The sequence below is a fragment of the Pygocentrus nattereri genome, chromosome 19 (assembly GCF_015220715.1).
Source record: "Pygocentrus nattereri isolate fPygNat1 chromosome 19, fPygNat1.pri, whole genome shotgun sequence".
Classification (NCBI taxonomy): Eukaryota; Metazoa; Chordata; class Actinopteri; order Characiformes; family Serrasalmidae; genus Pygocentrus; species Pygocentrus nattereri.
This window is the reverse complement of record NC_051229.1, coordinates 34,433,182-34,577,360: the sequence shown is the minus strand read 5'-3', so window position 1 is coordinate 34,577,360 and position 144,179 is coordinate 34,433,182. Positions and strand designations below refer to the sequence as shown.

Below are 144,179 nucleotides of genomic sequence, written 5' to 3'. Positions count from 1 at the left end.
TGCCTACACGCACAACTTTGAATCAGCCAGAAAAACAATAAAAGACAATCAAACAAAAAACTTCACAACCACCCAGGTTAAATTCTGTAAACGTAATAAGCTTCGGTCCGACCCAGCAATAACACCCTCTGCGAGGGAGCTCGGCGGCCGGCTGCGCTAAGTACATACACCGTCCGTGTGGAAGACTACTCAGAGGTGGACGAGGCTAAAAGCCCTCACGGCTTCAAAGCTGCGAGTCAGCAGAGGAGGACAAGGAACGGAGGGGGCCGAGGGGTCAGATGGCTGTCTGGACTCCTGGACCAACTTGAGTTTCTGCACCAAAGACTTTTCTAAATTTAGTTAAAGCAGGGGGGGAGGGGGGGGGGGATTCAGCCGGTTTATTCATCAAGCCGCAGAGTCCACTCAAACCTTCCCCCGTCATACGTTTAGAGCGGGATGACTCAGCCTCAGGTGTTTGGACGCCGCGGCGAGGGCTAGGGGAAGAAAAAAAACAGAAGAGGAAATACAGCACATAGGGGACGCAGCACATGGCCAGCACACTCCAAATGTCTGCCATCGCTGCGGGGACAGATGCACTCAGAGGATCCAATGAGTCAATGGAATATCTATGCATCATCTCAAGGAGGCTCGAGGGATGCATCATACCAAATAAAACCAGCAATAAATAAACCTGAAGTGGATATTTGGCTATTTTTTCACATAAAAGCAGTGCTTTTACATAGCGACGGAAAAAGAAAGGACAGTAACACACACAGGGGCAATGGTACACAACCATTAAAGTATTTAAAGGAACTCTTATGCAAAAAACAATTTACAATTATGCAATTGACCAGCCAAAGCATGTCTGGAGGCCAAATTTTCCTTCTCTATTTCAGAACTGGAGCCACGAGGCCAACATTGCAACCCTAGAACTGAACAGTCACCCAAACCCTTTCTTCTCTCAACACATCCAGGTCTTCATTAAGGTCATGCAAACCTGTCAATGTGGTTTAGGACACAATATAACTTACTGTAAACTATAAAAACAAACAAAGCGTCAGCCACTTCACACAACAGGGTCTGTATTCACAAACCACCTCAGGAGCACGCGTGCTTGTCTAGGGTCAATATATAACAATGACCAGAATAAACTCCCCAAAACTTGACCCAAGATCAGTCCTGCTTTGTGACTACAAGTCAGTGATGAAGTATCTTTTGGTATAATTCACTGCATTTTAAACCACACTGACAAGTCTGTGTGACCTTCATGAGGACCTGGACGCACTTTGAGACAAGATGTATATTTAAGGATGCATATTTTTAGACAGAAATCATTTGGGTGACTACTGAGTTCTGGTGTTTGTTAGCAAAGTTGTACCTGCAAGTCTGGACTCCAACCATCTCTTATACCCAATCGGCTACATCGGGAGTGAGTGGGAAACTGAGTACATCCAAACAATTCCTTCAAAACAAAGACTGAGTAAAAGTACAAACTAAAACAGCAGTGCAGTCCCTTTTATATATAGCAGTCCCTTTTGTCGCTGATCCAGGAGTTGCTCTAGAGTCCCAGCGTAGGGACAGTGGCGCATGACGCAACCCCATCAGCTCCGCACACTGTGTAGCAACAGAGGGGTAAAAATATCAGCAGACTGCTAACACCCGAGCTCATAAATATAACCCCTGATACTCTTGTGGATAATGGCAGGGCAACCAAGGTGCAATTCGAAGGCTTGAGATACTGTATCTCCCCTGAACGAACAGATTCAGAGGTCTTTTCCACTGATATGGATGTTGGCAGTCATTTAGCATATCACTTTTTCCTCGTTATTCCGGGGTGACATGGAACTTTGCAAAGTCTATGCTCAGTTCATTTGACTTGAGCCACACGATGATATCAGCATGTGGATGGCACGTGTTCTCACTGGCGAATGTCTAAAGACTATGAATAGTTTGAAAATGGTGGAATGACATGGTTGTGCTGAGCAGGGGACAGTGCTCTCCTGACAACTCCCGACCACCCAGTCTAGTTTTAAAGCTTTTCCGAACTCCATCTTCAAGGAATGGGACTATTATCTATCCCATTAGCAAAAGCTGACAATGCAAGTCTCTCCAACATGGTGGCATTGCATGTGGTGCCATCTGAAGCAGTGGCCACCAACTCTTGGCCTGGAGATCTAATTTCCAGAAGAGTTTGGTTCCAATCCATCGCTGCTGTCGGAAGAAAACTTTGCATCTCCATTTTTGTCATTTTTCAGTTTTTGATATATTTTGAAAATGCCTGTTGCCCTTTACATTGTGTGCAAATGTCATGAAGAAATGACCAAAATAAACGGCCTAAAATGACTTGGAAAAATGCCTGATTCCATTGACTTACATTAAAAGTAAAGTCGATTTTTTCCTTCTCCTGTAAAATTGCCACCCTGGAGATGGTCGTCTTCCTCCAACAGCGATATAACACTCCCCCCTGATCTAACATTAGCTGATCCAGCCAATCAAGGACACCTGAAGAAACGTACCAGAGCAGGTCTGGCAGATTCTGGATGGAACAGGATGGCTCAGGTAGATCGTCAGGACCAGTGTTTGTGACGGATGATCTAAAGGCATGTCTAGTATACGAATCAACAGAATTTTCAAAAGCTTGGGAAAATAACATCAGATCACTGGTTGAAGACACCAAAGCACAGCTTTTAACAATACTAATTTGAGTCTGGATCAACTTAAACATCGTAAGAATGTCTGTGCTGTTTTGTGGTCCTTTGAACATCATGTATAAAAATAATTCTTTTTTTTTGGTAGTAAGCAAGAAATATGACAAAAGTAATGAGCAAGTATAAACTGAAGGCTTCTGGTGTGGTATTTAGTCTACAAAAACACAGTTAGGCCTTCAAACCAGCGTGATATCAGCTGCCTAAACCGAGCGTGTAAATGAGTGTCACAGGATTACTTCAATGGAGTCTTAGCTCAAATGGAGCCAGCTGCCAAATGCTCTTTTCGCAGTGATCCACGGCAGATAAATCGGGTGACATTTTCACATGGAAACTTTGTGTTCTTTGCAAATATCTGAAGTTATTGCAAAAACGCTAAACGGAGAAAGAAAATATCCCATAAATCCCACAAATCAAGCCCATCTGTGCACAATCAATGGCTTGCAGGATTATAAAGCATTTAAGCACGGCTCATAAACCTCAGCCTTTTGGAAGCTGGAACAGACAATCCCTGATGGAAGTGTCTGAGTATTTGTCTCAGTGTACAAATCCTATTCTAAATCCTACAACGGAATGCTGTTTAGAGTTACCATCGCAAACCCCACCTTATTATGGAAGACGGACAGAAGGAAGAACGCGTCGACCGAAATGCGGCGCTTTTTAACGAGGTTGGGTCGCAGAAGAGCTTGCATTGCTTTTTGTAGGCTGTGACAGAAGCTTCTGAAGTCTCACGTACTACAAAAACGATCCTGTTATATGGTGAAAGTTGCTCAGACGAGCTGCTATAACCCTCAGAGGTCGTACCAACTCTCAGCAATAACAAAAGCACACTGTAATTCAACCATCACATCTCACTGAAACAAAAGGGCTGCTTCAAAACTTGAGATATTTTGATAGGATTTCAATCTGGTGCAAAGCAATAGCAGAGAATATGAAGGAACTGTATTCTTCACGTAATTATGCAATTAACTGTGCAAATACGCAACCAAATACACCAGAAAAGGCTTCTAAGAGTTAAAGAGAGCAGCACTTTATTTGCAGCACCATCAAAGTGCAGCAGAGCGCAGAGACGGTAGAGCCCACGGGCTGAGATGAAGGGAGCTGAAATGAAGTCGCCACATCTGAGAGACTTCGGCTCGCGACGGAGGAGCCCCCGCATTCGAGGCCGACGACTCCCGTGACCTCCGGTGACGTAGCACTGCCCTCCTTCCCACCAGCGCAGCAGATCGAGATGTGACCAGAAACCTTTCACGGAGGGAGGCTAGAGTCATTGGTCAAAACTGCATGACTGAGTATAGAGGTGGGCAATATTATCGTACGTTACTGCTATGATGATAAATGACATCAGAACACATTTACAGAGATGGAGGCACTTCTCCATTTTGACAGTTTGAAAGTGCCTGTCGCTCTGTACACTGCGTGTAACTTTCAGGATGAATGGACCAAAAGAAATGACCCAAAATGACTTGGAAAAAACTCCACTGACTTACATTAAAATTAAAGTATGTTTTTGCTTCTCCAGTAAAGGAGATACAAGGTTTTTTCCCCAACAACAGCATTAGCTTTTTCTAGTTTAAGCAGTTAACATCAACACTGTTCTAACAACAGAAAAGACAGTATAGTTTGTCCTGTTTAACACCATGTGAAACGTTAAACAAAACAATATCACTGTTTATGGTCATCACATTACACCACACAATGCTTTTCCAAGGATATCATCATCATTCCAAGGATACGTCATCAGTCTGACAACCCGCAGATTTCTCACAAAGCAAGGCATCATCAGTCTTTCAAGTACCGTGCTGTACTGTTTTCACAGAATTACTCTGTTTTTTGATTTAGGGGGTTAAATATTGCAGTGTAATACTTTAAAGTTGCCAGGAACTACTTTTATTTAAGCTATCTTTCAACACAGCCAAAGGTGGATGACATTATGGAGAAAAGAAAAATAAACCAAGGGAAAAAACATGCCTAAATTTTGAAATCCATATGGTGTAAAAACAAACTGCCTTGACATATCGTGATATATTTTCCCCTTATTTCCCACCTCTATGTGGCACGGCTGGAGCATCATGCTGACTTAACAAATCTCACAACGACCACACCTCTAGCGGAATTCCATAAAACAGGATCTCAGTTAGCCAGATAACTTAAGCCCAAAGATGAGGAATGATGATAACGTCCACTAGGAACGTCCCTTAGCTGTTCTCGTGTTGGACAGGCTTGAATGTGTGCTCAAGTTATCCAGCTAAACTGAGAAATCCTGCTTTGTGGAATTATCCGGATGCTGCCTAGAAGTGCCAATGTTTTCCAATTTTGCTCAGAGGTTTTAGGAAACTGTTCAGATTCTCCTTCCCAAGTCCTACGTTCACACAGCAGGTAAAAGTGGCCCAAATCCAGTCTTTCTCAATTCCAATTTGAGACGATTTCCTATGCAGTACTGATATCCGATATGTATCCGATCTGCGACAATCAGACTCAGTCTGAACAGCCAGATCGGAATTCACGCGACTTTTATGTCCGTGCAATTCAACATTCGTCACCATTTTGCGCTGATGAGACTCAAACATTTAGGCTGATGTTTCCAAAAAAAAAAGAGGAAAGGCTGCAGCGTCAGGAAAACATCTGAAAGCAAAGCTAAAAGAATCCGAGGATTCGAACTGACAGTGGTCGAATAACATGCAATTTTTCCGGCAAACTCAGACACATTCCGAGTGATCAGTCAGTGAAGCTTCATGAGGGCTCCGATGATGCTAGCAAAGAAGAAGCTGAACCCTCCAGGAGCGACCGGGGTTCGCTGGAAGCAACGGGAAGCATTGTTCTTTGGAGCACGCGGCTCAGTTTAGGAGCTGACCTGTTCAGACTGATGTCGCGTACAGGTCACATTTAGACGATACTGTGGACAGCCAAACAAAACAAAAACGGATTTGGTGAGAAAATCAGATCTGGGCCACTTTTACCTGAACTTAGCGCAAATTAAGTCGTATGGCCTCGGCATTACAGCCACGTCCTTCAGTGCAGAACAGGCATAATTCAGAATTCCACAAATTCACCATATGTTACAGATCACAGCTCATCTCCACACAGCCTTGCATAAAACATGGCACTTGCTTTTCAAACATCAACCAAAGATTTCCATCTCAAACTGATTACAATCACAACTCAGGCATGTTGCAGTGACGCATTTGAGATGTCCTCGTTGTGCCACGCACAGGGCGGACACGCAAAGGACTCAAATCACAGAACGCCTGATGACGCCGAGGACAGCTCTGCCACAGAACCATATCAAAACACGGCATCCCTTACGCAACTCCACGCTTTTGGTGGTGGTGGTGGTGGTCAGGGGGGGTTGTTTCAGTTCTCTGTGTAGCCACAATATCGGTTTAAATCATGTAGTGAGTCTATTTACCAAACAATACAGATTAGATCAGCAAGAGGAGAAAATACTGTGGAAAAACAAGGCCTTGACATTCCGACGATCAAAAACATCTTTACAAGCGTGATCATTTCTGCCGTTCTATCGAAAGTGATGATATAAAGAACGGGCAGAAGGTGATGATGTCATGTCACCATATTTTACAAAGCAAGCTGCTCAAATGGTTTTTCCATCTGAATTTACACGCCCAAATTGTATGGCAAATTATCCAGTAACTACATTAATTCAACTTAAAGTTTAGTTGGGTTTTTTTTGGTTAATTTTCCCCTCAAATTAACGGAACATGTTTATATGCTTAGAATTTACTGTTGAAAGCCACAAATCTTGTTTGTACTTTTTATAAAAACATTTTTCACAGAGTTTATCACTAAAGACACGCCATCCGAGATCCAGTTTATAGCTGAAATTTGTGGGGAAAATGGGTCGACTTTCAGTAGTAAAAGCTTATAAATCACTCATCTATCTGACTGGAAAGAAGACAGCTGCAGCCTCATGACACCCACCTTTTGAATGAAGCTTAAAATGCGAACGTTATGAAGTGAAGAATATGACGAAATGCACTTTGGCACCACCGGTGGTTCCACCAAGTTAAAGAAGTTAATACTTCAGATTTAAAAGGTGTTTCTGGTTCTTTATGCTAGACTAGCTTTGAACGCCTTTGTAAATGATCACCTGAAAAACCGGGGAAATAAACATTTGCTTACATAGAGACTGAGGCAAAGATCTGCCAAGCGCGTCTCAAAGTAATGCAGACTTCTGAACAAACAAGGCCAGTTAGGCTGAACTGATTAAGGAGGAGTCAACAGCAGGAAAGAGAAAAACTAATTTCCAAAGAAGGGTTAGGTTTTCACCTGTGGGCAGTAACATTAACGCGTGCTCAATGCTTACAATCTTGGCTGCAACCTTCGCTTAACAAGTGACGACGGCAGATACGGATTGAAGATTTGTCCTCGATGGAAAACAGACCACAGAAACTTTGCTTCTACCAAAAAAGTCACCAATATTCTCAAAAATTTCATAACGGAGATTTTTTTTAAAAAACGATTCATTGGCTCCAAGTTACTCACTGGCCCCACCTTCTGGACAAAAATGATCATAATAATCGTCAAAACTTTGCGAGTAGAAATAGTCAATTTTACAGCTGTTTATGAAATAAACATTATAAACGAAGTGCTGAGAGTTCCTCAGCATACAGTCGACAGCATGTAATGCCATCTGTCTTAAAGATCAATAGTGAAGCAGCCTGCCTTCTGATATGAGAGGTAACAAGATTGTAAAGCGACTTGACAAGACCGAGAGCTCTAGATTGTGGTTTAAGATTCTGCTCAAATGGCAATTCTCCAAGAACCATTCTGTGGGAGGCAAAGTAAATAAGTTGTCATCAATAATAGACAGCGAGTGTTCAGCTCCGGCTGGTTCCTATCCTCCAGACATACTCGGCGGCCTCCGCGGGCTCAGATTCACTGTCTTGACTAATAGCTTTTGATAGGCCTTTGCAATAATTACCGAGGGGCCCTTATCGCAAACTTATGCGATGCATATTTCATGTCATGGCTGCATGTTGGCAGCCAATCTCTGAAAGCATGATTGGAAACAAATTTGCCCCAGTTACAAAAAAAGGGGGGTGGGGGAGATGTACAAAGAGCAAACGTGCTACTGGATTCTTTAAAGCACTGAATCGAAAAGGACAGCATGAAAAGATCAGCCAAATTCAACAGCCTACAGCTTTACGACTGAGACTGCGCATCTCTGCGCCACGTTCCCTGAAGCGACTGTGCCCAAACAACGGTACATTAGACAGCATGAGAAAACCTGTCCATCCAAAAAGTTCTGTTGTGTCATTTAAAGCTTATGTCTTTCCTTCATGTCCCAACACGGCCTATAAAGAGCTGCAACGAGGTACGTAGGCGTCATGGATTAGGCTGTCTAGCCTAGACCTCCTTTAAGAATTGGCACGTTAAAAACATACTGCTTCATGTTCTGCATATCCAAATTAATCCAGACACCCCTTCGAATTACCCTTTAGGTACTCCAATAAAACACGAGCAGTCACAGGTCACCATGTCAAATGCCATGTGTCAGCCAGAGGGGTAATAAAGCCCCCCAGCGATAAGCTGTGGAGCAGCAGAACTATGCTCTCTGGAGTGATGGAGCTCCATCCAATAGCTGATCTCACCAATTCTCTTGGGGCTTAATGCAATGAAACCCTCCCAGCAAATGTTCCGACATCTAGTGTAAAGCCTTCACAGAAGAGTAGAGGCTGTTACTGCAGCGAAGGAGGAAAAACTCCTTGTTAATACCATATTTCATACAATAATTCATTTCAGAAGAACGACTGGATTAGCAGATGTCCACAAACATTGACATACCCACTCCTTCGCAGGAGCACAAGACAAGCAACAACTCAATGTCACGTGCCATTAACCCAAATCTAGCTCTCTGGCTATTTTGCAGAGCTACACTGGTCTTGGATCAATCCAGGCTACTGAGCCGCAAAACAGAACGACATGAACTTCTACTCAAAAAAAAATTATCCCATGAGAGGCTCCAACACGGACGGACACTATAAAACACGAGGCCTCTGAACCCACAAAGTCAGCAACAAGGACACTTGTTAGATTTCGCACAGTCATGCTGAAAAAAAGAGGAATTCCACTGACTTTTCAGACGTTCTGTGAATTTTAGCTGCTAAGAGCATCATTCAGAGTGGACTGGTGGAAAATGCTCCTTTCTAGGGAAACTTGCAGAGTCAGAACTAGACCTGTTCACAGCAGTGGTGTTAGGAACCAAACGTCCAAAACAAAGTTATTTCAGGAAATGTTTACGAATATGCTGCTCTCTGCTCGGACATGGTTTCGGGGTATTTCTGCGATAAGGCTGTGGAGAATATTTTTGAAAACACATTAGTGGCAAAGAGACACAAGCAGCAAATAATAAGGCAAACGGCAGCCAAAAAAACGTTTCGGATCTACCGCTATTGTACTCTTATCAACAACAAAAAAGACCAGCGGGTAGGGTCACAGGTCATTTTGGAGAGCGACTAAAGTGGAATACGTGTGGAATAAATTGACTGAATTTAAATGACCATTCGTTTCTCTTCATCTTAAAACAGGCAGTGTCTCGTATGTGCGGTCTATCAGAAGCGAACAGTGGACACTCTGAGGGTCCGAACCTTATGTCGTAATCAAGCAAGTACAACAACTTTAGGCGGCTTAAGATTTCACGGTAAAATGCCAACGAACACACAGCTGAGAGGAAAAAACTCCAGTCATCCATTTTTCTGCATTAAATGAAGGTTTATACTCATTGCGGCTTTAACTGAAAAAGCCCAGAGACGTGGTGTTTGGACTAATAAGCTAAAATTAAGCACAAAACAAAATGTATTTTGGCGGTTAATCCCCGTCGAACCTACACAACATTTGTTTTCTATAGTTTAGACACCTACATGATCTGTCCTTCTCTATTAACATGAAAGACTGACACAATGATTTGACAGGCAGTAAGATGTCATACATATAAGTGCCAAACACAGCTTCTACCTATAACGTTAGATAAAGGGGAACTCCACCGAATTTTCTAAATCTCTGCATAATTAAACAGCAATGGTTTGCTTTCCCTCACAGAACGTTTTTACATTAAATGGCTCTGAATATGCTGCATGTTGTCTGAGACGTTGGTTGATAACAGATTTGTGATAAAGTTTTCGGTCTAAAACGTATTTTAACCAGTTTATTTCAATCAACGTGTGGTGTTAGGATTAATGAAGGCAGTTCTAAGACAAAACAGCCCCCAAATAAAACAGACTGAGCACTATTTCACCATCTACGTTACGTGTAAACACTCAGAAGACAAGTGTAGGATCACTGGTGGTTGTGGATAGTAAATAAAATGGCTATATTTATGCTGTAGACACGGTGACTCCTATCACCACACGCTGTAGGTTAAAGAAGTCCGAGTCTCTGGAGTTTAGCTATAATCAACCGATCCACACTGAAACACTCAGAACGACTTTGTTGACATCTTGACGGTTTTATACCACAGCGATTTTGAAAAATCGGTGAACTTCCCCTTGAAAACAAAAGCACGCGGACACGCATTTGCGCGAACTGGCTCGCGTTAACTGGACGGAGTTCGTGTGTTATGACAGCTACGTGCTATCTGGCTAGTTAGCTCAGTTAACTTCACTCAACTTCATTACAGGGGAAAAAGCATGCGAGCCGAAGTTTATTGCAGATAACCAAGATAAACGGCTGAAAATACTGCAGCCCTAGTGTTAACACCGAGTTATGCGGTTGAACAGGACAGTTTAAAAATAACTATTAAGCAAAACTCTGCACTGAATCTGCCCTGACAAAAGACAATGAGTTAGCCACCGTTAGCAAACACGTCAACCCGTTTTCTCCCCCCTCAGAAAAGCCTCGTCTGACTCCTCAAAGCGTTCACGACTCAACAAACGTGTTGCTTCGGTGTTTATCGAAAACTAAACCGACCCCCCGGCTATTTAGCGCTCAAAAAAGCAGCAATTTCAACGTTAGCCAGATCAGTTAACATTAACCTAGCTCCTTAAGCGCAGCTGAGAGGTTGAGCTCGCCAACAAGCGCCGTGTTAGCCAGCAAACCCGGCTAATAAAACACACAACATCAAAATAATAAACTTTTCTCTTCCTTCACAAAACACTGTCTACATAACTCACAGAGCACACCTGGAACCGCTACGGCTAACTGGCTAATAGCATGTTTCAGACGAGGTTGAAGTTGGCTTCCCATTCGTCGAATTTCCCCGTTCCACCTTAAACGCTGCAGCGTTAACATTCGAGCCCTCGAGGCGCCAGAATGCAAGCGCTGCAGCATTTAAGGTGGAACGGAGAAATTCGAAAAAAAGAAGCTAACTTCAGCTTCGTTATGTTTCACTGAGGGTGCTATTAACCGTCACCACAGCGCCACCAACGTAGAAACAACCGCACTTCATCGCCCCCCTCCGTTCTCCCTCCCTCCCCCGAAAAAATAATTCAGCCATAACACAATCATAAACATCCATTACGGGCGACAAAGTTAACATCTCGTCAGGTGAACGTCTTCGCGCAGCACTAAACCTACTTTAAAAAGGCACAAAATATGCCCAAACTGGTGGCTTTTTTCCCCCCGCGGCGGCTGATCGATGGGAATTGAACAAAGAGGATCAATTTCCAATCGAGAGAGAGAGAGACGCTTTAATCGATGCGCGAAGAGGTCGCCGAAAAGCCGGGGATCCCTCCTCCCTCCCCCTGCCAAAACAGAGCCGAAAAGCCCGGCAGAAGAGCACCGGAGCGAGCCCCGCGACCGAGGCGCCGCGGAGCGCCGAGACAAGGCGGAGAGGAGAAAGGCTAACCTGCAGCTGCTGCAAATCAAAGCGCCTCCAATATTGAAACATCGATCCCGCATTGGCCGCCATCTTGAGACATATTGAGACGGAGTGAGAGGCTGATAGAGAGAGAGAGAGACGGAGAGAGGGAGAGAGAGAGCGAGAGAGAGAGAGCGAGCGAGAGAGAGAGAGAGGGGCTGGCTGGAGTAGTTTGGGGAGGGAAGCGGCGAAAACACGGAGCGGAGTTATTGACCACCGCCTTCGCTTATTGAACAGCGACGCGGACTGGAGTTAGCTATCGAACGCCGGAGCTGCTTATACTGTATCGAAGCGGAGTTTATTGAACGCGGCTCGGCGATCAGTTTAACGTGGAAAATCCGGACTGGACTTTTTGTTTTGTTTTGTTTTGTTTAGTTTTTTTTTACAGGCTTGCAGATAAACCATACCTTACTCCAATGTGAGTACTTTTAAGGGGGATAATACAGAATCATTTGTTTTTGATACGGTATCGATCGTCCTGCTTTGTGTGATTATTGCGCTTTGCAGGTTGACATATTAGTCGTCCGTATTCTCTCGTTCCGTATTCACGTCTACATCCTGATTTATTATTTTTTGCAGAATGTTTTGTAGATCTTCTGACACCTGAGCGTTAACGCCTCAAATCAATATCGACAGATATTCGATAGAGTTGCTCCTCTTCACCAGTTCTGTTTATTCTAATTCTTCTCTTCTTTTTCTTTTCGTTTCTTTTTTTTCTCTTATTGTTGATTTGTTGATTTTGTATTCACTTTCGTGCGCGGATGCTATAACTTGTCAATATCGATCACTATCCTGGAAAGAATAAATGACATGCTTTTTTTTTTGCTTTTTTTTGCAGGAGGTTTTCGTCACTCATTCCTCACATCTTTTCAAACACGGGCCGCTTCTGTGTCTTTCTGTCATTCTATTCATTTATTTATTCGTTCGTTCATTTATTGATTAGACTGTGACGACTTTTTGTAGAATTTCGATCAGGTGGTTTGATCGCAGTGCTGGCCGCGAAAGCGAAAGCGAGCTTATGGCGCCCCTACAGGCGGAGAGGAGAACTGCAGGCAGTTTCCTGCACACGTTTTAACCTCGTTTGCACAGAAAGCTCTTCAAAAATCATGTAATTATTCTACTCAGAGCATATGAAGACTGCTGTGAATTGTGAATGTGAGTTGCTTTAATAAAAGAAGAGAAAAAAAGTTCATTTGTTGCTCTTGTGAAAGTGAAGTGTATTTTTTATTTGATCTTAACTCAATTTATATGCAGGCCTGTTATATTGCAGGCCCACTGTATAGGTGTACAGTTACCATAAGCCCATCTATTGTCATGCACAATGTCAGCCACCCTCTACCCCATTTATCATTGGTCAGTTTCTGATCTCAGGACCACTGCTGACCCAAAGTTATAAGAGTAGCAAACTGTGAGGTTACAGTGTTTACTGAACTACAAGGTAAGACTTTCTGGTGACCAGTAAGGGCAGATGTGCTTGGGACTTGCTGGCATACCAGCAAAGCAGGCTCCCTGTTAGCAAGAGGATAGTGGGCCACTGTTGACCCACTGATGGCAAAGCTGGTGGTCCACTTGCGGTTTGCTCAGCGTTTACCAGGCCGCCCACCAGTGGTTAAGCAGAGTATTAGCCAAAATTCCCCTTATTTTCGCTCATTTTCTGCTCACAGTGCAATTTACTTATTTTTCTAGTTATACTTTGTAAAGTAGTAAATCATTTTAATGTAGCAACAACAGTTTCTTTAAAGCCACTTTATATTAGGCCTAGTCCTTTTTTCTCTTGGTTGTTTGTCATATTTGTCTCTGTTTATTTTCTAAAATAAGAGTCTGTGTGCATTTAAAATGTTTCAGGAGAATTAAAACCCACAGCCACGACTTAGTAAGGCGTGGGAACAAGATCATGCCTTGCTAAGTAGCAGCCACGCATTAGGATTTTGCTCCCATGTCTTACTCAGATGTGGCCATACATTCACTACTAATTAAATCATGGCCACGACTTAGTAAGGCATGGGAATGGGATCCTAAAGCATGATCATGACTTAGTAAGGCACGGAAACAAGATTGCATTAGGATCTCATTCCCATGCCTTACTAAGTCTTGGCCATGTCTAAGTCATGGCTACGTTTTAATCCTGACTAACGAGTGTGGGGGCTTTCAGTGCCAAGCTTTAGGATCTCATTCCCATGCCTCACTAAGTCATGGCTGCAACTTAATTATAATTAGTAAGGCACGGAAACAAGATTGCATTAGGATCTCATTCCCATGCCTTACTAAGTTGTGGCCACACATTTTTATTTGTACAGGATGTCAGCACAAATTAAGTCAAGGCCACAGCATAGTAAGACATGGGAATTAGATAATTAAGTTGTGACCACGTCTTAGTAAGGTGTGGGAACAAGATCAAACCTTAAGAAGTAGCGGCCATGCATTAAGATCTCATTCCATGTCCTTACTAACTCAGGCCCATGGTTTAGGATCTTTAGGCTCTCATTCCCATGCCTCACTAAGTCGTGGCCACAACATGATTATCTTGTTCCCAAGCCTTACTAAGTTGTGGCCACACATTATTTTTATTCATACAGGATGTCACCAGCAGGGCTCCGTAATCTTCTGCTTTTGTGTTGTAATAACGATGTTTTCAGTTTCGTTACACAAGTGCTAGCTTGGTACTATTTATTAGCCAGTTGCTGGCTGGGCTAGCAGTCAGGAGTGTGTGTGTGTGTGTGTGTGTGTGTGTGTGTGTGTGTGTGTGTGTGTGTGTGGTGCATGCTGGGTGTTGTAGTAAGACAAAGACCGATGAAAGAACATCTAAAAAAACAAGGTAATTTCGTGAATTCAGTGGAACGGCTGAGGAAACTGAAACTGATCTGCATAACATGACAAGTAACTCATTAAACTGGTTTTAGGCTGGAAAACTTTACATTTGAATGTACAGCTGATGTTTTCACAAATGCTGCACTCAGAGCTAAAAATGGAGCTGTTCCTTCTGCACGTCCATCAAGCCACGCAGCCTTCAAGGGTCCATCATAACGCGTTTACAGACGCAGCAAAGTTTAATACTCACCATATAACTTCTAATGGCGCTCTGTTCGTATTTCTAGGCAGACTGTCAACTGGTGCTTATTACATTTTCCAGTTGATTCAGTGGAAACCCTGTGGCTCTGTTTAATCCTGACTAACGAGTGTGGGGGCTTTCGGTGCCAAGCTTTTATGATACAAAATTAGATTTCACTCCTTTTCAGAGCCTTTTATGTTCTAATAGTGAGTATTTATCCTTTATGGCATCAACAGTGGACTGCAATGTAAAAATAAACCACACAACTTGTGTCTTCTCGCACTTTATTTCCTCCATTTTCTCTTTGCTTCATGTCCTATTTCTGTCCGTCCTTCCATTGTTAGTTAATGAGCCAGATACAGCGCAGCCCACAAATGCATCAAACCGGCTTGTCCAAAGCTCTGGGGAGAGTGAGTTTGGCTGCGTAAAACAAGCTCGGGCCTTGTGAGATCTGAAAGCCCTGATAGCCTGTTCATTATGTCACAAGCACGCTTATCTCGTACGATTTCCATTTGTGCAAGCGCACCCACTCTCGAGATCCCATACAGGAAAACAACAGTGCAGTGACACACTTCCAGCTCCCTGAAAAGAAAGAGAGAGGAAAAGAAACCCCTGGTATTGACCAATGTAAAGTCAAAGGGGAATTCCACTGATTTTTCCAAATTTCGGAGATTGTCGTCGCTGCAGAAGCAAAAGTCCAGGGGGTTCGGCTGGATCTGATCCAGCTCCTCCCACATCGTGTTTTGATTGGTCTGAACTAGAGTGGAGCTGATCACATGGACACTGAGTGTAGAAACAAGGTAGACTGAGCTAGTAAAGTGGCTCGTCAGGGTATGTAACATTTAATATGATTTCTTTTAGGTATATTGAGTCATTTTTATTATTATTATTTTATTACAGTAATACTGAATCATTTAAAATTTAAATTTAAAAAAGTCATTATAAATATATTTTATTATGAAATTTCAAGATTTAGCTGATACAACAGAGTTCTGTGGGTTATTTTGACCGGTCATATTTGACCGGTCACTTTGTACCGGAATGTGAAAAAAAGTTTTTGAGTTTTAATAAATGAGTTTGAACGTCGTGAATCATGAGCGATTATAAAAGCTGTGTTGTCAGGGCCACACATTGCGATCTCATTCCCACGCCTTACTTAGTCATGGTCACAAATTAACCATCTCATTCGCACGCCTTATTAATCATGGCCACAAGTTAACCATCTCATTCCCACGCCTTACTAAGTCGTGGCTATGATTTAATTATCTTGTTCCCATGCCTTGCTAAGTCATGGCCACAAATGAATTTTATTTATACAGGATGTGACTACTAATTAAGGCATGGCCACAACTTGGTATGGCATGGGAATGAGATAATTAAGTTGTCGCCACGACTTAGTGCGAACAAGATCGTGTACTAAGTAACGGCCACGTATTAGGATCTCGTTCCCATGCCTTACTAAGTCGTGGCCATGACAGAATTATCTTGTTCCCATGCCTTACTGTTGTGACCACAAATTATTTTGATTTGTATAGGATGTGACTACTAATTAAGTTATGGCCACGATTTAGTAAGGCATGGGAATGAGAACATGCCTTACTAAGTAGTGGCCATGCATTAGGATCTCATTCCCATGCCTTACTAAGTTGTGGCCACGTTTTAGGATCTCATTCACATGCCTTACTAAGTTGTGTCCACACATTATTTTAGTCATGGTCACAAGTTAATTTTTTCATTCTCATGTCCTACTAAGTTGTGGCTATGACTTAATTATCTTGTGTCCATGCTTTGCTAAGTCATGGCCACAAATTAATTTTATTTATACAGGATGTCAGTACAAATTATGTCATGGCCGCAACATAGTAAGGCATGGGAATTAGATAATTAAGTTGTGACCACGTCTTAGTAAGGTGTGGAAACAAGATCAAGCTTAAAGAATTAGTGGCCACGCATTAGGATCTCGTTCCCATGCCTTACTAAGTCGTGGCCACATTTTAGGATCTCATTCACATGCCTCACTAAGTCATGGCCACAACTTATCTTGAAAAATGAGTGGAGTTCCCCTTCAAAGACAGACTGTTTTCAGTTCTTTTCTTTTGATATATTTTGTAGTTTTGACTGACAGCAGAAAGCATAGAAGTAAAAGAATTGAGCTGTAAATGAGTGCAATTAAAGCGATTACTGATATAATTATTATAATTTCAGACTATTTGTGTGCCTATTAAGTCTGTTTATGTGTGGTTCAGGGAAAGGGAGGACCTTTGAGCAGTACCAGAAAAACGAGTATGAGCCAAAACCCTGCCAGCTTTATCTCCACAGACACGCTCCTATTTGCATGTCGTCCTGATCTTAACAGCGAGCTGCATAAGTGTTTGTGGGCGCTCATGTCAGAACAGCCTGATCTTCAGCGACAGCGGCATCAAGCTGGTGACGGTCTGGACATGTGGAGCAACTGGGTGGCCTCGCTCTGCTGATGCATGAGATATACACAGCCACGAGCACAGACAGTGCTGCACAGAAGAACAGAGTTTCTTAAATGTTTATCTTTTATATGCCTGTAAAATCAGAAAGTCAGTGCTATCGTGGTTAGAAGTATGCAGCTGTGGGTCATCTTCTCCTCAGCCCAGACACTGATGTTTCACTGTTTCATTTCTACGGCAGCACCTGATTTCTTTTAATGAAGAATTAGTTCAATAAACTAGGGCTGTGTCCTAAACAACATACTACTACGTTAGTAGAGCTGCTGTGTCTGATCCACTCGTACCAGCACAACACACACCAACACACCACCAGCACCACCACATCAGTGTTACTCCAGTGCTGAGAATGATCCACCACCCAAATAGTACAGGCTCAGTGAGGGTCCTTGGGGGTCCTGACCACTGAAGAACAGGGTAGAAAAGTATCAGAGAAACAGATGGACTACAGTCTGTAACTCAGGCTGCATTTTATGTCTTACGTTAAATTCAGCAAATAATCACTGCACTTATTTTCACTTCAACAAAATATGACTTGACTGGGGCACCCAAACTGTTGCAAACAACTATATTTAAATATTCTCTGTTCTGATTGGCTGCTCTGTATCGGGCCTCATTTAAAAGGCGGTCCAGGCTGAAACAGTCCTTATAACTTCAGCTTGAGTGGGTGGGGCTGAACTGCTGTAGACTTGATGGATATATGCAAATGTGTGTGTGTGTGTGTGTGTGTGTGTGTGTGTGTGTGTGTGTGTGTATGTGTGTGTGTGTGTGTTTTTTTGTGACATCACAAATACAACGAGATCAAAAAATTGTGTTGCTGTTTTCACACATGGCCGATACGGACCGGGGAATGAAGGGTATGTTTTGAAAGATGTGCATACTGTATCACCCATTTAGATGAAAAACACAGGAAAGTTTGCTTTTTTCGATGACATGGGCTCTTTAATCATCAGTATCAAAGACCTGACAGTTGCAACGTGAGGCGTATGGTATGGGCACTTCAGAAACACTTCAAGATGCGTTAAAGTGAAGTAAATTGTAGGTTTCTTTGCTGGAAATGGGCTCTCTGTCTGATAGTCTTTATGATACTGAGTAAGAGTCCATTCAGTGTGATGTTAAGACGGGGATCGGCAACCCAAATGTTAACAAGAGCCATTTTTTCCCTTTCAACAAAAATCAAACCACCTCAGGAGCCACAACATTTTATATCTGCTTTTCCATCATGGCTGTGAATATGTCTCAGTATTGGCTAATGTACTAGTACAGGATGAAAAAGCATAATATAAACAAAAACTCAGACTTGCTTTGCTCTGCTTCAAGCTTTAGCTCAGCTATAGTGGCTTTTCTCACATCTCTGGCAGGAAACTTTTCTGCGGCGTTCAACTTTTTACGAGGCTGAAGTCGCTTCATATTTGCCAGCTTCTTGTGACCAGCAGTTTATGTGCCAAACTTCGGCTACATTAACTCCAGCGTTTAAGATCATTTATAGCTTAAACTGTGCTGAGCGATCAGAGGTTTATTTTACTGCAGAGGAGGATTATTTTATTTTTACCTACAATCTAATGGCTGCTGTGGAGCCGCAACAGGGCAGTGAAGGAGCTGCATGTTTCCGACCCCTGTGTTAAGAGAAGAAAACTGCAAAAGTTCTGTCACGTTGTTTTGTTGCACAACAGTTTATTTCACTGACACAATCGAAGCACTCGTTGCTAAGCAACAACTGGCTTTATGCTGCCTAAACGGTACTACTTTTCCACTTTAACACAGACAAAAACAGAAAATGTTCCCATTACATTTTCTGTAAGAGGATATTTGACCTGGTCAGATTCTGAAATCGAGTGGGACAGCAGGATTACATCAAACTCCAACCCTGTCAAAAGTGAGCTTTTCGTTTAGCAGCTGTGACAGCGGTATAAAGTGGAGTTAGCCAAGTGAACAGAATGCAGTTCAGCAAGCAAGATGGGCTGTGAAATGCTTTACACACTGACTGGACCAAAACCACATTGTGCTTTATCTGGCAAACAATGAAAAAGCTGAGCTGAACCTGATATTGCCACTGTTCAATGGCTCTATTCCTGCAGCAAAAGGGTAATAGTCTTAGCAGCGGAAGCATTCGCCAGTATTTACGCAAATGTTCAAGCCTTTATTTGCTTTCATAGAACTGTTAGGCAAAAGCAAAAGAACACTCCAGGTCATGTGTTGAGTGAATAACTTTCCAGCTGTGATGGCCTACAAAACCCATCTTCGGCTCCTGCTTGCGGCCAAATCACAGCCGGGATGCTATTCACGGTACGACACTCTTGTGTTTTGTCACTTAAATATAAGCTGGGTTCCAAAGCTGAGGCTCCGGGTTCTCGGTAGGACTGTCCTATGAAGACCTCTCCTTAGTAGTCTACTGGTCACCCAGATGGAGTAGTCCAAACGAGGCTGCGTGGTGATGTCATCAGAGCGGCACAAAACTCGTGAGAGAAAATGGAGCCTTTTCCATTGTGTTTGTTGCTTTTTCATTTCTTCACAGAAATGGAGGAGATGTTCTTGTGTAGTACGATAACCTACTTACATACAAATACTTCTAAATAAAATATATATAGCCGATAAGTGATATATGGACGAATGCTTTAATTAATCAGAGATTTTACACTTTATAATTTCACGAAGACCAATTCAAGGCTCGGAAGTATATATCAGTTGAGCCCTCAGAATCACTCAGAATGAAGGCTGCATTTCTAGGCTGTCTACGAAGGGTCCTTCACTTTGCCTTCTGTGGCGTAGCAGCCGAGAAATGCAGCGTAGGCTGTAGAGTAGCAGCGCTCAGGAAACATGAGCTTATTAACTTTATTAACGCTAACAGATTAATATTTTTTCACAAAAAAATCACACTGTCGCACAGGATGGCACACCCCAAAACTTTCCACGTTCCAGATGCAACCAAAACCCCCAAAAACACTCTGAGCTAATGTCTGGGAAAGGATGGGAAGTGTCCTCCATGGTGATGATGAAAGAAAGCACACCCTGTGAGAACGGCAGCCAAGGAAGAAAAGAAGCAGATCTATCTTGTTCGACTGGGTCGTTGACATTTACTGCAGTCCGCTGGTGATGAGCAGCCGCCTCGCTCTCCAGTCAGACAAACACCACCCCCACCACCGCCTCATCCATTCCAGAAATCTGTGGCCTTTTGATCCTTCCTCCAGGACTCAGAGATCCTCATCATTCCACACTGAGGATAGACCTGACTGCATATAGAAAATGGAACATGGAACGTACAGCGCAATCGCAAAAACGTGACAAATGGAGTTCGGCTCGGCTGTGAGGACATACAGGCCGAACAAAAGCCACTGAAAACTTTCACGATTTCACCTTGTATGCCCAAAATGGAAAAAAAACCTATTTTACCTTTAATGGAAGTCAATGGAACCAGAATTTTTACCAAGTCATTTTGGGCTGTTTCTTTTGGTCCATCCATCATGAAATTTACACATAATGTAAAGGGAAACAGACACTTTCAAATTATGTCAAAAAGTGAAAAATAACAAAAATAAAGACACTAGGTTTACTTCAGACACCAGCAATATTGAAAATGTATGTAAATATATGTAAATGTATTTAGCATATGTGCATCAGCTCAGCACCAAAATCCCAAACAATGAAAAATATACATACAGTATATTATATGTATATATAATTCCTCAGCAGACATATATAATACATATATAGAGACAATATAAGTAAATATAAGTTTATTTTTCAAAATTACATTGATATATTTACAAACATTAAAACATGCACTCATGTAAATATATATCTGTGTGTTTGTGTGTGTGTAGCTAAATATAAGATAGATAGATAGATAGATAGATAGATAGATAGATAGATAGATAGATAGATAGATAGATAGATTTTTTTACTATATACATAAATATGCATAGGGAAATAATAATATAACAAATATTACATTCTATATCTTAGTACTATACAAGTATTATAGTGGGTTTTATTTTATTTCTATTATATAAAGTTTAAATGCAAGTAGTGAAGCCTCAGAATATAAAGACTTGTTCTCATGTTGCTATTATGTCATTATGTGTGTAAAGATTTACTAACATAATTGCTTTCTGACCTTTAAACGCTTTTATTGTGAATTTAGCTGCAGGTAATTTGAAACCAAAGCCGAAACGTTGCGTTCTGTAAAATAGCTGGAGGCGTGTTGCACTAATATAACCCCAGATAAAGTTCGGCACGGCTTTGATCCCGTCACTCAGGCCGTGTGCTCTGGCTAACGCAATACACTCCTCACCCAGCCGCAGTGAACTGACCCTCTGACATGTTCACACAGCCTCTGACCTTTGGGGTCACTCCAGGGGTCAAGATCAAGGTCAGGGGTGAGCAGGGACTGGAGCCCTCACTAATCATGGCTTTCTCACCATCTCCAGGCCCCCCCTCCTCCCATTCTTTAGACCTTGACCAGAATTGAGACGTTTCATCCCCTCCAGAGAGGAGGAGGAGGGAAAAAAGAAAAGCGAAAGGAAAAAATCAATAGGAGAGATGAGTAAAGTGCAGGAGAAGGGGGGAGCACGGGAAGGCCCTGGTGAAAGCTCTGCCCGGGCCTGCTGCTGGACAAATCGTCCACTTAAGCGGGTTTTAATCCTTGTCTGTAGGACAGGCAGTGGTCAGATTGTAAAAAATGCCAGCGGGCCCTTTATAGAGGAGTATATTCAGTGTAGTCTATGATACCTTTTGTGATTAAGGATGCTGTTGTGTGGCATCCTCATCCTGTGTGGCTGTTTCTGGAGAAAAAAGTTACTTGGCTGGTTTATTTTTACTGTGTTGAGCGTAACACTCAATAACAATAACAACACAGTGTTATTGATTAGCATACAGTACCATGAGGTTGATTTGAACCGGATTACTGTTACAGAAGGAGCTCCAGGTTCTGCAAAATACAAAAGAAAAAAGTCACTATCACTACATATTGTAAAATTGTCTGCTCACCTCAACTAGTGGTATCACAATAGTCATTATTTTAAGAGCTCTTTCTTGTGGATACAAGGGTGGGCTGATTAAAATTTATTTGCTCACCAGCTGGCAAAAGAAGGTACTCCTAAGGTTGTATGACATATTCGCATAGTCCATGGGTCGGCAACATGCAGCTCTTTTACTGCCCGGTTGTGGCTCCGCAGAATTAGATATCAGGTAAAAATAAAATAATCCTCCTTTACAGTAAAATAAAGCTCTGCTGATCGTTCAACACCGTTTAACAGTAAATGGTCTTAAACACTGGAGTTAATGTAGAACTGCTGATTCACCCTTTAACCCCGAAGATCAGGGTAGACTGCTGGTCACCATAGCAACCCAGACAACAAGCTCACCTAGCTCATAGCTAATGAAATGGCAAAGAGAAAGATTTAAGACGAACACTGATCATTTGGAGACGAATGGACTGATTTGTGTTTATTATCACTCCAGCTGGTTTCCTGAAACGCTTAATCTGCAACGAGAAAGTGTCAAACACTAAAAAGTCAAACAACTAAAGCTTCTCATTTGCCATCTTCTCGTTTGAACAGCAGTTATGTCTGGCACTATGTCTGACAAAATTTGAACAAAAAGTGACTTCAGCCTCGTAAAAATCGAACGTTTAGACTTTTTACAAGAAACTGTTCTAGTTTTGAGGAAAAGTTTCCTGCTGGAGATGCGAGAAAAGCAGCTGGAGCTGAGCTAAATCAGAGCAAGTAAGTCTGTGTTTTTGTTTATATCATGTTTTTAGCCTGTACTAGCACTTTAGCACGCACTAAGACATATTTACAGCCAAAATGGTAAAATAGACATAAAATGTTGTGGCTCCCAAGGTGGTTTGATTTTTGTTGAAAGGCCAAAAAGGCTCTTCTTAACATTTGGGTTGCCGACTCCTGGCGTAGTGCATGCTGGGAAGTGTAGTGAGAAAACATCGATGGACAAAAGAATTCAAACTCCTACTCCAGTCAAACTGATGTGGCTGAAGGGTGCAGTGTCAGATATTACACAACAGAACAAATAACATATTAAATGCTACTTTTAGCCTGGCATGTCCCTTTAAAGCACCTCCCCACTAAAACTAATCCTGCCTGACTGGGGCTGCTGTTGATGCAGATGCCCTCTCATGCTGTGATACTGTGTCATTTAAATGTTGTTTGTGCTTCACCACACCTTAAACCTCTCGATCCGGTTGCAGTGGAAAAAAGGGAACAGGTTCTTAAATGTCATGTCTGGTTGTAGAACAGATGAAGGTGATTTCACAACCAGCTCGAATTATAAAGTAGCACCTCAGTTTGGGCCATTATCTCTCCTTAGGCCACTTAAAGGAGAAAGTTGATGCAACAAAAGTACATATCTAATGACACGTTAAAATGGTGACACCACAAAAGTGGCAGTTGTGCGCAGACCTAAATGGACTTTTATTCAGCAGCAGCAAGGTTAGCACTGTCACTTTAAAGGATACACTTACACTTTGAAAGATGCGAGCTGCAAACTCTTCTATTGTTATGTCTAACAGACAGCTCATCTCTCTCTCTCCCCTCCTCTCTCTCTTTGCTCTTTGCCATGTTTATGGCTAGATGTATTCAGTAGACATAACAGCAGTCATAGAGCTAAAGGGGGAGCCCACCAAGTTTTCAAAATTCCAGCAAAGTTCAGCTGTTGCAATGGAAATAGTCATTCTGAGTGATTTGGTGCGAAATGGTTGATTGCAGACATTTCTTTACAGTGGTGGTGACAGTGGTGAACACTAATATAGACATTTTATTTACTATACAAAACCACCACTGAACCTATACTTATCTTCTGAGCTTTGAAATGTAATGTTGATCATATAAAATAGTGGTTAATCTGAAAAAAGGTTGGTGGTAAAACAGTGTCTCGGGCGTCAGGCTGTGTACTGATAACCATTTCATGTAATCACTTTCTGTGAGCTTTTGGAGGTGGACATCTGGTTCCTATCACCACCACTGTGAACAATTCTGACTCAATAGATTTCTCTACAACAGCATTTCACACCAAACCACACTGAATGACTAATCCTAACCATCTGCTGCATAAATTATTACTTGAAATTGCTTAAATAACAGAACTTTTTGAACAATAAAGAATATTTATTTCTATAAATTCAGTGGGTTGCTTGGTAAATTGCTGCCATTTGGCAACAATGTGGAATCATACCAAAGCATCATAAAATCATTTTTAAAAAGTACCATATTTTTTTCTCTAAAAACATCCTTTTATCCTTTTATTGAAAACAAGAACAAACAACTCCAACTTATACTTAGTGAAATGTACGATCCACTGTTTACAAATATTGGTAGTGAATACAATTTCAATCGATATTTGATCATAATAAAAATACCTGGTTATGTGATGTCATAAAGTATTTGTCCTTTTAAAGTAAAACACCCTTTTCCCACAATTAAATAAGAAAACGCAGATTTTACATTACTGCTTTTTAGTAAAATTAAGATAAAGCAATTGTTGCCATATGGCAACACGGTGCAGTAGAGCGTTAACAACTGAATTATCCAGAAATTTAGAAAACCTGATGAAATAGCCCTTTAATTACAATATTAACAAAGTTATTTTATTATTAACTTGCACTTTGAAAGATGCAAGCTGTCCTATTGAATCATCTCTCTCTCTCTCCATCATGCCTTTCTGCTCTATATGGATCGTGACGGCAGACTGGGGGGCTCAGTGGCGTGGGCTGAGGAGGAAAACAGCTCCATTTGAAGAAGAGGAGTGTAATATTGATCAGTGGAGTCTTCCCTGTGCCGGCCGTGCTGCTTCATGGATGAGTGCACCACTGCACTGAATGAGGAAGTGTCCATTTCCGTGTGTGTGTCTGTGTGTACTGGGGGAGGAGCAGGACAGACGTACGGCTCTACGGACAGACATAAGCACTTTACCTTTACGGTGTTGATTGTTGTAGAACCTGCATGACGTCTAGACTTACTACATAAAGTTGAATTGCGCTTGACCTCTAAAAGGTGGATCTTCCTTATTAGCCCAGTTCACTTCAGTCAAAGGGTCACTCTGGCCAGACTAGAAAACTACCCTTCTGATGATGTTCAGTGCTGTGTAAAAGTCAGAGACCACCCAGTTATTTGTATTGAGAAAGTAGTGCTGAGAAGATATAAGATTAAGAATAAGATTATAGATATAAGACTGCATAAAGAAGGAGAAAGTAGATGGAAAATAAGTGAAAAAAGCAGGAGTTTCCAAAACTGGAGCTACAGAGAAAGATTTATAAACAACCACCTGGAAGAGCTGGTAGACACCAGAACTGCCCCCATCAGATAAACAGCAATAAAAGCTTCCATCTTTGAGAGAGAACATCGAGCTGCTTCAGATCTGACAACATCCACAGGTGCTTCTGCCCATCCTTCCACTGTGAGAAGACTACATGACACAATATATCAAAATACATATTTTTATGGAAATGTGCACAGTCATGTGCATAAATATGAATAAATTACATGCTTTGCTGCTTTCCTAACTGCAATTAAATGAGAAAATCCTCTACAGGGGGCTAAAACTTTAATGTCATAGAAGACACAAGTTCTACTCATTTGCTGAGGTTCAAACAAATATAATATAAATATAAAAAAATGTAAAATTTGCTTTTATTTTTTTCCCCCAATATGTTAAATGCAGCAAAAAAGTGGGCCTTATTCATCAATCGATCTCTTCTTAAAACCCACTTACGCAGTTTTCCCAACGATTCTGATTCTAGAGCACAAAGGTGAGAACACGTCATGAATCTGACGTAGGCCTTTTCTTAGGACCTTACTCAAGATCACCTTTAAGAACAAACTTAGGATGTTGGTGAATGAGGCCCAGTGTGCTTTAACGTGTGCAGAGGTGTGCTCTCTGTGGAGGATGGGTTCACCTATTTTCACTCAGAAAATCAACAAAACATGTCACCTGGGGCGCCCAAACTTTTGCATATGCCTGTATATGCTCAGTCATGGTGACATGGTCCCTAAACTTTCCTTCATACTCATCCTCGTTCTCGTGCTCTTGTTTAGAGCACTGTGCGCCGCAGCTTTCACTGGAAGACTTTCCAGAAAAGCAAGATGTTATTGATTTTCACAGAATTGGCTGTGTGTGGCCTTGACGCCGAGCTGTGCCCACTCACACTGACGCAGCTCCATCAGCGCCTCCATTCACTATAACACAGATTGAGAAACACAGTGAGATGAGTAATTAATACATGCTTAAGGCTGAAAACCCACGAGTGTGTTATTGTTTTAATCAGAGCCGAATGAAGGAGACCTGACAGAGACAAGCAACAACACAGCTGCTCACTTTCACTAGGGTTAGGCTTTTGGCTGTCTGGGTGATTCTGTCTCCCTCTCTCTCCCTCTCTCTCTCTCTCTCTCTATCCGCTCTCTCTTTCTCACTCTCTCTTGCTCTCTCATACTCTCTATGCCTGTCTCTTCCAATTTCTTTCTTTGTTTTTCTCTGTTTATCCCTCTCTGCTCCCTCTCCAAGGTCTACCTCTTCTGTCCCCCTTCTTGTCTCTCACTTTCTCTCTTCCCTCCCTATCTTCCTTTCTGTCTCTCTGCTCTCTCTTCTACTGCTCCCTTTTTCATCTCTCTCTCTCTCTCTCTCTCTCCCATGTGGGCTCTCTGGAGGGCAGGCCTGATTTAAAGAGGTGGATGAAATTTTAATTATACGGGATTCTAACCCTCTCTAGCCAATCAGGAGCTAAAGCAGCTCAGGCCACACAGAGTGCATTAAGATCAACATGTCAGCCCACTTGTGTGTGTGTGTGTGTGTGTGTGTGTGTGTGTGTGTGTGTGTGTGTGTGTGTGCTGCCACTCAGTGGTGAATGTGTGTCATTACAGTAGATTTATTCTCTGAGTTCAGGACAGAAATAACTGCTATGATTTATGCTGATAATTAAATGTCATATTAATAATTGTCTTTTGTTGTTTTTTTGCATCAAATATGAGCCTAAAATGGTCAAATTGCTAAATATATGCAATTATAATAAGACCTACAGTGGCGGAAAAAAGTATTTAGTCAGTCACCAATTGTGCAAGTTCTCCCACTTACAAAGATGAGAGAGGCCTGTAATTGACATCATAGGTAGATCTCAACTATGTGAGACAAAATGAGGAAAAAAAAATCAGAAAATCACATTGTCTGATTTTTAAAGAATTTATTTGCAAATAATGGTGGAAAATAAGTATTTGGTCAATAACAAAAGTTCATCTCAATACTTTGTTATATATCCTTTGTTGGCAATGACAGAGGTCAAACATTTTCTGTAAGTCTTTACAAGGTTGGCACACACCGCTGCTGGTATGTTGGCCCATTCCTCCTCTAGAGCAGTGATATTTTGGGGCTGTCGGCAGGCAATACGGACTTTCAACTCCCTCCAAAGGTTTTCTATGGGGTTGAGATCTGGAGACTGGCTAGGCCACTCCAGGACCTTGAAATGCTTCTTACGAAGCCACTCCTTTGTTGCCCTGGCAGTGTGCTTGGGATCATTGTCATGCTGAAAGACCCAGCCACGTTTCATCTTCAGTGCCCTTGCTGATGGAAGGAGGTTTGCACTCAAAATCTCACAATTCATGGCCCTATTCATTCTTTCATGTACACGGACCAGTCGTCCTGGTCCCTTTGCAGAGAAACCGCCCCAAAGCATGATGTTGCCACCCCCATGCTTCACAGTTGGTATGGTGTTCTTTGGATGCAACTCAGCATTCACTCCCCTCCAAACACGATGAGTTGTGTTTGTACCAAACAGTTCTACTAAACAGGTTTCATCTGACCACATGACATTCTCCCAATCCTCTTCCGGAACATCCAAATGCTCTCTAGCAAACCTCAGACATGCCCGGACATGTACTGGCTTAAGCAGGGGGACACGTCTGGCACTGAAAGATCTGAGTCCCTGGCGGCGTAGTGTGTTATTGACAGTAGCCTCTGTAACGTTGATCCCAGCTTTCTGCAGGTCATTCACTAGGTGCCCCCGTGTGGTTCTGGGATTTCTGCTCACCGTTCTTGTGATCATTTTGACCCCACGGGCTGAGATCTTGTGTGGAGCCCCTGATCGAGGGAGATTAGCAGTGGTCTTTTACGTCTTCCATTTTCTGATTATTGCTCCCACAGTAGATTTCTTCACACCAAGCTACTTGCCTATTGCAGATTCAGTCTTCCCAGCCTGGTGCAGGTCTACAATCTTGTTTCTGGTGTCCTTCAACAGCTCTTTGGTCTTGACCATGGTTAAGTTTGGAGTCTGACTGTTTGAGGCTGTGGGCAGGTGTCTTTTATACAGATAACAAGGTCAAACAGGTGCCATTAATACAGGTAATGACTGGAGGACAGAAGAGCCTCTTAAAGACGAAGTTACAGGTCTGTGACAGCCAGAAATCTTGCTTGTTTGTAGGTGACCAAATACTTATTTTCCACCATTATTTGCAAATAAATTCTTTAAAAATCAGACAATGTGATATTCTGAATTTTTTTTCCTCATTTTGTCTCTCATAGTTGAGGTCTACCTATGATGTCAATTACAGGCCTCTCTCATCTTTTTAAGTGGGAGAACTTGCACAATTGGTTACTGACTAAATACTTTTTCCCCCACTGTATATTTATATACACCGATCAGGCATAACATTATTTCCACCTCCTTGTTTCTACGCTCACTGTCCATTTTATCAGCTCCACTTACTCTATAGGTGCACTCTGTAGTTCTACAGTTACAGACTGTAGTCCATCTGTTTCTCTGATACTTTGTTAGCCACCTTTTACCCTGTTCTTCAGTGGTCAGTGTTGTACTGATATGAATGGCCTGAATGAGTGAACTGTCCACTCTATTAGACACTCCTACTTTGTTGGTCCACCTTGTAGATGTAAAGTCAGAGACGATAGCTCATCTGCTGCTGCACAGTTTGTGTTGGTCATCCTCTAGTCCTTCATCAGTGCTTACAGGACGCTGCCCACAGGCTGGATATTTTTGGTTGGTGGACTATTCTCAGTCCAGCAGTGACACTGAGGTGTTTAAAAACTCAGAACTGCTGTGTCTGATCCACTTGTTCCAGCGCAACACACACTAACCCACCACCACCACGTCAGTGTTAGTGCGGTGCTGAGAAAGACCCATCACCCAAATAGTACCTGCTCTGTGAGGATCCACGGGGTCCTGACCGCTGAAGAACAGGGTAAAAGGGGGGCTAACAAACTATGCAGAGAAGCAGATGGACTGCTCAGTGTTCATACATACATACATCATACTTCACGTCTTCAGTACCCAGACGTTTATTAAATACTGTTAAAAGGAGTGTTAGCCCAAATTAAACCTACTCCTTTCCCAACTTTTTTGGAACGTGTTGCAGACATCAAATTTAGAATCAGCATATATTTACAAAAAAACAAAGTTCATAAGTTAAAGCATGAAATATTGTGTATTTGTATTGTTTTTAATTTAATACAGGCCAAACAAGATTGACTAATCACTGCTTTCTATTCTCACCGTCGACCTCTAAAGGCGTTATCAACACACATCAAATAAACAAACGTTACTCACCGTCGCCCTCTAAAGGCGTTATTAACACACATCAAATAAACAAACGTTACTCACTGTCGCCCTCTAAAGGCGTTATTAACACACATCAAATAAACAAACGTTACTCACTGTCGCCCTCTAAAGGCGTTATCAACACACATCAAATAAACAAACGTTACTCACCGTCGCCCTCTAAAGGCGTTATTAACACACATCAAATAAACAAACGTTACTCACTGCCGCCCTCTAAAGGCGTTATCAACACACATCAAATAAACAAACGTTACTCACCGTCGCCCTCTAAAGGCGTTATCAACACACATCAAATAAACAAACGTTACTCACCGTCGCCCTCTAAAGGCGTTATTGACACACATCAAATAAACAAACGTTACTCACCGTCGCCCTCTAAAGGCGTTATCAACACACATCAAATAAACAAACGTTACTAACTGTCGCCCTCTAAAGGCGTTATCAACACACATCAAATAAACAAACGTTACTCACCGTCGCCCTCTAAAGGCGTTATTAACACACATCAAATAAACAAACGTTACTCACTGTCGCCCTATAAAGGCGTTATTAACACACATCAAATAAACAAACGTTACTCACTGTCGCCCTCTAAAGGCGTTATCAACACACATCAAATAAACAAACGTTACTCACCGTCGCCCTCTAAAGGCGTTATTAACACACATCAAATAAACAAACGTTACTCACCGTCGCCCTCTAAAGGCGTTATCAACACACATCAAATAAACAAACGTTACTCACCGTCGCCCTCTAAAGGCGTTATCAACACACATCAAATAAACAAACGTTACTCACCGTCGCCCTCTAAAGGCGTTATTGACACACATCAAATAAACAAACGTTACTCACCGTCGCCCTATAAAGGCGTTATTAACACACATCAAATAAACAAACGTTACTCACCGTCGCCCTCTAAAGGCGTTATTAACACACATCAAATAAACAAACGTTACTCACTGTCGCCCTATAAAGGCGTTATTAACACACATCAAATAAACAAACGTTACTCACTGTCGCCCTATAAAGGCGTTATTAACACACATCAAATAAACAAACGTTACTCACCGTCGCCCTCTAAAGGCGTTATTAACACACATCACATAAACAAACGTTACTCACTGTCGCCCTATAAAGGCGTTATTAACACACATCAAATAAACAAACGTTACTCACCGTCGCCCTCTAAAGGCGTTATTAACACACATCAAATAAACAAACGTTACTCACTGTCGCCCTATAAAGGCGTTATTAACACACATCAAATAAACAAACGTTACTCACCGTCGCCCTCTAAAGGCGTTATTAACACACATCACATACACAAACGTTACTCACTGTCGCCCTCTAAAGGCGTTATTAACACACATCAAATAAACAAACGTTACTCACTGTCGCCCTCTAAAGGCGTTATCAACACACATCAAATAAACAAACGTTACTCACTGTCGCCCTATAAAGGCGTTATTAACACACATCAAATAAACAAACGTTACTCACTGTCGCCCTATAAAGGCGTTATTAACACACATCAAATAAACAAACGTTACTCACTGTCGCCCTATAAAGGCGTTATTAACACACATCAAATAAACAAACGTTACTCACTGTCGCCCTATAAAGGCGTTATTAACACACATCAAATAAACAAACGTTACTCACCGTCGCCCTCTAAAGGCGTTATTAACACACATCACATAAACAAACGTTACTCACTGTCGCCCTATAAAGGCGTTATTAACACACATCAAATAAACAAACGTTACTCACCGTCGCCCTCTAAAGGCGTTATTAACACACATCAAATAAACAAACGTTACTCACTGTCGCCCTATAAAGGCGTTATTAACACACATCAAATAAACAAACGTTACTCACCGTCGCCCTCTAAAGGCGTTATTAACACACATCACATACACAAACGTTACTCACCGTCGCCCTCTAAAGGCGTTATTAACAGACACCAAATAAACAAACGTTACTCACTGTCGCCCTATAAAGGCGTTATCAACACACATCAAATAAACAAACGTTACTCACCGTCGCCCTCTAAAGGCGTTATTAACACACATCACATACACAAACGTTACTCACTGTCGCCCTCTAAAGGCGTTATCAACACACATCAAATAAACAAACGTTACTAACTGTCGCCCTCTAAAGGCGTTATCAACACACATCAAATAAACAAACGTTACTCACTGTCGCCCTATAAAGGCGTTATTAACACACATCAAATAAACAAACGTTACTCACTGTCGCCCTATAAAGGCGTTATCAACACACATCAAATAAACAAACGTTACTCACTGTCGCCCTCTAAAGGCATTATTAACACACATCAAATAAACAAACGTTACTCACCGTCGCCCTCTAAAGGCGTTATTAACACACATCACATACACAAACGTTACTCACCGTCGCCCTCTAAAGGCGTTATTGACACACATCAAATAAACAAAGGTTACTCACCGTCGCCCTCTAAAAGCGTTATTAACACACATCAAATAAACAAACGTTACTCACTGTCGCCCTATAAAGGCGTTATTAACACACATCAAATAAACAAACGTTACTCACCGTCGCCCTCTAAAGGCGTTATTAACACACATCACATACACAAACGTTACTCACTGTCGCCCTCTAAAGGCGTTATTAACACACATCAAATAAACAAACGTTACTCACTGTCGCCCTCTAAAGGCGTTATCAACACACATCAAATAAACAAACGTTACTCACTGTCGCCCTATAAAGGCGTTATTAACACACATCAAATAAACAAACGTTACTCACTGTCGCCCTATAAAGGCGTTATTAACACACATCAAATAAACAAACGTTACTCACTGTCGCCCTATAAAGGCGTTATTAACACACATCAAATAAACAAACGTTACTCACTGTCGCCCTATAAAGGCGTTATTAACACACATCAAATAAACAAACGTTACTCACCGTCGCCCTCTAAAGGCGTTATTAACACACATCACATAAACAAACGTTACTCACTGTCGCCCTATAAAGGCGTTATTAACACACATCAAATAAACAAACGTTACTCACCGTCGCCCTCTAAAGGCGTTATTAACACACATCAAATAAACAAACGTTACTCACTGTCGCCCTATAAAGGCGTTATTAACACACATCAAATAAACAAACGTTACTCACCGTCGCCCTCTAAAGGCGTTATTAACACACATCACATACACAAACGTTACTCACCGTCGCCCTCTAAAGGCGTTATTAACAGACACCAAATAAACAAACGTTACTCACTGTCGCCCTATAAAGGCGTTATCAACACACATCAAATAAACAAACGTTACTCACCGTCGCCCTCTAAAGGCGTTATTAACACACATCACATACACAAACGTTACTCACTGTCGCCCTCTAAAGGCGTTATCAACACACATCAAATAAACAAACGTTACTAACTGTCGCCCTCTAAAGGCGTTATCAACACACATCAAATAAACAAACGTTACTCACTGTCGCCCTATAAAGGCGTTATTAACACACATCAAATAAACAAACGTTACTCACTGTCGCCCTATAAAGGCGTTATCAACACACATCAAATAAACAAACGTTACTCACTGTCGCCCTCTAAAGGCATTATTAACACACATCAAATAAACAAACGTTACTCACCGTCGCCCTCTAAAGGCGTTATTAACACACATCACATACACAAACGTTACTCACCGTCGCCCTCTAAAGGCGTTATTGACACACATCAAATAAACAAAGGTTACTCACCGTCGCCCTCTAAAAGCGTTATTAACACACATCAAATAAACAAACGTTACTCACCGTCGCCCTCTAAAGGCGTTATTAACACACATCAAATAAACAAAGGTTACTCACCGTCGCCCTCTAAAGGCGTTATTAACACACATCAAATAAACAAACGTTACTCACCGTCGCCCTCTAAAGGCGTTATTAACACACATCAAATAAACAAACGTTACTCACCGTCGCCCTCTAAAGGCATTATTAACACATCAAATAAACAAACGTTACTAGCCGTCGCCCTCTAAAGGCGTTATTAACACACATCAAATAAACAAACGTTACTCACCGTCGCCCTCTAAAGGCATTATTAACACACATCAAATAAACAAACGTTACTCACCGTCGCCCTCTAAAGGCGTTATTAACAGACACCAAATAAACAAACGTTACTCACTGTCGCCCTATAAAGGCGTTATTAACACACATCAAATAAATAAATGTTAGTCTCCATCGCCCTCTAAAGCCATTATTAACAGACATAAAGTAAACAGACATTACTCGCCGTTGCCCTCTAAAGATGCGATAGCACTGATCAGAAGTTAGAAAATTTTGTTTTTTGTAAAATCACTGACTTTTCTTAATATGTTTTCTACTTTCACCTTGTGCACTTTCTCACTATTGTAAACATGATTGTGGCCAACAACTGTGGAAAGTAATTGTGGTCAGGTTTGAAGTTTAAAACAGTAACCAATTTGCAGCAGCAAACAGTTCCTACAGGTTTTATTTCTGCCCTTTTTGCACAATTTTTATATTTGTCTATTTTTTAGCTGCACTCAGATACACATTTTCACCTTTACCTTCAAAACAGAAGATATAGAAATGCCTCTGCACACTTCTGAAGAAGGGGCAGAATCTTGTAGTTGCAGTCTCCACTATTACTAAACTTGCTCTGTGCAGTCGTTTATTCCAAAGACTGTTAAGCTCTAATGACACTATAATCTGAGTAAGAAATGAAAAAGTATGTTTTAAATTCAACTAATTTTAGCAAAAGTTAAACTAAGACTCACACTACGACTTTGAAGAGCTGCTGATTTTTTTATTACATTTTTGCAGCACTTGATTGACTGAGACAACAATGTTTTTCTGGAGCCACAAGGGGGCGACTCTGATTCTGCTTGTCATTAGAAAGCTTTCAGTAAGGTCAGGCTTTTCCAGGGTGGTGGACAGAGGTGGACAGAAATGCTTATGCCAGTGATTTAGTCTTGGCCAGGGACACTGGACACCTATCTATGTGTCAATGGGTATCTGTGTGTGTGTGTGTGTGTGTGTGTGTGTGTGTGTGTGTGTGTGTGTGTGTGTGTGTGTATATATATATTTATATGACGTACACATCACTGTTACAGGAACAAATAAATCATATCTCTAAAATAGTAACTTTACAGGAGAAGGAAAACACTTTACTTTTAAAGCATGTCAATGGAACTAGAATTTTTTCCAAGTCATTTTTGGTTGTTTCTTTTAGTTCATTCTTCATGAAATTTACAAACAACAGATCTTTTCAAATTATGTGAAAAACTGAAAAATGACAAAAATGGAGATGCAAGGTTTTGTTCCGACAGCATATATATATATATATATATATATATATATATATATATATATATATATATATATATATATATATTGGGAGTGGGCGTAGGAGTGGGTGACGGTGTAGTTTTAAAGCAAAGTATTTGGAATGATCAATAATGAATTTACTTTGAATATCTTTCATTAATAAATCAAATGGAAGTGATCTAGAAGGCTCTCATTTACTACTCATTTGAGATGCTACTGCCACTAATCTGCAATAAAATGCGCTGTTCCTTTGAAGTAAGTAGTCAATGTCCACGCAACACGTTACTGCTGTCCTGCCCGTTTAATTCAGTGATTTTATAACTCCAGTTTTGGTCTCATTATAGTGAGTCAGTGGTCACTGTGTCAGTAAAGTATATTCGAGACTGAACGTTGAATCTCGGCTTCAAAGTGTGCAGCATAGCAAGAAAGCACTGGTTCTCAATGACTGACATATGGCGTGCAGACTAGTAGCTATGAAAAGGCAAAGATATTTAAGACGAACATTTGAAGATGAATGGACTTGTTGGCATTTACAAGCAGCAGTTGGTTTCCTGGAACGTTACACCTGTGACAAGAGACTGCGAAACCATAAAGTTGCGAAGATGAAGTCGCTTCTCTTTCGAATTTCTCCATTCCACCTTAAATGGTGCAGCAACTACATTCGGCATCTCAGGCAGAATTTAAGGTGGAACGGGAAAATTTGAACGAGAAGCTGGCGAACGAGAAGCGACTTCAGCCTCGTAACAGCTGAACGATGAGAGACATTTTACAATAAGCTACTGTATTTCTGAGGAAAAGTTTCCTGATGGAAAGGTGAGAAAAGCGGCTATAGCTGAGCTAAAGCTTAAAACAGAGCAAAGAGAGTCTGTGTTTTCCTTCATAATTTTTAGCCTATACTAGGACATCAGCACACACTGACATACTGGGCATTAAATGTTGTGGCTCCCAAGGTGGTTTGATTTTTGTTGAAAGGACAAAATGGCTCTTTTTATCATTTGGGTTGTGACTCCTGATCTAACCTGGCTTTAATGCAGAGGGAGTCGGTCGGATTTCTTGCTCATCCAGCAGTGTATTTGTTATGTGCCGCCACAGACTGTCCGGGCGCTACACTTCCAAGTTTCAATTTTTATGTTCCGAAAACAGTACAGTATTAATTAAATGTTTAGAAAATCTATTTTTTACAATTATGAACTGATTCAGAATCATTTATGTCCGCATCACGATGCATCTAAGAACTGAGTTTTTCCCACACCCCTAATATATATATATATATATATATACACCTTCACAGCCACCACAGAGACTTGTTAATATCATCAATTACATCATGAGTGTCACGCCGCAGACAGATCCTCTCAGTGTTGTGAACTCCATCTCCCAAGATACTTTGGGAGAACACGTGAGCTCAGACTTTCTGACAGCTTCGGAGTTCAGAGCGGACTCCATTTCCCAGGAGACTCTGGGTGATCACAGGTCTGTGATGACGATCAGCCTGGTTATGATCACAATCACCAGATTACTGACTCTCCGCACTTGTGTTAGGTGATCATGTGATTCGCGAGTATAGTACTTAAGCCCGGGCTTTAGTTAGCTCTCATTGTGAGATATTGTTTCATTTATGAACTTGCTGAGAGTTTTCCTGATTTACCTGTTCTTGTTTTCGTGCCTGACTCTTTGCCTGTTCATTTGGACCTTGATTTTTGCCTTGCCCCTTTGGTTTTGTTTGCCTGTTTTTGGATTCCTGGTTTTTACCTTTTTGCTTGTTTTGATGACCTTGCATATTGGATTGTCCATTTGCTTTTGTCTGCCTGTGTAACGAGGAGCGAGGAGGCGGACGCACACGCTGAGATAAGCGAGATTTATTAGGGGCAAATCCAGGGTCGTAGTCAGAACATTCCAGGGTCAGTGAGCCGACACGTACAGACTTAGGGTAAGACATCTCAAGAATCAACACAAACGAAGACCAGGTACAAAGACACGATACAAAGGTACAAAGACTGGCAAACGCAAAGGGCAAACACAGGGCTTAAATACACGTAACAATGAGGGACAGGTGAATACAATCAGGGGCGGAGTTACAAAACCAAAACACGAGCACATGGACAGGACTGGGAGGAGCCAACCGTGACAGCCTGGTGTCATGATCACTTTGGTGATCATATATGCTGTTCTGATTTTGACCCACGCCTGCCTCTGGACTTCCCCACTGTCTCACGTAAATAAATCCAGGGTTTTCGCTAAGATCTGCATTCGTCTGACTGATACTGAATTCTTACAATGAGCACAATTTACTGAAGCACTGATTGGTCAAACTAGGAGTTGCTTTTTAACTACAGTCATGGCCAAAAGTTTTGAGAATTATACAAATATTAATTTTTACAAAGTCTACTGCTTCAGTTTTTATAATGGCAATTTGCATATACTCCAGAATGTTATAAAGAGTGATCAGCTTAACAGCAATTAATTGCAAGGTCAATATTTGCCTAGAAAATGAACTTTATCCCCCAAAACACATTTCAACTTCATTGCAGCCCTGCCTTAAAAGGACCAGCTAACATCGTTTCAGTGATTGCTCCATTAACACAGGTGTGGGTGTTGATGAGGACAGGGCTGGAGATCAATCTGTCATGATTAAGTAAGAATGACACCACTGGACACTTTAAAAGGAGGCTGGTGCTTGGCATCATTGTTTCTCTTCTGTTAACCATGGCTATCTCTAAAGAAACACGTGCAGTCATCATTGCACTGCACAAAAATGGCCTAACAGGGAAGAGTATCGCAGCTAGAAAGATTGCACATCAGTCAACAATCTATCGCATCATCAAGAACTTCAAGGAGAGACGTTCCATTGTTGCCAAAAAGGCTCCAGGGCGCCCAAGAAAGACCAGCAAGCGCCAGGACCGTCTCTTAAAAGTGTTTCAGCTACAGGATCGGGCTACCAGCAGTGCAGAGCTTGCTCAGGAATGGCAGCAGGCAGGTGTGAGTGCATCTGCACGCACTGTGAGGCGGAGACTCTTGGAGCAAGGCCTGGTCTCAAGGAGGGCAGCAAAGAAGCCACTTATCTCCAGAAAAAACATCAGGGACAGACTGATATTCTGCAAAAGGTACAGGGAGTGGACTGCTGAGGACTGGGGTAAAGTCATTTTCTCTGATGAATCCCCTTTCCGATTGTTTGGGACATCTGGAAAACAGCTTGTTCGGAGAAGACGAGGTGAGCGCTACCACCAGTCTTGTCTCATGCCAACTGTAAAGCATCCTGAAACCATTCATGTGTGGGGTTGCTTCTCAGCCAAGGGAATCGGCTCTCTCGCAGTCTTGCCTAAAAACACAGCCATGAATAAAGAATGGTACCAGAATGTCCTCCGAGAGCAACTTCTCCCAACCGTCCAAGAGAAGTTTGGCGATCAACAATGCCTTTTCCAGCATGATGGAGCACCTTGCCATAAAGCAAAGGTGATAACTAAATGGCTCAGGGAACAAAACATAGAGATTTTGGGTCCATGGCCTGGAAACTCCCCAGATCTTAGTCCCATTGAGAACTTGTGGTCAATCATCAAGAGACGGGTGGACAAACAAAAACCTACAAATTCTGACAAAATGCAAGCATTGATTGTGCAAGAATGGACTGCTATCAGTGAGGATTTGGTCCAGAAGTTGATTGAGAGCATGCCAGGGAGAATTGCAGAGGTCCTGAATAAGAAGGGTCAACACTGCAAATATTGACTTGCTGAATTAACTCATTCTAACTGTCAATAAAAGCTTTTGTTACTCATAATATGATTGCAATTATATTTCTGTATGTGATAAAAACATCTGACAAACACACATAAAAACCAGAGGGCAGCAGATCATGTGAAAATATAATATTTGTGTCATTCTCAACTTTTGGCCATGACTGTACATATAATACTGGACTTCCTGGAGGAGAGGTTTGAAAATGGTTAAACAAACACACTAACAACCAGAAAATCATTGTGTGTGTGTGTGTGTGTGTGTGTGTGTGTGTATATATATATATAATCATTATTAATTCATATTCTATACATTTTATTTATTCACATATTAACACTTTTCTCAGCAAATAAACACAAACTACACAATAAATATCCATCCATCCATCCTCAACCGCTTATCCGGGTCCAGGTCATGGGGGCAGCAGCCTAAGCAAAGAGACCCAGAACTCCCTCTCTTCTGCCACTTCCTTCAGCTCTTCTGGAGGGATACCGAGGCTTTCCCAAGACAGTCGAGAGATATAATCCCTCCAACGTGTCCTGGGTCTTCACTGGGGTCTCCTCCCCGTCGGACATGTCTGGAACACCTCCCTAGGGAGGCGTCCAGAGGCCATCCTTGCCAGATGCCCGAACCACCTCAACTGGCTTCTCTCAACATGGAGCAGCAGCGGCTGTACTCTGAGCCTCTTCGAAATCGCTGAGCTTCTCACCCTGTCTCTAAGGGAGAGCCAGGCGACCCTGCAAATAAAGCTCATTTCGGGCACTTGTATCCACAATCTCGTTCTTTCGGTCACTACCCAAAGCTTGTGATCATAGGTGAGAGTTGAAACGTAGCTTGACCAGTAAATTGACAGCTTCGCCTTCTGGCTCAACGTCTTCACCATGACAGACCAGTGTAGGGTCCGCATTACTGCAGATGCCACACCAATCCGCCTGTCAACCTCTCGCTCCATCCTTCCTTCACTTGTGAACAAAATCCCAAGATATTTAAACTCTTCCTCTTGGGGCAAGGATTCACTCCCGACCTGGACAGAGCATTCCACCCTTTCCCGATTGAGGACCATGGTCTCAGATTTAGAGGCGTTGATTTTCATCCCAAACTGGTCCAGAGAGAACTGGACGCCCGGCTAACAGGACCACATCATCCGCAAAAAGCAAATGCCACCATACTGGACGCTCTCTGCTGCTTGGCTGTTCCGAGAAAAGTTATGAACAAAATCGTTGACAACAGACAGCCCTGGCTGTCAGCTGATGTCCATGCGATGTTGCAGAGGCATGTCAGCCAAGACAGCCTTACAACATCCAGAGGCTTCCTTTACCCGAGGTGTCCACCAGCGGGTTTGGGGATTGCTGCCACGACAGGCACCTACGGCCTTGCGGCCACAGCTCTGATCCGCTGCATCGTCAATGGAGGCACGGAACAGGGCCCACTCTGACTCAATGTCACCAGCCTCCCTCGGTATGCGGTCGAAGGTCTGTTGGATGTGGGAATTAAAAATCTTTCTGGTAGGTTCCTCTGCCAGACATTCCCAACAAACCTGGGTCTGCCAGTTCTGTCTGGTATTTTCACCCGCCATCTGATCCAACTCACCACTAGGTGGTGATCGGTTAACAGCTCCGCTCCTCTCTTCACTCGGGTGCCCAAAACATCCATCCATCCATCCATTTTCTAAGCCGCTTTTCCGTCAGGGTCGCGGGGGGGTGCTGGAGCGTGTCCAAAACACATGGTTGCAAATCCGGTGACACAACTACAAAGTCAATCGGTGCAATGTGGATCGGGTGGTGGCCGAAGGCGGGGGCCTTGGCATTCTGATCCTCGGCTACTGAAACTGGCTCTCGGAACATGGAACAAGACTCTCTCGAGAGGGTTGGACTTTATTCCACTCTGGAGTTGTCCAGGGTAAGAGGCGTCAGGCAGGAGTGGGCTTTCTCATAGCTCCCCAGCTCTTGCTGGGTGACTTCAACGCTCCTGTGGGCAATGACAGTGAGACCTGGAAGGGCATGATTGGGAGGAACGTCCTCCCCGATCTGAACCTGAGTGGTGTTTTGTTATTGGAGTTCTGTGCTCGCCACAGTCTGTCCATAACAAACACCATGTTCGAACACAAAGGTGTGCATAAATGCACATGGCATCAGGACACCTTAGGCCACAGTTCGTTGATTGACTTCATAGTTATGTGTCATCGGATTTGCAACAAATAAATAGATTTTGAAAATGTGTCTTGGGTGCTTAAGACTTTCGCACAGTAATATATATATATATATATATATATATATATATATATATATATATATATATATATATATATGTATATGTGTGTGTACTGAGAAAAGAGGGACACATCAAAGAAGAAACTGAACAATAGACTGACCACCCCAGAGTCCAGACCTCAACATCACAGAATTTTTGGAATTACTTGGACTGTGAGATGTAGAAAGTGCATGGACGTGTGGAAAACTATTCCTGCAGATTTCTTTGAAAAACTGTAATCATTTAAATTTTGAAAAACATATATTTAACTGTTTTTAGCTTTTTTTCTTGACTCTTTTTTCCTGTACTTGATGGCTCTCTTGATGGGGAATCAAATATGTCCTTATCACAGTCCGTTTACAAGGTCAGGGTCATTTTGCTGGACCTGGTAAGGTAGGTAAGCCCTGTTTTTTGCTTGTTTTACTACAAGGTCAGAGCATTTTGGTCCTGAAAATTTACAAAAACACAGCATTAATCAGACTGGGCAGCAACTACACGCTCTGTGGAAAGGTAAACATGCCATCTAGTGCACACGTACATGCATAGTTGCACACACAAACACATACGCACATATGCATATACTCAAACCTGCCCAACTGCTGCCAAACCTTTAGAGGCTTCCCAGTAAATGATGCCAACAATGGCCGAGTCTATATTTGCTCCATGACACAAGTGTGTCCAGGTTGTGCTGTTGTCTGAATATATGCTATTGTTTCCTCTGCCAGGCGGCGAGTGGGGCATGTCTGTCAGTCGCTGCATGGGAGACAGATTGGCGTCTGAGAATAAATGCAGCAGAGTTCATATTAATCAATCATTTCTCTCCCGGTTTGGATGCAGGCTTGGTGATGACATTATAATGATGCTGGTCTGGGCGCTCAAGAATGAAATGACTAACATTAAGTTGGTCTGGAATTAGTTCCTTTGTCTATTTAACCCCATTTACTATCATGTGACTGCTCCTAGATCAGCTCTGTCAATTCTCAGAAGTTTTATCTGCATCAGCCCTGGTCTATTTCAGTCCTCAGTATGTGGAAAGAGCTTGACTGGAAGGTCATGACATATCAATACAAATACTGAAATAGAAGAAGAAAGAACAATGACTGTTAAACTCTGCACCTGTAAGTAAATGTCAAAATCAATGCTGTTGTCATAGGTGCAGAATGTGGTTTTACATTGTCTTGCTGATATAATCAAGGCCTTTCCTGAAAAAGACGTTGTCTGGATGGCAGCATATGTTGCCAAAACATGTATCTATCATTCAGCATTAATGGTGCCTTCACAGATGTGTACATCACCCATGCCATGTGCACTAATGCACCCCTATACCATCATGAATACTGGCTTTTGAACTGTGCACTGATAACAAGCTGAGTCGTCTTTAGCCTGGAGGACACATCCAAAAAAAATTCAAATGTTGATTCATCTGACCACAGGACACTTTTCCACTTCACCTCAGTCCATTTTAAATGAGCCTGGGCCCAGAGGAGGTGGCAGTATTCCTGAATCCTGTTTACATGTGGTTTCTTTTTTGCATTCAAGAGTTTTAAGTAGCCCTTGCAGATCCAGCAACAAATTGTTTTCACAGACAGTGGTTTTCAGAAGTGTTCCTGAGCTCGTGCAGTGATTTCCACTACAGAATCATGTCTATTTTTAATGCTGTGCCGTCTGAGGGCCCAGCGATCACGGCCAGCCGATACTGGTTTTCAGCCTTGTCCCTTGCATACAAAGATTTCTCCAAATTCTCTGAATCTTTTAATGTTATTATTTACTGCAGATGATAAAAAGCAAAAGTTCTTTGCCATTTTATTTTGAGAAACATTGTTCTGGAATAGTTGCTTCTGATCATGCAGTCTTTCACAGAGTGGTGAACCCCTCCTCATCTTTACTTCTGAAAGACTCCACCTCTCTGAGATGCTCTTTATACCCAATCATGTTACTGGCCTGTTGCCAACCAACTGCCAAGTGTTTTATTTAGTATTACACAACTTTACCAGCCTTTTGTTGCCCCTGTCCCAACTTTTTTGGAATGTGTTGTTGGCATCAAATTTTAAAAAATGGGCAAATTTTTTCAAAAAACAATCAAATTCAACATTTAATATGTTGTCTTTGAACTATTTCAGGTTTAAATATTAAGGTTTATATGATTTGCACATCCTTGTGTTTTGTTTTTATTTACATTTTGCACAGCATCTCAACTTTTTTGGAAATAGGGTTGTAGCATGGCAGGTAACCATCAAAACCAGCTTATGTATTGTTTTGGATGCTGGTATGCAGGTTGACCAGCACGACCATGATGGATGACCAGCTATACCAACACCAAACCAGCCAAAACCAGTATAAACCATTTTAGACAGGCATGGAGTGCATGTCAGCCTGTACTATTTTTCCAGCAGGGATAGGTGGTCATCAGCAAAGCCATCGTTGGTTTGGATTATGCTGGTCAACCAGCATGGTCTTGTTGGCTGACCAGCCAAACCAGCACCAAACCACCATAAACCAGCATGGAAATGGAACTCATGCTGCTCTCATGCTGTGTTTTCTAAGTAAGGGAGGCCATGCTAAGTACTAGCTCGAAATTTCATCCACTGTTAACCGCTTTAGCACTGTTTGGATAAACTATCCCTTTAAAACCACAGACTTGGAAGTGGGTAAAGTGTAAAGCTTCAAGATTTTCAGAGCTTTGTGTTATGTATTTATAACAGCAGCAACCTTCTCCCATGCTAGCTGGCACTTAACAATAGAAAGCTAATGCTAGCCATGATTTGGCTGGTGTGGAAGGTCAGGACAGAAAGCTTTTAAGGTCAGATAACTCCTGACCTGAGCCTAGTGAATCCCCCTGTTATGTCTTTGTCTTTGAGAATTACAATGTTTGCCAGCTGTCCAACCTAAAGCCAACACAGCTGCCAAAAACATAGCATTTATAAATCCCAGCAACAATTACCCACGGGGTGGACAGCGGCTAGAAGCAAAACTGGGTGCTTTACATTGGGCCTAATGGCTTTTCTAGTCAAATCTCTGCTGTTCACACTTTTAAGCGAGGAATGCACTCGTGAACGTTCTAGTAATGCGTCAGCGAGTGAAAGATTTCCAGCGATTTTTCAAAATTTCTCCATGATTCAACTATTTAGAAGTAAACTAAGTTATTACGAGTGGGTTGATGTGAAAGGCTTCATTCTAGAGAAACTTACTGAGTCAGAATTATTCACTGTGGTGCTGATAGGAACCAGACATCCTCTAAAAGCTCTTTAACAAGCTGGTGTGCCTTATTTGCTTTATATAATTTCTTATTTTACAAAACAATGCTGGGAGTAATTAAAATGATCTGCCAGTGCAGCGAGATCATATCAGATCACTTTACATATGAATTGTCTGAAAATGGATATTAATCTCACAGCGTTTGTATCTCGTGATGCTTCCACTTGAGAAGATGTCATTTTTTTGTTTAGTAGAGACGTTTTGGTGCACACCACCCCTCCGACACCCTGTCCCAACCTCACCCCCAGGGAATAGTGGCCTTTACATAGTAGCACCTGTGAAAGAGGCGCGGCAGGCCTGGCATTACGGACATAACTGTGTCCTTTATGAGGGCGATGCGCTCAGCGTGGTCCACATACTTCACAAGGGCGGTTAGTTACTGCATTTTTCCAAGCCATGCTCTATTATCTAAACTTAGAGCAGGTATGCTTGGTGGGATTCATATATATGTATATATATAAAACAGGGGCAGTGACTCTGTTGTCTGCCCAGGCACTGACTGACCTCCTGCAGGACCTCAGCCACTCTCACAATGGTAGGTTATCACCCAAGTCTGCTTGCTTTTGCTGACCTTTTCTGACACAAAGTTTCGCATACTGTTAACTGCATGCAGGGTTGTCGTGCACTTGGCCAAAAAGGCCGTCAAGGTCAATTACGTGTCCGATAATAAATCGTAAAATCTCAGGACAATGGTAGTGTGAGGTCAGCAGGACCTGCTGACAGAAATACTAACACAGATGAGCTTGACGCTGAAAATAATCGCTCATGAATGTAAATATTTCAGAGAAGTGCTTAAATTTCAGGTGACAACATACTTAAATACATGAATGTGGACGTGACTAAGAAAACTTGGGAAGAGTGTAAAATTGAACTGTAAAATGATGATTGGAGGATGGATTCCTTAATCTGCATATTTTACTGTAATGAACTGTACAGCAGGCATTGCTGACAGCATGCTTTGCTACCTTTTTTGCTACCTTTTTAATAGCTGCAGCATTGGCCAGTTCATGATTCAGTTCAATTACATTTCTTCAGGAAATCATTCAATGTGTCAAGATTTGATTTGGTGTGATGCTAGCCAATGCAGGCTGGCTTAGCAGAGCTGGCAGTTCCACAGAATTCACACCAGCATATCATCAAAAACTCTTTTTTTCTTCTTTTATTTTGTAACAAACTTTTTTTTAAGCAATTTTGAAACTTGAGAACTCCGAAAGCAGAACTGTTTCATGCAAGTGAATCAGAGTTCTTATCACTGTTAATGATAGATTAATGACATTTTACATGCACTCAATTATCCGATCATAATCAGATTTCTGCAGTTATCTGGTTATTCAAATAATCATGTAAACAGTATGCTCAGATTTCTTAGATCGGAGTAAGGTCTAGAAATCCGATTGAGAAATGAGGATTTTAGCTCAGTAATCAGATTCCTCAGTACATGTGAACTCTTACTCTGATTTCTTTCGGATTTCTCAGTCTGCACATGCGTGAAAACAGTTGGAGGTACTGGAAATAAGCAAGCAGTGCTGTCATGTGTCTCAGCTAAACACTTTTGGAGCGGCGCTGAAACCAAATACATACTTGACTGAATGAAGGATTTAAACGTTCTTCATCTTCTAGATGATGTATGTTCATATTTTCAGGTAAAGTGGCGTCCTGACGTTTGAGTTTTACTTTACGTTTACGTCGCATCTTCTTCTGTGAGTTTATTGACTGGTTGCAAAGCAGAAATCTGATTACTGACTGATTCATGTAGACCTGGAGTTTACTTATTATCTGATTACTCACATGCATGTAAACACATTGCTCAGATTACGGGCAAAATCAGATTTTCTACATTTACCGGATTATTAAGTGCATGTAAACACACTCGGTGGCCTCCACACCATTAGTACAGCACAGGGGCTCTGTATTAACTGCTAGGCCACCATGACCATCACATTTTAGTAAAATTATTATCTTTATTATGTAAAGAAAGTGAAAGGTGTGGTTTCACCAGATCACCTCGAAATGATTTGATGACTTTGTTTTAGATTCAGAATACAGAGTGTGGAGCAACCACACTTTTTAAAATATATTTATTTTAAATTGTATGGAGAAATATTACACCTAGAAGTGTACCACACAAAAAATATACACTTTACTGTATGGACACCTTTTGAAATTAATTTATATCTCAATATCTTCATTTTATATATTATGCAAAGTACAGTGAGAAACACAGAAGGCCGTATCATTTAGTTCTATCTGTAACCTTTATTAAAGCTATTTAAAAATATAATAAATACAAATAAATTTCCAATATATATTTTTCCCATATGGGACAGTGTGATGCTAGCCAACCATAGCCATTCGTTAGCTGATGTAGCAAAATTGGCAATTAGTGTTCTCCTCCAAGCATGTTGAGCTGTTCAGTGATGGCGGTTGGAAAAGATATGGTGGTGCTTCATGTGTCTCAAAGGAACCTTGTGCTAGCCTTCACCGTCCCAACTTGGAAGCATCATGTGATAGAGGTAACGGGTGGAACTGAACACAACTGCAATGCAGAGTAAATTAGGTAAAAACGAATTATACACCAAGCTAATGCTAAGTCTGAGTGCAAGAGTGCAAACTTTATTAAGTATTATTAGAATTGATCGATCATAATTGATTATAACTCATCGGAGGTGGAAATTACCGCATACAAATGTAATCACCAGACACTGTATATTTCCCAGTAGTCTCATTAATGACATAATGACTTGATTCTTTCAATAAACCTTCTACCTCAATTTGTACAGCCACCCAAAAAGGCCAAGAAGAAGGAGTCGGCCAGCTCCAACGTCTTCACCATGTTCGAGCAGTCCCAGATTCAGGAGTTCAAGGAGGCAAGAACCATTTCCTCGGTTTATCTCCACATATCAGCCACGGCTATTTTGAATCGATGCAAACCGTAACTCACTGGAGCTATAACTTTAACAGACAGCTCCTTGGTTGGACCAGACGCAGGCCAAAATCACTGTGATTTACAGTATATGTGATGGATGAGCTCTTAAGACATTAGTGCAGAGCGTTTCTTTGATATATAGAGAGCAGCTGATGTTTCTCGAGTTAACGGGTTATAACTTCCTGCAGGCGTTCACCATCATGGACCAAAACAGAGACGGCTTCATCGACAAGAATGACCTCAGAGACACGTTCGCTGCTGTGGGTAAATGCTCTTTAGTTTTTCTCATAGTGCAATGTTCCTCTCTCTGTACATACTTTCCAGCCCACCTCTCAGTGCTGATGTATGGGCAGTTTCAGACATGTACACTATAATGAACACACAGCAGCTGGCCACTTTATTAGCAACCCCTTGTAGCCCATCTGTTGATACTGTTTCAGTTAGCCACCCTAGAGCCTTCAACAGTGGTCGGTTTCTGATGACGTAACCACTCTTGTCTGGATATGTTTGAGTGGTTCACTCGCAACTGAGCAGTGCGACTGATATAAAACTCTGCTCTGAGAGTGGTCAACAACCCAAATTAAATCTGGTCAGAAGTGGCCCTGTTGAAACTGATCAGTGATTAAAGAGGCGGGTGTGGTAAATTGTGCAGCAACAGATGGTATACAGTCTGTAAGTGTACACCTAGTGCAACTTATAAAGTGGTCAGTGAGAGGTAGTACAAGGTAGTTGTTTCCAGTAAAGTGGCCAGTGAGTGAAAATACAAGGAAGTTATTTCTAATGAAGTGGCCAGAGAGTGTAAGCCTACGTTTCTATTAAAGTGGCCAGTGAGCGGATGCAGAAGGTAGGTGTTTCGAATAAAGTGACCAGTGAAGGGAAGCACACAGTAGGTGGTTCTAATAAAGTGGCCAGTGAGTAGAAGCACATGGTAGGTGTTTCTAATAAAGTGGCCGGTGAGCAGAAGCATAAGTTTCTATTAAAGTGGCCAGTGACCAGATGTAGAAAGTAGATGTTTCTAATAAAGTGGCCAGTTAGTGAAAGAACAAGGGTGTTGTTTCTAATAAAGTGGCCAGTGAGTGGAAGTACATAGTTGTTTCTAATAAAGTGGTCAGTGAATAGAAGCACATGGTAGGTGTTTCTAATACAGTGGCCAGTGAGCGGAGGCTCTCTGACGTAGCTTTCTGATGTATTCCTCTGCATTTCTGTTTCCAGGTCGTCTGAATGTAGGAAACGACGAGCTGGATGACATGCTGAAAGAGGCCCCCGGTGCCATCAACTTCACAGTGTTCCTCAGCATGTTTGGTGAGAAACTTAAAGGTACGTTCCAGCTATAGTCATGACTGACAACCTTTATTCCGGGATACAGATGCTGATCCAGAAAAAACAAGTCTAAGGCTCTTTCTTTACAATGGTGCTGATGGGAACCATGAGTCCCAATATCTACAAGATAAATATGCCCATCCAAAACCACCAGTGTACCTAAACATGTTTTTGAGCTTTTCCATGTGGTGCTAATAATGATAGTAGTAAATCAAAAATGTACATCTATTTGGGGGACCATTTCTCTTTACTGCAGCTCCCTCCACCATGAAGGACATCTGGCAGTGCATACATAAGTCTTTTATTTGACAACTTTCTGTAAGGGAGCTTTTAGAGGTGTTGCGTCTGGTTCCTATCACCGCCACTCTGAACAGTTCTGACTCATTAAGTTTCTCTACACTGTTAGAAATAAAGGCTCTGTCCAGGTACATTTTTCATTCATCAAGATACAAACAGTATAAATGTTCCGTTAAATGTACAGCAATGGTTCTAAGGTCCAACCATGAACCTTGAATACGTTTTTCCAGGTGAAAAGTTCATATTTATAACTTTTCATAACCGAATATTTTAATACAGAACAGTAAAATTAAAGCCTGGAGATGAGACGGGGTGTGTGGAGTTACTACAGCTTATGTTCCCTGACTAAAGGTACTGAGATGTACCCTTGAGGGTCCCATCTCAGTTACAACAGGGGCACTGCCCCAGATAGTACAACATTTTTGCTCCAGAACAGAGCATTTCATGCCAAACAATTCTGAATGACTTGGTTTACCGAAAGACTGGTGGAATTCATCATTAAGTGACTTGAATGAAATTTAGCTAGTAATGTAACCTAGTACTCTAAATGTACCTAGTAATATAACTAGTACTGAAATGATCAGCCTAATTTCTGGTCATCTGGTCCAGAATCCATCACAGTTTGTTGACTTTCTGCTAAAACACCTATTAAACATGATAACAGGTGGCTTAATTCAGGTGTGCATAAACAGGGAAATCATTAAACTGTGCTGTACTCTCGAACTGAATTGGTCCTTCTTGTATAGACTGACCAGAAAGACTTCTCACTTCTCAGGTACTGACCCTGAGGAGACTATTCTTAACGCCTTCAAGATGTTTGACCCAGAGGGAACAGGTGTTCTGAAAGGAGATGAGTAAGTATCTTCTTGATTACATCAAAGGGAGTTGGTATCAGTGGGAGGTAATGAAAGTAATACACTTTCAATCTAATCCCTAACTGTGCATAATGGATTAGTGTGGACAATAATTTCTCGGTCCATAGAGAAGAACATGAAACCTGTTGACCCCTGACACCATTTACAATAGAAGCCAATGGGCAGCTGCTGAATTCTGCCAGTTTATGTGTTAAATGTTTATGTGAAACACATTTTTGGAGAATGGCTTGATAAATTCCTCCAATAGTATGTAAATGAAGCTGTAAATCTGAAGAACTCCAGAGTCTTCCAGAGATGAATTTTTCAGTGGGAAGAATTTAGGCTACAAGTGTAGAAGTGTTTTACAGGCTCTTACAGAGCGCAGGGTTCAATTCCCCAGCCGGGCAGGAATTTTCTATCAATAATGTAAATGCATTTTAAGAAATATTATAAGGAAAAAAGTCTGTTTTGAATGTTGTTTGTCTGCCTCACAAAAAATAGCATTTGCTAAATATGTAGAGAGATAAGTTTAAACACTACTAGACAAATTAAAAGTCCCTCAACAGGGAAAAAGAAATGAAAAACTATGACATTTTACTGCAAATATTAGTGCACAATTCTTGTTTACTTCATCAGTTTAACATATATATGTAACAAAGTAAAATACAAATGTGCCATAATTTTTGCACAAGCGAAATATGATTTTATCCAATGCGTTAATAAAATAAACAGTAATTGTGCACTAAAATATGTAGCAGTATGTTCTCTGTAGAGGATGTTTTCACTTATTTTCTCTTAGAAAATGAAGAAAACATGCCTCAAACCTTTGCATATGGCTATAAATGTAAGTGCAGAGTATTTTATGAAATTTGAATTTGTCTATTTGCTGTTCTGTTTTGCTTCAATGAAAAAAGAGTTGAACAAGATAAGAATTTCATTAGGCTTGTTGTCTTTTGGAGGAAAAATCTGCAGACACAATTTCAGTGTGTCAAATCATAATACTCAGTATATCACAAGTGTAAATATTACATTAGATTTGTGCTGTGGCTCAAGTGTCGTGATAATATCGTGAAGTGGGGCCTTAGTAATGGACTGTACACTAGTGATGTGGCAGATAGAGAGGAGGTTTAAAAAAAAACGATTGTAATCCTTTGATGTAAGACGTATGATTCACAGATACAGGCATGGTAACTTACAGCTTCCTGTTTTTCTGCTTTTAAACAGGATCAAATATTATCTGATGTCTCAAGCAGACAAATTTTCTGAAGCTGAGGTGAGCAGCATTTACAGTGAACAGGAAAAGCCTGTGCTTTTAATTTTTACTTAAACACCCACCTTCTACTTCCAGTCACTGGCTACTTTATTAGAAAGACCTACCTTGTATGTCAATTCACTGGACACTTTATTAGAAACACCCTACTTCTACTTCCTCTCACTAGCTGCTTTATTACTTCCACTTACTGGCCACTTTACTAGAAACACCCACCTTCTTCTTCCACTCACTGGCCATTTTATTAGAAACACCCTACTTCTACTTCCTCTCACTAGCTGCTTTATTACTTCCACTTACTGGCCACTTTACTAGAAACACCCACCTTCTACTTCCACTCACTGGCCACTTTATTGGAAACACTCACCTTCTACTTCCACTCACTGGCCACTTATTAGAAACACCTACTTTCTACATGAACTCACTGGCCATTTTATTAGAAACATTTACCTTCTACTTCCCACTCACTGGCCACTTTATTGGAAACACCCACCTTCTAATTCCACTCACTGGCCACTTTATTAGAAACACCTACCTTTTTATTAGAAACACCTACCTTCTGCTTTCACTCACTGGCCACTTTATTAGAAACACCTACCTTTTTATTAGAAACACCTACCTTCTGCTTTCACTCACTGGCCACTTTATTAGAAACACCTACCTTCTGCTTTCACTCACTGGCCATTTTATTGCAAACACCTATCTTTACTAATGACATACATCACACCTTTGAAAATAAATTGCTTATGATACACACACACACACGCACTCACACACACATGCACGAGTCAGGAAAACAAACAAGCCCTCTGTTCCCATGGTAGCAGTGTGCAGTAATCTGCTGGCTGGCTTCTCATGGCACCATCCTGCCTCGCTGATGGCTCCTGTGATTACAATAATCCATCTTGCTGTCAAATACCAAAAAACCTCACAGAGAATAGGGGGGGGGGTATGGCGGGAGGGGGGGTACGAGAGAAGAAAAATTGCGTCGGCTCATACTGGCTCCCATGTGTCCAGCAGATGAGCGGTCACACTGCGTTGGCACGGCAACGCGCTCTCGGGGAGGTCCGCAGGGGCCGCTGGGCAGCGCTCTTGATCAACCATGGGGGTACTCACAGGAGACATGTGCACATGCTGCTGATCAAACAGTGTGGCACACTCGTCCCCCGCAGGGTTTATACCAACATCAGTTTCAGCTGACGGGAGCAAGAAACACAAAGACACATACACACACTGAGGAAGGAGGGGGAGAGAGAGAGAGAGAAAGAGAGAGACAACGAGACAGAGTCCAACTCCATCAACTATTAGTAATGTCTACATGGCTGCTTTGTAATTCCACTCACTGGCCGCTTTATTAGAAACACCCACCTTCAACTTCCCCTCACTGGCCGCTTTATTAGAAATACCCACCTACTCCTTCTCACTGGCCGCTTTATTAGAAATACCCACCTACTCCTTCTCACTGGCCGCTTTATTAGAAACACCCACCTTCTACTTCCCCTCACTGGCCACTTTATTAGAAACACCCACCTTCTACTTCCCCTCACTGGCCGCTTTATTAGAAATACCCACCTACTCCTTCTCACTGGCCGCTTTATTAGAAACACCCACCTTCAACCTCCCCTCACTGGCCACTTTATTAGAAATACTTATCTGTACTTTCACTCACTGGCCACTTTATTAGAAACACCTACCTTCAACTTCCCCTCACTGGCCACTTTATTAGAAATACTTATCTGTACTTTCACTCACTGGCCACTTTATTAGAAACACCTACCTTGTAGTTCCTCTCACTGGCCACTTTATTAGAAACACCTACCTTCTACTTCCACTTACTGGCCATTTTATTAGAAACAACTAGCTTGTACATCCACTCACTGGCCACTTTAGAAACGCCTAATTTAAAGGTATGTCAAATAGAAACAACATATGGGCTACAGCTTTTTGTTCACCTTCTTGTTTACCTACAAATTTAGAGTTTCTAATAAAGTGGCCTGTAAGCGCAATCAGCCTTTGATTAAGTCCAGCTGTGTACTAACTGGTGGTCCTCGAGGACTGTTTTTTTTTCTAGCAGTCTTGACCTGAGAATTAAGAATTCTAATCATAGAATATTGGAAAAAAAAGCTGTCCAGCGTTTTTCATGCTCCTCAAACATTCTGACCACCGGGATTTCATGAGCTTTGCTTTGCTCCTCTCACAGATCAACCAGATGTTCACCATGTTCCCTCTGGACGTCTCTGGAAACCTTGACTACAAGAACCTCTGCTATGTTATCACACATGGTGAGGAAAAGGAGCAGGATTAGGGAGCCAGGGATAAAGCCTTAACTTGTAAATAGTCACCTTCATCAGTGTCAACACCTTCATCAACACATGGCGATTTTTGGGTCACTGAACATGAGCTCTTAGCTTGTGGAGCTCAGTACTGTTTAACAATAAAATAATAAAAGTGTTTTAGGAAAGTAAAGCAGCCTCTGTTATGTTTGATCTTCCTAACTGTGCTAATAATGAAAAACAGCATAGCGTCTTTCCAAAGGTCCCCTGGATCATCATCATCATCATCATTATTATTATCATTAACTGCTTAGTGCAGATATCTTTCATAAATCTAAAAAAAAATTATCTCTGTGTTATCAAACACAGTAGGACAAATAAATCATTTCACTCTCGACCCCCCCCAAACCCCACCCCCCCTCGGTAATGAACTCATCCGACAGAAATGGATAATTAATGTAAGCCTGTCTGCCTTGGCCTGTAGGTGGAGCTATTCAGCAGTGCTTGCAGGCATTCGTCAACATTATTTTCTTTGTATTTGATAGAATATTTCTTATAGCACCACTCTTGCAACCCACCTGGAACCACATCATGACCCTCATGGGGTTTCAGGCCCCCAAGTCAAGAAGCTCTGAACTAGGCACTTTTTTATTGGCTCTTAATGGCAGGGCCCAATGGTTCATAGCGGGGGGGGGTTGGGGGGCACCATTCCATTGGTGTTTCCACACGGACACGGTTCGACACGGAAAAACGGAGCTCAGCCTTGTGGCTATAAAACAGTTGGGCTTAACTTAGAGTGTTAGAGTGATGCTAATGCTAATGTAGCTAGTTCTCTGGCCACAGCTAAAACCCACTGGAGCGCAGGCTGTTTGTGTAGCAGATGCTCAAATAACACAAGTTTAGAGGATAAAGACGACGAAAGCACACTAAGAGAGCGGAGTTGGGAGTGACAGACGTAATAAAATGTGTTTTGTGGTGGTGGTGTGTACATGGCTATTAGCTTGTTAGCAGTTAGCCCCTCGTTTGTGTACTTTTACTTGGTTATTTTCCGGGTTCTGATTTAATCTGATTTAATTTAATACGGACACGAGTCCAGACCAGCATGAAACAGCCCAATACAGCCCTGAGAACCATTTGGCTTCATAGTGGAAAAGTGGCCGATGACGTTGCGTTGAGCTGCTAGCAAGCAACGAGGGGTCAAGGAGGAGGGGTGGGAAACCCCTGCTGTTCACACCTCTCCACAAAAATGGCCGTTCCAAGTTAAAATGAAGAACTGGAGCTTTCAAAAACACTTCTAAATGCTGCTGCTGTTCACCAACAAAGACAAAAATCAAGCTCGCTTCTAGTTTTGTAAATGATATGTTCCCATCAAAATATGCTTCATCAACATTATTAAAGGAACAAAATGCATAGTCATGCTAGCATTTTTAGCTGAAGCTTTTTTAGACGTGTTTTCTCATGATGCCACACAAATTGCCTTCACTGCTTCACTGGCAGGCACATTTTATATTTCTATCACTGTGGATCTTAAATCTTTTATCGAGCTTTGAAAAGGAACTCCAAAAACAAGCAAACGCAAAAGCATATGAGATGTTAACATTTTTATGGCAACATGTTAACAACCTGAAGTCAGAGTGCAAAACGTAGTACATACAGTCAATAAATCAATATCAGGCTGAATACAAAGCACAGTACACTGAATACAAGGCACAGTCCAACAGCCATGACACCATACAGTTCCCAATACAGTAAAAAACATCAGGACCAATCAGAGCAAATTATATCAACACTGCTACATTTACACCACCGACTCAATGAGCACAAACGGAGTAAATTGTTTACTGCACCAACATTTAGGCACTGTAAACTGTAGCACTGCTAATCAACTATGGATGTAAGAAAAATGTCCAGCAAAAGACTTTAAAACAGTATAGTAGATACACAGGTAAAGTAGGAACCAATAACTCAAATACGAAGCACAGAAACACAGTTAAATATGTTAAAAACAAATCAACATTTATCTATAAATGATAGTAAAGCACCATATCAATGTAATCGAGGGCCCGCTGCTAGTAATGGAAGCAACTGCAGGACGTAGTGCAGTATTGTACTGTCTTACAAATGAGGAACATAAATTTTCCCCGGAAAACCAAACAAGACCTAGACAAGTGATATTTAAAGCAGTGATTCATCAAAAAAAATGGCTATTGCTGACTTTCCCCCCATTATCCTACATGTCATCAATCAGCCAAGACATGTCTGGTGTTTCAGTTTGCGTCTAGTTTTGCACTGGAGCATCAAGGCTAATGTAGCTAACAGGTAAGCTAAAGGAAGCTCATCACCTACAAATTAGCATTGTGCTAACTTCAAGCCTAAACCATCACAAACTAATCTTCCATCCATCCATCCATCCATCTTAAAACGTCAAAAATGTCTTCAATGTACGACATACTGTCCTCTATAAATATGGACAAAAACATATACAAATGCTTTTAAGATGGCTACTGCTACTGTTTTTAGCTCTGAGGTCAACGTCTTTTAGGCTAACAGGGTGTCATACAGTGCCAGAAACCACATCAAACCCACTGTGTTAGAGATGATCAGTCTCACAATACAATACAGTTTCAGGCAAGTTTGTGATGATTTAGCCATGCAGTTAGTGCAATGCTCAGATCTGGATGGGTTTTATGGGTGTGTGCCCCACTAGGGGGCTCCTGTGAGCAATTATGGGGACATCTAAACAGCTGTTTTGACTTGCTGTGGGAACTTTATTAGTAACACAGTGGAAAAAAGTAACTTATTTGACGCTGCTTATAAACTGTTAAGTTATACTTCTTTAATCCCACAAATGGGGAAATTTCACCTCTGCATTTAACCCATCCATGAAGTGAAGTGAAATGAAGTTGGTTCTGGGGACCAAACCAGCAACCTTCCGGTCACAGGGCCAGTTCCCCAACCTCCAGTCCATGACATTACTGTTACACTATCTGCCACTTCTTTAGTCAAGCTTGAATGAGTCTGGCCATTCTCTATTGACCTCTCCCATCAACAAGGCATTTCTGTCTGCAGACTGTCTGGATGTCGCTGGATGTCGTTCATTATTGCACCATTCTGAGTAGCAGTTGTAGCAATAGTCAAACCAGTCGTCTGGCACCAAAGGTCAAAATGAAAGTTTTTCCTAATTTTGAAGGTTGGCGTGAATGTTATTTGAAGCTGCAGGTCTATAGCTATGTGATTGTAGGCATGAACACTGTGTCCACTCACTGTCCACTCTATTAGACACTCCTACCTTGTCGCTCCACCTCACAGACGTAAAGTCAGAGACGACAGCTCATCTGCTGCTGCACAGTTTGTGTTGGTCATCCTCTGGTCCTTCATCAGTGGTCACAGGACGCTGCTCAAAGGACGCTATTGGCTGGATATTTTTGGTTGGTGGACTATTCTGAGTCCAGAAGTTACACTGAGGTGTTTAAAAACTCCAGCAGCGCTGCTGTGTCTGATCCACTCAGACCAGCGCAACACACACTAACACACCACCACCACATCAGTGTTACTGCAGTGCTGAGAATGATCCACCACCCAAATAGCACCTGCTCTGTGAGGGTCCATGGGGGTCCTGACCACTGAAGAACAGGGTAAAAGGGGGCTAACAAAGTATCAGAGAAACAGATGGACTACAGTCTGTAACTGTACAACTACAAAGTGCAGCTATACAGTAAGTGGAGCTGATAAAATGGACAACGAGGGTAGAAACAATGTGGTCATAATGTTATGTCTGATCAGTGTATAACATTCTGACACTAATATTATTTTTAACAGACATTAAAAATGTAACATTATTTAGCACAGTAACAAGGCCCTGAGACTGTTGCATCAGCTAAAGTTAGGCAGCTCCTTAGGTGGTACAAAAGGTAACAGAATCATGACAATCGCTTTAGATTCTGTGTTAGGCTGAGGCTAACCCTAAAAAGACCAGCCATTCCTTTATGTCCGCTGCCTCTAAAATAAAATGGACTTCAGATGTGACACACAAGCTCACAGCAAGTGCTAGCTGGGTTTAAGCACAGCCTCTGTACTGCAGGGTTGGGTGTAGTGCAATAGGTAACACCTCTGTCTTCTACATTGCAGACAGGGGTTCAATACCCCACCTGGGTAAGCACCCTACACTGTACCAATAAGAGTCCTTGGGCAAGACTCCTAACACTGCCTTCACCGACCTGTGTTAAATGATCACATTGTAAGTTGCTCTGGATAAGAGCGTCAGCCAAATGCTGTAAATATAAAGGTTAGTTTACACAGTGTTACAACTAAGCCACCTTTTGTAGGCAAATAAAGTGAATTTTGTTTTTTTTTTTTGTTCCATATGAATTTAAGATGAAAAACACAAAACATCTGCAAACAGAGATTTGCGTAGAAGCAAATCTCTGTTTGCAGATGTTTTGTGTTTTTCATCTTAAATAGTAGTTTAGTAGTTTCTTTCAGATGTTTGGTATTAAATAAGTATATTAATAGAATTGACATTAACAGCTGGTAAAGCTGTAGTTATCCAGAAACAACGTTTCGTATTTTACATAGAATTACACCAAATTAACTTTGTTTGCACTAATTCATCAGACCTTTCTAGCAAGTGTTATAATTAACCAACCCACAGGGGAAACTGTAACATTGCCCTTCCTGTCACGCCGGGAGGAACTGTGTAGGTGCTAGAAACAAAGTTCAAGTATTTGTAGCAGAGATAAATATGTGGCTCGTATAAAATACTGATTATTCCAACACTAACACATGTTCGGTTGTGCCTTGCTCTCCCCTGCTTGTCAGCAATATTAGCCTTGTAGCTTTGGAGCAAGACTTATAAAGCAAACTTCAACAAACGTCTTGGCTGACTGGATTTGGGAAGGGGGGTGATTGGGGGAGGGGCGGTGTTGCAGAGTTCCAGTCTTGAGTGATAACAATAGGCTATGAAACAGTACAAGCGCTAACAATACAACAGAGATTTGAAGTGTTTATTTGCTGTCAGAACGAGTACCTTATTAATTTCGCTTCTGCAGACAGGCTCTCGGTAAAGACACTCAGGGGTACACCGCTCGGTGCTGACGGAGATGGAGAGTCGGAGTGATACGTCTGTTATTGTGGCTCACAAAGCAGAAGCGGCATGCAGGGGAAGAAAAGGAGGCGACCAAAGGGAAATAAATGCCACAGTTGCAATTTAGCTGATAGAAAACCTCCTACTAAAATCAGAACAAGGTGTTTCTGGGCTGGAGTGCAAAAACAATAGCAGGCTGGGTTGCTTTTGTTGCGGATCATCCAGATGTTTCTGGTTTGACGGCGCTTTATTTGGAGCTGCCAGGTGGGCGGGGGGGCTCATTTGTTCCGTCCTGTCTCGCCTCGGCTTTAACAAGCTGGGAGCTGAAATCGGGCCGAGAGATGCTGACAGGCTAGTAGCGGGTGAAGCGTGTCTGCGCACGACACCTGCACTCGAAATGTCATGCGGATACAGGTAAGGCAAACTGCAGAGCCTGCAAGCCGATCTGGTGGTTGACAAGCCAAAAATCCAGAAGATATAATTTACTTTGCGCTGTTGTGTGTTGTGTTTCGTCCACAACTCAACAACAAGCTGGCAGGCCGGTTTGAAAGAACACAAATAAAAAAAAAAAAACATTTAAAAAGAAAAGACAAATTGTCAACATCGTACAGCAAAAAACACATGACTTATAACTGGAAAGTCGGGACGTTTCGATAAGGCCCTTCAATCAGGCCTAATAGGATCATTCAGGACAGTAATGAGTGACAGCTTTCATGTAAATGTCAAACGGTTCTCGTCTGCTGTTGGCCGGAGCGGAGAGCGTGGGATTGGGCCCGTTTGATCTTCACAGCAGGCAGAGGAAGAGGATCCGGCAGACCTTCCAGACCAGATCCGCCCTCAGCTGGGCTCTCTGTAAACATGCACACACATACATGCTTCTTAAATGCTTTATTGGGTCCCACACTGAGCCACTTTATGTTGATGGCCCACTGTATATGTTTTGCAGTAAATGTAATTAGTTCCTGTACTTAAGTAGTTTTTTCATGTATCTGTACTGAAGTTTTTCCATTTTGGGCGACTTTTTACTTTCACTCCACTACATTTCAGAGTCTAATATCCGACTTTTTCTTCCTACATTCTGAGAAATCTGTCGTTCCTTTTGGTTTCTGTGTGTATAAAAACATAACATGTCAAAACGAAAGAAGCGCAAAGCCAGAGCACCAATCAGGGCCCAGCGGTCACTTTGTTTAGAGCTGGTTTTGACCTGTTGGTCATACCGACCCAGTGCAGCATGCGGTTCAACGTCAGCGCAGCAGCGTAAAACTTTGGGAGAGTCTGTTCAACATAAATGATGAACTAACCTAACTTTGTGTAAATAGAGCACAATATAGAAATATGTCCACATATGCAGTCGAGACTGACGCGGCTTTTTTCTGAATTTCTACAAACACCATTTCATTTTATAGTAAATGAGTTTGGGCTGGTTTATGTTTATGAACAGAGGCCTACAGATCAACATAGTAAAGGAGCTCATCTGTGATCCTGAGTTTAAAGCCAGTTTTTATTCAACTTAAACTTGGAACTAAGTTGTAAATAAATCTGAAACTGAAACTTTGCTTGTGTGTAAAAAGTGATTTCAGAGCCACTCGGTTCTCCCTGATGGAAACTGTTTACCTTCAGTGTTTTGTGCTTCTGATCATTTTAATAGACGTCAGCGTCACTAATTAATGACGTTCTATTAAAAGACTGGTTTACCAAGAGAGACGCTGGAGGACTTTCACCTGAAATGAGTTCATGAAGCCAGTCTGGTTATAAAAATGATAACAGGACATCAGAGCCAGAATTACTCTTTCAGTACTTTTACTTTGGATACTTGAGTACATTTGAAGGTAAATACTTTAGTACTTTAACTCAAGTGGAGGTCTAAAGGGAGGAACTTCTACTTTTACTGGAGTAATATTTTACCTTGGGTGTCTCTACTTTAACTTAACTACATGGTTTGTGTACCTCATCCACCTCTGATGCTTTGTAGACTTTGTTTTTCACTGCTGTTCAGTTAAATGTCCAGTAAGTTAATGCAACTTTTCTCAGAGCCTAAATTGGACACTCTGGTTAACCATAACCTTAAAGGACACGCCAGCCATGACTACAATGCTGTTGCAAACCTGCCTACTTGCCTCTTACACCCATGCCAGCACAGTCTCTAGAACGAGATTTCCTGTTTTCACGACCAGGCAATCCCCCTTCTGATGATGGCTTTTGAAGGTGGAAGTGGACAAGCAAGTGAGGTCAGTGTGTCATTAATGCTAGCTAGAACGACAGCCTCTAGATCAGTGGAGTCAGGATTATATTGAGCATCTTAGTGATTTGAGCGTATAACATATTTGTGCAATGCATGCTGGGTATTGTAGTGAGAAAACAAGGATGGCCCAAATCTTAATCTTAAGAGTAAACCTGGTCCTAATCCTAATCCTAAATGGTGTTATGCACTGAAAATCAACACAGTTAAAGTTACAAAAGTTGTAAATGTTACTGAAGTCAACAGTTCTGACGTCTTGAGCTGTTTTTGGAAATGCTAGCACTATACAAGACAAAGCAGCAGACAAACTAATCCTTTGACGTTTGTCTAAAAAGTTAGGCTGGGACGCAGCCAATCAGTCATCTTGGTTGCCAACACCAGAGACAACAGTGATTGGTTGAGTGAGTTCATGTTGCCAACGAAAGTTCACAAAAGTTGAATAAGTGTTGCATTTCTGTTGTCAGAAAAACGTTGCTGCACACGATGTCAGCAGTGAAACACGGTCAAATTCATTTACTGATGTCAGAATAAAGCACACAAAAGACATGCTTATGTGTAACGGTCTTAATGCTGTAAACCAGCTTCAGCATTTTTCACCATTTGTTCACCATTCGTATATAATATGGGCATTTGTAGATAAGCTATAGGGCAGAGGTCTTCAAATCTGGACCCTCAATCCAGTTTCCTGAGTTGTATTTTGTGACCACTGGTTAACTGAACACTGATGTAACTAACTGGTCACTGATTGCCGTACCAAGTAGAGATGGCAAAGTCCAGGACTGGAAACTGGACTCAAGGTCTGGATTTGAACCATCAAAATACCTTGCTGTATACATACTAGACCAGCAACAACGGTGTGTGGCTCATATAAGACATACATATGTATCTGAATTCAGAAAGGAATTATCATGGCTTCCTGCACAGGACAATAAAAAGGCACAGATCTCAAGCCAAATGATGGAGAAATTCCACTTAAAGACAGAAAACTAATGAAGATGTCCATATTACCATGGATGCCAATCATGTGTTCCAGAATGAGCACTCTCTCAGCCAGGATCTTCAGAGCTTCTCTCAGCTGCTGAATCCCGTCACCCTGCAGTCAGTTCAGTTCAGTTCAGTTCAGTTCAGTTCAAGCAAAGTTTTGTTCTTGCAGACAGTCTGCAGAGTTCTTGAAGTAGAAGATGTGTGAAAAACTATTGAACATTGTGCTGTTTCTGGCTGCCGGGAAGCAAATAGGTCATTGCAGCACTCCAAAGGATCTACACATCGGAAAGGAATGGCTGGAGTTTATGTTTTTCCCACATTCCTAAGGATTTCAGTACACATTTAACAGCTTCTTCCAGCCTGGACTGCATTTTGGAATGAGGCCCAATACAGGGCAGCCAATCAAAACAGGGGTCGTCTACATCCTGTTTAAATGGATAATCTAACCTATAAAAAGAGGTCATAGAAGAGGTCATAAAATTGTCCAATAACTATGGACTCAGTCATCAGGAAACATGACGCACTGCGATGGCTAACCCTGAAGCAAAGCTAGTGTGGACCACCCAGCATAATCAAATGTATATAACACCAGCTTTTGTTCATTATTAGCCATAGCAGTATTTCTGAATGAAGTATTCCTTTATGCTAAAATCATTTTGATCAGCTTACGTCCTGCAGGCTTTCTCCTGGCTCTCCCTTCTGCCCCTTAGCACCCACTGGACCCTGTGAGAGGACAATTAAAGAAGGACATGAGATTCTTAGACAGCTTCAAATTTGTGATATCTGTATATGTGTCTGTAGAGAGCAGTTACTTACAGGCTGTCCTTGCTCTCCGATTAATCCTGGAGGCCCCTGTACAGAGAAATCCAGACAGCGTTCATTCCTGACAGACCAATGCAGTTTCCACTTATGTATAAGTGCAATAATTGGCCATTTTTTCAGCTTAAAGCAGAGGTTATCCTGATATAGCTGCTTTCTGCTAACGTTTGTTTGTATCACTAGGTTCACAGTCCATGTTTAAAGATATTGAACTGTCTGCACTGTTACTGTCACTGTTAGAGTTACTGTCAATTTGCTGCTGCTGCTTTGTCCATTGCATTTTGTTGTCCTAAATTCTTTGGTGAATCACAGTATGTGTAACGAGGGAACAGTGGAAGGACATATGTGGTGAGTCAGTTTCTTAACGGCATCTTTCAACAAATCCAGATCGCTCACTTTGAGCGAATGCAGCTCTACGACAGAAACGTCTCCCAAAAACAGGGGGAAATGAAAGATGTGTTGATAGTGTGTGCAAAAACAAAGAAATAAATGAACAGAAACTTTGCAAACAGACCACTGTAGTCATGCATCATTCTGTTGTCCTTGTTATGCCCATATTAGGAACTCCGGGTCAGCATTCCTCTATGGCCAGAACGAATAGGGTTTTCGAAAAGTCCCCCTGTGTTGAATACAAATGTTTAGAACCAGATAAGTTTTGTCCTGTGTATATTTTTCTCCCAAATACCACTGGATCCTCTGAAATATACTAATATAAACAAACAATTATATATAATAATATATAAAAATACTAATATTGCTGCATGCAAGCGCATGTAGCGCATATTTACGGGTATACTCGTGAATAAAACCTCCAGGTAGGATATTTTGATAGGCTAAAACTCCCTATACTACCTGTATTAAAACTATGAGGCTGAATGTTGTTTCTTTTGTTGCAGCTTCTTGTTTGAAAATTCCCATTCCACCTTAAATGGTGCAGCAGCTGTGACTAACCATCATAAAGATTAGCAAACTACACAAAATACTGACCTGTCGGTTCTGTTAAACAGCAAAATAAGTTAACGTCACTCAGCTGTTAAGTGGAAATAGAGAAACATCCTCATATCATGCTTTTCAACCCTCCATGAAGCTGAAGTCAGCTTCTTTTACGCCGGGGGCTTGTTCATATTTACCCGTTCCACCTTAAACGGCTCAGCAGTTCCGAACGTTGCTGCTGCACCATTTAAGGTGGAACGGGAAAAGTCGAAGGAAAAGCTGGTGAATGTCCCAAGAAAATGCCTTCAGTAAAATGTTACTGGCATTAAAATAATAATCAGGATATCCTGAGAGCCTAAATCAGTTTATCAGGGAGACCTTTTAAGACCTATTAAACTGAGTCTGTACTGGATCAGCCTGATTGCAGGTATGTTTGCAGATCACTTCAAATCGAGCTAAAAGGAGAGATCTATGGTGTTTCAGTGAGCATCAGATGAAGAACAGAGAACTGCAGGGAAACTTGCTGATTTTGTTCTGACTCTTTTTCATCTGCCCTCAGTCTGAACATGGAAATGTTTACTGACAAAACCTGCTTAAGGAGGCTGCCAGTCTAATGACGTGAACTCGGTGCGCAGTAGCTTTTGCTCACATGTAGCAATATTCATATTTCAACTCTTTAACCACCTCGTAATTCAGAGGATCCAGTGATATTCGAGAGAAGAATGTTCACAGGACAAAACATTTCGGGTTCTGGACATTTGTATTTAACACAGGGTGTGACAGAGGCGATTTTTCGACCCGGAGTTCCTAATATGGGCATAACAACATGGCGCTGACTACAAAATGAGCCGTCTATGAGGAACAAAAGGAATATGTACGCACATAGAAACATAACTGAGCACTACTGATACAGGGAGATTCACTCGAAAGAGGCCCCGAATATTCTGTAATAACTCTCGCTAAGACGAAGCCATATGAACCAAACAACATACAATGTGCTCCTCGGTATATGGAGCTTCAAACAAGCTGGGATGCCCCAGTTAAACGTCACAACATTTAACCTTCATTTGCAAGTTCTCATCACTCGACTTCTCATCAGGATGGTGGTGTACAGCGCTGAGCAGCGTGTCTGTATGTAGTGTATTTTTTTGGTTCAGATGGCCCAATGGGAGTTACAACAGAATATTCAGGGCCTCCTTCGAGTGAATCTCCCTGTATAAATCCATATAAACAAACAAGACACTGGTGCAAATGATAATGAGAGGGCGGAGTCAAGGCTGATCTGAAACAGCACAGGGTGGAGATCTGGGTGGAGTCAAAGTCCTTATAGGAAAGTCTTTTCACTTGGCAACCATCTTTGCAATGCTGCTGGTGCAGTAAGCACTTCCAGTCATATAAGACCAGGCTCATATCTCTCTGAATGGGGAGAGACGAAAGCACAGCACTTGGAGCTGAAGGTCAAATTAGCGTTAAAATCAATTGTAAAATCTGACAAAAATCCTGTAAACAGTTTTCAGCATTTATCTTGATAATGCAAAAATAATGTGATTTTACTACTCAGATCTCCAGAATGAGGCAGGGCTAACATTCTTTTGCTGCTTGTGGTGCAATCAACAAGCTGATTGGCTCTTTTTCTCAGAAAGGCAGGACTTTCTCTACAAACAGAGGCCATGTTGTGCACTACAAGCGTTCCCATTCATATTTACCCCATTGGTCTACTCATTTATAACATCCCTGGTGTAACTATAGAAATAAGAATAGCACAGTCATCAATCAATTGCTGTAGCATAACCACAGAAATGAGTGCAGCATAACCATAGAAAAGGCAGTTGCATGATCATGGCAATGATTGTGGTATAACTACTGAGGTGGCTGTAGCATAACCACAGAAATGGGTGTAGTGTAACTATGGAAATAGGTATGATGCACCTCACGACCTCTAGCTGACTTTGAAAGTGAGAGGGACAAAAAGTGAATTTTGAAAAGACCCCAGTGGATCCTACAGCTAGGCAACACTGACACTCACTGGTCAACAAGCAATGAGAAGGTCCCCTGCACATAAATCACCTGTCCTCTCCCTCATCCCTCTACAGATCTCATGGGCGGACAGAGGCCGACTCTCATCTCGTCTTCTTCCCAGCTCTTTTAAAATGCAGGGCGGCCCACTCGTTCACATTAATGCACGCCGCTGCAGCCCGCCACCACTGGCTGGGACACTACAGACACTGTCTTAGAATCAAAGTACTGTTTGATCCTCCCGTTGAAAGAGAGGAGAACAGAGAGAGGCTGGTACTGATACCACGGCAGTGGACTGCATCATTATCGGAATAAAGACTGTCGGTCAATAGGGGGTCATAGGCAAAGAACAGAAATTATACTCTGAGCTTTTGAAAGTCAAGACACCTCAGAAATGTGTTGTATTTCTGGTGGTGTGAGGGAGATGCTAAGTAAACATATGTTTCTAGCATTTGTAAAATATGTAAACAGTGGCAGTACTGAAATTGGTTCAGGGTAAACTAAACGCTATCCTGGCTATGCATGGTGAAAATAATCCAGCATAGCTGAAAACTAGCATTTCTTGTCTTTTGGATGCTGGTATGCTGGTCAACTAGCATGACCGTACAGGGTGACCAGCTCAACCAGCAGCAGACCAGCATAAACCAGCACAGACCAATGTGTTAGTGCATGAAGGTTTTTGCTATAATAAAAGGCTCTTTATTTAAAGCTGAATCATACCTGTGTCAAAAGCCTGAGATAAATTGGTTGTAAACTAAAAGACTTTATTCATTTTCCGCATTAAGGCTGGTGGTCCTAATTAAATCTGTTTTGTTGTGTTTTTCCTCAGGCAGAAATTTCAGTCTCGAGTCCAATCGAGTCATGAGTCATTTCAGGGATAATCTGACTCGAGTCGCAAGACAGTCAATATGTGGAGCATGGAGAAAAGCAGCAGCGCTGGCTGTGATGACCATGCAATATTGTGACCTCACCCTTTCTCCTGGGTCTCCTTTACGTCCTGGAACTCCAGCTTTGCCCGGGAAGCCGCTCATGCCCTGAAACACACAAATCCACACAAATCGAGCTGCACGCTGCAGCCAAAACAACAAAACTGGACAAAAAAAGCATACAGAACTACTTAAAATAATTCTGAAAATTTGCATGCACAGTGTGGGCTCAAACTTACATCTGGTCCAGGTGGGCCAGGGATTCCAGGGGGGCCTTGGGGGCCAAAACAAAGAGGTCAATGTCAAAATGAAAAGACTTTACACTGGTATGTAATACAGTACTAAAGTCATTACTATCTGATGGTATTAGAAAAGAACAAAGTCTTTTAGTTTACAAAGCATGACTTAAATGCCCAGCCAAGAAATATGTTACATGAAGTGGTTACAGATACAATGTTTTATGATTTTTACATTTTTTTTATGTTGTGAGGCAAAATAATCCCCAAAGAAAACTTCTTTTTTTCTGATTTACCACAATTTTTTAGTAACATTGGTAAAATGGTAAAATGGTAACTTTACAGGAGAAGAAAAAACCTACATTACTTTTAATGTGAGTCAATGGAACCAGAGTTTTTTCCAAGTTATTTTGGGCCGTTTCTTTTGGTCCATTCATTGTGAAACTTACACATGATGTAAAGAGCAACAGGCATTTTCGAATTCTGGAAAAAACTGAAAAAACAGCTGTAGGTTCACTCGTGGTTTTGGATAGTAAATTGGCTATATTTATGTTGTTGTCATGGTGACCCCTGGTTCCTATTAGCACTTAAAAAACATCTGAAAGTCTGTAAGTTTCTCTAAAATGAACCATTAAAACAAAAATTAAGAGTCTTTGAGTGATTCTCTCATTTTCTATATGACAAACTGTAACTTTCTATTTAGGTAACCCTTCACTTTTTAACATGTATAAAAAATAAAGGTGAAAATATTGCAGCATAAAAACGTGTGTGTGTGCGTGTGTTATACCCTACCTGAAGGGCCAGGCGGTCCCGGAGGTCCTGCAGGTGCCTCATCTACTCAACCACACAAACAGAAACAGTCAGTAACAGTACTGTGTTCCTCTGTTTCACACAGATGGTTTCTTTATATAATAAATCCAATTTAACCTTCTTTTATATTCAAACTTCCCAAAGTCAACTTTCCACAGTCACCCCTGCTAAAAAGAAGTTTTGCTGTAAATAAGTCAGTGTCACTGCTGGACTGAGAACAGTCCATCAACCAAATATATCCACCCAACTGCGTCCTGTGACCACTGATAAAGGACTAGAGGATGACCAACACAAACTGTTCAGAAGCAGATGAGCTATCATCTCTGACATCTTCTACAAGGTGGACTAACAAGGTAAGCGTGACTAACAGAGTGGACAGTGAGTGGATACAGTGTTTAAAAACTCCAGCAGCACTGCTGTGTCTGATGCACTCGCACCAGCGCAACACATACCAACACACCACCACTATGTTAGTGTCACTGCGGTGTTGAGAGTGACCCAAAACCCAAATAATACCTACTCTTTGGGGGTCCTGATTAGAAGAGGCTAATAAAGTATGCAGAGAAACAGATGGACTACTGAGTACCTGTAACTGTAGAGCTACAAAGTGCTCCTATATGGTCAGTGGAGCTGATAAAATGGACAAAGAGTGTGGAAACAAGGAGGTGGTTTTGCACTTTAACACTCCTCCATGCTGGAAGGATCCGGTCAGTTCAGGGTTACTCTCTCGGTTCAGTATATGATGTCAGTGCCCCTTTCTCTCCCAGTGCCCATTAACCCGGTCAATGTGAGGCATTAATGCAGACAAAGCCATCGATTGAGACCCACTCCAACGACCTGCCAAGGAATCTGTCTCATACAGTCATACCCTTTCATCCAGAGTGCTGGAACTCCATTTGTCTATTTGGCCGGTTGTGTTGGGGACTGGGACAGAAACAGCTGTCCTATATGGGCCTGAGCCGCTGTCTCTAAGGCTTAGCTGGAACAGGGCCCACGTGCTCCACATGGCTGTCAACCATTTCCAGTCACATGAATGAGAGAGCTGGAGAGAAGGTATGAACTGGGATCTGAATCATCATGTCGCACAACAAAGGAGAGGCTATTTTCCAAGGAAATGTGTGTCATATTTACACTGTTTATGTATTTGCCCGAAACTATTCTTAATTTCGGTAACACTTTATTTGGTGGTCCTTTGTAGATAATTAATCAACTCTTAACAGATTATCAGTAACACATCGACAACACAGCAGTGAAGTAGCAGTAGTGAAGCATCTGAATTCACAGAAGTAAATATCTTGTAGATGTTCTGTTAATACATTAAATTGATGTATTGTTAATATGTTACTTCCGTCTACTTATGCTCAACACAAAACCTAACCCTCACCCTGGCCCTAATCCTAACCCTAACCTAAAAATCTCAACCCAAAACCTAACCCTCACCCTGGCCCTAATCCTAACCCTAACCTTAAAATCTCAACCCAAAACCTAACCCTCACCTTGGCCCTAATCCTAACCCTAACTTTAATCTCAACCCAAAACCTAATCCTAATCCTCAACTTGGCCCTAATCCTAACCTTAACCTCAACCCGAAACCTAATCCTAACCCTCACCCTGGCCCTAATCCTAACCCTAACCTTAAAAACTCAACCCAAAACCTAACCCTCACCTTGGCCCTAATCCTAACCCTAACCTTAATCTCAACCCAAAACCTAATCCTAATCCTCACCTTGGCCCTAATCCTAACCTTAACCTCAACCCAAAACCTAATCCTAGCCCTGGCGCTAATCCTAACCCCAACTTTAACCTCAACCCAAAACCTAATTCTAACCCTAGCCTTAACCTCAACCCAAAACCTATTCCTAACCCTCATCCTGGCTCTAATCCTAAACCTAACCTTAATCTCAACCCAAAACCTAATCCTAATCCTCACTTTGGCCCTAATCCTAACCCCAACCTTAATCTCAACCCAAAACCTAATCCTCACTTTAGCCCTAATTCTAGCCCTAACCTCAACTCAAAATCTAATCCTAACCCTCATCCTGGCTCTAATCCTAACTCTAATCCTAATCTCAACCCAAAACCTAATTCTGTCACAGTCAAACAACGACAGAAGTTCAACCCTATTTTGCTGGCAAACGTAGTTGAATTCTAGTCTTCATAACTTCAGAACGGTTTAAGCTACAGACATGATTCACATATCTGACCATTCAGCAGACCCAGCCCAAATGAGTTAGTGTGATGTCAGAGTCAGGAAGTAATTTGGCTCTGAAAATTACCCAAAATCCTGATATTATTAGTCCGATTTTTGGCTTTCATATTTCAAAAAAAAGGGTCAAAACAGCGACGTAATTAACACATTGAACAACTCATCAGACTCTCAGTCCAGAGTGATTTCATCCACCTGTGACCATCCATCAGCCAGCAATCCAGCTCCAAATTACCCACAACCCCACTCGCTACTGTTACAATACATCTCTGCTTTTAGCCTTCATGTTATAAACAAAGGGCTGAAAATAGGGACATGATTCACACATCAGAACACTCAGAGGAACCTGGCAGAGTGAGAGAAACCAGCTCTAACATCCCACAACCCAGAAATACAGCACAAACACACAGCTGGATCACTGTAAAAACTGCTATTAGCCTTCATACTGCAACAAAAAGGTTAATATACCTGCAACAGAAGCAGCATTCTAGTCTATCGAGCTACGCACGCTAAAACTATGCTCCAACTGTTCCTCCACTCTTCTGGGAAGGCTTTCCACAAGATTTTGGGGCGTGTCTCTATTACTGCCCATTCAGTTAAAAGCGTATTTGTGAGGTCAGGCACTGATGATGGACAAGACGGCCTGGCTCCCAACCGATGTTCAGATTCATCTTAAATGTTTTAAGGTCAGGGTGATGTAAATTGCAGGCCACTGGAGTCCCTCCATATGGAAAGTTCAAAGCCACGAGGTCTCCAGTGTGACTATGGAGTTGCGCGGCTATGTGCTTGGTTTTGTACACCTGTTATCAATAAGAGTGGCTGAAACAGCAAATCAGCACCCAAACACTTATTAAGAGGGGAATTCACATACCGGCTGCCATATAGTGCTTCATACACTTGCCGTGCTCAGGTTCTTTGACTACAGAAGGGAACACATTTGTTTGATGTTTCAAATCTAGCAGGACTGACCTGACTTTTATCAAATTATCAATGAGCAGGCCGAAGGTGAAACTGCCATGAAGACAGGAATTATACCCTGAATGAAGATGTAACAATGTAATTAATTCTTCCATACTTTTTCATCTAAGGAAACCTGGGACAACATACTGGTTGACCTCCACTGTTAAAGGCCCAGCTTGCAGCCCAGCGTCTTGCCGTCAAGTGTCTGGTATCACAAGCTGTAGAGTCATCATCTCTCTCTATATATACACAACATAACAAGTCCCCAGACCTTCTAAAGCAATGTCTTTGAAAGGGCCCAAGAAAAATCACTTGCAGCCGCATTCAGGCACACCTCCTGCGTCTCTGGAGACCGGGCACAGCAGGAGGTATCTCGTATTGTCTGGGGTCTACTCCAAACCTCAGTGCTGTGCATCAGCACTCCTTTCTGCCTGAGGGGAAACGAATCTACACACCTCCTCCTGCTCTGCAAAGCTGCTGGAGGAGCCCAGCAGGCCTGGCAGTGTCCCTCTGGAACCAATTTCTGGAGCTGCAGTGCTCTGCCTCTCCAGCCCACCCCCCCCAGGGGGTCCTAGCGTCTCGCCCTCGCCTTTTACACACGGCTGCTCTTTGGCACGGAGGTTCCGAAAGCAGACTGCGGCGCTGACAGCTTACAAATTAGAGCTGATTTACAGCCAGCTGACTGGAGTCTGCGCCCGGGCCAGCGGCGAGCCAGGGGCCTAATCAAAAGCAGCTCTCCGTCAGGCTGGCCCAAGAGTGGGACTCTGCCGCCCCCTGCTGGAAGCTCTGGGAAGTGGAGCACCACGCAGAATAATGGCTCAGCTATGATTAAGACATTTTTAGGTTTGGTTTCTGCACAGATTGGATTACAGAGGATTAAACGGCAGAATGAGGATTCTTTAATTTAATTTGTGATCTAGGAAAAAAAGAGTCCTATGACACCACAGCAGTCTGGATACCTGCGTTAAGTCCTTAAAGAGGAAATCCAATTATTTATTTATTTTTATTCTTGCCTGGTTCAATCGCTGAGATGTAAACAAAGTCATTCAGGGTGGTTTGATATGAAATGCTTCATCCGTATTAGAGAAACTTTCCAACTTTTTTTTTTTACAGTGGTGGCGATGGGAACCAGGAGTCGCCATGACTACAGCACTAATATAGACATTTTATTTACTATCCTAAACCATCAGCAAATGTACCTGTGGAGCATTTGAAAAAGTCTTCTTTAGGATCTACTATGCCTGCATATACCATGGTGTCATAAATGGGTAAAAAAAAAAACGTTCCTAAAACTATCATAAAACAATGCGAGCATTTATATGCCGTCAATAAACAGATCATAACTGCATTTCTGCAGTTATATGATCATTCAAATGGTCATGAAAACAGCATGCTCCAATTCCTTAGGAGTAAGGTCTAGAAATCTGATTAAGAATTCCAATAAACAGATCAAATTTATCTGAGTAATCAGATTCCTCAGTACATGTGAACTCTTACTCTGATTTCTTTCGGATTTCTCAGTCTGCGCATGTGCGTAAACAGATGGGGGTACTGGAAATAAGCGAGCAGCATCACCACGAGACACAGCAAAACACTTTTGGAGCGACACTGAAACCAAATACATGCTTGATGAATTGAAGAATTGAAATATTCTTCATCTTCTAGATGATGTATGTTCATATTTTCAGGTGAAGTGACGCGATGTGTTTAAATAAAAAAGCCACTGTATGAAGTTTGAGTTTATATTATCTGATGACAAAAGTGCATACAAACGCACTGATCAGACTGCAGACCATATCTGATATTTCGTAGTTGTAATTCTACTCAGTGTCTCAGGCATTAGGCAGTGCATCCACAACCATTTCATATAATAACATTCTTTGAGGGAGACTTTAGAGGTGGATGCTTGGTTCCTATCACCACCACTGTGAACAATTCTGACTCGCCACGTTTCTCTAGAATGGAGCATTTCACACCAAACCGCTCTGAATGACTTTGTTTACATCTTAATTATTGAATTATCCAGTAATTACTAAGTAAATACTATTATAAGTAAATAGTAAGTACTATTCAGATGGGATATCTTTTCTGAACATATACTGTATGTCACCACAGGATGGCTGCAATGTTTATTTCAAGATGAGCTTACCTAAAGCTGTAAGTCCAAAGTCCTTTCAAACGCCTCTTGGGTTTTAATGTTTGGTGCACTTTAGGTCAATACAACTTGATTCGGGCAGCAGAGAATGTAAATGCTTTCTCGAGAGCCTCCAAACCACAACAGTTCTATTCCCACATGATATGAATGGGATGTTTACACACTATTACTGATTGTGTAGTTATAATTATGTGCAATAATTATTTAACTTATTTTAAATTCTAAAGAAAACAACACTGTTTAGAGGTCACTATGTCCCATAATTGATTTTCCGTTTTAAAAGAATAATGTTGTGAAACTCCTTCACAATAAGAGTGTAATGAGGGCAACATGAGGAAATTACAGTCAAACACAGGAAATAAGCAGTGGAAAAACAACACCTGGTCTCATCACCCTTAAAAACTACAGAGAGATTCACGAAGACAAGACATGATCACGGGACCTGGAAAAAGAAAGAGTGAAATAAGTCCAAGTAATGAGTAGTTTTCTCCTGTCTTTTGTGCCAGTATTCTTGATACGCTTAATTAAAATACTTTTTCCAAATGACAGGTGGGTAAACAGGCAAAACCTAAACCTAAACTGAGTCATTCCGAGTGGTTTGGTATGAAATGCTGTTCTAGAGAAACTTACTGAATCAGAACTGTTCGCAGTGGTGATGATAGGAACCAGACGTCCACCTCTAAAAGCTCCCTCACGGAAAGTTATCACATAAACTGGCTTTGTTGTCTGATGCCTCACCTCATCTTACAAACCTCTCTCTCGGTCTGGGAGATTCCACCCCTTCTCTCTAGGAAGGCCACCAAGTCTCTTGTCATCTCAAGGCTAGACCACTGCAAGTCGCTCCTGGTTTGTCTTCTCATGTAGGCCATCTGCCCCTTCGACTGAGAAGCACAGCTTGTCTTCAGTTCACTCATGTAACCCAGCTGTTGTGTTCTCTTCTCTGGTTTCCTGTACTTGCCTGCATCAGATTTAAAACCCTGATGCCTACAAAGCCAAAAACGGACCAGCCCTTCCACAATGGTGATGGCCAAAACTCAGTACTTCAAGCCCTTCAAGCTTCAAGTATGGCTCAACTTGATCTATGATCCTTCAAGACACATAGAAGACTTCCACTCTCTGTCTGAACAATCTCTTTATAAGCACTTCAATGTATTGTGTTATACTGTTGTGCCTAAATTTTAGATTGTGTACTTTTCTTTCTAGACCTAGTATCAGCACTGGCTCTTGTTTCTGGCAGTGTCTGAGCTCAAGAGTAGGTTGGACTCAGCTGTTTGTGCCAGCTTGGTCACATTGTCTGAATGAACAAAGCACATCTGTAAGTTGCTCTGGATAAGAACATCTGCTGAAGGCAGTGAATGTAAATGTAAATGCAAATCTGAATACATGACCAAATGACCAACTTGACCATCATCAGCATTACAACTCAAAACTCAAAAGACACATGCAGGTTCACTGGTGGTTTTAGATAATAAAAAAAACCTATATTTGAGTTGTACTATATTTGAGCTGCTGGTTCCCATCACCACCACTGTGAAGACATCAGAGCCTCTACAATCAACCATTTCACACTAAACCACTCCAAATGACTGTTTCCATTTAATTTTGCTTATTTTTCGGAAAAATATCTGAAATTCCCCTTGAAGGCAGGGTATAAATTCACAATGTCAGAAATCAAGCCCATTAAATATCTGTAAACATGAGTTTAAAACACCATATGTGCAAAAGTTAGTAGACACCTGCTTATCTAATGTTTCCTCTGAAATGAAGGGCGTTAACAGGGAGTTTGTCCTTCTTTGCACCAGCAACAGCCTCTACTCTTCTGGGAAGGCTTTACACTAGATGTTAGAACATTGCTGTGAGGATCTGATTGAGCATTAGTGAGGTCAGGTACTGATGTTGGATAATCAGTTCTGGATCCTGAGTCATCCCAAAGGTATTAGATGGAGCTCCATCACTCCAGAGAACACAGTTCAACTGCTCCACAGCTCAACGCTGGAGGGCTTTATACCCCTCTAGGCCATATATGCTGCTGCTCCCAATATATTGTTTTTTCCATGGAGATTATACAAGCTGCATACGCGCAATTAGAAGGGCTGTCTGGATACTTGTGGACTTGTACAGTGTACATTCTTAAGAAAAGCATGCATTCATCTGTCAGATGGCAAACATTCCATAAAGCAGGCCATATTGTGTGTGATGGAGAGAAGACTGCTCAAAGGTTTTACAATAGCAGAAAGTTATGCTGCTGACATTATAATTGCCGCACCATAGGTCACAGTCATGGAGCAAATCTAGCTAAAAACAACACAGTTGTTCTTGGCAATCACATTCAACAGGGTAAATTGTGTGCAACGACCCTCGACAACATCTGTAAGAAATTGGGTTTGCATCTCTGAGAATGTACATGAAGTAAGGAACCTATTGTTGAGTTTCCTAATAAGTTCCACTAGCATATTAAGTTAAGTTATACTTTTTTAATCCCACAAACGGGGAAATTCCACCTCCGCATTTAACCCATCCGTGAAGTGAAACACCACATACACACTAGTGAGCACACACACACTAGGGAGCAGTGAGCACACTTGCCCGGAGCAGTGGGCAGCCCTATCCACGGCACCCGGGGAGCAAATGGGGGTTAGGTGTCTTGCTCAAGGACACCTCAGTCATGGACTGTCATGCACTAGGGATCAAACTGGCAACCTTCCGGTCACAGGAAAAGTTCCCTAACCTCCAACCCACAACTGCCCCCAAATTGTAATGATTGTATTTACCCAAACCTGTACCACCATAATGCATATCTGAGGATTTGTTGCCAGCATAGAGTTTTTAGGGTTTTACCACCAAACTTGATTTACTTAATTTTAAAATGATTATTTTGACTCTTTGGAGTTGCCCTTGTAGTAACACAAAATTATACTGGGAGATTCACTCAAAAGAGGCTCAGAATATTCTGCTGTAACCCAAATTAGGATGAAGCAATCTCAACCAAACAAATGCGCTACATCCCTTTGACGTAATCAATTGAACTACATGAGATGCTGGAAGTGATCTCCATTTTCTGCCACAGACATGAAGGGGCAAAGGGGGGGGGTATGCACCTGGACGTTGCAACGGGGGTTAAATGTTGTGACATGGACTTACGCCTACCTCATCACTCTGACACAGGGGCCTCCCGACTTGTTTGAAGCTCCATATACTGAGGAGCACAATACACATTGCTTCGCCCTAGCGAGAGTTATTAGAGAATATTCAGGGCCTCTTTCAAGTAAATCTCTCGGTATATATATATATATATATATAATAAAATAAACAGTATGATGAAAAAGTGCCTTCGATTTCTTCCATTTTTGCTAATTTGTCATATATAAATGTTTCAGATCATCCAATGAAGTTTAATATAGGATAAAGACAGCATGAGTAAAGAAAAAAATGCAGCATTTAAATGATCATTCCTTTTACTGAAGATATCGCCCAGCTGGCCTGGGAGCGCCTCGGAATCCCTCCCAGGGAGCTAGTGGAAGTGGCTGGGGAAAGGGAGGTCTGGGCTTCATTGCTCAGGATGCTGCCCCCGCGACCCGAACCCCGGAGAAGCGGAAGATGATGGATGGATGGATGGATGGATAAAGACTCATTCAAAACTATACCACCCAAGTGAAAAAGTGCTTGGCCCCCTAAACCTAAAAACTGGTTGTGCCACCCTCAGCAGTAACAACTGCAATCAAACATTTGCAATAACTTGCAATGAGTCTTTTGCATTGTTGTGTCGGAATTCTGAATTCTTTGCAGAATTCTTTGCAGAATTCTTTTAATTCAGCTACACTGGAGGGCTTTTGAGCATGAGCTGCCTGTTTAAGGTCTTGCCACAGCATCTCAATGGGATTTAAGTCATTTTGACCACTCCAAAGCCTTAATTTCATTTCTTTTCAGCCACTGAGGGGTGGACTTGCTTGTGTGCTTTGGATCATTGTCCTGCTGCATAACCCAACTGTGTTTGATCTTTAGGTGATGAACTGACAGGTGGAGATTCTCATTCGGGATTTAATGACAGAGAGCAGAGTTCATGGCTACATCATTTATGAGAGGTTGTTCAGATCCTACAGAAGCAAAGCAGCCACAGACCTACACACTACCACCACCATGTTTCACTGTTGGTATGATGTTCTTATGGTGGAATGTGCTTATAGCTTTACACCAGATGTACCAGCACTCATGTCTTCCACAAAGTTCTACCTTTGACTCATCAGTCCATAGAATATTATCTCAAATATTTTGGCGGTCACCTAGATGTTTTTTTTAGCAAATGTGAGACGAGCCTTTTTGTTCTTTTTGGTCAGCAGTGGCTTGCGCCTATACCATTACTTTATCTTAATTGAGCCAGTTGCTTAGAGAAGCTTATGGATGCTGAGTGTTAGTAGTTGACAATTCCTAATTATACTATTTTATCAGGTAATCAGGTAAGAAGCTGATGTGGATTGAACTATTATTTTTTTATTTATTCCATATTTCAGTCATGTCCAATTGCACCTAGAAGGCTTTCTTGACTCATGTGAAGCTCTACCACATAATGTACCATGAGCTCCACGTAATGTAATGTCTGTGAACAGTTCAACACGCTTGGAGGAGAATGCTAACCTAGTGATGGGGGAGGGAGGGCCATCTTATCCACTCAGACATCTTATGCTCTCTAGGATTCTCAGCCACAGAAGGCTCTTTAGCATGGTGTTTTATTAATGTGTACCATGTGTGGACACATACAGCTTAATTTAGACAAATATTCAGCCAAATTGTAGGGATGAGCGACCTAATGCAGAGTAAAATATATCAGGGTTTTTAATGTGAATTAACCAGTTTAAGTACAACATGTTTCTGTGCTCGTTGTCATATTACAATAGCATTATGATGTGCAAACTCTAAGACATTTCGTGCAATTCATCCTGAATACCATCTGTTTGCACCTCAAAGCAATTGTTCTGATTTGTGAGTTTTTATAGTCACAGAATTCACACCTGTATTATTTTAATCTCCCTCTTGGCAGCTGTAATATAGCACTTTTCTGAAACATATAAACTATGCACAGTGAGAGCTAACCAGGCTATAGTCCATCCTCTGTAATCTCCACTGTAATTTCTTATCTACAGATGATTTATAACTTAAACTTTATCATGATGAAGACACACAAATCCTTTGTTGCGCTGTCAAAATCAATGTTTATATCAGTAGACCCACTCACTTGTTTCATCCTGATTCATTGCTTGAAATACATCCCCCCTTAGAGGGATGGAGTTGGGTAGACCAGGTTGCCCTGGAGGCCCTGGAGGTCCTGGAAGACCGATTTCACCTGGGAAGCCTCTCTCTCCCTTCGGGCCTGCGAACAAAGTAGGGTGTTTCCTTATATGTCCAATTAACAGAATTAAAAGTACAATGCACATGTGACAGTTATAGTTAATATTCCAGCCTCTACCAAAAGGACTGAAGCAGACGACTAGCAGATTAATTTGAGGTGGTAAACAGCTCACAGATGCCTGTACAGGAGTGTATTTCACAAAACAGTCTTATTCTCCAGGGTATATTTTTGTTTGTCCATCTGAATTTACGTCACCAAATTATTCAGTAACTGCATGAAATAAATGTAAATTTTTATTTTATTTTTTATTTGTTTTTTGTAAAAGCTCCCCTCAAATTTAGGGAACATGTGTTGTATGATCACACATATTACTATATGCTTACAATTTACTGCTCAAAGCCAAAAATCTCAGACGCTCTTTGTGTAAAAGTAATTTTTACAGAGCAGGTCACTGAAGAGACGCCATCTGTTTATAGTTTATATCCCAGATTTGTGGAAAAATGGGTCGACTTTCAGAAAAAAAATGAATTCAGCTTCTTTTATTATAAGGGTTTAAAATGACATCACCATCTATTTGACTGGAAAGAAGAGTAACAGCCTCAGACGACACCCACCTTCTGAATGTAGCTTATGAAATATGAAAGTTATGAAGAATATGACAATGTGCATTTTGGAACCACCGGTGGTCCCAAAGAGTTGAAAAGGGTTAATTATAGTCTAAGGATAAGACATTGAAAAGACTTTACAATGTCTATGGATAAAAAAAGAAAGAAAATAAAAAGTGCATATTTAAAGCACTAAAACCTCCAAATCAAGTCTGATGTGTTTTTTATTATTAAACTTGCGGAAAGAAGCAGAAGAAGAGGAAATTTCAGGAGAAATGGTGATTTCTTTAAGCCAGGTGATTCAAACACAAAGACACTTGACAACAGCCCATTCTGCTAAAAATGTCAAACAGCACCAGCTCTCACAGGTCTCGGGCTCGATGGGGAAAAGCTTTAGCCAAGTTGCCATATATATAAAATTGCCTTAATAAAAATAGACACTAATGTCTTGAAGAAAGGGTAAAATTATACAAATTAGTGGCTGCACTATTGTTTAAGTCATAATGAGTACCGCCGCCCATCCCTCCCACCATATACATCTGCTGAATGCAGCTCAGGGAGTAGAAGAATAGTCTTTGAACACACATGTTATTGTGGTCATCAGTATGACAAACGACCTGAATGCGATTCTTACCCGTGGGTCCCGGCCGCCCTGGAGCACCCATCTGTCCTGCAGGTCCAGGAGGGCCTGATGAGCCAGGAATACCAGGAGGTCCAATAGGCCCTGGAGGACCCCTAGTATCTGTACACAATAAGTGGAGGCACACAGTATGGAATATGTATAAGAAACTATAGTTTCTAATCTTTCTTGACTGAAATCCAGAAAGTATAAAATATACATGAAAGTTTTGTGACATGAATTTGATGAAATGTCTGATCTTATTTAAATGGTTTATGAAAATGGAATGACATGCTAATTATATTACTTATATTACCAACCATTAGCCACAATTTCAGAATAACTTGTGCCAATGACATCAGGTTTACTATGTATCTACACCAATAAGGCACATGTATGTAACGTGACAGAATGACACAGGCGCTCGGAGATGAAAGGTGAATGAGAGGCTTTACTAGTGCAAAACAGAATCCACAACCATAGTCAGGTCACAGGCAATGGTCAAATCCAGAAAAGACAAAAGCCCAAAAGGGATCAGGCAAAAGGCAGGTCAAAAACCAAGGCAAATTGGGTCAGAACAGGAATAAATAGTCAGCAATAACTCTCAGTAGCTCTGTGAAAAGAAGCAATACCTCGCAATAAGACAAGCCCAGGCTTCCAACTAAACTAATCAAGGAAGAACAGGTGTTACTGATCAATATTCTGGGGAACTGGAGCGTTGATTGGAGCGTGGGAGTAAGGCTGGAGTCACTCGATCTCCCAGGGGATTCTGTGAGTCCAAAGAGAGCTCAGAGCCGACGCGAGTCATGACAATGTGATTGGTCTGTGAGTTTCCTGGGCACAACTTAAGTCTGGGATGACCAGGACGACCACCATGCTCACGTCCGATCCAAACAGGAGACAGGACAGATGCGGTCTGACGATGACGACCCTGCAGATGCACCTGATGTGGATAGGAGGGCACCTTCCTTGGACAGCCCCTACGTCGAGGAGCAGGTTATACAATATATTCCATGCAGGTACCCAACACTGCTCCTCAGAGCTGTATCCCTCCCAATCCATGAGGTACTGGAGTATACCTCCATGTCTCCAGGAGTCCAGCAACCTACGGACAGCAAACACAGGTGCTCTGTCTATCTCCTCCGGATGGGGTGGTGTGATGTCCAGCATAGACTCGTCCAAGGGGCCCTGGAATAACAGGTTTCAGTTAAGAGACATCAAAAGAATGCGAGACCCTGAACCTGGGGGGCAAATCCAATTTATAAGTCACTTCGTTAAGCCATTTCAATATTTTGAAAGGACCAATGCATTTCGGGAGCAATTTTCTACTTCCCTCAGAAACTCTGAAATCCTTGGTAGATAGCCACACTCTCTCCAGGCTGATAAATGGGGGTTTCTTCCTATGGTGCTCAGCTTTCTCCTTATTTTTTCTTAGTACTTCCTCAACCCTCTGGTGGGTTTCTTGCCAAACACTTTCACTTCTCTGCATACAGGCATCAACAGCTGGAGCATTAGTGATGGCACCTATCCATGATGCCAGCAGAGGCTGGTAATCCAGGACACACTGAAAAGGGGATAGACCTGTAGCAGAACTTATTAATGTGTTTTGTGCTATTTCCACCCATAAAAGAAACAGACCAGTCTGAGGAGTTTTTTATGCAAAAGAGTCTGAGAAATTTCCCCAGTTCCTGGTTCATTCGCTCACATTGTCCATTCGACAGTGAATGATACCCATATGTAAGACTGATTGACACTCTGACATGCTCCAAAAATGCGGACCAGATTTGTGAAGTGAACTAGAGACCTCTATCTGATAAAATGTTTTCTGGAATGCCAAAAAAATGGAAAACCTAATTAAATATAGCTTCTGAAATGTGGAAAGCTGTGGGGATATTGGCAAATGGGATAAATGGGACACTTCTTGAAAATCAATCTATAACCGTGTGGATAGTTCTGTAACCCTGTGATTCAGGTAAGTCTGTCACATAATGTATGGCGATGTGGGACCATGGTGGAGCTGGGACTGGTAATGGTTTATGCCAATTTGCGTGCGGGCAAAGTCTTAGGCATCTTGCATTGAGAACAAATGGTACAAGAAGCAACAAATGAATAAACATCACGGTTCATGGTCTCCCAACATTACCTATTGGCTAATTGCTGCATATGGGTCTCACCCAGATGACCAGATGAAAGAGAAGAGAGGGCCCAGGTGATTAATCTATCACAAAACTGTGATGGTACATAAAGTTTACCAGGAGGGCAATGACTAGGGACTTGGGAGTTTACTAAGGCCTTTTCTATCTCTTCATCTATTTGCCGTCGAATGGCAGATACAGTTACAGTGGGAGGCAAGACAGGTTCAGGATCAGAAGGTGCGGAGTTAGTAAATTCAGATTGGTGCGTACAGGATAAAGTGTCCGCTTTGGTGTTTTTTGAGCCAGGACGCTATGTAATGGTGAAATTGAACCTAGCAAAGAATAGGGACCAACGAGCTTGACAGGCATTTAGTTGCTTAGCGTTACATAGATATTGTAGATTTTTATGGTCAGTGAGTACAAGGAATGGATGCTTAGCTCCCTCTAGCCAATGTTGCCACTCCTCTAAGGCACGATTAACTGCCAACAGTTCACGATCTCCAATTCTTTAGTTTTGTTCAGTGGGTGTCAACTTATGGGAGTAGAAAGCTATCGGATGGAGTTTGAGGGTTTCCAACACGTTGTGATAGGACAGTGCCGACACCTATTTCTGAGGCTCAAAAGGCTCAGAGGGATCAGGATGTTTGAGGATGGGGCAGTAGAAAACGATTCTTTTAGTGCTTGAAAAGCCTTCTCAGCTGGTTCAGTCCATGGAAACTTCTTGGGATTGCCTTTGAGTAGAGCAGTTAGGGGGCAGCAATGCTACTAAAGCCTTGAATGAAACAGCGAAACCTAAGAATCGCTGGATCACTAACTGAGGATAGTGCAGGCCAATTCAACACTGCATCAACTTTCTTATCGTCCATCATGACCCCTGTTGGCACTAATGATATAACCCAGGAATGAAACGGATTGTATGTGGAATTCGCACTTTTCTCCTTTCATCTACATATTGTTTTCTAAGAGTTTCTGATGGACTGCCCGAACGTGACTGATGTGGGACTCCAGGTCTGTTGAATACACAAGAATGTTGTTTAAATAGGCTATTGCAAATTAACCCAACATCTCCCTGAGGAAGTCATCGATAAATGTTTGGAAGACAGAGGGCACGATAGAGAGCCCAAAAGGCATCATAAGATACTCATAGTGCTCTCTGGTGGTCACAAAAGCTGTTTTCCATTCATCTCCTTCTTTGACACAAATGAAGTAAGCAATTCAAGTCCAGTTTAGTAAAATATTTGGCTTCTTTTAATTGTTCTAGGGCTGAAACAACAGACACTTGATGACAGCAGACAATCACTGGTAATAAAAATGACTTGGAAACCAACCCCTTTGTAGAAACACGCACCACATTAGTACATGGAGTATTCTCCACGTGCTTTCCAGGGGTCAGCGCAGAATTTTTGGGTGGCCTGGTGCTGAAATCCTGTATAAGATGACCGGCAACACCACAGTACAAACAAAGGCTCTCTGAGCCTCTCCTCCTTGGGTAGGTGGGAGAAGTCACACTGCATGGGTTCTTCACTGTCTTGATGAGTCAGGTATCTAGGGGTAAATCAGGTTTTCACTATGTTTTTTCCAGGATTGCCAGTTCATTTCCTGCCAAGATTATTCAGCAGCTGATCGAGGCGAATGGAGAGCGTTATTAACTGGTCTAACAAAAGGTCATTGTCTCTGCATGCCAGTTAGAATGTCCCCAATAAGTCCCTGACGCAATATAACCAGTAGTGCTGCTTCGTTCCATCTGCTACTAGAAGCTAACGTGCGGAACTCCACAGCATATTCTACCATTGAGTGGCAGCCTAAGTGAAGCTTGGTTAACATTTCACCACTGATTTGTCCTTTATGGGGGTGATCAAACAATTTTAAATTCTTTTCGGAATTGGCTAAAAGACAAGTTGTGAATGTGACCAACTGGCAGTGGCCCATTCTAAAGCTTTATCTGATTTTTTTTTACCAAAAATGAGATCTTGGCAGGTCGGAGTTAGACTGAATTATTTAAAAAGATGGAAGATTGAAGCAAAAATACCGCAACACTTATCAGGGTTGCCATCAAATTTATCTGGTTTACTGACTGGAAAAACAGCGCTCGAGTTCACAGTTGCACTTGAAGGACTGACGGGACTCACCACCGGCTCTGCTGGCTTGAGGCTCTGAAGTTGGGTGGTGAAACCCTTCACACTGTCAACCAGTGAGTTTGTTGTTCCATCTGCTGGTGAGCTAAGGACTCCAGAGACTGAGTTACCCCTGGTAGCATGTGCTGATGTCGGCTGAGCAGATGTCCTTGCTCATTCAAAGTTTTCTGTTAAGCCTCTGGATCTGCCGTCTGCATGGCAGTCGAGGTATTCTGTAACGTGACCATGATGCAGACGCTTGCAGATGAAAGGTGAATGAGAGGCTTTACTAGTGCAAACAGAATCCACAACCATAGTCAGGTCACAGGCAATGGTCAAATCCAGAAAAGACAATATACAGAAAAACACAAACATAACCAAGCGAAAAGTCCAAAAGGGATCAGGCAAAAGGCAGGTCAAAAAAAAGGCAAAATGGGTCAGAACAGGAATAAACAGTCAGAAATAACGCTCAGTAGCTCTGTGAAAAGAAGCAATACCTCACTATCTACTATCTAGACTCTCTACAAGCCCGGGCTTTAAACTAAACTAATCAAGGAAGAACAGGTGTTATTGATCAACATTCTGGGGAACTGGAGCATTGATTGGTGCATGAGAGTGAGGCTGGAGTCACATGATCTCCCAGGGGATTCTGGGAGATTGAGTCCAAAGACAGTTCAGAGTTGAAGGGAGTCATGACAATGTGATTGGCCTGTGAGTTTCCCAGGCCGCTAAATCTACCACAAAGGCTAGCAAAGTTATGCTGATTAAAATAGGACGACTCCGTCAAAATGAACTAATTCTTCATAGTTTATTGGTTGTAAGTCCAGGTCTGCATAGGACCGTGGTCTGCCTTAGTGACCTCTGATCTACAGTACACTGTTATAAATATATAAAGATTCTGTGCAGGTAAATTTTTAATAAGTTAAGGTACAAACAATGTAAATGTTCCTTCAAATGTACTGCAGTGGTTTAAGGTCCAATTGTGAACCTAAAATATTTTTTTCCAGGTGAAAAGTCGTATTTGTACCTTTTCATAACCAAATGTTTTAAAAAAGAACAGTAAAATAAAAAGCCTGGAGGCGAGGCGATGTGTGTGGAGTCAGTACAGCTTAGAACATATCATTTCAGTGGATTATGGTTCAGTTATGTTCCCTGACTAAAGGTACTGAGATGTACCCTTGAGGGTCCCACCCCAGTGAGGAGAGGGGTACTGCCCCAGCAACAGTTTAGTACGCTTTTTTCTGAGAGTGTGTGTATCAGGCCACTGAACTTGCAATTAATTAGTAATTAAATAGCAATTTTAGACACTTACATCATTTGAAATGCAATGTAGCTTACATAAAAAACAAAAAAATGTCCTAAGAAAATAATTAAGATTATCTTAAGAGAATATTTGAGAACTTCTTAATTTTGTTTTCTAAGAATCGCATTTAAGAACATTCTCATGAACTTTGTGTTTGTCTTAAGAACCGTCACAAGTTTTCTAAAGAACGTTTCTGTGAATCTGGCCTCTGGTCTAGATGGAAGCAACTTTTTGCCAACTTGCTTTAATGGAACAACTCCACCTGTACTCCACATTTCAGTCTGTACCTTTTAAAAATATGCGAAAGAGCTAATATCCAGAACAACTGAAGAGGATGTGCTGCCAGACGCTGACATAAATTCAGATGTTGGCCATGCTGGATCCTGTTATTATGGAATATCATAATATTCACATAGAGTGAAATGTAATCCAGCAATCTAATTCATCCTCATAGGCTATGGACCCTTTGTATTATTGTATAGAGCAGCTTTTGCATTGCCTCATTGTGGGAGTTTACCTCAAATCTATTAAGTGGATTCGACATAGTTAAGCCAGGTCCCGGAATGTGCTGCCAGATTAAACACTGGATGGGCCCATAAAGATGTAAATAGGCAATATGATGGAGAAGGATTTCATAGAATAATCATAATAATAAAAATAATAATAACATTTCATTTGAAGCCTTTTTACATGAAATTCAATCTTTCGTTGAAAAAGAAATAAAGAGCTATTGAAAACAACTGTTCACTCATTAGTTTCGCTGTATTTAATGTAACAATGGGTAGAACTGAATGCCTAAAAAAATTATTTACAAGAACTGAGCGATACGTTTATGACAATTTGCTGCCATTAGTACTTGGCATACACCATAATGTGATAATTTGGTGGCTACTAGTTGTAAAGTAGTGAAAAGTAGTGAAAAGTTAACCTGACATTGCCCCCCCTCCCGGAATTACAGTTATAAACAGTAGTAAAAAGGTGAAACATGTGGAAAACATGTCATGAACAAGTAGTTCTCTTGATTTCTAATACTGCACCTGGATAGCTGGGTCAGCACTCTTTAACACGATTAAACACCAGGTGAGAATTTTCAGACACAAGAAACTTTTGGCTGCTTCAGCCCCAAAGAAATATGAATATCCTTTCTTCATGTCTCCAAGCAACAGCTTTTCTTAGACTCAACACATCATTCCTCCTCCGCTCCAATGGCAATTACTTTCTTCTCATATGTGGCCACAAATCTCTTGCTGGGGGTGAAACACTACTCTGCGTTAAACAATGGGGTTGATGCTTTATAAGAAATGAAAGAGGTTAAATGATGTTCATATTGCCTTACCTGGTTGCCAGAAGGGTGGGGGCCCAATAGTGGTGGGGTTGGATGTGTCCACCTCATTGTCTGTTGATCCCTCTGGCAACTTATGAACAAGTGGTGGCTGGAGTCTGGCCACCTCCAACAACTTGATCTAACAAACACAGCCAAACACACCAAATACAAATACTACCAAATACACAAAATACTTAACAATCATCAACAGACATTTAAGTACTGTATTTAAGTGCCGCATTCATGGATGCATAAAATAAATTATATATTTTACCAAAAACATTGTCTTAATTTAGGAGTCTATGCCTTAAAATACATGACATTCATTGTGATGTACCTCAGGGCTCTGCACTAGGGCCCCTTCGATTTGCAGATGTTTCCCTATTGTATTATCACTTAATTCGCATATTATTAAGTTACATAAATTTAGAAAACCTGATCACATATCTAAAAGACATGACATTCATAATAGAGCCCCTTCTATTTGTATATGATATATAACATCAGTGTCAGAGTGAAAAAACTGACCCAATCCATGCAAGTTTTGCTCCCAAAAAGGCTTCAGCTTATATTTTGTTGTTTAAGTAGCATCTGCACAGCAAAAGTGCCATCATAATGACTTTTCAAGGACTTCTTTGTCAAGTTTCTAGGCTTTGCTCTTACCTTAGATTCAATGGTGTTCAGACGACTGCTTAGGTCAGTGTAACCAGTACAGTTCATACACTCTACATGAGAGAAAGAAACAGAGAAAATAAGAGAGAGAGAGATTTTTCCTTTTTCCATTTCTCAAAACACTTAAATGATCCTCTTGAGGCTTCTTGTAAAACAAACCCCACAAAAGCCCGGCTTGTTTGATCAGTGCATGGCTTTATCAAGCCTCTATGGAATGAGTGTTTTCATATCTTGAGGTGTCTAGGGAACACCATCAATATGAAGAATGAATACCAGTTAGTTATTTGGTTAGCCACATCTATTCAGCCACCATATAATACCCACTGCCGCACATGAATAGGCATACACAGACAAACTGGATAGGCCAAGAAAGTTGTTGAGGAATGTTCTCCAGCAGAAGGGAGTGAAAGCGTACCACAGTGCCAGTAGATGAATGACTTATATGAAGGAGTCCCCTGAGCTAACATTTCACTAAAACAACAAATTACAGCTCGTTATTGTATTATTCCAGTACTAAATCAGCCCATTCGTCAGAAGGCTTGACACACCTACATCTGTGGACAGGCTCTCTCTCCTCCTTCACTTCCTCTGCCGCTTGATCCTTTTATTTACTGCTCCATCCCTCGTTCACTTTCCCTGCGCTTGTTTTCTGTCTGTCTGTCTTCCTACTGTGAGTCTGGACTATTGCCATTATGCACTACATGTCCTCTTTATTTGCCATGCCAGCTTTACAGAAACTCTAGATGCCAAGGTGCCAGCCAGAGCTGAGCAGCTAACATACACAAGCTAGCGTAGTATGAATGAAAGTTTTATATGATTTTTTTTTATTGATGTAAATTATGATAGTTTTAGACATTACTGTGTATGCTTAATTGTACCTTGAGCACCTCACTAACTGGACAGGACAAAATATTCTGCATGAATAAAAATAAAATATAAATTATTTTACTTGAGAGCAGCACCAAGAGGCACAGACGAGCTGCCTGTCTGGGCTCGAACGCAATAAAATCTTAAGAACTAACACTTAACCTTGGTGTTTGAATGGACTCTGATCTCAGTTTTAGCTGTCGTGTCAAAGCAACTACTAAATCAACATTTTATCACCTTAAGAAGATCAACAAGATCAGAGGTTTTCTGACTAAACCAGACCTGGAGAAACTCATCCACACCTTTATTTCTAGCAGGATTGATCACTGTAATGTTCTCCGAAGTGGACCAAAAAAGACAACCGGACAGCTTCAGTTGATTTAAAATGCTGCTGCCAGAGTTTCACTCAGAGTAAAAGAAGTAAACACATCAACCTCGTTATTAAATCCTTACACTGGCTTCCAGCCTGTTACAGAATAGACCTTGAGATACTATTACTGGTCTAAAATGTCTTAATAGTGCAGGACTGCGTATTTGTCTGATATGCTGCAGTGACTCTCCGATTATTAGGACCTGGTCAGTTAGTCCTGCTGAAGGTAAAGGCTAAAAATGGAGAAGCAGCATTTGGCTACTACGCTGCTCCTAAATGGAACCAGTTGATAGAGAGCGTTAGAAGAGCCCCGTCACTGGACTCTCACTATTTGAGCAGCTTTCAGCTCAGTTTAAATACTATCAGCTCTACTGCGCTTCTCTTCTGTAACAGCACTTTATTCCTCTAATTCCATTTATATTTTGATCTTTAATGGTTCTGTTAAAATCTATTTTTATTCATGTTTTTAATCAGTTTTAATTTCTATTCTCCTTCACTTTGTTACTTTTTAAACTATAATTTGAATTATCTTTGTATTTCGTCATTGAATGAGTGCAGTGGATAAAAGGTGCTACTTAAATAAACTTGCCCTGTCTTGCCTTCAAGAATGCATTTCCATTTCCCCATAGGCACCACATCTCTACAAATCTATCTAATATTTACCACTCCTACATTCCTTTTTCTTCCTACTGCAAAGAAGTGCTACTGCCTCATCTCGGCCATCTAACATTGGTTAAACAACCAGATTTTAGTTTTGTTTCACATTCCATTGATCATATTAATTCTGTGATATTTTAGACTAGTTATATCAACTGTGTTCTTCACATTAAGGCACAAAAATAGGGCTCCATGTATTAAAAACATATGACATTCATTATGGTGCCCCCAGGGCTCTGTACTAAGTCCCTTCTAGTTGTGTATGTTACCCTTGGGTAGACTTATCATTGAGCATGAAAGCAACTCAACCAGTAGGCTATTTAAGATGGTAATCTTAGAAGATTACCAGACTATTCAAAATAAAATCACTGAGCTTTAGACCAAAGTACATCTTTAAAAATAAATAAAAACAAAACTGTCCTATATGGCAAAACAACAGTGCCAAGGGAGCGATAAATTGGGGGCCACATGACATTTGAACTTCACTTCCAATTATTTTCCAGCTATTTTCAGCCAGGCTTCTTTTTGTGGCTAGGCCTGCAACAAAAACAGAAGATTTCAAACAGAGCTCTCTACAACAACAGTCAAATGAAGGAAGAGGCGAGGCTGAATGACATATTCTGGGATCTTGCCTGGCCCAGTTTTCTTTTTTCTAGAGAGCTTATCTTCGGTGTGGATTGGTTTGGTGCATGACCGCATGGCCTGTGAAAATGATTGGTCTGAGATTGGTGAAGAAACCGTAAACAGCCCACAAGAACCAAAAACCCTTGGAGGAGACAGGATTTCCGTTTGGGAGGATTTAATTACATGGGCTAAGAGAACAAGCTTCCTCAGGCCGTGTATAAAAAGAGGAAAAAGTCAATGCTAGCTCCATGTTTACTAATCTAAAGACAATATATCATATTTATGAGGCTTAGAATCCATCGAGAATATAAATCTGGAAAACATTTTAAGACTGCATGGCTGTTCAAAAGTAGTAGGTTATAGCTACATTTGTACCACACAGTGTGGCATAAAGCCCTGCAAAATCAAGATCAAATCCAGAATCCAGGCAGAACAGTGCTCCATTATAAGAGTAAAGAACTGAACCCTGTGCCTTGTAGCCTTACTTTATGTGATATGAACTTTATGAATATTATTTGAATATTATTTATTATATATTAATATTATTTATGTGATACCTATTTGAAGGACTGCTGCAAGTTGTTTCAACTTTGTAGAAAAGAAATCAAAAAGCTGATTTCAAACCATAGGATTGCATCAAATGATATCAACACAAAAAACAATGGCAAACTACAAAGCTTAACAGTTCACATTGTTTAAAGCTGTAAGCTATGGGGATCTGGAGACCTCTCTGGTGGAAATAATTAGTTGCACACAATGTGAACATTTTGTAATGCGGGCTGTGGTTTAGATCAATACTGTTTGTCATTATTTGTTGTTGTATTTTACATTTCGTAATGGACCACATGTTTTCAGAAGGAGACACACAAGCCAGTCTAGCACCTGCCCACTCATTACTCAGCCATGCTGTTGTGACATATTCTTGCCATTGTCATGTTGAAATAAGCAGGGGTGTCCCTGAAAAAGACGGCATCTAGAAGGCAGCATATGTTGCTCGAATATGTGCATATATCTTTTGGTATTAATGACATTTTCCCATATTTCTGAGTTACCCTCTAATACCTCCACCCATACCATGACAGACCTTGGCATTTGAACTTTATCCTGGCAACAATCTGGACGGCTCTTTTCTTCTTTGGTTTGGAGAAGACGACGTTCATTATTTCACCAGACCACAACACTTGTTTCTACTGAGCATCAGTTCATTCTAGATGAGCTTGAGCCCTGAGAATTCAGTGCCATTTCTGGATGCTACAGACATTTAACTTCCACTTTTATTGCAGTGCTGTCTGAGGCATCAAAGGTTATGGGCAAGTTGTGGTATTTGGTCTTGCTGAGATTTTTCCAGATTCTCTGCATTTTTTAATAACATTATGCACCATAGAGAGTACAGATGCCTTTGTGGCAAAGTGACTAACTTTGAGCCATCCTTGTTCATAAAAGTCTAGGCCTTTCCTTATCCAGGAGGCTCTTTTATACCCAACCATTTAACGATGTTCCTAGTTTTAAATTGTTCCTGCCCCAACTTTCTTGGAATGCATTGCAAGCGTCAATTTCAGTGATCATATATTTACAAAAAAAAGAACACTGACGTTGAGATGATAACATTTAATTTGCATTTACTTTACTGTCCCAACTTTCTTGGAATTGAGTTTGTACATTCCATGACACAAAACCATCCTAAGGAGCTTACAGACTACTGAAAGTTTGGAAAAGGGCAAAAATGGACTCTTTCAGACGTGCCTAAAGCCAAAACTGGCACTGGCTGTCTTAAACCACATGCTTGCTGTTTTCCACACTTCAGCCTGTTACTGCACTATTAGAGCTCACACACAAACATGCGCACCTCCCATCAGTCTTTCTCTCACATAGCTGTAGACAGACTTCCACAAGCACTTTCTCCCTGTGGACTGCTGAAAACATTCCTGCTCAGCATCATCACTGGAACCATTTTAAGCACATTGCTATTACATCGGATAATTGCACCTCCAAGAACCTCTCCAAGGAGAAATAGACTTAAAATACATTTTAATTTACTCTGCTTCCCTGGGGTTTGAAAGTTTATGATTTCTACATGTTTTTACAAAAGCCATGCGTATACTTGGCGTTGAAGTGTGTCCTGTTCCTGGATATTGTCAGTATACATGTTTAAAAGACAAGCGTCAGCATTTGTGATCGATCGTGATCCCAAAGTAATCAAACGCGCTGTGATCAGATAACATAAATGCAAAGTGGACAGCTTGGTTCCATTCCTGGTCAGGCGTCATGTGGGCTCCACCCACAGCTTTCCATATTATCCCTGCTTCTCGTTGAACAAGCTATTTTAGGCTCATACATGCATATTTAAATATACACAGATCAGGCATAACATTATGGCCACCTCCTTGTTTCTGTCCTGAGAATGATCCACCACCCAAATAATACCTGCTCTGAGGGTCCATGGGGGTCCTGACCACTGAAGAACGGGGTAAAAGGGGGCTAACAAAGTATCAGAGAAACAGATGGACTCCAGTCTGTAACTGTAGAACTACAAAGTGCATCTATACAGTAAGGGGAGCTGATAAAATGGACAATGAGTGTAGAAACAAGTAGGTGGTCAGAATGTTATGCCTGATCGGTGTATGTAGGTGTACGAACACAAACATTGCAAATGAATTTGCTGTCTGTGTACACAATGCTCTGCAATGTGATGGCAAAAGGTTTTATAAAGCATTAACCATTTCAAATCCCAGGCTTATTACATTCTAAAGCTTGTTATTCAGTAACTACATGGACTACAATGCAAACTAGCTGAGTCACTGGGTCACAGAAGTGTGTAGTAAAACTTTGGACATCCTGGTGGCCATTTTAGAGTTTAAAGGGCCCATATTCTACATTTTTCTTATATTTTATTGTTCTTTTTAAGTTCTGTTATATTTGTGTGGTTCTATGTGCCACAAATATTCATAATTCATTTATACACAACTACTTTCCAACCTCATTGTCTCTTAGATTTATGCAGGCTGGTTTAGTTACTGTGCGTTTAACATAGATTTAAGCTGAATGAGCTCTGTCCCAATTGGCTGTCTGAAACACCCCTTAGAACTTCAATGTGAATGGGCGGGGCTAAGCTGCTGTAGGCTGAATATGTGGATATATGTAAATGAGTTACTTCTCAAGACATCATAGAAGCAAAAATTCAAAACAGGCTAGTTTTGCTGCTTGGATTCCATATCTGGACTCGTAGAAACTATTTTGTTGAGAGCGCCAGTTCAGACATGCAGTGTTTTGACTGGATGATGAGCTGATCACCATCGAATCACAGTCATTGGATAATAATGGAAAGGAAATCTAATTTACACAATATTTCATTTAGTCCAAATGTGGTCAGTTAGCTGAGGTATGTTTGCTCTCCAAATGTTTCTTTTCTTTTAAACTGGAGCTACCATGCTGGTGTCTTCTCCATAGATACATCCCAAACCTTCTCTTAGCCTTCTCGAACCTTCTCAAATGTATATGAGTGGCTGCTGATGTCTAAGTGTTCACTAGCAAAGTTATCGGTTAGCTAAAGAAACCAGATGATGACTACATAAGAGTTAAAGCGAAGATTCTGTAAATCTTACATTCTGCTCAATTGTTCATAATAATAATCGAGACCACGCTAAAAAAGACAAGTCCACTATGTTACCATATAGTGACATATACAAAACGGCTTAATGCACAACTGTCAGAGCCCCCCCCCCCCCCCCAATAAGTCCCTGGCACCGTTACACACTGCAGCTGTTTTCCGGCATGCCAATGTTTTCAACGAACAGTTGTTCAAGACAACATACGGCTCATGTCTGGAGGGTCAGAGGTCACTCAGGTTTAGCCTTTCGTTGAGTCACTGGGATTTAATTTATAATCAGCCTAGATATAGGGTGACACATAGGAGGAATGTGAACGTGGGAGCCGGGCTGCGTACGCTAATTCTTTACTAAAACATCTGCACAGAGCTGATGCTTTAGCGCTACATTTAATGTGAGACGGTTCCTTAAAGGCACGCACTTACAGCAGGTTGGCTTATTCATAAAGATTACCGTAATAACAGTGCATAACGATTCTACCCATTTATCCCCAGGCGGCCCAGTTATTTATATCTCCCAGTCGAGAGGTCAACATATGTTTTGGAAATGAAAACAGAGAAGAAAAGGATGGAGGGTGGGAGGACAAGACCGAGAAAGAGAGGAAGAGTGGGGGTAGACAGGCGATCCTATGGTTTGGGCGTGCGGCCCATTGGACACTTAAAAGAAGAGGAGTTCTGAATTTCCCCCAAGATACACACAGAGTGAAGGGGGGTGGCGTTTGGAGGGGGGATGGTGGTGACATGTGGCCAGCCGTGACCCTTGGAATGCCTCCTGCTGCCATGCCGCTCCCAGACGTCTGTTCTGTGCGTCTGGGGCAGTGTGCGGCCGGACATGACTGGTTGATAGGCAGACATGCCAGCATAACTCTGTCCAGTCCTGCATAACCAAGCAGCTGTTTCTCTGAGCTGAACAGGACATTCTTACTGTGCATTCACTGCTGAATATGAACTATTAGATTAGTTTGGAGAAAAATCAGTGAGTCATTTTCCACCTTACCCCGAATGCAGACAATCGGCCATGCTGATATTTTTGGTATTGAGTTTTCTCTTCAATTTAGTCACGCCTAACACCCACACGCTAGCCAGGTCTCCTCTTATCAAACAATACTTCCAAACTGGGAGGTGAAAGCTAGCATCCGAGAAATGCATCTTGCTAAACCTCTGCTAATGCAACATTATTTAACAGCTAAACATGCTTGGAAGAGAATACTAACTGCTAACCATTACGTCAGTTAATAGACAGTGGCATTGGCTGGCATCAATCTGAGTAATGAGGGAGAGGGTGGGCCATCCTACTCACCCAGAAAGAGCAAGGACACATGCCATATCTTTGACTCCTGCCACGGATAGCTGCACAGATAGCAGCCAATTCGCGCCAATTCTTTCTTTTCTATGTGACTGCTGGTCAACTACCTGGTAAATGGTAGGCATACAGGCCAGAATAGGGTCAGATCCTGGACAGCTTCACACGGTTTGTCTCGTGCCTACATGCATGGGACAATTCTACTCACTTTGCAGTGTAAGGGCCATATCTGGGCTGAGGACCCAGCCATATATTAGGCCAGAACAAACCATGGATGTGGCTGGGTAGGGCCTCACTTCAGAAAAGACTCGCAATCTCCCAATAACAGGGCAAATGCTTAAACTGTGGCTCCACTTGGAAGCCCAGACACAACATGTTTGACATCCAAAGTTTATTTCTTTAGTTTTGCACTAGAGCTAATGTAGCCTTATAGCTCTAGTGGCCTCTGAGGTCTCAAGTGACGTAAGCTTATGCACATCAATTAGCATCATGCTAACTTTCTGCCTAACACACTTGCCTCAAATGGTCTATTATTGAACTTGAAGCTGAGGGCACCAGTAGAGATTCCCAGTTTAGAGGGCATTTTCTTTAGCTTTTCCTGGTCAGACGTACAGACAACGGCTTCCAACTCAGAGTAGCTCTATGAAAAGGAAAAAGTTGACCTGCAATACTAACAATGATTGCAAAATAGCTACAAAAGAGGTACTAACTTTTTTAATTTTTAGACTGCTCATCTGATAGACAACATCTTTGTCCTCGCTCTTCCAGGTGTCCAGGAACAAAATAGCTTCAGCTTTTGCTGGTCTCTTTGTCAAGCAGACAAAAGCTCACAGGACCAACTTTGCTGAAGGAGGCCTGTTCTTAAATCAGTGACTCAGAGGTAAGTGCCCCCTGCATTTCCTCCATAGACCTGCCATTGTGACCAACGTCTCGCCATGTCTGAGCAGCGAGGGAGCAGTTTCTCTGCCAGCCAAAGAACCACAGCACAGTAAATCTGTGCAAATAATCATCTGCAGAAACATGATATGGTGCGACATACCTCCAACACCAAATACAGTACAGCATGTCAGACAGAAGTATGTCGCTTATGAGATGTGAGTCTGGTTAACCGGTGAAAAGAGTCGATGTAGGAGCGTGAGAACCTCACACAAATGGTAAAAATAACATTTTACAAATGTTTTATAGCTTTTTTTAGTCATTTTAATGCAACAAAGTGACGGACATAATTTCAGACTATGAGAAAAGCATCATTACTGAATGAAGATGAAGAAGCTATACTTCCCTTCCAATAGGAAAATGACCAGACGTATTGTTGGAGACCCTAAAATCCTAGAGGACACAAAGGGCAATTCCACCAATTTTTTAAAAAATTCTGCAGAATTCAGTCACTGAGACAGAAAAAAGCAATTCAGAGTGGTTTGATGTGAAATGTGCCGTTCTAGAGAAACCTATGGGTCTCTTTACACTGGTGGTGATAGGAACCAGGGGAATGAAGCATAAAATTACATTTTTAGGCCAAAGGTTTACCTCATTTAGAGCATTTCGAGGCAGATGTCTGGTTCCTATGACCAACACTGTGAACAATTTTGAGCATTTCATATCATACAACTCTAAATCACTTTCTTAACTATCTTATTATGCAGAATTTTTCAGAAATAAGTGGAATTCCCCTTTAAATCCCATCAGTGAGAAGCAAAACTGTACTGCTAAGCAGCTTTATAATGGACATGTCTTTGACCTGTATCAACCAAATTTCGCAAGGGCAGTCATTACATACACTGAATTTGATTGTATCTGTCGGAATGTTTCTATTTTAGTACTCCTGTCATTTTCTCATTCCACTGGAATGCAACAATTCATCATGGAGCACATACGCAAAAGCCAAGATAGCCTCTGAGTGTGGCTTTCGTTAGTGTTTGATGAGACGACTAGTATCGCTGACACAGACATGAAGTCATGGCTAAGCTGTGGTCACAGGGCAGCACTTTTGGCACATTAGCATGGTGTGCGGCGCTGGGCAGTACCACTCCGGTCCTCAAGAACATTCAACAAAGACTGTAGAAACATTTTGTTATCCAAATTTGAGATTGAAAAAATGCCATATCCTATAGGCCTACTCACACCAAGTACAGTTTTTCTGAATGATATGATTTTTAACGCGGTAGATCCTTCACATCAAGTCCAATGTGTCTGTTTTTAAATGCTCCGTGAATATGGGAAGTGTAAGGCAAAGAAAAGAAACTAACGTAAAAATGAAATGATAATTTTGCTTTTATGCACAGCAACCACAAATTGAAGTGGAAAAAAAAAATTACACTGTAAATGACACTAACAGTACAATCTGAAACAGAAATACTAGCCTAAACAAACACTTATTTAATCGAGTATTAAACACATTACATTTCCTACATTCCTAACATTCTCTGGAATTCTGTTCCAGAGTTTATAAGCTATACATAAGCAAATGATCTTTCACCAACTGAGCTGTTCGAGATCAGTAAGCCTGACTCAGCTGAGTGAAGTGGTCTTGATGTGCTACAACACTTCAACAGATCAGCAAGATCAGCTGGAGTTCATCTTTTCTTTAACCTCTGCTTTCTGTAGCCAATGTTTTGATGTTTTATGTTCTGCAAGATTTTAGCATGAATTGATGTAACTTAGTGACTTAGTGTGTGTTTGTTATCAATACTTGGTGTCCTTTTTTTTGGCTATAAAACGATATATAAAATGATTAAGTAAACTTCAAATAAAAAAACACACTTCTTCAAGGGTTCTTGACAGTTTTTCAAGGGTTCCTTAGTAAAGAAAATGGTTCTATAAAAAGCCATGAACACTCAAAGAACTGTTGCATGATTAAAACCTTCAGAAACAACTAAGATCTCTTCTTCTGGAACCCCAATATATATATAAAGCCACTGCGTTCCCCATCTGGAGCCCCAGACTATATAAACCCATGGGTTCCCCTTCTGGAACCGCAGACTGTGTAAACCCATGGGTTCTACTTCTGGAATCCCAAACTTTATAAACCAGTGGATTTCTTATCTGGGACACGGACCTATATAAACCAGTGGGTTTCCTTTCTGAAACCCCAGACTATAGAAACCACTGTGTTCCCCTTCTGGAACCCCAGATTATATAAACCACTGGGTTCCTTATATGGAACCTCAGATTAAATAAACCACTGTGTTCCCCTTCTGAAACACCAACCTATATACCTATACCTTCCTTTTCTGGAACCCCAGACTACATAAACCACTGGGTTCCCCTTCTGGAACCACAAACGATATAAACCACTGGGTTCCCCTTCTGGAACCCCAAACTATATAAACCACTGGGTTTCTTATCTGAAACACCAACCCAAATAAACCACTGGGTTCCCTTTCTGGAACCCCAGACTACATAAACCACTGGGTTCCCCTTCTGGAACCCCAAACTATATAAACCACTGGGTTTCTTATCTGAAACATCAACCTATATAAACCACTGGGTTCCCCTTCTGGAATCCCAGACTATATAAACCACCAGGTTCCCCTTCTGGAACCCCAAACTATATAAACCACTGGGTTTCTTATCTGAAAGACCAACCTATATAAACCACTGGGTTCCCTTCTGGAACCACAGATAATATAAACCATTGGGTTTCTTATCTGAAACACCAACTTATATAAACCACTGGGTTCCCTTTCTGGAACTATAGACTATATATAACATTGGGTTTCCCTTCTCCAATCCCAGACTATATAAACCACTGGGTTCCCCTTCTGGAGCCCCAATTTATATAAACTAATGGGTTCCTTCTCTGGCATCTTTTCAGGTTCAGTGTCTGAGACTGCACAGCAAACTGGACAATGACGTTACTCTGGATGTTCCAGAGATCCTATGCCCCAGGATCTATCAAAGCCATCCCAGTATTCTTGTTAAGATTGCTTCTATCAACACAGAGGCTGAGGAGAAAGTTTCTGCTGCTGTTAGACAGCGAGCTTCCTGCTCATCAACGCTAGGCATTCAACTGCATGCTAAGGGTGGTGCCTACAGAGCCAGAGGTTGACCCTTTTTGACTTCCTGCTGTGATTGCCTTACATACTACTTAGCAGCTCTTGGAGCCAAGGGCGGATCGGGCACATTGTTTCCTATCACACATCAAGCTGGCCAATGACCATGATAGGTTTAGCAGATGTCTTCTCCAGCTCATAGATCTGTGCAGTTTAGTGTTTCAACTAATCTAGATTGGGGCTCTAAATGAAAATACCCAGGATCCACTAGCCAGTTGGACTTCTCCAAGGTGGGCCAGTTGAAAAAAAATGTAAGGAAAGAGTCCTAAGTGCTTGTTCATTAAGTATGAATTTTAACTCATTTAAGTGCGTCTTAGCCCATGCTTATTGATATTTCTTCTGTCACCACAAACTGCTACTACTTCTTCCACTACTACTACTACTACTACTAGTCTAATAAGAAGATACTTCTACTACTAATAGTCTAATAATAATAGTCTAATAATAAGCCACTACTCCCTGGACTCTCTCAACCCTAAGCTACTTCTACTACTAGTAATAGTCTACTACTACTACTTCTACTACTAATAGTCTAATAATAAGCTACTACTCCCTGGATTCTCTCAACCCTAAGCTACTTCTACTACTAGTAATAGTCTACTACTACTACTACTACTACTAATAGTCTAATAATAAGCTACTTCTAGTACTACTAATAGTCTTCTACTACTACTAACTGTCTAATAATAAACTACTACTAATACTACTAATAGTCTAACAATAAGCTACTTCTACTACTAATAGTCTTCTACTTCTAACAGTCTAATAATAAGCTACTTCTACTACTACTAATAGTCTTCTCTACCACTACTAATAGTCTAATAATAAGCTACTTCTACTACTAATAATAATCTACTACTATTACTACTACTACTACCAATAGTCTAATAATAAGCCACTTCTACTACTTCAACTAGTAGTCTAACAATAAGCTTCTTCTACTACTACTAATAGTCTACTACTACTATTAGTCTAATAATAAGCTACTTCTACTAATAGTCTAATAATAAGCTACTTCTACTACTTCTACTAATAGTCTAATAATAAGCTACTACTGCTACCACTAATAGTCTAATAATAAGCTACTTTTACTACTACTAATAGTCTACTACTACTACTACTACTACTAGTAGTAGTCTAGTAATAAGCTACTACTACTACTACTACTAGTCTAAGAATAAGATACTTCTACTACTACTACCACTACTACTACTGCTACTTATTATTATTATTGTAGTGTAAATACATAGAGTATGTTATATACACTTTATTGTTCAATTAAAGTAAATATATATTTAACAGTAGAATTACAAGGGACTTTTATTATGACGGTATTGACGTTTCTGCGGTATACGAGTGAGATTTTTATTAGTGAGTGCTGTCAATGAAGAGGCATTACTCCCTTCACTTTGATTCACTGTTCTTGTCTTATTACATCTTCTGATCATCAGCTGATTTTATATGGCTATATTGCGTGAAGCAAATTTAGCCATCAGATGTAAATAATTAGCTGCAGAAAAAAAAAGGATTTGTAAGTCGCATTTCAGGATAAGTTATAAATATAACTATATAACAGGTATAAATCTGTAATAAATATTAATATCAACTATGTGATGGTAAATACATAGAGTGCATAGTAAACATTTTTTTACTGCTCAATTAAATCAAGTCAACTTAAATTTAAAAGAAGACTTATGGACTCTTATTAGGATAGTATTTCTATAAGCTGCTTTTATATAGCTAATATGGCGAGAAGCAATTGCAGCCATCAGATGCATATGAAGCTGCAGAAAAATAAGTAAATAAATAAATAAATAAAGAAAGAAAGAAAGAAAGAATTTGGGGATAAATTGTCAATGTGTGATGGGCTGTATGAAGCCGTCTGGGCTACTTAGCTCTGAGACCCTTTTCCAACCTTACATATGACTTTGCCTGCCAGTTCTGACACGGTCATGCGCAGGCCACTTGTGTCAGATTCAACAAGGCTTCAAAAGTGCTATGCAGTAAAATCGCTTTTTAAAGAAAGGGGAATAATAACTTGAAACAGTGGACTTGTGGTTTTGATATCAAGCATGCTAACTAGCACAGTGACTAATTTAGCTGAAAATTCCTTCGAATCTAGCTGAGGTTGAGTTACAGGTCTCATGCTAGCCAATAGTTTCAAGTTGTTTTGCCTGTTTCCTTCAAGCACCACGTTTAAGCACTTGGTGCTTCAGTTCTGACCTTCAGACTGAAGGTTTTCTGGAATGAAAGATTTGTTCTTTGACGCCATGTTGAACCTGAAAGGTTTTAAGTAGAAGTTTACTTTCGTGCACTGCAAGCCTCCAAGACTAGACTAAAATAACAAGACTAAACTAAAATCTTCTACTAATCCCATATGACAAAATATGTATTACGAAAATATTTATACATTTATATTATCTCCACAATATAACTTTTTGGAGTTCTTTACAGGAGAAGGAAAAAACACACTTTACTTTTAATGTAAGTCAATGGAACCAGACTTTTTTTCAAGTAATTCTGGGCTGTTTCTTTTGGTCCACTCATTATGAAATTTGCACACATTGTAAATAGCAACAGACATTTTCAAAATATGGCAAAAACTGAAAAACTGACAAAAATGGAGATACGAGGTTTTGTTCTAACACCAGCGAAATATTTACCATTTATGAAAATGGTCAAAAATATGTTTTAAAATGCATTTATACGTATTTTTCATATGGAGGTTACAGATAAATGGTAATGACTTGTGTGTTTTCACTGAGTATCAATACCTACAACACTCCCTTTTGCCATGTTAAAGGTTCATTTGGTAACATTTAAAATTAAGATACTGGAATATAAATTCATTTCATGAATGCTGTAACGGGGAGCGAGGAGGCGGACGCATATGCGGAGATAAGCGACTTTTATTAAGGGTAAATCCAGGGACGTGGTCGATATAGTCCAACACGGATTGATCGGGGGGCAGACATGACAAACAAACACGAATCAAACAATAAACAACGTCCCAAACAACAAACAATCAGAACGAGCAAACAGGCTTACAAACATCCAAACACGACCAAACATATCAAACAACACAAAGACCAGGGATGATGAGGGACAGATGAAAACAATCAGGGGCGGAGTCACGAAACAAGAGGGCAGGACTGAAAACCAAAACAAAAGCACTTGGACAGGACTGGGAAGTACACACAACAGGAGCACATGGAGGAGTAGGAGGAGCCAAGCGTGACAAATGCATTTTAAAATGAATTTGGTTAATATGTCAATACATTCAGAAAAAACATTCTGGTGTTTGGAATGTATTTTGGCATGGTCTGCCATGCATTTCAAATGTATTTTGAATATATACAAATACATATCCAATTTTTTTCCATATGGTAAAAGAATGAAGACTCAAGTTGCACTTGGGCCCAATCTCTTTCCTTATTTTTGGCCCTACCCCTTGTTTTTGAGTGTCTCCTTGCCCCTTGGAACTGAGTTACAAAGGGTAGTGGTTGAAATCTTCCTCTATGAAATGGGACCCTCAAATAAAAAGAGCATCACTTCATTAACAGCTACTAGTGCTGCTCTGTAGGTGGCCCTGCCAGTCTGCAGTGATAGCAGAAGAGGGTTTTAGTTACATTTAGGGCATCATATGCCTTCAAAGAGGGGAATACGACAGTTATTTATTATCACCCTAATTCTACAGTGATATGAAGCTGAAGTCAGATATTCACCAGTCTCTTCTTAAAATTTTTCCGTTCCACCTTTACTAGAGCAGCTGTTCCGATGCCTGAGGTGCCAGAATGTAACTGCAGCACCATTTAAGGTGGAACAGGAAATTTAGCTAGCTAGCTACCGAGACCTCAGCATAATATTATTTTTTTATGCTTGTTATGAAGAAAAGGACCATAATACATTGAAACAACATAACTGCGAAGAAAGGAGGGGTAAAGGCTAAGTGGTAAGGGCAAGGGGTGAAATGGGACTGAGTCTTGGACTCTAACCTGCATGACACCACTTATGAACAGGTCTTGAAAGGCTAAGATAGTAGCAGATGGTATTAATCTAAACTAGTGCTTCCCAAGCCAGTCCTAGAGGGTCCTGGGTCCTTTCACTCTATCCCACACCTGAACCAAGCAATCCAGATCTAGAATACCTGTGACTGGTACGTTGGCAGCTGTGATAGAGAGAAAATGTGGACTGAGGTCTCGTCAACATCTTCCAATGGACATGACTTCCTGTCCTTGAGCCCTGAACCTCAATAATTTCTCACTCTACTGTAATTCCAGTTCATTACAGCAGGCAGAGTAGAGGTTGCTGAACTCTTGGCCCTGTCAATATCTTGACACTGCTGAAGCAAAACGTTGAGTTCTTTGTCCTTTATCTACTGGCCCTGGGACTACATGGTGAGATATCCATCAGCAGGCCAGTGTGAAGGGTGAGGGGGGAAGGAGCCATGGCAGGGAAATTGCTACCAGATTTTCTACTGATGTGTTCCATGCCGTCATAAGTACACAAACTCTTGATCTGCTTCAGAACAACTTGAGGTGAGATTCCATGAAACATGAGCCGTCTCCCTGAGATCTATTCCACGGCTGAAATGCAGTGGTGTTGAAACAACTAGTCACGGGCTATGACATTGCAAAGAGCCCTGAATCATGTGAAAAGGACACCAAAAACCTCCTTAATATGGAAAAGCCACCCTCATTCTATCTCCACTCTGCATACTATTGCATTCATTAAGTAACATAAGCTGCTGATTAATGTGCCCAGATGTTAGTTTAAGATGCTCTCACTAGATTCTTAGAGGCTTTAAAGGAGTCGTTTCATTGCCTGACTGTTGATCCTGCCCAAAGTTGGAGTGCTGAGGGAAAAGAGAGGTGAGTCATTGCTTTGTGGTGAAGACTTGAGTGGCCTCCCGCAGAGATGGATGGGAGAAGAAGCGGTGGAGGATGGGGTGGGTGCGTCGACTCAGAGAGGAGTCCAACGGCTTGTGTGAGTGTCCAGAACAGAACACTGTATCTTTTAGTTTGCTTCGGCTTGCTTTCTTTTCAACATGCTTGTTGTCTAGAAATGGAAGTGAGTGGTCACCACAACATGGGGAAGGGAGGACTGAAGGAGAAGGAAGGAGTAGAATGAGACATTTCTTTAGTGCTGAACTAAAGATGACCCACTTCTTAGAGGATGACGGTGCAGCCGAGACTTTACATGATCAGAAGGGCAGGGCGCTTTTTTTTGATAACATTAATGTGGAGCTAACGACTTTAGCTGACATTCACTAAGTCTAGAAACAGTGAAAATATGTTCTCTTCATGTTAGCATGAGCTCTTGAGCTCAACTGAAGATGCAGCAGTAATTATCCCACAGAGTTAGGGGGCAGTCATGGGCTGGAGGTTAGGGAACCAGCCCTGTGACCGGAAGGTTGCCGGTTCGATCCCCTTGGCTGACAGTCCATGACTGAAGTGCCCTTGAGCAAGGCACCTAACTGCCAATTGCTCCCCATGTGCCGTGGATAGGGCTGCCCATCGCTCCGGGCAAGTGTGCTCACTGCCCCCTAGTGTGTGTGTTCACTAGTGTGCATGTATGTGGGTGTTTCACTGCATGGACGGGTTAAATGCAGAGGTCTAATTTCACGGTGTGCAAACACAGAGACAAATGGTTCTGAATTCAGAAACTTACCAAAAGTAATTCTAGCCTCTAAACACTAATGCTAGTAGCTAAAAAGTAAGCCTTCGTGTTGTTGTTACTTTTCCATTTACTCAACTAGAGATTTTCAGACTTAAAATGAGTTGGTAAAAAATGAAGGGAATCCATTATTCAAATAGGACACCAGATCATTATTGGTGGAAACAGGGCCACTCTCAGCATTCACCGAAAGACAGGAACTCGGTTAACTGTTCTGGGCGCCGGTACTTGAATACTGACATCACTGTTCAGGTATTTGCTGCATTTCATTACAGGAATGTGACAAACAAAGAAGCCGAACTAAATTTTCACTATTTTCAGTATGTAATGAGAGGTTTGGTGTGAATTGCTCCCTTCTAGAGAAACTGAGTCAGAATTGTTGTCAGAATTTCAAAACCATTCTAAGTCATTAGCGTAGCCATTGAGTTTCTGCCTAATTAAATCTTTGAGATGTAAACAAAGTCATTCAGTGTGGTTCAATGACAAATGCTCCACAACAGAAACTTACTGGGGCAGAAGTGTTCACAGTGGTGTTCATAGGAACCAGACGTCTGAAGAATTGAATGTCTCTAAAAGCTCCCACACAGAAAGTTAGTACAATAAAGTGTTTATCAGCACACTGCCTGATTTCTGAAACATTGTTTCATGATGGTTTTGAGTTAAATAAACAACTTCTGTAAAATAGTTGTAAATCTGAAAAAAATATAATTTAGCTTTAAACCACACTGCATTACTTCTTCACACGGAATACAAAGGATATATACATTTTAGACCAATCTTATAACAAAACTATCATTAAAAACATCACACGCATTAGGCAGCATATCACTAACAATTTCATACAAAAACTTTCTATGAGGTCTGGTTCCTATCACTACCACTGTGAACAATTCTGACTCTGAAAGTTTCTTTGTTATTGAGCATTTATCATTAAACCACACTGAATGGCTTTGTTTACATCCGAAAGATTTAACTAGGCAGAAACTCTATGACTACGCTGATCAGTTAGAATGGTTTTGAAACCACTACAACCTGACAACGTGCCAGACAAAGACCCAAAACCAGCCTAAGAAAGCTAATTTGACTGGCTGAGCTACGACAAAGAATAAGGGATGTTTACTTGCTATGTGCAACTCAATTTAAATGGAAGCTGCCAAAGTAACCATCAAACCACACAATTTGCTCATGGGTCATTCTACAGAAATGTCCACTTTTGTGTCCCCAGTGTTTACAGATACGTTACACTTGAAAAACATGTTAGGTTTACAAATATTTTACATTTTCAAATAAAACGATACAATATTTTAACAATTGCACCTTCATTATCCATCAATTTAGCAATATTGGTTTTGAAATCAATTATCTAGAATTCCAAGCACCACAGAAGTGCTTGTTCCTACCATCATATGCGAAGGCTGAGGCCATATTTTGAAGAAAAAACATTTTAACTGCAATAATCTATACATGTATATATGGAATATATAAATGAAATGACAAAGAAAACAAATGTCAAATAAATATTATAAAATACATAATGAAAGTTGTGGTCGTCAGAGTCGTGTCACTGGTGTTACCGCGTAACAAAAAAATCTCTTATTTTGAAATAAAAGTCACACGGATGACATCACGACTTCCTTTTACCTATTTTCCTGAGGATCTATGAAGAAAACCACATCGTGAGAAATTTTCTCATTTAGCTCATGATTTCATATGAAGCTTTTAGTTAACATCACTGGTGTGACCTACTTTATTCTTAGGTAATTGTGAAAAAATAGAACACAAATGGATTCAATTTCATATTTTAGTGGATTTTCCATGATTGACAACATGTGGTTTGATGTTCTGTAGCAGCCGTGTGGTAAAACGCATTTTTCATCAAAAATGTCTCTGGTGTTACCTTTCTAATGTGTAACACCAATGAGGATCGGTAACACCAGTGACTCCTATGGATAGATAACAAAGTGGACGTTTCTTTAGAATGACCCTCACATGACATATTATAGGTGTGCTTCTTTTTTGCATAACATTTAGTCAACGTAGAGTTAAGAAGCAGGGCTAACGCTAGTTCGTTTACTGAATATCAATATTCCAGACTGTAACTTAAATGTGGATTTAAGGCTCAATCTGGCAGAACCTTGAGCTTGATGAGACCCAGCATCGTTTGTGCCAGCTTGGTGGAGGAGATGTTGTTTTAAGTTGTGAATCTATGAATTTATGCTGGTCTAAATTTTTAGCAGGTAAGGCAGTGGTAGCACAGCTGGAACTTTTTTGATTACTAAGCTAACTACTCTAGCTGACATTCGATACGTCTAGGAAGAATAAAGATACGTTTCTCTCACAAAGTAACTTTTGCATATTGTCCACTGAGGTGAAAAGACGTCCTGTAGTGGACGACAAGTCCTCATTAGCACACAGCATTGTACCAGTATGCGGTAATGTTAGCATTAGCTATTTAGCTCATCTGAAGAAGCAGCCTCCAGTAATTATCCAGCACAAAAACTAAAAACTAATTTTAGCCCCCAAACACTAACGCTATGAGCTAAAAGGTTAGCCTACAGGCCTACTTGTTGTTGCTTTTTCATCCACTGTAGCTAACTGGACACCCCATTCTTAACTCGCACAGATACTCGAATATCAAAAACAGATCATCCCTAGAAGAAAGACATCCAATCTTTCCTCAAAGCAGGATTCAATCAGGTCAAGTCAAAGCTCTCCTCTGCTCTGAGTTAAGGCTGTCTCTCTTGGAGTGCTTCCAAATGTTGCCCTGTAAACTCAGTCACTTCTTCCGAGCTGTAGATTTACAGCTTAAAACAACGTCTCCTCCGCATGCCATCCACCAAGCTGGAACAAACGATGCTGGGTCTCATCAAGCTCAAGGTTCTGCCCTCTGGAAATGCTGTACCCCCATGGAAAACTGGCTCTGTCGGGGGTGGGGGGGATGGGGGTAAAGGCAGCCGGCCTGGCCCTCATCAGTGTCAAATGCCTGAAAACCTCCTGAAACTGAGGCGCCTCTAGATCGATCCAGGGGAACCTTTGGCATGCTCCAGTTGTCGCACCAGCAGGGGTGTAAGATGTGGGGGCCAGGGACAATTGCATCGGTTCAAGCGCGACAGCGGTGGGTTTTGGTTTGATGGTGTGTAGCGGAGCGGAGCAAGCCGACGCGTAAAGTTGTTCAAGCTGCTGCAATGACATCATTCCTCAGGTCCAGGGAAGTTCTCTTCGCAGAACTAGGGAGTCAATTTCATCCCTGCACATCTGCTTGAGGACCTCGTCATGAATAGGTGCTTAGAATCTCACTTTTGGCCTGAGATATGAGTAGAACATAGTGTTCCGCGTCTGTACTCCTGAACAATGGTGACTGTACCGACGTCTGAGGTTGCAGCAGCTCAAAGTAAAAACATGGCATCGGACCCCATTAACCCACTTTCTCTGCCTCATTCAATTTTCCCCCGTGATCCTCCATCTTCTCTTATCTTCAGGCTCCTTTCTTTTTCCTGCTATTAGAGAGATGGTAAAAGAGCACTTTGAGAGGTGCTTGTTTGGTGGGTTTACTTCTCGCTGTGGAGCGCTCGGCCTGTTCCTTCCATATGGATGTGATTTTCTCAGTACTTATGCCATTAGTGTGTGCACATACATTTTGCCAAAGGTAAAGCAAACAATGAAACTGCCTTTCATTTCTCACAACTTCTTCCGTCTAAAGTAAACAAGAACAACAAAACACAGTATGTCAGTAACGAGCCGTAAACTTTCTGTGGCTTCAGACTCGCCCGTTAACAAATATGCTTACATATAAAATAAGTCCTTTGAATGAATATTTACTGACTGTGCTCCTGGCACACATTTGCAAGCAGACTAACAGTAGATACCAATAAAAAAGCTAATTTGGCATTGGAAGTGATTAAGCTGGCCAAACATCTCAGCTTGAGGAATCTATGCCACCAGGGACGAGGGAAGGTGTTTTAAAGGGTACATTTTGTCATCATTTCTCTATAATCCAAAGAATGAGATGTAAACAACTTCCCAAAGTCATTTAGAGTGGTTTAATGTGAAGACGTCCATTGCAGAGAAACTTACAGACTCAGATTTCTTTACAGTGGTGGTGATAGGAACCAGCGGGAACCATGTTCACAATGCAAATATAGTCAGTGAACCTAAATGCATGTTCTGAGTTTGCGTATATGATGTTGATGTTAGGAAATTGGTGGTTAAACTTAAAAAAACAAATAAATGATGCTTCCTTTGGTGGCTATTTTGCCTTTTGGTGGCCTGCATGTACGTTCCCACCAAACATATGCTTCAGTCCAAAACCACACAACATAAGACAATGTCTCAGGCATCAGTATTTGTGACATTTAATATAATAACTTTGTGTGAAGGAGCTTTCAGAGGCATTCAACTGTTGAGACGCCTGGTTCCTATCACCACCATTATGAGTAGGTAAGTTGCTCTAGAATAGTGAATTTCACATCAAACCAAATCTAAATGACTGTTTTTTACATCTTAATGAATTAATTATGCTGATGTGTTGAGGAACTGGTTGAATTTAAGTCAGAGATGCTAAAAGTTTAAGCCGTTTATATGCATTATCTGCACTAACGTCACACAGTCATGCAAACTGACATCCCATTTTATTATTTTTATTTCATTTTTATATCATTTACATCATGCTAGTAGCAAGAGACAAGAACATGTAATTGACATCAAACCATTCTGATATCTCTGATCTTACTCAATCTGGGCAAGATTCATCCAAATGAACCAAGCGTCCAATCAGGTTGCTCATATGTGATAAGGTAAGCGATTGTGTTGTGATAGTCAAGCCACACACTGAGATCCAGCACTTGAACACACACAGAGTGGGAAATATAATAGGTGGGAAAACAACTAAAGTATTCAAAACATGTGAGGTTATGACGTGAATTGGATTTTTGAGATTAAACGACAATACTTGTGCACTTTGTGGCCCAGAAACAGCCTGCATTTTTCTCCAAGCCTGCTTGTGTTTTAGTGTCATGCCCCCAGAGCAGCCAACAGCTGGTGACGGAAGGTGTTAACGTAACAGTTCATGTTTTAAAAATTTCAAAATAAAACCTAATACAAACCCCACCCTAAAGCAAGCCCACAAGGGTCTTTCATATGCTAAGACAAGTTCTTTTGTTTTTCTCTCTTTTTTTCCCTTTTAGCAGTCGCAGTTAAACAACCCTGAAACCTGGGGGCGCCGTGGCCCCACACCACCCCCCTCTTTCTCGCGTCCCTCTGCGCCGACGGCTGCGCCAACTCCCTGGGAAACTCCTGCTTCCCCACATGCTGCCCCTTGGGGGAGGAAATGAAGTGATATGAGAGAAAACAGAGTGCGGTGGTGAATGTACACAGATACATCCAGCACCTCTGTGGTCTTTCCCAAAATACAAGAGGGCGGAAAGGAGAGACGAGAGAGGAGCAGGGAGGGAGTGTGTGGTTTTGGGGAGTACCACTTAGAAACAAGGCCACGGCGAATCCCAAAGGGGATCAGCCTGTATAAATACGGGAACAAACATGGGGCATCTCAACGTTTTTCTCCTTCTCACCAAGAAAACTCTCTTCTGATCCCACACATGTTCTCACGCAGGAACACACAATACGAAGGTATGGTAAGGCTGGCATATTCATAAGTAACCCATAATCCTCGTCTTATTAGCCAAGTCACACACAGTAATTCCATAAGGGACCCTTCAGGCTGTGTCTGCAAGTTTGTGGAAACAATCACTAATATGTTTGAGTGTTTGTGTGTTCTTGTCTTGAAAGAGCTTCTCAAGCTCCACCAGCAAGTAGAACAAAGGCTGAACTGCAATAAAAGGCCAATCTGTTAACCACAAGTGCATTCCGATAACGGAGACGCCTCGAGCCATTGCGTATTTCACTCTGAAGGCCTCCAAAAAGGAGAGAACACTGCAGCGCCTCCATGCAAAGTTCATCTGGTGGCATTTGATTCCTACTGTGCAAGAGGTCAGAAATGAGCCGTGAGAAACATAAGTTCAGTAACATACAGTATGTCAACTGCGTGGGCCAATCAGGTTACAGGGATTGTTTGGCAAAAAAAAAAAATCTAGTTTTGCCAATTTGGTGCCTGATGTTTGCTACTTTAGCCAACTGAAGCTAAGACGCCAAAGTAGTTAACAAGTAATCAAAGCTTATCCCAGTAGCATGGTGCTAACCACATGTCTAAATCATCTCACAGCACAGCCTCAAACCACGAGGAGTTAAACATCTCAAGCAGACCTCCGTATGTGGCTTCTGACACTGTTTCACATGCAAACTGCATGTCATCAATAAAAATGTACAAACCTGTCAAAGTAGTGTAACAGCACAACATCTGGTATTGCATTGTTCAACACAAGCCTCTCAATTCAGTCTGGAGCAAATAAAGTCAGTAAAGAGACCATCTCTCAAGCTCAGGGTTAACATATTAGCTTGTGCCTCACGCATTATTATGAATTACTGCACTGTTTAAAGTTGAATGCTGTAATAAACTGGTGACATATCTTCTTTAAAAACAGTAATTAACTAAGTTGTAGGCACATCACAGGAAAGGTGGGGTAATGAGATAAATAAGCTGTTCCCACATCTTACTAAGTCATGGCCACAACTTCACTAGCTAAACTGAATTATCTCGTTCCAATGCCGTACTGAGCCATTATTACAACTTAACTATCTTGCTCCCACACCTTAGTGAGTTGTGGCTACAACTTACTTATCTCATTCCCCAAGCTTACTGACTCGCGGCTATGACTTTCTTGTTCCAACACATTGCTGAGTTGTGGCCATGAGTTAACTATCTAGTTCCCACACCTTACTGACTCAAGGCCACAACTTAACTATCTTGTTCCCATGCCTTACTAAGTCATGGCCACAATTTAATTATCTAAACGGAATTATCTTGTTCTCACGTCTTAACTATATCAATTCCACGCCATGCTGAGCCATTGTTCCCACACCTTACTGAGTTGTGGCTACAGCTTACTTATCTCATTCCCCAAGCTTACTGACTCGTGCCTTTTGTTCCAACACGTTGCTGAGTTGTGGCCGTGACTTAACTATCTAGTTCCCACATCTTACTGACTCATGGCCACAATTTAACTATCTTGCTCCCACACTTTACCAAATTATGGCCACGATTTAACTATCTTATACCCACATATTACCAAGTCATGGCCTTGGCTTAACTAACTCATTTTCACACATTATTAAGTCATGACCATAACTTAACTATCTTGTTCCCATGCTTTATCAAAATATGGCCACTACTTAACTATCTCATTCTCATGCATTACTAAGTCATGGCTATGATTTAATTTATCTCGTTCCCTTGCCTTAGTAATTTGTGGCCACAATTAACTCATCTCATTCCCAGGCCTTACTAAGTCAAGGCTAAACTTAACTATTTCATTGCCAGCCTTACTGAGTTGTGGCTACACTTTAGGATCCTATTCCCACGACTTAGTCAGTGACAAGCACAGTTTTTTTATTAGGACAGGACCTCACCAGTGAGTTAACACTGACATATTAACACCAGGCAGATTTTCAGGCACTCCTTTTCTGCTGTGCCCAAAAATCAAGACACCACTGCATCACATCAAAACAAACTACACACTTTGTGCATCATTACATCCCAAGTCTAGTCAAAAAGCCAAAGACCGCAGTGACACTGGAGCCTGAGTTTTAAATGCTGACTGGAGGGTATAAGCTTTCATCACTTGTTAGCCACATTAGCGTCACAGCTTCAATGCAAAAGAAGCAAACCTAAGACACCAAACCTGTTGAACTAGAGATAACACTGATCTGGAATCGCGTACTGGTGCTGGGCTGATAGCAGAAACGCTGGGTGGTAAATCAGAGGAAAAAAGAGAACGTTAATAGAACCCTGCAGGAAATCTGTCCTGAAACAGCGCTCACTCGCGCTGGCTGTGTGATGGTACACTAGCTGTGTAGTTCTCCAGGTGGTGTTAGAGCGACTGAGTGGTTTCAGCACGACGGCCTACTTTGAGATGCAGAAGTGCTTCGACTAAAATAGCTTATTGTACTGTTTAGTAGTTTTTCTAGTATAAATATTGGATATTGGCCATCTCTGGTTTTGACTTATCAACTACATAATTTAGAAATTAGAGCCATTTTGCCAACTGTGTTTGCACACTGTGGAATTAGACCTCCGTGCAGTGAAACACCCACATGCATGCACACTAGTGAACACACACACTAGGGGGCAGTGAGCACATTTGCCTGGAGCGCTGGGCAGCCCTATCCACAGCGCCCGGGGAGCAGTTGGAGATTCCTTGCTCAGGGGCACTTCAGTCATGGACTGTCAGCTGAGGGGATCCGGTCACAGGGCTGGTTCCCTAACCTCCAGCCCACGACTGCCCCGTCATAAAATAATATTGTGTTGTGCTGGTACGAGTGGATCATACACAGCAGTGCTGCTGGAGTTTTTAAACACTCACTGTCCACTCTATTAGACACTCCTACCTTGTCTGTCCACCTTGTAGATGTAAAGTCAGAGACGACAGCTCATCTGCTGCTGCACAGTTTGTGTTAGTCATCCTCTAGTCCTTCATCAGTGGTCACAGGACGCTGCCCACAGGACGCTGTTGGCTGGATATTTTGATTGGTGGACTATTCTCAGTCCAGCAGTGACACTGAGGTGTTTAAAAACTCTCATCTACTCAGACCAGCGCAACACACACTAACACACCACCACCACCACGTCAGTATTACTGCAGTGCTGAGAATGATCCACCACCCAAATAGTACCTGCTCTGTGAGGGTCCATGGGGGTCCTGACCACTGAAGAACAGGGTAAAAGGGGGCTAACAAAGTATCAGAGAAACAGATGGACTACAGTCTGTAACTGTACAACTACAAAGTGCAGCTATACAGTAAGAGGAGCTGAAAAAATGGATAGTGAGCGTAGAAACAAGGAGGTGCATATTTGAATATGTTTGCTCATACCAAAATATACAAGTCCAACAAACACGACGCTTTAAAATATATGTGATGAATATTTTTAACCTGACCATTTCCATATATATGTAATATATATCAAACATGTATAAATGCTCATTTTTAATATTTATATATATATATCAGACATATATGGGAGTAAATTACAAACTCGACACATATCTTAAAACATTTATGGAAATATACTAGCTTTACAATTTGATTTAAAAAAAAAAACAAGCAAACAAACAAACAAACAAACAAACAAAACATTTAGTTTGAGCAGGGGAACCCAAACGTGCGCATATGACTCTATGGAGAACGAGCCAATTGTAAAGTTTAACTTTCCGCCAAACTTTAATTAGACCTCTCTCTTCTACCGTCACTGGTTTAGCCCCTCTCTCTGAGCTCTTCTTTGTCTGATGCTCAGTGGTTTGTGGGGACGTTTCCCCACCAGCCTCAGTCCTTTTAACAAGTGAGTAAGGAAGGGTTTAATGTGCTCCACAGTGCCCTTGTTATCATTCTCATGCTCTTTAATATACTCCCTAGCAGTTCCCAGGATGAAACGGAGAGAGAGTGTGTGTGCGCGAGTGAGCAGCACGCTCTCCCTAGCTGGCTTGCTCAGTCGAGCACCGAAAAAGGCCCACAGCGCTTCCAGATGTTCTGCAGCGCAGCCAGACGTGGCCGCAGACGGCTGGCCCGGGCTCAAGCATGACAGCCTCTGGGCCGAGAGCTGGGGGACGCAATATGAAACACTTGGGGGGTGGGGGGTAGAAGGGCGTGACAAAGACTCAGCCAGGAAGCGGAGATGATACTGGGCGAACGAATAGAGACTGGAGGGGAGAGAGAAGGCTTGGGTCAGGGTTAAGGGGGTTAAGATGTATGGAGTGTGGATTGGGTGATGGAAGAGCTATGCAGGGTGTTTTGGTGAGGGGGGATATTCCATGCCTGTGGTGGATGATCTCACTCTTTACAGAAAAAAGAGAGACACAAAAGAATCCTGATTAAAGAGTGTGAAACCGCAGAGCACTTATTACTGGCATGTGGTATGTCAGTAGGGACGAAGGGGGGAAAGGAACAGGACAGAGTTATCTAAGGTAAACCAACTGGCCAAAAATGGAGGAGAGATTTAAAGAGTTTCCCACCTACACCAAACGTGGTTCATCAGCTATGTTTGGTGTCTGAACTTTGTATCTTTAGACTTACATTGGAACTAATGTACACCAGTTAGGCTGCATTCCTGAAGGGGAATTACACCAATCGTTAAAGAAAAAAATCTGCATAATTCAATTATTCAGATGTAAACATCTTTCAGAGCAGTTTGATATAAAATTCAATGTAATGAAACCCAATCTTTACAGTGGTGCTGATAGGAAGCCAGCGATCACTATTCCAACCACAAAAATATAGCTATTTTATTTACTATCCCAACCCACCAGTGAACCTATATGTGTCTAGGTTTATATGTAATGTAGATGATAAAATATTGTAAGGCCATTTTGCCTGACAATGTCCTCCATGTACACCTTCACCATAAATGCATTTCAATTTTTTAAGCCAAACTTTTATGGTAAAACAATGTCTCTGCATATTCACAAGCATTTTTTTGGGGCAGTCGTGGGCTGGAGGTTAGGGATCTGGCCCTGTGACCGGAAGATTGCCGGTTCAATCCTTAGGGCCGACAGTCCATGACTGAGGCGTCCTTGAGCAAGACACCTAACCCCCAACTGCTCCCTGGGCGCCGTGGATAGGGCTGCCCACTCCGGGCAAGTGTGCTCACTGCCCCCTAGTGTGTGTGTTCACTAGTGTGTATGTGGTGTTTCACTTCACGGATGGGTTAAATGTGGAGGTGGAATTTCCCCGGTTGTGGGATCAAAAAAGTATCACTTACTTATTTCATATGATAACTTTCTGTGAGGGAGCTTTTCTAGGTGGACATCTGGTTCGTATCACCACTGCTGTGAATAATTCTGACTTGAGCGTTTCACACCAAACCACTCTAACAACTTTTCCCCTAATTTATTCAATAATACAGACGTTTCGAAAAATTGAAAAGCTTCCCCTTTAAGCAGTCTTGCTTATCTGACATCTGACACTGCGTTTATATACAAAGATTTTTGCCATTCCAATTATAGATAAAGACTGAGGTGTTTATATTCTCACTCTACTCACTAATCTGATAAAAAATCTCCATTTACACTCACACTACAAGTGATGCGATCCAAAATCATGCACATATGTAGAGAACCACTTAGTGTAGATGTAACTATGACAACCAGCATCATATAAGACCTGTCAGAGTGAGATGAGCAGCAGTGAGCAGTGCTTGTGTTTTTAATTACTTTAAAATGACATCAGACTCAGGAAAACGTACTTCACATGTCCTTATTATTGCACATTATACCCACTATTGCACGATGTTGCCTCAGGGCAACAAACTCATTTCCCTCACTTTTTTAAAGTCAACGAAAGGTTTATTAGAGTTTGAGTATGTCAATAAATGAGCATGTGTTTGGTCATACTATCTCTTTAAACCTCTTTTTAAACATTCAGTATAATTTTTTGTCATGAGATTTTGCAGAAATGTTTGTTGCCTAGAAGCAACATTCTGCGGAATGGATTTAGCCAATCACAGGCCAGGTCTCACCACTTCAGGGGACACGGCTCTACATCATTTCTTCACCACTGTTGCACAATGTTCCCTCAAGGCAAGATACCCTAAATGGACCCCTGAACACATTATTATTATTATTTTTAATGCTTTTGAATTTAACAATCAGGTCCAAAACAGTAAATCAAGTACCACTTTATGCAAGAAAAGTGAACTGATGTTTTTTAATTGCTCTCATAATGCTTGCAGTAGAGGGTTATATAAGGCTGAGAAGAAGACGTCATGTCCTGAGACACATAAGCTGGACGCCTGTCCCGCTGTCGTCTTTTAAAGATCAAAGCATAAACTTCATCTCAATCGGGGCTATTATTCTTCTTCTGTTTAACAGATTATTTACAGGATTACCCACCTCGTTCAGTCAGATAGAAACTGTACTCTGAACGGCCTCAACCAGACTAGCCTACTCTGATTGAGGTGTGGACTAGGTATGGACTGGATCTATTAAGATCGAGCTATTAGTTGGATTATTAAGGTAGTTTCAGGCTGCATGTACACATGACTATCTTGTGACACACTGTTCTTTATAAAAATGGACAATAGTATATTGTTGCTGTCCAAAAAAAGCAAGTATATCCAAAATATAAACAAGAGAAGGCCAAAACGTTCTTAACTTTTGGTTACTGTAAAAAGATTTACTGGTACAGCCTTTCTACTGGTACATTCATCATGAATGTCTTACACAGTGTACTGGATAGCTGCAGTGTTTAAGTGATATTAAAAAAAAAGTAAATAAAAATGTAGTTATTTATGGTTTTGAACCAGCGATGACACTGAAGAAGCAAACTTACACGTCACGTGTCTTGACTGCATCTGGGGCAAGGTGGAAAACAAATCCATATGTTTTGTTGCCAGACTGCTCCTTTAAGAGTTGTGTAAGCAGGCCCTCACAATTGCGAAGGCATTCTGCTGAGCCTACATGACTCAGTTCATTTTCCTCATGGCAGACTGCGCTATGAAACAATACACTGAGCGCCAGCTCCAGCAACACTTCTACAAACACTAAAACCATGGCATCAACTGATCTCCAGTTCACTCAGTTTCCCATGTCCCCTATAAGATGTCCAGTAACTGATCCGCATTTCTTTGGGTTTGGCAATTACTAGCCAAAATATAACACAATGTTCACACTGGGAGCCACAACAAGCCTCAAATATGAAATCAGATTTTCAATGGTTTTGGTCCTTTCAGTGCAGCACATGATCTTTCATGTACAATCATTGGTGATACTGTATTGCTAACTGTGGAGCAGGATCACATTCACCCACCTTCACTGCAGTCACTGCCCAGGAAACCAGGACAGCACCTCCACTCCAGTGCGGTCACCTGCCGGTAAGCCACCTTATAGGCGGGTCTGACCAGTGCCCTGTAACTGTCAAAGACGAGAAAAATCACGTAGGCATGGTAACTTGTCAAGAGCATTTACTTGTATTGGCTTCAAAAACAAGACAGGGAGGCTGCGGTGGTGGGCTGGTTTGTTAGTTTTGAAACTGGACGGTGAATATTAGTTTCAAAACCTGATCTCATTTAAATAATTTAGATAATCTAATAAATGGCAAATAGATTGTTCCTCGCAGGCCGATATCTCGTCCATCTCGCTGAAAATGTCCAAATTTCTGGCGTTCCTTTCTGATAGCAAACATGCTGCGGGTTTGTTGGCTTCAACTTCATTGTTGTAGCATTAAAAAAAAAAAAAGAACGAGGTGCCATTCACTTCTCGAGACAAAGTAAATAGCTGGGAAAAGGATATTATTTACAATGTTAATTCATTTATGGATCTAAATTTAACTTGTGTTACTTGGCGATCAGTGTCTGAACGTGAAAAGGACACACTGTAGGTCAGTAATGGCAATGTAATGACCTACAGAAGTTACCTGATGAGTTTTGCGCAGGGTCCCGGCCACCGACATCCTTGAAACACCCTCTGCACCGTCGTCTCTGTGCCGTTGTGCACCTGGCATGTAACCGTCTTTGAAACCGTGTACTGACACCAGTTTCTGAAGGAGAGCACAAGAACTCATTAGAGGGTGCTTTTATACATTTAAGGCCAAATAACCTACAGCATTCAAGCTCCACACATTTCACGTTGCCATATATTTCTTCAATTAGCCAACTAGTGAATCTGTTCTGTTCACATCAGAGGTAACTTTAGAACAACTGATTAGACAATAAAGTGCTTCAACTTCAATTCACTACGTCAGATTCCCAGTGGGTCAAGCATTTATATACAAAGGTGATCTCCTTAAATATTTGAGAAGATTCCAGAAATGTATGTATTGACTTCTAAAAGCTTCTGATTGGCCATCTCTCATGATTAGGAATTTGTTTGAAGTGCACCTTAGGCCGAATGTAAGGGCTTACCTTTAGAACCAGGGCCTTCTTGCCCTTGAAACCCCAGGAAAATCCAACTTGGCCAAAACCTCAAGAAAAAAGAAACATTGTGGACCTCCACAAGTCCTGTTCACACTTAGGAGCAATTTCAAAACAACCAAAGGTACCACAAGCATCTGTACAAACACCTGGTCCCAAGCCTAAACAAAAGGTTCCACTGGACCCCAAGATGACAACAAAGGAGCTGGTGAAGAAGTTGGAGGTGTCAGGTACCAAACTATTTCCATCCACCATTGATAGAGATGGTAACACTTTATTGCAATGTCCAATGTCCACTGTAGATGCTTTGCAGATGTTCAGTATATCTTTAGGTAACGTTCAACTAAATATCCATTAAATGCAACTGAACTTAAAGTTAAGGGTGGAAGATTATATCAAATAGATTCCTAACACTAAACCTAATCCTAATCTTAACCTTAACGCAAAACTTACACCTACTCCTAAACCTAACCTTAGCCACACTGTTGTTTATAATCAACTTGATGTCACAAGAATTTAGTTAATGATCTAAGTATCTACAGATCATCTATAAGGGACCATCCAAATAAAATGTAACCATAGAGGTTTACTTTGGCATAAAAAGGCCAGACTGAAGTTTGCAGATCATCACCAGGACACAGATCTAGCCTTTTGGAGGAGATCTCTCGTCAGATGAACAAAAATTGAGCTGTTTGGCCACAACGATCAGTGCTATGTATGGAGGAATGAGGGTGAGGCTTTTAATCCAAAGAGCACCATTCTAACTGTAAAGCATGGTGGTGGCAGCATCAATTCAGAATATAAATGGCCTTTTTAAGAATGATCTAGAATTAATGAAGGACCACCACACGAAATCAGCGAGAAAGTTACAACTTGGTGAGAGCTAGGTCTTCCAGCAGGACAATGGGCCTCATTCCCCAGGTGTTTTTAAGAAGAAATTTCTTCTTAAAACCCACTTACACAGTTTTCATGAAGACTCTGACATTTCCCATTGTTTTCTTATTTGGGATTTGTTCTTGGGAAAGAACAGAATCTGCACAAACTCAAGAAGTGTTTGAACAGTTCTGCAGTTCAAGAGCACATCATGAATCTGGCGTAGACCTTTTCTTAGGACCTTTCCCAAGAGCAGATTTAAAAAAAAACTTTGGTATACATTGGTGAATGAGGCGCAATGATCCATCCATCCATCCATCCATTTTCTAAGCCGCTTCTCCGTCAGGGTCGCGGGATGATCCTAAGTCTTCCTCCAAAATTAACAACAAAGTGAAAGTATCAGAGGTGCCCTCACAAACCCTGACCTGAAAATCTGTGGACTAAACTGAAAAAGTGTGTCAGAGGACGGAGGCCTACAAACCTGACTGAGTTGTACCAGTTCTGTCAGGGAGAACAGGTAAATACTCTGGCAAGCTATTGTAAGAAGCTTGTGGAAGACATCTGCTGAGCCGATAGTATGTGACTGAAGTGCCCTTGAGCAAGACACCTAACCCCCAAGTGCTCCCCGGGCACTGTGGATAGGGCTGCCCACCTCCCTGGGCAAGTGTGCTCACTGCCCCCTAGTGTGTGTCTTCACTAATGTGTATGTGGGGTTTCACTGCATGGATGGGTTAGATTGCAAAGGTGAAATTTCCCTGTTGTGGAACTAATAAGGGTCACTTACTCTTAATCTTAACATACTGTACTTGACTTAACACAGGAATGTGTGGAGTGGTGAAAATTTGAGTTTGAACGGGGGGATGTAAACGTTTGGCCTGAACTCCATGGACAGCAGCAAACAAACATGGTGACCAGGACAGGTTCAGTGTAAACAAAGGAATTTCAACTTATTGTTCTCATTCTCACAAACTGTTTCAACGGTTCGAACATGTGATTCATTGATTCATAATTGATGGAAATCTGATTCACTGATCCATAATTCATGAACTTTATTCTCCTCTATATAAATGACAGATTCACCATGATGTATGATGTCCTCTACTTCTGCTTACTTTCTCCTTCATCCTCAGCCTATAATGTATGCAAACAATATAGAGATGCTTTAAAAAAGTTTGAATCATATGTTTTTATGAATCAGGATGATAGGTTTATTGAAAAGGACCTGGCTATAGGTTGGAGGCAGGGTACCATGCATTAAAGAGATATCTGTATAATTTAGTTTTTGAGATGTAAACAGAGTGATTCAGAGTGGTTTGGCATGAACTGGTTGATTGGAGAGATTCAGATGTCTTTACAGTGTTGGGTCACCATGACTATGATGGTAAAACAAAAAAATCTGAAACAATACATTTTCCTTGGGGGACTATTTTGTCTTCTTGAACACCGTCATGCATCCCTCCACCATGAATGGATAAAAATATGTTTTAGAACAAAATCTCCTCTGTTGTAATCTATTGTAAATCAATGCCTCAGACACAAGACAGCATATTCATAACTATTACATATCATTATTTCTATCACGGGAGCTTTTAGTAACAATAAGCTCTTCAAACGCCTGGTTACTATCACCACCACAATACTTTATTTACATCTTAATGTTTGAATTATGCCGAAAAATTGGTGGAATGCCGTTTTTGAAACCACACCATCACTCTGAAAATATGTTATTATTTCACAGAAACACTGTGAAAATAGTAGAACGTTAAAATATCTCACAAAAAAGCCACAGCAGACGTGGAGTTACTGAACCTGCAGAAAGCCTGGAGAACTACAGCACATCCTGAATGTTAAAATCACAAACAGAAACATCTTGAACGTTAAAAACCTCCAGTTAAAGCAGAATTCCACTGATTCTTCATAACGTCTGCATAACTCGGTCTTTCGGAGTGGTTTGGTGTGAAATGCTCCGTTCTACAGACTGAGGACTGCTCACAGTGGTGGTGATAGGAACCAGACATCCACCTCCTCACAGAAGGTTATTATAAGAAATGGTTGCAGATGTGCTTCTGGATGCCTGAGACATTGTTTAACGAAAGGTTTTTTTTTTTTATGAAAAAAGCTTTGGGCCTAAAATTTATTTTTAATGTCCATTCATGGTGGAGGGATACGCACAGGGCGCAGTGAGGCAAAATAGTCCTCAAAGAAAACACTTTTTCAGATTTATCACTATTTTACCATCATTAACATTAAATATAAACACGTATAGGTTCACTGGTGGTTTTGGACAGTACATAAAATGGCTATATTAGTGTTGTAGTCATGGTGACCCCTGGTTCCCATCACCACCACTGTAAAGAAATCTCTCAACAAACAACCATTTCACACCAAACCACTCTGACCTTGTATACACATCAATCACTGAATTATGCCAACCCCCCACGGCTCTTCTGGGAAGGTTTAACCGGCCACTTCATTAGAAACCCCTACCTTATATCTCCAAATAACTGGCCAATTTATTAGAAACACCTATCTTTACCTCCTTTACCTAGTCACTTATTAGAAACACCAACCTTGAGACTCCTATAACTGGCCACTTTATTAGAAACAGCTACTTTATACCTCCATTAACTGGCCACTTTACTAGCAAAACCTATCCTTACCTCACTTACCTGGCCAATTTATTAGAAACAGCTACTTTATACCTCCATTAACTGGCCACTTTACTAGCAAAACTTATCCTTACCTCACTTACCTGGCCAATTTATTAGAAACACTTACTTTATACCTCCATTAACTGGCCACTTTACTAGCAAAACTTATCCTTACCTCACTTACCTGGCCAATTTATTAGAAACACTTACTTTATACCTCCATTAACTGACCACTTTACTAGCAAAACTTATCCTTACCTCACTTACCTGGCCAATTTATTAGAAATACCTACTTTATACCTCCACTAACTGGACACTTTACTAGAAAAACATATCCTTAACTCCCTGACCTGGCCACTTTATTATAAACACCTATCTTTACCTCCCTTACCTAGTCACTTTATTAGAAACACCAACCTTGAGCCTCCTATAACTGGCCACTTTATTAGAAACAGCTACTTTATACCTCCATTAACTGGCCACTTTATTAGAAACACCTACTTCATACCTCCATTAACTGGCTACTTTATTAGAAACATCTACCATGTGCTTCCACTCGCTGGTCTCTGGCAAGACTAAATGTTGGAACATTGCTGTGAGGATTTGATTGAGCATGACTGAGGTCAAGTACTGATGTTGGGTGGTCAGTTCTGGATCACTCCAACCCATCCCAGAGGTACTGCATAGATCTACATCGCTCCAGAGGACGCAGTACTTCTTTGGGGGGGGGGGTTATACTCCGCTAGCCCACGCTTGGCATTGGGCACGTTGACCTTAGCCTCATTTGTGGCTACTCCAGAGGGTCCTATTCTACTGGCTTTTCTATGGAGATCCTACAAGCTCTCTGATCGCCCCTTTTAGCCATGAGTGCATCTTAACGTAGCTGAATGCGCTAATTAGAAGGACTGTCTAGGTACTTTTGGGCATGTAGCGCAAAGCAGAGCCGATGCGAATGGAACGAACAAACGAAAAGTCAACCTAAACTCGAAAACTTTGGTAAGAAGAAGCGAAGAAGTGTCCATACCTGCGCGGAGAGTTGATGTTAACGCCAGCAGCTGGGGGTCCAGCACTCTGTTCTGAGCTCACATGCTGCACTGTTAGCCCTGGAAACTGGTAAATAAAGCCGGTTCCGTGCGAAAGTCCACTCGAACGCATGAGGACGCACAAGCAGAGCCAGAAGGCGCAGTGGAACATCGCTGCTGAGGCGCTGGAGGAGCCGAGCAGAGCGCGCTGTGTGCACCTCGCTGCGGCGCTCGGCTGTGTGAAAGTCCGCAGACTGAGCGGAAGGAGCGGCGAGGCGGTCAGAACACGGTACACGGTACAAGAGAAGCGTCCACAGTGAAAGAGCTCGCGGGTCCCACATATACCACACGTGCGCGCGCGCACACACACACACACACACACACACACACACACACACACACACACACCGCTTGTATTCCTGTCTTTGTGAAGAAGGACTGGACGATATTGATACAATTCAGTATCGCGATATTTTCCGAAAATATCACGGTATCACGGTCTACGAGATTTAGGTTAGAGTGAATCAATCAATCGATCAATTAATTAATTAATTAATGAGCAGATGAATGAATCAATTTAAAGCTGCACTGTACACTCCATAAAAGACGGTTCTTCAAGGGACCATGAGTTCTACACAGAACCATTTCATGCTTATATAGTTGTTTGCATGGCGAAATGGTCCCTCAGGCTGATGGCGGGTCGCGTCGTATTTGGTTCTATATAGCGCCAAAAGGGGTTCTCCTGTTGTTATGATGTCAAGCGTGTGTATGATAGTGTGTACGAAACTCCTTTGGTGCTACAAAGAACCATTTTCAGAAAGATTCTGTATAAAAGCCCAAGAATCTGCACCATGTTCTCCATCAGGCTGAAGAACCATTTCTCCATGACCAGGCATTTAAGCGTTAACTGGTTCTGTACAGAACCCATGGTTCTAAATCGAAACATTCCTGTTACTGAAGAACCATCTTTCGTGGGGTGTAGAAGATTGTTTTGCTAATTCTCTGAGGGAATTTTGTCAAATTTGTCCATTTGTTCATATCTTCTTCAAATTCTCCTTTAAAGGCTTTTTATAACATGATGCTCATACGTTTCATATTAAAAAGCTCTGTTATCTTCATCACTACTTTCCAAAACTGCTGCTGCAGCTTCATCAGCTGTAAACTCCCTGCAGGCCATCTCACACGAGTCTCCGATGTGAACTGAATGAAGAATTAAAGGTTTTCTGGCGTGATGGTCAGCGCTTAGTGATTTTGTGAGTGTCCATTGGTCAGTTTCACACAGAATGTAGATGAAAACACAAATGCAGCGGTTCCACACAGTGAGAGGCAGATGATGTTTAACTCTTCCCCTCTTCACAGGCTCATAACTCTGGATATGAGTCTCCTGATGAGATGGAATGGAAAGGGCAACTTTACAGATTCAGGAACTGTTTGAACTGCATTTCTGTGCTGGATCATCACGAAGATACAGAAACAGATGTAGAAACATTGAATTTGACATGTGGTTGCATTTCTAGACCTCAGAGGGTTGTACTTAAAGAAGTGGCATTACTGAGTGAGGTTGGAAAAAAACACCTTAAAAGTCTCCCTGAGATAATAAATCCTGGCCTTATAGTGATGAAGATATGATGACTGTAGTAGATAAGCCTCTCAAATCCTTCACATCCCATTTTGATGGAATACTCTTTAAATACTCTTTCCGAGCACTTGCAAACGTCAGATTCATCTGCTTGGGGAAGGGGTCCGAAGCACAGTCCACGTTTCAAACTGTTCTTCCGCACATTGTGTGCACGTACACGTTTCCACCAGAGAGGTCTCCACAATTTCCATAGTGCTGCTTTTATAAAGCCATTCTTCCTGAATTAAGATTAAGAGACCCTTATTAGCCCCTCAACCTCCACAATGTAACACCACATATACACTAATGAAGACACACACTAGAGGGCAGTGAGCACATTTGCCTGGAGCGGTGGGCAGCCCTATTCGGAGGACTCAGGTAGCAGTCGGAGGGTAGGCGCCTTGCTCAGGGGATTGAACCAGCAACCTTCCGGTTGCAAGGCTGTTACCCTAACCTTCAGCCCACAACTGCCCCAGTGCTGCTACTCTAGTAAAAAACTTCTCCTGACTTAGCTTGCGCTGATTTCTTCCATTTTCTTCTCTTAAAATTACACCTAAGGGAACCTTTACACACTCATTGTCAAAAGTAATTGCACCCAGAAGGAAGTGTCGGATTGCAATGCTATTCGGAAGGAAGATAAAGGTTACCAGGAAAGTTATGAACATACCTGGGTTTTTAGGGCAGTGACGATGGTAGAGGGTGTGCTAACTTATTCTCACTTACACCAGCTGAACGTGTGATTTGGCTGGGGGAGTTCCGGCTTTCGAACATGATGCTGTCACTATAGACTTTACTGAAGAACCCATTTTTAAGGGTGTATCTAAATGTGGCTGTGCTGCGTCTGATTCAGCCCTGATGAAACGTTTTGGTCATTTATTTCTAATGAAAAGCACTTTTTCCTTTTGGGGATGAGAGAAATGTTCCCTCATCTGTAAAATGAATATGTTTTCCATCAGTCTTGTGACATTTGCTTCCTACGCAGAGTTTAATACGTCTCATTATGTTATTCGGTTTGTAGAATGCCATTCGTCAAATATTGATGCTCGAAGGAAAGTCGATCATCACATTTCTCAAACAGAAAGTAGAGGGACTGAGGAAAGGTGAACATTCCTGAAAAGCCTAGTCAGATATATAGAGCTGTGGAGAACCTGGAATACCGTAATACATCTTAACCACAGAGAGAGAGAGGGAGAGAGAGAGAGACAGAGAGAGAGAGAGAGAGAGAGAGAGAGAGAGAGAGAGTGAGAATGAGAAAGTGAGGGAGAGAGAGAGAGAGATAATGAGAAAGTGAGGGAGAGAGAGAGAGTGAGAGAGAGAGAGAGTGAGAAAGTGAGGGAGATAGAGAGAGAGAGAGAGAGTGAGAAAGTGAGGGAGTGAGAGAGAGAGAGAGAGAGAATGAGAAAGTGAGGGAGAGAGAGAGAGAGTGAGAGAGAGTGAGAGAGTGAGAAAGTGAGGGAGAGAGAGAGAGAGAGAGAGAGTGAGAAAGTGAGGGAGTGAGAGAGAGAGAGAATGAGAAAGTGAGGGAGAGAGAGAGAGAGAGATAATGAGAAAGTGAGGGAGAGAGAGAGAGAGAGTGAGAAAGTGAGGGAGTGAGAGAGAGAGAGAGAGAGAGAGAAAGAGAGAATGAAAGAGGGGGAGAGAGTGAGAGAAAGAGAAAGAGAAGGAGAAGGAGAAGGAGAAATGGTGACAGGCGGATGCAGGATACACCCTGGACAGGTCGCCAGTCCATCGCAAGACAGACAGTCAAACACACACATTAACACCCAGGCCCTTCTATGTATATATGCATATACACACACACACACACACACACACACACACACACACACACACACACACTTTTATATTATTTATGTAATATAACACTTTCTCTTCTTAATTGTTGCATTTATCATATTAATCTTGGTTTGTATTTAGTTTTATTATTATTACTTTTTTAATTGAATTTTTAATACATAGATCATTTCTGTTGTGCTTTGACACACATCCGGCGTGGCGACCACTGCTCCGAGCCATGGGATTTGTAGTTCAGTTGTTGTTGTTGTTTTTAATCGCTGTAGTTCTGTGGCTCGTTTTATACTGAAATCACGGCGCTTATGCGGTCGGAAACCGACTGTTTTACTGAAGGTCGAGCTTAAAGCCGTTTTAATCCTCACAGCCTTCCAAAATGAAGTCAAGACGCTCTGAACGCGACCGGCAGGTGGCGCCGGTCTCCCGCTGCGGCCTCGTTCGCGTTGCTCTCTCTGAAGACTGACGGAGGGAACCGACGGTCTGGTTTCTGTTTGTAGCGCAGGGACATCTCCAGCGGATAAAACTGCCTTCATACACCGTAGAAACATCACCACATCATCACCACACCTGTTTTGGGTTCCGTGAAATAGCATGTATTTATTTATTTGTTTGTTTGTTTGTTTATTATAATTGTTAGTCTAAGGCTTTAATCGAACGTTATTACTATTTTGGTAATAATAATGCTTGCTACTGATTATTGTAATAATACCAAAAACAACAACATCAATAATAATAATAATAATAATAATAACGGTTCTTATATGGATTTTTATTGTTATTTCCCAATATTTTTAAGCAAAAATATTTACATAAGTTTTTAAGGTTTATATATGTATAAATAATAAATAATATAATCGACTATAACACGTTAAAAAACAAATAACAGAAGAAAAGTTTAGTTTATTATCCCTTTTAACGGCTCTGCGGGGTGCTGTGGCGTACGTACTGCGCATGCGCGCGGGTACCGTAAGGCCACGTGTGCGTTGCGTCCCTCGCCGACAGTCCGGTCCGCAGACATGGAGGAGAAAGTTGATCTGGACTTGGAGGATTTTTCTTCCGAGCCGCTTTTTGACTACTTGGTCAAAGAAGTGGAGCGAGACCCGACATTTCTAATCGGGGTGTTCGTCGCCATAGCGGCTGTTATAATAACGATAGGTAAGCATGCTAAGCTAACGGCCGCGCAGCCTTGTTTGTGTACGTGTTAGTCTGATTAGCTTAGCAGGCTAACAGGGTCTCTGACAGGAGCGGAGCGCTGAGCCAGTTCGCTTATTCTGCCGTCTTTCTTCTTTCTGCGCCTCTGAAGCTTTTTATTCGACAACCTTTTTGTGTTCCACCTTAAATTGTGCCTTAGCAGCAAGCACCATTTAAGGCGGAACGGAGAATTCGTGACAAGCCAGCTTCATCCTCGTCACTTCGACGTTTTTGCCGGGAAGTTCTGACCTGCTGCTGTTACGAAGCCCCTCAGGTGCCATGGTGATAATACAAAAAATAAAGTGTGGCCGCGAATTAACATATTGAGACCATGACTTAATGTATTGAGACCATGAATTTAGAAAAATTTAACAACATACTATATTGAGGCCACGACTTACTAATTTGTGGCCCCAATATATTAATGCATGATTAATTCATGGTCTGAATGTATTAATTTAGCGCCACGCCTTATTTAAAAAATTCTCCATGTCCTCTCTGTAGATTTATCTCCTTGATAAGCCAGTTTCATCCTTGTCACCTTTTTCCAAGTCAGACCTGTTATATTATGGAGCCTCTGAAGTGAAGGTAATTTTTTGGTATGGTCTGACCCCAAGTTAATGTATTGAGGCAACAGTTTACTGAATTGGGGGCACAGTGGACTATATTGGGGCCACAAATTAATATATTAAAGCCATAAGTGGACACAAGCTCGCTGTGCAATCCACAAAGGCAAGTTAAAGCTGTATCATGCAAAGAAGAAACCATATATAAACATGATCCAGAAACGCTGCCAACTTCTCTGGGTCCAGGCTCATTGAAAATGGACCAAGGCGAAGTGGAAAAGCTTCCTGTGGTCAGATGAGTCTAAATTTTAAATTCCTTTTGGAAATAATGGACACTGCATCCTCCAGACTAAAGACCTCCCAGCTTGTTATTAGCACGCAGTTCAAAACCCAGCAGTTCGGGGCACAAATTAATATATCAACACCGTAAGTTATGAGAAACTTGTCACCCCAGTATTTTAATTTGTGGCCAGGTCTTGTTAAAAACAATCACCATGTCACCGTAGAGGCTCTGTAGTTTTATTTTCTTGATAGTTGAATCATATGGCAAATAAAAATAGCCCTTTAAAGCAGCCAGTGTTGAATAATCAGCTGCTGTGTCTCTACATTTTAGTGTTTTGGAAGTTTTTCGTCAGCACCCAAACAAAAAGCAATAGCGTTCTACTGGTGGGTTTGTGTGATGCAGGCAAAACTCTTCTCTTCAGTCGGGTAAGATGTTTCTCCACTAGTTTTTATTAAAAAAATAAAAATAAAACAGTTTTACAGAAGGACTGAACTGTGTTTGTTTCTGTCTCTCAGCTGCTGTCAGGAAGATTCACAAGGACACAGACGTCTATCAATGAAAGCAGTGCGTCCTACAGGGCAAAAAATGAGAGGGTAAGAAAAATAGGGTGGCATTATGGTGCTTACTGATGTCCAGCCTGGCAAAATGCATCCTCTGTTTTTTCATGAGTGTTTTGAGTACAAGTTACAAGGAAATGCCACTGATTTTTATAGGAAAAAAGCTTGCTTAATGAAATGGTTAAGATGTAAACAGGCATTCAGAGTGGTTTGGTGTGAAATGCTCTGCTCTAGAGAAATGTACAGAGTCAGAATTGTTTAGAGTGGTGGTGATAGGACCACCACTCTAGACCCCTGAAGAGTTTAGTTTGTCACTAAAACCTTCCTCCCTGAAAATTCTTTCACTGAATGGATTTAAATATACAGCTAGGTGACTGAGGCATTGTTGTACAGTAGTTATAAGAAGGTTTTGGCCTAATATGTATTTTTTAACAGTTTTTTAAAATTATTTTAACCATCAATGGCAGAGGGATGCATGAATGTGTTGTAAGGCAAAACCGTACCCAAACAAGACGTCTTTCGTGTTTACCGCTGTTTTACCAACATTACATATAAGAACTTGTTTCTATCACCACCACTGTAAAGAAGGTTTAGACTAATAAGCCATTTTCACATCAAACCACCCTGAGTAACTTCATTTACATCTCAAAGATTGAATTGTACAGAAATTTGGATACATTTTGAATTCTCCATTTTCATCCATCAGTGTTTTCTCACTACAGTATGCAATTGTATCATACAGTCCTTGGGAAACTCTTCAATGCAGAAAGCTACTTAGTACATCCAGCATCTTTCAGCATAGAAAAATAAAACACTAAAATTTACACCAAAATAAAAATAGATAAATTAAATAAAATGCATGTATCCAAAAAACATTTTACACACACACATATATATATATATATATATATATATATATATATATATATATATATATATATATATATATATATATATATATATATATATATATATAGGGCAGATTGCAACCATTAAAAGAATTATTACTGTAATATGTAAACAATGTTAGTTTCAGAACATACCATATGCATATGTAGTGCATATATTTATTTATAGAAACAGTCTGTTTTGATTTCAGTGTGTTTTTGATGTCACAAAAAAATAACGCGTTCACGTATATATCTGCCTATTCAGCGTACAGCAGTTTAGCGCTGCCTGTTCACGCTGAAGTTATAAAGAGTGTTTCAGCCCAGGCTGCTTTTTTAAATGAGGTACAGTACAAGGCAGCCAGTCAGAGCCAAGGTCATTTACACTAAAATGGCCTGTAGGATTGAAAGGAATAAAGAGAGGCTGGAAAAGTATCAACAAAGCAGTTCAGGACAGAGCGGAATGAAGTTAAACCCTAATAAGGAATTGGGACCTATATATGAATAAATAAAATGGAACTGAAAAAGTGTTTTTTTTTTTTTTCATTAAATTAATGGAACGGAGTATGTTTAACTAATTGCTGCCTCTCCTGATATGCAGGGTACCACCTGGACTCTCGTTGACCTCCCTGGTCATGAAAGCCTGAGACCTCAGTTTGTGGAGAAGTTCAAGGCGTCTGCCAGGTGAGACGGATACCCAGAAGGTTTGAAGTCTGCGCACGGTGGAGTGTAATCAGTGGTAGCTTCAAATATCCCTGGGATTCAGTTCAGTTTCACTGTGGAATAGTGACCGTGATCGTTTAACACATCTCAACCAGAAAATGACTGACCCTGTGTGGCGAGTTATTCCAGTACACCTGTCGTAAAGGTGCCATTTGTAGGTGCACTGTAAACGAGCAGCTCCTCTGCTGTTGTGCAGAGCGTCAGTCCTCCTCTACCGTCCTCTGATCTGAAAAGCCTGCCGCTTTATTATGCATCAATACATATGTTTGCAGTTTGAGAGAGTGAGAGCCACAGAGTGCCACTGGCTTCAACATGCGACCATGTTTGCAGGGCATGATGAGAAAATTAGGCCAGTGGTTCATGTCATAAGACTGTCTAACCACCTAAATAACCAACCGGCATAACTGTCCAGTGTCCCAGATAGACTAGGTTAGATAAGAACTGCTGGTTTCCTGTAAGGACGTTTTCACAGTTGGACCCAGGACTGCTTGTTCTGTGCGGCCAGTGCATTTGGTCAAGTGTGAAGCTGTTTTGAAGCCCAGGAGTGGTGCAGAGAACCGATCTCTGGTTCTCCTGGAATCAGTGGTTTGGGCTTCACTTTCAGCGAAATTTGATGCTGTCCACCATGGACTGCATGGAGGCTACCGCACGTGGAACTGTGTGATTGGTTCATTTTGTAACGTGTGTCTGCTTCGGCTGCCCTTTTCAAGTTTAAAAAGATCTACAAACGTACCTGCACTCAGGCTGATCCAGTAGACTCAATATTAATATTGCTTAATGTCACTTCTGACCCCCTGATAAACTTACTCAGGCCCTCAGAATATCTTAATTATTATTTTAATGCTGATAGGAGGACATTTTCTCAGGACCTTCTCCGGCTTTTTGTTTAAATGGTGGAACGGGAAAATTCGAACAAGCTCATATGGGGAGGTTCCACTATTTATGCTTAATGGCTGAGTAACATTAACTTATTTTTGCTGTTCCAGTATTTTGTCTTGTTTGCTAACGTTCGTGATGGCTAGTCACAGCTGCTGCACCATTTAAGGTGGAACGTAAACATTCAAACAAGAAGCTGCGATAAAGGACGCTACATTCAGCCTCGTAGTTTTAACATGGGTAGTATTTTTGACAGAGTTTTAGCCTATCAAAATATCCCGTAAATATTTACGGGTATACCTGTAAATATGCACTACAGTAGAAGATTTTGTAGCTTAGAGACATTGATTTGATGTGCAGTAGCTTTAGTTTGCATGCAGCAATATTAGTGTTATAGCTCTTTAACGACCTAGTAATTTGGAGGATCCAGTGGTGTTCGGGAGAAAAATGTTCACAGGACAAAACGTATCAGGTTCTGAACTTTTATATAACGCGGGGCAATGGAGGCGATTTTGTTGAAAACCCTAATCATTCCGGCCATTCAGAACCTGATGCATTTTGTCCTGTGAACGTTCTTCGCTTCAATATCACTGGACCCCCCTGCTCCTTGAATGACGTACCGACTACAGTGGTCTATCTCCTCTGGGTGTGGCTTCATATATTTGTGACAAGTGTGAAAACAACCTAAGACTTGCATCTTGTCTTTGTTTATGGTCTCATGGCAGTGAATGTAAATGTCATAGGTTAAAAATGTTTCGTTCTCCAGTGGCATCCCAGAAACTGTCAATACGGAGTTTGGATGTGTGTTTGTCTAGTATTACTAGCAAATTAAAGCCAAGTGCTGATTTCGCCTGCTGGCATTTAATGTTTAAACAGCCGCTTTTCATTAAGTAGCACTGACAGCAAATGAGCTTGCAGGCCAGACTAATAACATCTGCTCCTACTGCTCATACATCAGACATACATTGTGTGAGGGCTTGGACTGTGTAGAAACGGTTTGATTGCTGAATTCAACACCCTGTCTGACTGATGAGAGGAATAAACAATGTTCATTTTATAGTTTCTGAATCAGTTGGAAAAAAGCTGACTGTAGGACCAGGCAGAAGACCATTTGCATCATAGCTGTGTTAGTACAGTGGTCCGTCTTACATGCTTGAACAGGATCCTTCCGTTTTTGATGTATGTATAACTCACTTTTGTTACCCTTCACGTCTAGAGCACTCGTTTTCGTGGTGGACAGCGCAATCTTCCAGAAAGAGGTGAAGGATGCGGCTGAGTTTCTCTACTCTCTGCTGACGGACGGTGTGGTGGTCAAGAATGCCCCGACGCTGCTGGTTGCGTGCAACAAACAAGGTATGACCACACCCACATACATGCATCTTTTCATGGGACACCACTATAGAAATGAAACTTGGATATAACAAAGTTGTTAGTGTTGCCCACTATTTAGACATTAATGGCTGTGTGTTGTTCTTTTCAGAGGACAGTAAATCTGTGCTGCTATAGAAGCTGTACACTGACTGTTTTAAGTCATAGCCAAGACTTCTATAATGTTGTCCCATGAAAAGATATAATAAAATATTAGCAGAAATGTGAAGTGTGTACTCACTTATAGTGTAAGGCCATTACTGTGGGTCAGATGTTTAGGAATTCAGACTGTCCTCTCAAAGTTGCATAAACAAGTTTACATTATACTGATTTGAAAATGATGTTTTCTCTCTCTTGTAGATATTACCATGGCAAAGTCGGCCAAACTGATTCAGCAGCAGCTGGAAAAAGAGCTGTGAGTGTCCAATTCTCAAAACACTTCCACTTGCATTACTAATACACATAATGACGGTAGCATCCACCCGATTAACTACAGCCAAATTTGTCTTACTTCTTACTTGTTCTTCTCTAGGAAGAAAACTGGTTAGTTTTATTGTGGTGGTGTGCATAGATTAAAAAAAATCAATTGAACTACACTAGTAGGCTGTGATTAATCATGAAGTTTAAATAGTATTTACTTGTATTTTTAGGGGGAGGCAAAACAAATAAAGGAATTCATGAACTGTATGGCAGCGAAGAGGCGTGGCTTAATTGTGCTTCTGATGTGGCAGCATTGCCTTCAGTGTGTCTTTGTTGTGTTGGACCTGGTTTATCATTTCCAGAGTTCAGTTCCAGCACGTGGGACACATTCTGGACGAGTGTCCCCTCTTCCTGACTATGAGAGGCTGATCTTTCAGCTCTTGCAGGACTATGTTTGAAATGTCTGACTATTTTACGGCACTTGGCTAAAGCATCGAAAAACCCGCTGTCACTGTGATGACCCTCTGTATAATGTGTGCTGCACAGGGTGTTTACACCAAACAGGCATAACAATATGACCAACTCCTTGTTTCTACATTCAGTCCATTTTATTAGCTTGACTTACTATATAGGTGCACTTTGTAGTTCTACAGTTAGAGACTGTGGTCCATCTGTTTGGTCATAATGTTATGCCCAATCGATGTAGATGGAAGATTCCTTGCTGCCGTGATCATAACGTGAGCGATATCTGTTCCTATAGTGGTGACCATTAGGCAGTCGGCTTCAGACTTCCATCTGAAAGCTTCGCCATTCAGCACACTAGAGGATGTTTCCTCAGTCATTGTGTTACACGTTTGTACCTTTCATTAAATCCATGGTTGGAAAATGGATGGATGGATATACTGTAAACATATTTTGGGTCGTTTCTCGACCAGTTATCTGTCTTAAGATTTGATCCCAGGTATAAGCCATTCAGAATGCAAACACACTTGAACCTCGTTCTTAATTTTCTACCACTTTCTGAATCATTTTGAAATCAGTTACATGTTTTTGGATTCCTGGCATCTCAATTTTTTCTAGCTTCCTACAAATTAGGTGATTAGTGGTTTCATTTTATACATATAAAATTGGGTGTGAATGATTTGTTTATGGTGCTGAATGTTGGAGCAGGAACACAATGTGTAGTTTCTGTTTAGAAAGAATTAAAATGAAAAATGTTTATCTGAGTCTGTAAAAATAATCCAGAATCATATATTGACCGGCTGGTTTTGATGTTTATCACCCTTTATTCCAGTCCACGTCCCTGTTAGCTTACATACTGTACGTTCTGCAGCTCAGCATTTTTGTTGAGAGCTGTTCTTTTAAAGGTGCTGAGCCTCCTTTGTCTTCACAGGAACACTCTGAGGGTGACTCGCTCTGCGGCGCTTAGCTCTCAAGACGGCTCCATCGGGGCTGCGGTGCACCTTGGGAAAAGGGGGAAGGACTTTGAGTTCTCCCAGCTGCCCATAAAAGTGGAGTTTGTGGAGTGCAGCGCCCGCGGCAGCAAGGGGGAAGAGGGGGACGCCGATATCGAGGCTTTGGAGATGAGTCTGGCTAAGCTGTGAGGGATTCATTCCATTCAACATCTCCCTCTTAATGCATCTCTTTGCATTAAAATCCATTCATTGCTTTCTAGTCAGTGTTGCTTTTTCCCTTTAAAACTATAGCAAGATGAAAGCTTTCTCCATTTGCCCAGGACAAAGAAACTGATATCCAAGGTATTGGCAAGCGTCCAAGCACTCTGTTTTGAGTTCCCGTCAGATTATGAAATGTTATTTATTTTTGTGTGCAGATGATGATGCTGGTTAAGGTACAAGACGTTTGTTACATTCATTTGTTTTGTCCAAGTCTGCGTTGTGCCTTAGGTCTGAGAGCCAGATGACTGTAGTCTTGGTTGTGCATCAGCGTTAAACAGCCTGTAAATAAATGACTTGTGAGATTTTCGCCTCATTACATTTGTTCAGGGTTTTGAACTGATTCCTCAGTTTAGTTACATTAGTCAGCTGTGTCACTGTCTTGCTGACATTAAAGGGGGACCTGACCAATTTTCAACATTTCTGCTCAATGAAATGTTTTTTTTTGAGTGGTTTGGTGTAAGAACGCTTCAGTCCAGGGAAAGTTAGTGAATCAAAAACGTTCACAGTGGTAGTGATGGGAGCCACCTCTAAAAACTCCCCCACTGAAAGTTAACATGGAATGGTTATGAATACATTGCCTGATGCCTGAGACAATCGCAGTAGTTTTGTGACAAAATGTATATAAATAAAACTCAGAGCAGCATGTATAGGCTCACTGGTGATTTTGGATAGTAAATAAACTGGCTATATTTCCATTGTAGACATCAGGACATCTGATTCCTATCATCACCACCACCATTGTAAAGAAATGTCATTACACTTACAGTTTTGGTTGAGATTTAAAATCAGTTGAATTCCCCTTATTAAACATAAAGCAGTGTTTGGGTCACTGTTAGTATTACAGTCTGGCAATTGTTTACACTGCCAGACTGACCAGATCACACAGCACCTTTACTACAGCGTTACGGTAAAACACTTCTGTTAGTAAATAAAGGGGAAATATGTCCACAGCAAACATCCGAGCACGACCACTGGTATGACTACAAAATAATTCAGTGATTTACTGTGTTTATTGTCCATAAATTCAGTCTTTTTGAAGCGGTAAAGAATTAAAGGGAAACTCTTCCTTTCACTGTGTTCATCAAAGCATAAAAATGACCACACTCTAGATGAAGCACAGCCATGGTGACCTCAAGTTTTAATTATATCAGAACACCGTCCAGATAACCAAACAACCAAAAAAGAAACAAAAATCAGCAGAAACGGCTCTGTTAGGTAAGGGTGGCCGACGTGGCAAGATAACAGGATGTTTTTCACAATACATGATCTGTATTCTAGGTTTGTTATTGCCATATTTTAAAAAGTTGAAAAACAAGTGAATACAATATATTTGGCTATTTAAGTCAAATGATTAAGTAAATGTAAAAGCATAATGCACTGAGATGCTGAAACCACTTGTTACTATAACAGGTGTTTACAGGCTCTCTATTCTTCTTCCAGCTGCTCCCTTTAGGGGTCGCCACAGCGGATCATCTGCCTCCATCTTGCCCTATCCACTGCCTCCTCTACTTCCACACCAACCATCTCCATGTCCACCTTCACTACATCCATAAACCTTGTCTGAGGTCTACCTCTTCTCCTTCTACCCGGCAGCTCCATCTCCAACATTCTTTGACCAATATATCCACTATTCCTCCTCAACACGCGTCCAAACCATCTCAACCTGGCCTCTCTGGCTTTATCTCCAAACTGCTCCACCTTCACTGTCCCTCTGATCTGCTCATTTCTAATCTTGTCCAGCCTTGTCACTCCCAACGAAAATCTCAGCATCTTCATCTCCGCCACCTCCAGCTCAGCCTCCTGTCTTTTAGACAGAGCCACAGTCTCCAAACCATACATCATAGCAGGACGCACTACTGTCTTGTAAACCTTCCCTTTCACTCTTGCTGCTATCCTACTGTCACACATCAGCCCTGACACCCGTCTCCACCCACTCCATCCTGCCTGCACCCTCTTCCTCACCTCTTTTTTGCACTGTCCATTACTCTGGATGGTTGACCCAAGATATTTGAAGTCATCCACCTTTACGACCTCTACTCCTTGCATCTTCACCTTTCCACCTGCCTCCCTCTCATTCACACACATGTATTCCGTCTGTGAATTTGCAGGCTCTCTTATTGGACTAAATTGTTTTTTAATTGCACTTGTTCAGGGGTCTGGAACAGCAGTTCTAGCAACTAGGGGCCATGGAAAAATACCAGAAGTTGCATCTCTGCTTAAGTTTTAATTGATGAAAGGGGATCATTTGGGGCACAGAAATAAAAAAAACATGAGACTGACGTTCATTAACATTACATATAAAAAACTAAGACGACGTGTAGATTCACTGTTCATTTTGGATAAGAGATAAAACGGCCATGACAATCACCACCGCTGCAAAGAACGTAGAGCCAGTAAACATCTCTACAACGAGTCGTTTCACGTCAAACCACGCTGAATAATGCTGCCTATACCTCAACCACCGAATTATGCAGTCCTCTGAAAAGTCCGAAACGGGCCAACCCATGACGGTGGGGGAGGGGCGGGGGTCACAGTGGCACCAACTACCCACAAAAGGGGACTTGCATTAATAAAGTGTCTGAGAGCTGCTGTTCTGTCTAGACGATACCTGTGAAATATCCAGAAAAGTACTGTGATTAGTTCACAGCTGATTCCTATTAGGGGTACAAGGGGTGAACACCTGAAACACACTAGTATGTCTAGTTTCCATGAGCCCAAGTCACACTATAAATAATGTTATTTGCACATTAAGCCACAATATGGAGAGGAATTCATGCCAAATTGAAAAGCAATCACTACAGTGGAGAAATATGAAATGCAGGTCACACACATTACTTTCCCAGTGTCACGCAGAATACATGCCAAAATGAAAAGCAAACCTCTATTACACTGTTTTCACACTGCTTGACCTGTTTACTGGAAAAACTATGCGCAATGACTGCATTTAAAAATAATACAATGCTGAATTCATGTCAGAATTGAATACAGTCCTCCTTGAAATGTAAATCACTGCTGTCAGAACAAAACCTCCTATCACCATTTTTGTCATTGACATAATTTGAAAGTACCCATGGTCCTATATATTGTGTGTAAATTGCATGATGAATGGACCCGGGGGGGGGCTTTGACTTACATTAAAAGTACAGTATGTTTTTACCCTCTCCTGAGGGTATCTCAGGGGATCTGAGAATGATCCACCACCCAAATAGTACCTTCTTTGTGAGGGTCCACAGGGGTCCTGACCACTGAAGAACAGGGTAAAAGGGGACTAACAAAGTATCAGAGAAACAGAGGGACTACAAAGTGCAGCTATACAGTAAGAGGAGCTGATAAAATGGACAATGAGCGTAGAAACAAGGAGGTGGTCAGAATGTTCTGCCTGATCTGTGTTTATACTGCATACTGCGTTAATATCTGGAGACTGTTTGAAAGGTAATAAAAAAGTGGATAGCTCCCAAACCCTCTTGCATCCCTAATATTATTATTAATTGACATATTGCCCACCCCTACGGTTAGACCACTTCAGTTTAATGCAGTCACATAGTTTTCCCAGACACACTCAGCACCCTCAACTTATTCACAACAGAAATAAATTCAGCTAAACAGTTCTGTAGGTTCTGACAGCTGACAGGTGCTATAGTCCAGCCAGAGAGTAGACCGATAAACTGGAGCTTTGGTCCGCCACTAGCAGGCTAGGCTGGCCCATGAGTATAGCCGGACACACCCAGTTCACCTTCTCCTCATGAATGAACTTCAGTTTGGGTCCAGTCTTTGTGCATTTCTCCTGATTTGGATCTGTACCGCTGGCCTCCTCTGAAAGGTCCTCCTCCTCCTTGCTGTCAGTCTTTTCTCCTTCTACCTTGGCATCTCCGTGGCTCTGAGACTTAGCCTTGGCTTTGCCTTTGGGCTTCCTGCGGTGGGCAGTTGCCTTGACTTTTGACCCTTGAACCTTCCCTTCTCCAGCCACCAGGGAGTCCTTGCTCAGATCCCACAGTGCCACCACTCCGTCATTACCCCCGGTGGCCAGCCAATACGGGTGGGGCATAAAGTTGAGGAAGTGGGCCTGGGATACCCCCTGGCTGTGAGCCTTTATCGCCCCCTGCTGTTCGTACCTGGACCCCGAGCCCACACGGGTGAGGTGCACACGACCGTCCTCAGCAGCACACGCAAGCACGTTCCCGCAGGACGCCACGCTGATGCAATGGGCCAACGGGGGGTTAAAGAGCTGACCTGCCTTCTGCTGGTGCCCGTCCTCCTCTTCTGCCGTCTCCTGCAGACTATAGGTCCACACCGGCCGAGCTTTCTGCAGGTTCCACAGCATCACCTGAAAGAACGGAGAGACACGGCGTGAGCAATTAAAGGCTCATTTACACTTCTGCACGGAGTCACAGAGAAAGGAATCATGGGTAAGTGTAGCTTGCAGAGGCTTGAAGCAAACGTCCCATCTTTAAACAGTCTGTAACTGTCACTTACATGCAAAGATTTTTCCCCAATCCTACTGAATACATTCTGATCATACATTACGACTGAGGTGTTTATACTCACTCTACTAAACAATCTGATGGAAAATCTCCATTTATATGTTCACTGCAAGTAATCTGACCCAAAATGATATGTAGAGAATGATGTGTAGAGAACCACTTAGTGTAGACGTTACCATGACAACCAGCATCACGTGAGTTCAGTCAGTGAGTTGAGCAGCAGTGAGCAGTGCTTGCGTTTATAATTACTTTAAAATGACGTCAGACTCAGGAAAATGTCCTTCACATGTCCTTATTAAAGGCCAAGAGGAAGATGTCATGTTCTGAGACACAAGCTCTATATATATATATATATATATATATATATATATATATATATATATATATATATATATATATATATATACACACACACACACACACACACACACACACACACACACACACACACACACACACACACACACACACCCTTTTTTTAACACGGCAACTGTCCTTTATATGGCATACACATTTCATGACAGATGGATCACGGAAAGTGCTTTAAGACCTTTTCCTCATTTTGTAGATTCTTATTTTTCAAACAGACGAAATGCAATTTAGCCTTGAAACACAAAAGCTGAAAGCTCCTTGGGTGTTTTAGGTTTTTGCAATTAAACAAATTCCCAGGTGTAGCTTATTTTCCACGATAGTTTACATTGTCGCATAGTTCAACACATTAGAGAACACATGCTTATTACCATCCTTCTATATAATTATGAAATCAAATATAAGCCTTTAGTCAAGTCAAGAGGCTTTTCATGTCATTCCATCTATGTACAAATACACAGTGGAGTGAAATTACGCTCTTCCAAGGAACACGGAACAGGATAAGCAGTAAAAATGCAGACGTAAGTGTGCAAAAAAGTTACATTAGAAACAATACAATAAATACGATAAAGAAAACAGACATTAGACACAGTAAACAGACCAGACAGTGCAGCGCCGACACCGCACTCATTTCTGAGCATGAGGTAGGGGTGTGAAATAAGGTGCAAAGATTATTTAACACGCTTTGATCTGTGAGTAAACGCAGTCAGATAACGTGAGCACAGCAGTTCCTGAGGTAGGATATACACAGTAGTTGACTAAACAACTTTCCTACTTTATGGCCACTAGAGGTCAGCATGGCCACACCAAAAAGGTTATTTCCACTGCCAAACTTCAACCACTTCCACTGTATCCCTGCGTATGTCACTGAAGCTCAAATAACAGTCTATGATTTCCAGATAATTTCAAGATACTTAACGTACATGCAGAATTTCAAACATGGCCAGTCCATGAATAAGCACACTACTTGTTTTGGTTCTGTACTTCAGCACAGATATGAAAACATCTGATGGAAACGCGCAGGAATAAATAGCCAAACAGAACCAGAAGCGGAAAAAGAAACATCTGAATTGACTTTATTTGGTCGGATTGATTTGGGTTTATTTACAGCTTCTTCACTGGAAAGCAGAAGAGCTCTCTGCATATAAACAACCTCATGTATTAATTGTGTGTGTATGTGGCGCTTCGCAATAGAAGTACTAGAGTCCTCTTATTCTTTCTGTCCATAGATGTGGGTGCAGTAAGATGTGAAATGAAAAACTTGATGCTAGCATTGTGACCGATACGGGCTTCTGAGAGATAAAACAATAGGGTCATTCAATACCAGTTCACCGAGATCTCCCAACTTCATGTCATGGATTTAAAAAGTATATAATAATAATAATAATAATAATAATAATAATAATAAAAACAGTTGTTAAATTCAGAGGACCCTGCAAAATCCTACAGCTCTACTCCACATACTTTTTTGTTTTGAAGTTCATCCCTTTATCATTTTTGCAACTCTTTGTTTGGGCACTCTATTGCTTACTTTACGATAGATGGAGCTGAAATTTGTACTAAACATATAAGAAACCATAAGGATAATTTGCACCATGTGTTCATGTAAATAGTTGCAGCAAAATAATTGAACAATATAACTTTTCAAGTAGGTTGCAGGGGGCCGGTAAAATCACTTCAGTGCATGAAACCCATCTCTGTCATTTATACTGAGATTTATCATCCTGTGTGAATCGGTCATAAACACGACAGCTGTCCTCATGTCCTGCAGCAAGCTGGCACTACCCCACCTCCTCATGTCCTGCAGCAAGCTGGCACTACCCCACCTCCTCATGTCCTGCAGCAAGCTGGCACTACCTCACCTCCTCATGTCCTGGAGCAAGCTGCCACTACCCCACCTCCTCATGTCCTGCAGCAAGCTGGCACTACCTCACCTCCTCATGTCCTGCAGCAAGCTGGCACTACCCCACCTCCTCATGTCCTGCAGCAAGCTGGCACTACCTCACCTCCTCATGTCCTGCAGCAAGCTGGCACTACCCCACCTCCTCATGTGAAACCCCCGTCCAAATCAGGCTTTGGTGTTGAAGTCGTCTTAACTGACAGAGACTATTGTGATGCTCACCTTTTAAAAATCCTCTGTATGCTTTGTGAGGCCTTTCGAGAAACAAAGCCTAGAGCAAACACTGTTACTGCTGGACGGTGGGGCCAAACAGTGACCGTGTGTGAGGGACAAAAACTTCCTTTTGTTATTTTTTTTCTCCCACTTTATTTCATTTTTACATAATTTGAAAACATCAGCTGCCCTTGATATATTATATAAATATATTTTATAGATATATTATGTAAACATTTCATAAAGGATGAAGCAACAGAAAAAGTCCAAAATTACTGGAAAAAAAGTTTTATACTAACTTCTATTGCAAGTTCAGAAAGTTTTGTCATCCTCCCGTAAAGTTTTGGAGATACAAGGTTTTGTCCCAGCCGTGATGTTGAAGGATATAGTGGAAATATATTAATTGTCATCTATTCTTACCTGCATGTCCAGCCCCGCAGACACGAGGCTCTGAGGCCTCTGTGGCCGAAAGGCTACTGACGAGCAGATATTGGTGTGCTTCCGCAGCGTCCGGCAGACCTTGCTTGTCTGCAGGTCCACCACCCTCACAGCCCCAGAGTCGTCAGCCAGGGCCAGCGAGGTGCCCGTCTCATTCACTGATAATGAATTAATCTCATCCTCTCCAACATTCTGCAGCTGTTCTGTTGGCCCTGTGAGTTTACGAGGGTCCAGCACACTGATCGTCTCTCCATGAGAAGCATACAGCAGCCCCGGGGCCATCGGGGAGAAAGATGTGCAAGTGACATCCTCCTGACCGCTAAGGTGCAGCTGGGCCAGAGGCACCCCTTCCTGGGTCCACACAGTCACTTCACCCCCTTCAGCACCGGAAGCCAGCAAACCCTGTGCTCCTCCTGCAGCCCCAACACAGAGCACAGAGGCACAGTGGCCCCCAGCCCACCTCTGGGCCATGCTGGTCATCAGGGCAAAGATATGAGCCGCACCTATGAGAAGGAAAATGATTTGAGCAAAAGGGTGAGATGGTACCACTAACTTAGACCATGTTCTAGGTTCGAGATGCTGAGCCATGAACATGAGATGCTGAGCCATGATCCAGATGCTGAGCCATGATCATGAGATGCTGAGCCATGATCATGAGATGCTGAGCCATGATCATGAGATGCTGAGCCATGATCATGAGATGCTGAGCCATGATCGAGATGCTGAGCCATGACTATGAGATGCTGAGCCATGAAAACCTTCTCATTATTATGACTTCATAACTAAACGGCTTAATAATGACTAAATGACTACACAAGTCATTCCTCCAGTGGCTGAAACGGGCTTCCATACTTTAAGCACCTCACTCACGCGTCGAAAGCTGCTAACAGGCTAACTTAACGATCTAAACACCTTATTAGAACCAAGAACTCTAATAATGTCTAAGAAAACGAAACCCAAAGCTAATAAAAGACAGCAGAATGAACGTTTCAGCACAGAGTAGCGATAAGAGTCTCCGCTACCTTCTCAAGATGTTCTTCACGTTAGCTACTTTAGCTATGAGCTACTAAACAGCTACACGAGGCTAAGCGCCTGCGTCTAAACACGCGTTTAAGCCCCGCATCGCGTCCTCAGCGCTGCTTCTCTCGAAGGACTAGTTACACGGTGGACACGGACCGAGTGGTTTAGACTTCAGTGATTTAGAGTCTCAGTCCTCCAGCAGACTCACCGCAGCGCTTCCTCTGGGCTTACACAGCAGATTAAACCGACCAGGCGGACAAAGACTCATTGACCTGATGTCGGTGTTGAAAACGCAGGAACGCCTTTTAACACCCGCGACGAAACTTCTCGACCTGATCTCCTGCAGTCACACCGCAGCCATCACACACGTGCGCGTCCGACCGCGACTGCGCGCCTGGATGACGTCAGCTGTGCTGGACGAAAGCAGCGCAAATAATTAATACATAAAAAAAATAGAAGAATAAAGAAATAATCAACGAGTTTATGCTGTGAATGTATTCTCGCAAAGGTTTAAAAAATGATATTAAAGCAATGTAACGAGCATCTCGAAACCCTGTCCCATGTATTTTGTAAATAGTCGCTACAAATTAATCGAACAATATAATTTTTTTTAATCAAAACGAATCTTTGATTTCCAGAAATTAATCTCTCTATTAGATTTTATTTTCAAGTAGGTTGCAGGGGGCCGGTAACATCACTTCAGTGCATGAATCCCATCTCTGTCATTTATACTGAGATTCATCATCCTGTGTGAATCGGTCATAAACACGACAGCTGTCCTCATGTCCTGCAGCAAGCTGGCACTACCTCACCTCCTCATGTCCTGGAGCAAGCTGGCACTACCTCACCTCCTCATGTCCTGGAGCAAGCTGGCACTACCTCACCTCCTCATGTCCTGCAGCAAGCTGGCACTACCCCACCTCCTCATCTCCTGGAGCAAGCTGGCACTACCTCACCTCCTCATGTCCTGGAGCAAGCTGGCACTACCCCACCTCCTCATGTCCTGGAGCAAGCTGGCACTACCTCACCGCCTCATGTCCTGGAGCAAGCTGGCACTACCCCACCTCCTCATGTCCTGGAGCAAGCTGGCACTACCTCACCTCCTCATGTCCTGCAGCAAGCTGGTACTACCTCACCTCCTCATGTCCTGCAGCAAGCTGGCACTACCCCACCTCCTCATGTCCTGCAGCAAGCTGGTACTACCTCATCTCCTCATGTCCTGCAGCAAGCTGGCACTACTCCACCTCCTCATGTCCTGCAGCAAGCTGGCACTACCTCACCTCCTCATGTCCTGGAGCAAGCTGGCACTACCTCACCTCCTCATGTCCTGCAGCAAGCTGGCACTACCTCACCTCCTCATGTCCTGCAGCAAGCTGGCACTACCTCACCTCCTCATGTCCTGCAGCAAGCTGGCACTACCCCACCTCCTCATGTCCTGGAGCAAGCTGGCACTACCCCACCTCCTCATGTCCTGGAGC

The 144,179-nt window shown here is 41.6% G+C and overlaps 5 protein-coding genes across 6 annotated transcripts in view; 2 read left to right on the top strand and 3 right to left on the bottom strand.

Moving 5' to 3' along the window:
• cux1b (cut-like homeobox 1b) overlaps window positions 1-11,666 on the bottom strand; it is a 231,930-nt gene extending 220,264 nt beyond the window's left edge. The window contains exon 1 of the mRNA XM_037530974.1: window positions 11,488-11,666. Within this exon, the coding sequence (XP_037386871.1) occupies window positions 11,488-11,550 (63 nt within the window). The 5' untranslated portion in view covers window positions 11,551-11,666. The remainder of the gene's footprint in view (window positions 1-11,487) is intronic.
• Window positions 11,667-44,668: 33,002 nt separating this feature from the next.
• On the top strand, window positions 44,669-53,324 carry LOC108424014 (myosin regulatory light chain 2B, cardiac muscle isoform-like). The gene is made up of 7 exons (XM_017691754.1): window positions 44,669-44,726; window positions 46,972-47,058; window positions 47,306-47,381; window positions 48,330-48,434; window positions 49,510-49,588; window positions 50,813-50,861; window positions 53,059-53,324. Exons 1-7 carry the CDS (start codon window positions 44,724-44,726, stop codon window positions 53,161-53,163), a joined length of 504 nt encoding a protein of 167 aa, XP_017547243.1. The 5' UTR covers window positions 44,669-44,723; the 3' UTR covers window positions 53,164-53,324.
• A 4,796-nt stretch (window positions 53,325-58,120) lies between these two features.
• Window positions 58,121-122,626, bottom strand: LOC108424012 (collagen alpha-1(XXVI) chain-like). The gene is made up of 14 exons (XM_017691753.2): window positions 122,327-122,626; window positions 117,283-117,405; window positions 116,677-116,780; window positions 86,606-86,667; window positions 85,955-86,081; window positions 79,082-79,189; window positions 77,729-77,863; window positions 67,160-67,201; window positions 66,371-66,405; window positions 66,177-66,239; window positions 62,254-62,289; window positions 62,107-62,160; window positions 61,462-61,546; window positions 58,121-59,064 (listed from the first exon to the last, which is right to left on the bottom strand). The coding sequence occupies exons 1-14, from the start codon at window positions 122,494-122,496 to the stop codon at window positions 58,937-58,939; spliced, it is 1,272 nt and encodes a 423-aa protein (XP_017547242.2). The 5' UTR covers window positions 122,497-122,626; the 3' UTR covers window positions 58,121-58,936.
• Window positions 122,627-126,702: 4,076 nt separating this feature from the next.
• On the top strand, window positions 126,703-134,593 carry srprb (SRP receptor subunit beta). Its single transcript, XM_017691812.2, has 7 exons — window positions 126,703-126,888; window positions 128,104-128,198; window positions 128,289-128,366; window positions 129,819-129,901; window positions 132,033-132,169; window positions 132,545-132,599; window positions 133,998-134,593. Exons 1-7 carry the CDS (start codon window positions 126,750-126,752, stop codon window positions 134,206-134,208), a joined length of 798 nt encoding a protein of 265 aa, XP_017547301.1. The 5' UTR covers window positions 126,703-126,749; the 3' UTR covers window positions 134,209-134,593.
• A 3,194-nt stretch (window positions 134,594-137,787) lies between these two features.
• Window positions 137,788-143,098, bottom strand: wdr53 (WD repeat domain 53). Of its 2 annotated transcripts, none has more exons than XM_037547708.1 (3): window positions 142,910-143,098; window positions 141,664-142,184; window positions 137,788-138,604 (listed from the first exon to the last, which is right to left on the bottom strand). In XM_037547708.1, the coding sequence occupies exons 2-3, from the start codon at window positions 142,159-142,161 to the stop codon at window positions 137,915-137,917; spliced, it is 1,188 nt and encodes a 395-aa protein (XP_037403605.1). In that variant the 5' UTR covers window positions 142,162-142,184; window positions 142,910-143,098; the 3' UTR covers window positions 137,788-137,914. The 2 variants fall into 2 exon arrangements, with proteins under 2 accessions (XP_037403605.1, XP_037403606.1); XM_037547709.1 differs by having other exon boundaries at window positions 142,974-143,098.
• Window positions 143,099-144,179: the final 1,081 nt, after the last annotated feature.

Coding starts and splice junctions, on each gene's coding strand:
- LOC108424014 (XM_017691754.1), top strand. Junction 47,382..48,329: donor AGACACGTTCGCTGCTGTGG/GTAAATGCTCTT, acceptor TTCTGTTTCCAG/GTCGTCTGAATGTAGGAAAC. Junction 49,589..50,812: donor GGTGTTCTGAAAGGAGATGA/GTAAGTATCTTC, acceptor GCTTTTAAACAG/GATCAAATATTATCTGATGT.
- LOC108424012 (XM_017691753.2), bottom strand. CDS start 122,496: ATGTTCCACTGCGCCTTCTGGCTCTGCTTGTGCGTCCTCATGCGTTCG. Junction 66,406..67,159: donor GGGACCGCCTGGCCCTTCAG/GTAGGGTATAAC, acceptor TTGGCCCCCAAG/GCCCCCCTGGAATCCCTGGC. Junction 61,547..62,106: donor CAGGAGAAAGCCTGCAGGAC/GTAAGCTGATCA, acceptor AACTGACTGCAG/GGTGACGGGATTCAGCAGCT.
- srprb (XM_017691812.2), top strand. CDS start 126,750: ATGGAGGAGAAAGTTGATCTGGACTTGGAGGATTTTTCTTCCGAGCCG. Junction 128,367..129,818: donor ACAGGGCAAAAAATGAGAGG/GTAAGAAAAATA, acceptor CCTGATATGCAG/GGTACCACCTGGACTCTCGT. Junction 132,600..133,997: donor CAGCAGCTGGAAAAAGAGCT/GTGAGTGTCCAA, acceptor TTGTCTTCACAG/GAACACTCTGAGGGTGACTC.
- wdr53 (XM_037547708.1), bottom strand. CDS start 142,161: ATGACCAGCATGGCCCAGAGGTGGGCTGGGGGCCACTGTGCCTCTGTG. Junction 138,605..141,663: donor CTGCGGGGCTGGACATGCAG/GTAAGAATAGAT, acceptor CCGTTCTTTCAG/GTGATGCTGTGGAACCTGCA.